We start from the raw sequence: 144,179 nt of genomic DNA on the forward strand, positions 1-144,179 counted from the left end.
GCATGGGTGTGTGTTTCTCTCTCTCTCTCTCTCTTTATCTGTTGTCTCTCTCTTTAAGAGTTAGTAATTCGTCCGATGCTGTCGAGTGGGTAAGTTTTTGTTGTATAAATCGTTTGTGCACTTTAGTCTATGCTCAGGGTTGCATTTGCTTTGGTTTTCGACCAAACTAGCATTAAATACAGTTAGGGTTTTAATTTTAATTATGCTGCACCTCATATATATACTCGTAATTATTTATATAAATAATGCAAGTCGCTGCGCTATTTACAAAATATTTTCATTTGAGAGTTTATCAAAAAATGTACAATAATTATTAAATATAATTTGTATGTATGTATATTTATATGTATGTATAGTCGTATGCGTGTAAATATAATCGTCGGTAATAAATGTTGTTGTTGTTGTTGCAGTTGCTGTCGCACTTAATAATCATACATATATTAAATATTTACGGCGTATACATTAAAGTTTCGAGAAAAATCACATTTTAATTTAAATTCTGATACCAAATTAAGGATTCAACATAAAAAGCCATCAAATTCAATCCATATATATGTACACAGCATATGTACACATAATCAAATCGTATTTAAATATCGCTCTGTGCGACGCTTTCCAACACTGACACATATCGGGCATTCTAAACATGCCAAGCCAAGCAGTCTGCACATACAAAAATTATTCTCATTTACTACTTTTTATTTTTAGGGATAACATTTTGCAGCAATTTCAATTTACAAGCTTAGCGACATCGAATGTGGGCATTATCTTGCCTCTCTCTCTCTCTCTCTCACACACACAAACATCTATCGCTTACATTTAGTGCTGTCTCGGGGTTTCCGCATTTGGTTCCTTGTGCTTAAGCAATAGTTTACTCTAAGTAATAATAATATTGTTTTTGTTTTGTTAAAAATTATTAATAATATATCTAGATATTCATAGTTTAAGTTCTATATAGACTCGTATACATGCTTTACTCCTTGCTCTACGTTTTTTGTTTTTGTTTTTTATTTGCATTTAAGGCGTTCTGTACAATTTGCGTTAAATCGTTTCTCAAGTCAATGGTTGTTTGTGTTGTCTGTGATTATTTAACTACCATATAGTCTAATATATATACTATCGATGCATAAATCGTATATTTCTGTATATTTTTTATGGTGAAAACTTGCAATTATTCTGTTAAATTTAATGCTCAAATTGGATTTTAAATAGGGCTTTGCGCAAAACATTTGTAAATAAGTTTTAGTTTTTACATTATATATATATAGAGTTATGTTTGTTTTGTTTCCTCTCAAGTTGTTTGCTAAACAATAGCATAATTCTTTTAGAAGTTCGTATACATTTGAGTGATTGTTTCGTATGTAGTAGTATTAGTGTTAGTACACAGATGAGTGCTTGGCTAAACAAATAAAGAGAAGCTCAATAAATTCCGAAAAAAAAAAACACAATCGAGTAGCTTAAATTTAGAAACTTGATTTAGATTTTTACATTTACATACGCTTATTAAAAAAATGAAATACAACACTTAAATTTCAGTTTGTCTCTCTTTGCATTTACGTATATTCGTTACCATTTAGTTGCTTTTTTCATATTTTTGTTGTTTATAAAAAACAGTTTAAATTCAATTTAAACGCACTTGTTTCGTTTTGTAGCTCGTTATTTGTATAGTTCATAAAATAAATCAAATAGAGTGTGAAATTGTCTCTTTGAGAATAATTTCTTAGCTCAAACAGCAAACTGAACTGAAAAAAAATAAATTGCGAATGCCCCAGAAATAAAAAATGTCCGCAAATAAATAAAAACACAAATGTATATATTTTTTTATTGTTTTTTATATGATTTTTTTTTCAACTATTTCTTTATATTTCTCATCATTCACACAATGCGTTGTTTTCATATTTAAAATTAATGCATTAATTAAGTAAATGTAATAATAATAGTAACTAAAGATAACGCATACAAATTAAAATACATAAATAAAAGTAAGGTTTTAAAAGTTAAGCATAATTTATTAAATATTTATGTATGTATACGTATGTATGTGTGTGTACGCTTTTTATTATGTGTATGTGTGTGTGTGTGTGTATTTATTTTATTTTGTAATCAAAAACATATTAGATTTTCTTGGAAATAATACTAAAAATACACACAGAAAGAAATCAAGAAAGAAAGGAAGAAAGAAAACAAATTCCATTATAAAATTAAATTCAATTTGCAAATGTTTTGCTTAAGTTTTTGTTTCTGTTGTGTTTGTTTCTGTTTTGTTTTTTCTCCTTTTGCAACGCGTAAAATTAGAAAACAATTCATTTATTTAAATACGAATGCTTAACATAAGTTACACATAAGTAATTAAAATTAGAATTATGTATAATCAATTATCCAACTGGCGGACAATTGTGCATTATGTACAATATACCAAAAAAACAATCAGCATATCTGTATGTATATAATATAGTATATAAGTATATATAGAATAGAACTTAAGATAAAGCAAAACAAAAGCGTTTACTATAACTGACTTTTCATATATCGAACTAAAAGATAATTTAACTCTAAGCATTGAATTTGCATTTTTATTGTGTGTGTGTGTGTTTTTAAATTTTGTTTTTGCTTTTAGTGGGCGGGTGGCTGGGAGGGGCATTCACTAAATTCAAATTAAAAGCTAGTATTTAAGTCATACAATTAATACAAAATTAAAAAACAAACAAATCAGATTTTTGGTTTGCCTTCGACCAAAACTTTACAATAATTTTTGAAAACAAGTAAATGTTTAATTTCCGTTTTTCACTATTTATGTTTTGGATTGCGCCTAAATTCATGCATTTTCTTATTTGTTGTTGCCTTTTGTAGCTTTTCTTCAAAGTAAAAGTTTTCATTAAATGTTTTTGTTGCCTATGTATGTGTGTGTGGTGTGTGTGTGTTTGCTTCGTTTATTTAACTTAGAGCTAAGCGTTTCATTTTGTTTATGCATAAATATGTTGCTTCTTCTTTTTATTAAGTTGTTGTTGTTGTTGTTGTTGTTGTTATTTATGTTTAAAATATACACAAATAGTTTCTTTTCAAATTGTTGTTTGTTGTTGTTGTTGCTTAGCTGCTGTTGCTGATGATGATTGCTGCTGCTACTGCTGCTGCTGCTGCTGTTGTTGTTGTTGATATTGTTGCTGCGCCTGCCTTTTGCTTTCAACTGTTTATCTAACATCGTTTATTTTATTTTATATTTTATATAAGCTTTTGTTTTTAAGATTTTACTACAATTGTTCATTGCTCTATTACGCGTACTTGACTGATATTGCAACTCGGATTAGTTAAAGTATGGGGGGGGACGGGACGGTCTGTCCTGCACCTGCACCTGCTCCTCTCACCACGACTGTCGACTGTCTCTCTCTCTCTCTGGTAATAGTTGTAGTATTTGTTGTTGGTATTTGTATTTGTTGTAGTTGTAGTTTAAGCTATGATTTTGGCTTTGTCGCTGCTCTCAGCGTGCTGTTCAACTTGCGCCTCTCCGTTGACGGCGGTCGCGGCTCCGGCGTATTACAAGTGCTGGCCGTAGTACTCGGGCGGGTAGTGGGGATAGCCTTGGTGGAAGCCCGGATCGCCGGGCGGACGATGCATCATATGCGCTTGGCTGTCCATCATGTAGCCCATGGCATCGTGACCATAACCGGAGGGACCTGGATGCGGTGTATAGACTGTAGAGAGAGTTGCAAGGAGAGGTCGCCACGCGGGCAAGAAAAAAAAGTCACATAATTAGAAATGGCGTACGGAAGTGAGAGAAAGCTTAAACTTAATCTTGGCGCTATTTCATGTTTATGATGAGTTTTTTTCTTTCTTTAACCTAATTAATTGAGCTATCTATAATTACCTGCTCGATTCGATTGATCTATCATCGGCTGCACAATTCTTCGTCGCGCATTGATGAACCTGTTGGAAGAAGAAGAAGTGTTGAGATTTTAGTCGCAAAGTTCTGCTTTTTTTTTTATTTTTAATTAAGCAGCTATGAATTATTTATAAGCCAGTCGACGGGGCCTGCCGACTTGCAGCTTTATGTGCGCAACTTAGCCATAAACTAAACCAAATCTTGGCCAGAGTCACACTTTTTGCCGGCGAGCGCGCTAGTCGGGCCACATCAATGGCAAAGGCTGCAGAGAGACTTGGGGGATTGCAGATTGGCAGTGCCCATTGCCGGCTTTGGTTATGATTGTCGTTTAATAAATGCAATAAGAAATAATAAGCAGTTTGCTGATCCAGCGTGGAAGGATCAGCAAGCGACGAGCTCCAAGCCAAGCCAAACGAAATGAAATGAAATGATTAAAGCAAAAAGCCGACAATGGAGTGACAGTCTGACTCTCTGACTTCAACGAGAGATCTTACCCCGCATGCGTTGACAAAAAAAAAAAAAAAAGAAAACATAATAATACTACGATAAAAAAAGTGCAATAATAAGCAGCGCACACTACTTCAGACGAGCGAACGGATATTAGCCCAAAAGCAACAATGAGTTAACTTCTGCTTATTGTGAGGCAGCCGAAAGGTTAATGCACTGCACCCCTGAATATCCTTGCCACAGTGCTGCTGCTGCTGCTTCTTCTTACACATATATTTTTTTCAATTTGCTGCTGGCTGCTGTTGCTCATTTTGAGGCGGAAATTGTTGCAACGCCCTGAAATCGTTTATCAAAACGACAAAATGGAATTGAGTTCCGTTGCGTTTTTGGCAGCGCTTTCTTGAGAAAAGAAAACCAAGGCAACGACAACAACAACAGCAACAACAACAACAACAACAACAGCAGCAGCAACAAGAACTGTGGCATCAACTGAAAGCTGCAAATCGATTTGGCCGCTGGCTGCCAACTTGATTGGCCAACTTGAATAGCGTCCAGCTTCTCATGTATGTATTTGTATTTGTGCCACCCACACACACACACACACACACACACACATAGAGCGGGCGTAAGAGAGTGTGAGCGAGAGAGTGAGCGTTATTTATGTACCTGAGCCATAATTATAACTTTCTGCTTTTACTCAGCTGCGTGTGCAGAGCTGTAAGTAAGCGTTAATATTTAAAAGTTGGCAACAACAAAACTTTTTCGATTACCGCAGTAAATGGCAGTAATGGCAATTACAACAACAGCAACTAGGCTGCAACTAAAGTCCTTCTTTCTTTCTTTCTTCTTATTGGGTGTTAATGGACTTTTCTTCTCTTTCTGTATTGTCTGCGCTGCTGCTGCTGCTGCTGGTCATTTGAATTGCTGCTTACGCATTTCGCTTCACTTTACTTTACTTTGTTTGTTTCATGAAAATTGCGCAAAATAAATACAAATACACATTTAGGTAAAGCCAGGCTACCGACCGACGACCAGTCCCAATGGATTACTGCTGGCGAAGGTGTCGTCTGCCAGCCCATAAATAACCAAAAGTGTCAACATTTTATTTTGCTATTTTCTGGCCAAGCACTTGGACTTGCGACTTGGACTTTCTTTATTTCTTTCTCTCACTCTGCCTCAGTATCTAACCCTCCTTATCGCTGCCGCTGCTGCTGCTGTCTACGCAGCGTTGCGTGCTTAAGCGAAACGGGCAGGCAGCGTCTTGGCGAGGGGGGAAGCGGGCACACGCAGTCCTTGCTCGTATTTGTTAATTTGCAGTGTGCTTCAGTGAGCGCGAAATTCAATTTAATTGAGCTGAGTGCCTGCCGCCGCACAAGCAGACACTAGACCCGCCTCATCCCCCCGCCTGACTCTAGCACATTTTTCGCTAGATTTTATTATGGCCTGTCCCTGCTTAAAAGCATTCCATGCCACAGACACGTTGCCCCAATGCCAAGCTGCATAAAAGATTCAGCAACGCTTTTAACTGACTTCGTTGCCAGCCCTCTGCCCGCCTGGCCAATTTAGTTGCAACGCTATGTGGCAAGATTAGGCAAGAGGTGTCAAGTTCTGCAGCCTGTCGCATAATATGCTAAATTTGATGAAGTCAACAGGATTTCTACTTATGCCTGCCACATAACTTGCAAGCTAGGCAGACAGGCTTGCAACTTGCAACTTGCGAGTTGGTGGCACTTACCAATTGTTCACTTGCAGTATCGTCAGGCCGGTGTCCTGTGCCAATTGTTTTTTCTGGTCCTCAGATGGGTAGGGATGCTGCAATAACAAAAAGAGAGAGAAAAGTTCATTAGATTAGTTAAAACAATTAAAACACGCGAGGCGATCAATCAAAGCCCGAACTGACAGGTGGCAAGTGCTAAGTAGCTGCAACTGAATGTGGCGCGCTCGTTTATCTGCAACTGCAGCTCGGAGCTCGTTATCAGCCTTTGCCACTCAAAGTGTCCTCAATATTATATTTTGTTTTCATTTTCATTTTCATTCTCATAGCGCCAAATGGGCAAACAAAGGCTGCTTGGCTGCTCATAAATCTTGCAGTCTATGCGCCGCCACAGTGGCGTCAATAAGTAAACAGACCAACCACCCACCCCCCTCGCTATAGTTGCTTGCTGGTGGTGAAAGTGGCTCCTAATCTAATCGACTGACGTAGCTGGCGCTTATTACAATTTCTCTATTTGCTTTGCTGTTGTAGTATTGACTCTATGATTTCTCCGCCTTTCGAGCAGACGACACCTGGGCTGCCTAATTTCCAACGGAAATGTCTGTCAATGCGTCGACTTGCATTGCTCATTGTTCAATCCTTTGTGGCAATCCTTTGAGCTGAATATTTTTGAATATTTCTTTAGGGGATGCCAGCCAGCCTGCCAGCCAGCGCATCCGGCAGCTGTGGGCGTTTCGAATTTGGCACTCGTCGCAGCCTAAAAGCGTTTGCTCGCTCTCTCGCTCGCACACTCACACCCTCTCGCTTGCTCTGTATTGTGATTTTGATTCTGTGGTTTTGCTGGCAATCGAGCCTTTGAGCGATGAGCTCACTCTGCTGTCTGCAAATGCAATTTGCCAGCGCAGAGGAAACAATTGTTGTTGTATTTGTTGTAGTGGCAACCAAATTTACCGTCTTGACTGCTGCTGCCACACCCCACATAATAATATATGGACTGTCAATTTATAGGTATGCTATATACATAGCTATGTGCATATACTTATGGCACATACAGTGCTCAAGTTGTTTGCAAAATTCGCCATGCTGCACATGCTTGTCGCGTTCGTCGGAGCTTGTCGCCGTCCGTCCGTCCGTCTGTCCGTCCAGGACGCCCGCATGTCCTGCGTAATGTCTGTAATGCAATTTAGTTGCCTCTTGTATTGTCCTTGCACACACACACACACACCCAGTTTGTAGTTCCTAGTAGTTGCCTTAAATGCATTTGCCTTATTGTTTGTGTTTAATAAATTTTGCTTGCGTCTTGTCTTTCCAACTCTCGCTCTCTCTCTCTCACTCTCTCTCTAGCTGTTTGTCCGACAGCAATATTTGTTTGCTGTCCTGCACACTGCCACGCCCCTGCCAACGCCCCCTGGCAGTGCACAGCCAATACGAAAATACGAATGTTCATAGTATATGAAATTTGTGTATTGACAAATAAACGTAGCTGTCCATGTAAATACAATGGACATGCCAATGCCAAATGCAATGCCCCAGCTCCAGCTCCAGCCTCGAGCTTATAAAATGCTCAAGAAGTCAAAGAGCATAAATTACAAGCAGGTAAATTAAAATGGAATTTATTGCATACTTTGTGGCGTAGTCTAACAATTGCTAACAAAAGCTTATCGAGCCAATGGCTTTAAGCATAAAATTCTTAAAGTTTTGCCATAAGTGGTTGTCATTTGGCCTTTCTTTAACGCCAATTACGCTAATGTAAGCAATTATGCATTTCGCAAAAAAATAAATGCACACGCCGTACGTCAGTCCGTCAGTCCGTCCGTCTGTCCGCCTGTTCGTACGTAGTGCAATCGATGAGTCGACAGTCAGCTGAGAGTGCAAACATGTCAAGTGAAACAAAGTCCATTTGGTTTATTAATTTACCATACGACAAAATAATTAATTACTGTCACGCCTTTAAGTTGTTGCCCCTACCCCCGCTCTTCCGCTTTTGCTGGTCTTTGTCTAGTCGCTTAACTCGCTCCACACTTTGTGCACACATTTTCACTCTTGTGTTGTGTTTATTTAAACTTGGCAAATGAATTTAAAACAATCAGCACACACAACTCGAACCGAACCTCCCCCCACCGGCTCCAAGTACCGTCGTCGACAAGTGCCAGCCATAGGCCTACGTCTTGTTTATGGAGCCAGACCCCCCCCTTGCCTACTCGCCTGCTTGGTTACCCTGGACACATGATGTCAACATGACTGCAATGCCGTGACACATGGCACAACAAGCCCAAGACGTCGACTGGGGCACAGAGACTGGAACTGCAGCGATGCCGCCATTAACAACGCCAAATGCGACGCCATTTGTGAAACAAGCAACACCAACAGCAACAGCAACAACAACAGCAACAGCAAATTGCTGCGGCGTCGGCGGCGGTGAAAATTGCATTGCAACGACGACGACAGCAACAGCAACAGCCACGTTTTAGGCCTCTGGCAGCCATTATGAAGATTTTTTTTTTGCACTACATGTCTAAACACATGTGTGTGTGTGTGTTTGTGTGCGAGCGAGACAGCAAGCTGCATTTACACTAATCGCAACTTTGTCCAGAGTTCATAATACTAAGCGTCGTCGTCAACAGCAACAGCAACAAAGCCCAGGCACAAAGAAATAATAATTCCAGTGAGGAGGGGGGTAGGAAACGGGCACTGGGCCACATGCATAGCTAAAAAGATGCCCCAAAGCATGTTTAGGGTCAAGAAACTGACAAAAGTGCGCGCAAGCTTTGAGGGTTGCAACTCTCTTTGTTGCAACTGCACAATTTACTGATCTATAATTTGCATTGACATTTGCTCATTTCTGCTTCTTCTTCTTCTCAACGCTTAGTGGCAATCTAGAGTTTGTCTGCGCCTACGTTAATAAACTTGCCACACACCAAGGCGCCAGCAGCAGCAGCAGCAGCAGCAGCAGCAGCAGCAGCAACATGCAACATGCGCGCTGACAACAATTCCCCTTGGCCCCTCAACTGTTTGGCCATTTTGCGCATTTTTCTTTTCGGGGGTTACTTTTGCTGCAACGAGAGACGCGCAACGGCAACCGGAAGAAAATTGCGCGCCGCACACATGCTGAAGCCAAGGCATGTGGCATGTGTGGCAGCAACAGCGCAGCGAGTAGGCGGAGCACGCGAAATGAAACTTTTTTGCCTCGTTTAACGCCGCAGTTGTTGCTGCTGTTGTTGTTGTTGTTGTTGCTGTTGCTGTTGCCATTGCCGTTGGCCTGTCTGCAATGCGCGCCAAATGTAAACAAAATATTCGCGCGCCTGCCATAATTATGGCAACAACTGCAACAAGACAAGACAACCAACAGGCACCAAGCAACAGCAACATACACTCGTGTCTGTCCCTCCGTCTGTCTGTGCTTTTGTTTTTCGGTTGGCCAGCCCCAGAGTCGCATTCCCCTCCTCAAATATCGAGGCTACATTAACAGCAGCGCTTTGGCTTTGGCTTTAACTTTGGCCAGACTGCAGTGCACTTCATTAGCACCAACGTGTGCTCATTGCATGTGTCTGGGTCTCGCTCTCCCTCTCTTGGCTTCACGTTAATTATGCCAATAGCTTTGGCAATCGTGTAATAAATCAAATTGGCAAAGCTTTAGCCCCAATGCAATGCAGCCCTATTTGCATTTATCTAAATGCCGACTTAAAGTTTTTTGAGCGCACAAAACAATTTGCTTAATGCGCAGCCAAAGATGCCAAATGCCATTAAAAGCCTAAAGCCTAGACATCGTGGGTGAAAAAAAAGAAAACCCAGCCCAGGATAAGACGATTGGGGGGTAGTCGATGCTTTAGTTGGGCAAACATGAGCGATGCGCTGATTTAAGCGGCAATCCATCAATGTCAGTGCGGGGAGCGGGAGTCAGCACTACTTAACGCTTAGCCCTCAGCTCAAGCTCAGAGGGTGGTGGTGGGTGGTGAGCAAATTTAAAATAGCTGCAGATAAACAGGCGACTTTCAACTTTAATTTCCGATTTGTTTGCTTATCGAGGCCGCTCTCGCTCTCTAGCATTGGGCGTTGGTCACTTTTCCGCACACATTTACGAAATTCCATTAAGATGGCTATCTGGCCACATACTCACGGACGGACGGACGGACGGACGGACGGACAGACAGTCGGACAGAAGCCAAACTGAGCTAATGGCCAAAAATTGAGCGCAGCAGTTTTTGAACTTCCTTAGCAGACTCGCTCGAGTCGCTTGACCACAGCACATAAAATCTTATGGTCGCCTTCGGAGTTGTGGACACAACCCTTGGACTACCTTTGAAATTTTTTTATGGCTCTAGCTAGCTGTAGCTGCAGCTTAGCATAAAAAGGCGCATAACAAATCTGTTTATTTGTATTACACATCCGCCCTGTTGGACTTCCGCAGTTTGAACTTTGGCACTGCATACGCATTTGATGTTTTTTGGGTTGCCCATTTGGTTTTAGTGCCGGGGCACAAACAGTCGTCCGATTGCCATTTATCTAAGCACTTTGATGGGCTCAAATGGAAATCTAATTGGACCAGAAAGAGCGAACAGTAAGCGAAACTTGCTTGATAAGCATGCGAATCGCTTTATGGAGTTGCGGCCAGCCAACAAGCAGCAACTATAAACTTATCTAATCCAATTGCATACGTCATTTGCTCATCAGTCCCAGCACACGCCCACCCACCCACAGTAAGACTGCGTAGTTAGCTTAGCCACGCCCCGCATTACGTGAACCAGAGCGTCGAACTAATCTTATCAGATGGTGCCAAAATTAAATAGTGTGCTGGCTTTATCACATGGGAGAGAGTGAGCGAAAGAGTTGATTGTGCACAGTTGGGGGGTGGGGTTGGGGGTTGGGTTGGGTTTTGGACTTACCGTTAAATGCTGAAACAGCCACGCTCTCAATATGTTGGTTGCTACTTTTGGGAAAATGCCACGTTTCTTTTGGTTCTTTTTGCCGCTCGCATCGTCATCCTCCTCGCCAGTGCCCTCGCCACTGCCTATGCTGGCATTGCTGGCATCACCTGCAAAACATAAGAAGAAGAAGCAGAAAGTCCAAACATGAATATATATAGTACATAAGTATGCCATTGTCAATATTATCCAAGCAGCACTCTGCCGCTCTCTTTGGCTCTGAGCTCATTTCATCTCATGGACTTAGCTCAGATTTGTGTTTGCCCATTTTGGAGTTCGGGGGGCAGTTGTTGGGTTTTGTTTTATGGCTTGTTTGTCAAGTGAGCATAAAATTACTTTACTTAGCTTCCAGCCAGAGCTATACACATCATGTTAATCTTATGCCATATGACATTGCCTCCTCAGTCTGGGGTCAGTGGTGAGTAAGTTAGTTAGTTAGTTGGTTATAAACAATATTAATATTTGGGTTTGCCTCTTGGCTCGGCAATGTTCTTGCATAATTTTTGGTTAATTTAAATTTCTCTCTAGCTTTTATCTATCTATTGTTTGCTCGCTCCTCCCTCTCATTTCCGCTTCGGCCTCATCATAATCATTTGTATATTTTTGTTTAATATTAAGTATGTTATTTGTGTGTTTACTTAAAGTTTTAGTTACACTTAAGTAACTCGAATGCCTCAAACAGGAAGCCCCAAATGGCTGAGCACATGCAAACAAACATAAAGCAGCAGCAGCAGCAGCAGCAGCTCTCTAGCTTTGGGTCCTATCATACGCTTCCATTGCATAATTTCACGCCCCCCGCTCATCTCAAAGTGATGTGCCAAAACAAATATTTCCCAACACCAAACATGGTGCGTCTTCTATGAATGTGTCCAAGTCTATGACTATGACTATGACTATCACAATGACAGCGACTCAGTGAGCTGCTGGCCCCTCCTCTTCACTCACTTTGTGCTCATAAATTTTCCATGCTTTATCTTTTGCACAACACCTTTGCTGTTTGCTTTTCCCTTCACTTGGCTCGGTTTGGCCTGCTGCTGGTTTTTCATTAATTTTTCAGTTAACTCATTCATTAATTTTCAAAACAGCGCTACACAAAATACAAATTTCACACTAGCACATGCCCAAAAATCTCACACACACGCACACACAGACATGCTTGGTGGCAGACTTCACGCCATTTTGCGTAAACCGGAAGTTCGTTTTGATTAATTTAGTCGCCGATGGAGACGCTTGTTGAATGGTTGGTCGGTCGGTCGGTTCGTCGGTTAGTCGACCTGCTTGGCCAGCCGTGTGTTTGACTTTTCTAAACATGCCCATAACATAAACCAGACACACACACACACACACACACACACACACACACACACACCGACAACAAAAGCACATTTTAAGCTTAAATAATGGGAAAATGAATTTAAATTTCAGGCAACGCGCTAATTTCAAATTGAAGTGAAATTAATTTAGCGTCAACTAAAGGCTAAAAACAAAAGAGCGCAGCTCTAGCTGCTGCATAATTTAACAATTATGGAAATGCGTGTCTGTGTGTGTGTGTCCATTTGCGCTTATCGCAGGGCCAGGTTCTCTGCACTTTTAGGCTGAGCAACTAGCTGCTGGCACTTAACAACTTCATTAAAAGTTGTTTATGATCCTCGAAATTGATTATTCCACTCATACGTAGAGCGTATCCCCAAGTGGTGGGGTGCAGGGGCAGGGGAGTTAGGTGTAGTGGCACTCAAATCGCGCCAAGCGCGCGCGCGCTTAAGAAAACATGAAATTGATTAATGCATTTGGCTGCAACATTGAGAGGCAGACACACTGCCAGCCCGAGTGAGAGGTGCAAGGCAAAGTCTCTTCGTATCTGCTGCTGCTGCTGATATGTAAATTCCTTCAAGTGGATTGCACTTTGCGCCAAAGACCCTCGACTCGATTCGATTCGACTCGCAACTCTTGATTGTCGATTTCGAAGTCATTTCTTTGGCTGCTCGCTGCTTGCTGCTTGGTGTGTGCTCCAATTTTACATTTAGTTTGTGGCAAGCCAAACACACACAATTAATCTTTGGCAAGAGATGCCGCCGCCACAGCCACAGCCGCAGCCTTTGCTGTTGCTTATTATTGTTATAATAACGATGTGCAAAAGCACTTGTGGCACTTGAGCAACCCACTCGTGTAACAGCAGAGATTGGAGGCAGTCTGGGCAGCAGTCGCTTGGGCGATTGGGGATTGAGACTCTCTCTCTCTAAAGTGCTTTTTGTTGTAGCGTATTTTTAATTGAATTGTTAAGCGCAGCGCGCAAAACTTAATTAATTTTGCACTATAACTTTGGCGACTTTATGGCAACTCCCCCCACCCCCACCCACACTCACACCCACATAAGTTTGTGTTGGCCAAAATAAATTTCGAAAGCCGTCTCTCTCGCTCTCTCTCGCTTCGCTCTCTTTTCAAAATGGCGCTGTAACAAGCATTTTTATTTATTATTGGCTTAAAGGACGACGCAGTCTTTGCTGCTGCTGCAGACAGACAGTCGGACTGAGCGACAGACGTATGTTGTTATTATTGCAAGTAAAGTTTGCACAAACCCAAATATATATGGAGTAAGTATAAATAAAAAAAAAAGCTTGCTATTGGCCCAAGCTTGCCACAAGTTTTTTCTCTTCTACTTTTCTGCTTTTCTCTGCTGTTTTTTTTTGTTGGTCTACAATTGCGCAAAATTCCAATTTGCAGTAAATTTTGCGATTTTTCCTTTATACGGACATACAAAACATTTTTAGTTTCCTGCTGGCTTTTCTTACACACACACACACACACACACACTCAGTCTGTGGGGCCACCCACTCCCACATTGTAGTCGTTGAGCTTGCTGCTAAATATTTAAAATGCCTTTAATGGAAAACTGTTGACCATGCTCACAATTATTCAAATTGGCAGCCAACAAAATGCAATCAAAGATTTCAACAAAAATTATGCTTTAAAGTTAAGACTCGAAACTAAATAAATAACTATAAATGCATAGACATATTTCTCGCTTTACTCTTTTCTCTGCCTCTGCTCTGTACAAATTTCAATATCCGAAATGCACTTTCCCAGGCAAAAGCAAAACAAACAAATTGCTATACAAATATACACGAGACGAGCAAGAAAATAATTTTCAGTGAGTTCTATGAGCACTTGACTCTCTATATGGAAACGCAACGAATCGAATCGAAAGCAGTTTTCAATTAGTTTTTAAATAAACTAAACGTTACGAAAACCAAACGCCCAACTTTCCATTTTCACACTAGCTCGCTGTTCATGTGTGTGTGTGTGTGAGTTTAAACAATTTTTTTGCTGGCGCATTTGTTTATACAAAATCATGCCAATCGTCTGTCAATCATTTTCCAATGGGCACAAACCCCACCCACCTCAATATGGCGGAAGTCTGCTTAAGCTCACAGACTAGACCAGACCCCAGACCTCATCCCGACCCCCATCCCCCACCCACACCTGCTGTGGCTGCTGCATCTTGAGTAGAAATCTTTGGCGCTTTGGGGCTGGCCAACTAATTGAGTTTTGCTTTTAATAATAATAAACAGCAGCAGCTAGAGAACAACAACGAGAACAGCAACGAGGCGGGGGCAATGGGGCGACCTTAGCTGGCAACTTGATGCGTTTAATTGAATTCAAAACATGTCAAGAGAAAATTCAGCAAAAACGCCCTGGGTGGCAGGCACTTGGCTGCTTTGTCACACGGCCACAAGTGACGTGCCACAAGAGGCAAACACTTGAGTGTGCCTCCAAAGAAGCTGAGCCCAGAGCTGGGCTATGCGCACTTGAGTTCGCAGCCCAAGTCCAAGCGGCAGCGGCGTGTGCAACTCACGCATGACAAAAGCTTTCAGAAAGGGGCGCGTCTTCTTCAACGTGTGATTGTCATTGTTGTTCTTCTGCTTCTTCTTTTTCATGTTGTTGTTGTTGTTGTTATTGTCAAGTGGGTGGCTCAAAGCAAACACTCGAGTCCAGCAGCAGCAGCAGCAGCAGCTCAAGAGAGCGTGAGGCGAGGTGTTATTAAAGCTACGCTTATTAGCTAATTTATGCATACAGTGAAGCAGCGCTATGTGGCACTGTTAATTGATTAGCATGCGCTATAAATATTGCACGACACTTGACTTGAGCTTGAGCTATTAATAATACTTAAAGTGTGCGCAATTTGAGTAAATTAAATATTGAAAAATTCATACGACGCTGGCAATAATTGATGACATATCGTATGAGCTGCAATCAGTGTTGCCAGATGTTGAGCATCAGCTAAATTCAAGCTAGCTACTGCTTAAGCTCGCTGCTTTGCAGCCAAGCTTAGCGGAATAATTGTGCGTATATCGATATCGATTAGTAATTAGTAGTTCGTATGAATAAAGTTCACGTAAAAATCGAACAAGTTGCCATTTAAACACTTGAAGCTTATTAAATTATTAAGATCTAATTAAAAATATGCTAGATCTAGCATAAAACAAGCTATTCTGGCAGCACTGATTACACTTTTCGGCGCTTATTTTTCAAATAACAATGCGATTTTCCCCGCAACAAATTTCATATGCGAAATTATGTATAGCCTGGCAAAATGATGATGGATCACCAATTGCGCAACGCCATAAAATGGCAACGAGTCAATAAGAACACAGAGGCCATATGGCCAACACACACAAAAACACACACCTGTGTGTGTGCTTCAAAGTCAATAGCAATTTTTGTGGCCATTTTTTCTTTTAGCGCTTCCCAGGCTCAGGCTCAGACTCAGGCTCAGAGGCTGTGGCATAATCATAAAAAAAAAAACACAGAGCGAAACGTTTTTGAGGCATTAACACAAAAGCGGCTTTGGATACTTTTTTCAGCGCTTGACCAGTTTACTCACACACACACACACGCACACTTACATAGGCTTGTATGTAATTTTTATGGCGGATTTGTGTGATCCGCTGCAATAATTTTTTTTGAGCCAAGCTGCTGTTGCTGTTGCTGCATTGTTTTGCCAACGCGCGCGCAAAAAAAATATAAAAAATAATAATAATATTGTTGTTGTTGTTGCTTGTTGCGAAGCTGCAACATGTTCATGGCTCATTATTTTTTGTACGTTGAATTTTTGCGGTCCATTGAGATTGGTCTCGGCACTGCCTTGGACTTTTGGCTTTCAAGATCTCAGGCAGCTGCTTTGGCTCGGGGTTTTGGTTTTTGTGCTTAGCGCGCGCTTAAACAATTCAACAAACAAAGTGCAACAAAAAAGCGCTCAAAAGTTTATTAAAATTCCGCACGTAAATGGCAGCAACAACAATGAGAGAGAAACAACAACAAAAAAATAAATAAGCAAAGCCAACACATGTTTTCACGCCTACCCAAAAACTGAAATACAAAAACAGACTTCAAATCAAAAGAAACGAAAAGCAAAACAAACTAAAAACAATTTTAAAAGCTGTCAGAGCAAACGCCTTATATGCAGATTAGCCATATGTGGACCTCCCTACCAATCCAATCCAAGCCAACTCAAACTCAAACTCAACTGAACTCAGTCTTAGTCGCTGTCGCTCGCTCGCTCGCTCACAACGAAATGCAAAATCAAATTATTCAAATTCAATTATTGTCAATTTTATTTATTATTAATGCGCATAATTGTCAAATTTACCAAATTTATGAACGCTCTTAAACCAAGCTGACTGTGTGTGTGTGTGTGTTTTGCCCCACTGTGTCTACAGTGTCACGCACGCTGGCAGAGTTTATGCAAATGCAGAGACGTCTGGGGCTAAGAGATCTCTGCGCTCAATCCGCACGAATTTATGAGACATGTTGAAATGCATCTCACCTTGATTATGCTGGCCACGCCACCAAAGACGTTAGCCCGCTCAAAAGGGCTCAAGAGCTGTTGGCTGAAACCGAAGCCACAGCCCCACATGCGCCTGAAGATAAATGGCGAATGCGCTTAATTTGTTTTAGGTCCAGGCCAACAGCAACTTGAGCTATGCTAACTCCACACACATTGTCACGTCATCTGATCGGCTTAAGCATAAATAAAATTCTGCTGCTGATCACATTTCAATAGCTTCGACTATAAAACAAAACTAACAACTGTCTGCAATTTGGCTGCGTGCTGCTCGCTTTTTGTTTTATTATTATTTTCAACATGATATTAAGCAATTCATAAGCGTGTAATTTCGTTTAGCGCAGCAACAAAACACGTCAGACTAACAAAAAAAAAGTAGCAAGCAGCCCTGCTGTTGATTTTTGACATCCAAATTGCAGTCAAGACCAAAAAAAAATAAGTTAAGACGTCCCCCAGCCCGCAGCCCTTGCAACTTGCTTTTAATAACATGCTGAAAATGTTTTTTTAACAGCATGAAAATTATAACGCATCAGTCACGACGACGACGACGACGACTCCCCTCTCTACGTGTGTGTGTTTGTCTCTGTGTGTGTGTGTTTTGCGCTCATTCGCTGCACTGGGCAGCCATGTTGAAGGGGAAAAGCCAAGAGCAGCAACAAAAACTTGCGCAAAATGGTTTATGAACAGAGGAAATGAAGCATTTGGCATAAAATGTAGCAAATGGTTTTTTCTTTTAGTAGGTATATCTTTGATAATTTCAGCGCTTAGCATATGCAAATTACAGTTAATCACAGCGCGCTGCATAAATTAAAGAAAGGCCCTAACGAAAAATCAATGACCTGCCTAGTTTAGTTTTGAGAGCTACGACTGTCTAATAATAATGAAATATTTCCAGAACTTCTTCGGTTCCCCCCTACCCCAAAATAACACAAAAAGATGTGATTATTGTTGTTGTTGTTGTTGTTGTTGCCTGAGTTGTTATTTATGTTGCTCGATTGTCGGCCATACTAATTTCAAATTTAAATCTTGCGCTGTGACCTTTCATGCCTACCAACCATATCGAGATACAAATGTGTAGAATATTTATATATATACGCATATGTGTGTGTGTGTGTGTGTGTGCTGAGTGTATTTTATTTTGACTTGTTTTTTTTTTTCTTAATTTCGAAAGCGTATTAAATTACAAACACAACGTTGCACGCTCCTGAACGCTTCGCCCCCGCCCGCCGCTGCGCTCCGCAGAGTTGAAACAAGAATTTCAAGTATGTTTAACCCAAAAATACAAAACACACACACAGATACACAGATACAGCTACAGAGAGAGCATCAAATCGAACTGAACTGTCGCTCTGTCTCAGTCCCAGTATGAGTGTGTGGCATGCCCCATGAACACAGAGACGGGGCTTAAAGTATTTCACAGGAAATCTTCGGAAACGAAACCCAAGCAACAATATGTTCTACACATTTCTTATTTCTTTTGCCCTCGCTGTGGCTTTGCTGTTGCTGCTGCTGCTGCTGTGAGAAATCGAAATCCCAAAAACTAAATCCCTATAATGCCTTAAAGGGGCACAGACTGTGCCCAGGCAAAGACGCACACACCAGATTACATGTGTGCATGTGTGTGTGTGTGCTGCTTCTTCTTCTTCTTCTTCTTCTGCTGCTTGTGCCTCACAAGGGGCCCCGAGAGCGTGCGCACAGTCTATAATAATGATAAGATGGCTCTTAATCAGAAAATTTATATGGCCCCAGCATTTAGTTGTTGGTTTCAGCCTTTAGCTCTGGCACTGGCACTGGCACTGCCACGCCCCCTCTGCCTCGCTGCCTCTCTTATTCGCTGCCGAGCATCGTGAGCTGCCGCTGATGCTGATGATGGGTTATGCCCGTTTATAATTATGGGTCCTGTCAAATGCTAAATGAAGGGCGCATCAAAAGCCAAGTCACCAGCCCATACAATTTTCATTTTCGAGAGCGTTACGCTAAACTTTTTGCAGTTCACACACAAGCTGTTGCTCTTGGTCTTGGTCTTGGTTGGCTGCTCTCGCTTCAGTTTTAGCCATTTTGCTTAGTCGCACTACCATTGGTGGATGATATAGTACAGTATATGGTGTAAGTTTACTTACCGCTGGCACTCGTTCCGAAATTGTCTGCAAATAGAACAAAGCAAAGTGTCGATTAGTTTCAACTTGCTGGCAACCCACACACACACCTTTCACTCTAATTTAATTAACCTAATATATATTTTCGACCATAACCCTGCACACTAAAAAAAAAAGCCACAATAAATTTATACAAATGAATCTTCTTCAACAAGTTCCCAAAATTTCTCAGGCCTCAAAGTCGAGCGTACAATAAATCTTTTCAGCCACACGAATCTCGAAAAAATAAAATAAAAAATAGAGTTTTTAACATTTTTCTGTGCAGACTCTCTAACCGCAAATTGTTGTTGTTGCTATAAAAATATGATATATATTCACACACTCTCTGGCTCGCACTGATTCAGGCTCTGTGGCAATCAATCAAAAAAATACACACACACACAGAAACAGCTACAGTGAGCGAGAGAAGTTTGGAACCCAGCGGCAAGGCAAGTGTGAACCGAAAATATTTGGAGCAAATCAAATGCAGCAAAGCAAATAAAAAACTAAAACGATCATAAAAAACAAGGTCAGTCTTTAAAATAAAATTTGTATATTCAAATTTAAGCTTTTTATGCTTTTGTTGCTGTCCCTGCCAAACATTAAATTAATTTTCACACGCAAATCACTTTGTTGATTGTTTGTTTGTTATGGTTTTTATAGTTTTTTTTGTCTACTTTTATTTTTTTTTTTTTGCAATTTTATGCTTAACAAAATTATGTAAATGCGAATTTCTCTATGCAAACTAAAACTAATCGGTGGACAGAAGAAGCAAAAACCGGCTAACTAGAATTAATCAGTTTATAAGAACATGACAGTAAACTTTTGATATAAGCAAAGAGCAGAAAATATAATTTTATATATATATCATAAACAGAGTAGTAGCAACTGATTCTAAGATTTCTAAGCAAGCAACAACAAATTATCTGTCACTTTAATTTTATTTTTTTCATAAAAATTGACAAAAAGCCCAGAGTATCAATTTCATTATCAATTAAAATAAAGCCTAACAACTTAGAATTCCAAGCAAAGAGATCATGAGCAGAGATCAATTCTAAAGCAAGCTAAATAGTTTTCACAGAAATTTTAATTTAGAATTTTAAATAGTAAAACTTATTACTTATAGCAAAGTCTATTAAGAAACTGATTTATAAGCAATAGATAAGCAATTGCTTTGCACTAATATGTTTAGCTTAGTTGGTTATATGCAATGTTTACTGTGCGTTCTTCAGCTTCAATCTGGAACCCAATGAACGCCTTCGTTGTCACTTAAGTCATCGAACACGCATTGCTACATTGTACACATGTACAGACTGATGATGATGATGATGATGATGACCATGATGATGGTGTTGCCCTCAGTTCGCAGCGCAGTCGGTGTCGGTGTCAGTGTCCTGGAGGCGGCCATTACGACGACGCTGGCCATCGGCGCAGTTCATAAATAATCGTCTTAAGTTGATGCGGCCGACTGTCGGCGTTTGCTGGGTGGTTCATGGTTCTCACCAAGGCCTGTGTTCTGGCCAATGCGACAGATTAAGCCCGAACATACAGCCATTGCACATTTCGAGTTAATGTAACACACAAGCGAACAACAACAGCAACAACAACAAAAAGTTGAAAAAGTTGGAAAGCCAGGCGCGAGTTTTGCGCGCTCAAATATTCCAAAAACGTTTCATTAAATGTCGCCGAGGCAGTGCCTCAATTTTTTCACTCGCCAAAAATTCAGCTAAAGCAAAGTAAAAAGAACAATAACAGCAACAACAACAAGTCGTGTCTGATCCCATTTTAATATTCTAGATACTTAAATAAAATACGTGTCTGGCTTGGCCAGCAAACGTTTATTGTTTGTTAATTGATTTTGCTGGAAGTTGTTGCCGTCGTCTGTTAAAATGCAAAGTGCAACTTCGCATTTGGTATGCAAAATTTGTTTGCCCTGTGTCGAGCGTCTACAGTCTGCGTTCTACAGTCTACAGTCTTTCTTGGCCGAGTCTTTGACTTTGGCCTGGGCGCAATTAATTTGCAGACAACGAAATCGCCGCACAGCCTTGAGGCGGACAAGACAAACGCGTTGACAATTGTCAAGGACTGTGTCAGCAGCCGTTTGACAGCTCTCAGTTGAGCTGGGAACTGGGAGCTGGGAGTTGGGGGCGCAGCTACACTTGGGTCATTTAACGGTAATTACTTAAGAGCGAGCGGGAGTAAACCTGAGAGCTCAAGTGCCGACAAAGCGGCGGCCGGCCAAGTGAAGCATAAAAATGAAGCACCCCGAACCGAGGAGAGAAAAAGGAAAAGCACACGACTTTTCCTTCAGTCTCTGCGTCTATTTATGTGACTATTGAAGTGGAGCTTGCTCAAGTGGCTTGGCTCTCGGATAGTCTCGTCGGCTTGGGGCTTTGATTTTTGCTTGATTTCTTTCAAACTCAAGCAGCGCGCACGAGGCGGAGCTGCGAGCTCCAAAATAGAGATGCAGAGCAGCTCGTCTCAGTCTCAACTCTGCATTGTTTGCTGTTGTTCACTTACTGTGACGCCATTTTCAAAGCAACAACAACAGCAACAACAGCAACTGAAGCTGAAACTGAAACACGCCAAGTCAGTCTTAGCGCTGAAATTGAAGTTGAAGTTGAAGCAGCGTATGCAAAAGAGCCCAAGAAACAAGCTTGCAACACAACAACAACAACAACAAAAAATCAAAAGCAACGTAGACACTGCTCAAGCCAAAGAACATGTCCAAAGGCAAACCGCCAAAAGGATAATCAGCAACAATTTAGTATTATTACACCACGTTTCGAAGCCATCGAAGTTGCCAGCAGAGCAAGCGAGAGAGCTACACACAAAGTATATATATTCTCTATATATATATGTGTGTGCTTACTTCAGATGATTTTTTTCTTTTTTGAAGCCACAGAGCTACGAGCTACGAGCCACGAGACTGAGCTCTCAAGTATGCATTTCAAAGAAAATCATTATTATCGATGGAGGCAGAGAGAAGACGACGACGACGTGGACGACCTGGACGTTGTGGACGACGCGCAAGACTAAAGACCTAAGCCCAGTCTATAGACAGAGACTCAGAGCTCTGAAGCTCATTCCTTTTGGGTATTTTCACGTGGCCGCAGATTGAGTTTCAATGGAAAAATGATTTGCAAATTGACTTTAACGAATTGCTCGAGTGAGCACAACCTGCTGGCTCTGGGCCTGTGCCTGGGTTGGCACTTATGGAATTTTGATTACCACATAGAGGAAGAGGAAGAGGAAGAGCGTAGGCTATATTAGGTAAAAATCTGCATATAATTGGCCTGCTTGAGAAATAGCTTTAACTATGAAGCTAAGGACAGCATTTCAACATTTTCATTTGCCAGAGAGCTGCATGCGTTTTGATGTATCGAGTACTCAATAGCCCATTGAAGTGTAATAGAGAGTCTGTCTGTCTGTCCGACTGCCATTATCAGCCACATAATGCTGTCCGTTCGTCTGTCTGTCCGACTGTCTGTTCAAGCCCGTGCTCTGCCTTTGTTTTGGCATTTTTATGTGGCCTTTGGCAGCTACGTATATCATTATAGAAATTACCTACTGCGCCATGAGCCGTGAGGCAACAACATAGCCATAGCCATAGCCGCGCGGCCATTGTTAGTAGTTTGCCATTAACGTTAACGTTAACTCTTTGGCACAATCTGTACAGCGAATCTCTGCGCTCTGGTCAGGCTGATAAAAAAGCAAACAAAACAATGCCACACTACTGTCAGCCCAGGCGGCCAGCAGGTCTTTAGCTTAAAGCCGAAAAAAAAGTATAAAAATAAATATAAAGTCTAAGCTGGTGACACAGTAAATCATTAAAAATCTAATGGAAACATTGACGTCAGCTGGCAAAGACTGATAAAGTGCTAGATACTAGATCATGTGAAAACTTATTGTTGTGTTTGTGGGGTTGGTTACTTACCAGGACTACCAAGGAAGACTGAGGAGTAGAGTCGCCGCGAGGCGTCTGCATTGCGCGCGTCGGCAGGTGAGGACCATTCTCTTCGACACCATCGTCCTGTAAGCAAAAGAAGCAGCCGCTCATTAGTTAACTGTACTATTTATATGTTATACTATTTATATCTTATCTTTAGGTTATTAAGTGCTTAAGCTACTTTGCTTGGGCCGCTCTAAGCCAACAAACTGTGAGACCCGAAAACTAGACTAAAGTCAACTGACGCGATTTGTAACACTTGTCAACTTAAAGATTTGCACAATATTGACATATGTTAAGCCACACACACAAACACACACACACACAGACAGCGACATGTTAATGCTCGCTGAGTAGCTTTCATCAGACAGCGACTGGGCTGACTGACTGACTGACAGGTGCGTCTATATTTGGCAGACGCTAAGCTACCCCCAAGTGCGCGACGCTTATCAAAAATATTGAGCTCAAGCCGCCTGCGCTACAAAAATTAAGATTTGCTGCCTTAAACTTTAAATGAAATACGCAGTGTGTCCAAAGCAGAAAATGAATGAAAATGGCGCTAATAATAATTTGGTTTATTGGCACTAAAGCACAATGAAGACACAAAAGGGGGGGAGGTTGCATCCATCCACCTCCCGCCTTCGAAGCAATTTCTATTATTTTTTGAGCTGTTTTCAAGTCGACGCGACGAGGGCGTCGCACCTTTATTTAAATTCTAACTTGGCCGGCCAGCCAGCCAGCCAGCCAGGGAGTCAGCGTCGAGTCTTGCGCTTCGTTTTCTTAATGGGCAATTTTCTTGCTAGTAATGGGCACGTTTTATGGACGCATTTTGTGGGGTGTTTATCGTGTATACAAGCTCAAGTAGGGCGCCCAACCCCCCCAAAGTAGAAACTGCATTGCATTTCAATGGGCAGGCAGGGGGTTGACAGTTTTCGATGCTTAAATATAAAAATAATTTAATGGCATATTAAATGACAACACAGCTGTCGCACCTGTGCAATCAAAAATATGCATTTCCATTTCAAATCAAGCCCAACTAATTGAGTCGAGCGGGCGCACACAAAACTGAACAAAACAAAGCGAAGAGGAAGAAAACCAAATTGTTCGCACATAAATCTTTGCACTAAAAATTTTATTGTCGTTTTTATAGTTTAAAGAATAAAACAAAAACACTGAAGGCGACAGTGGCACAAACTACTCAACGGGGCCACAAGAGGCACGCCGAGCCAAACAGTCTGCCACGGCTCTCTTCACACACACACACAAACACACTCACACATAGAGCGAGAGCGAGAGAAGCACTCACTCCCTCAAGCAATTTCCCCGTCGTATCGTAAGCATATCGTAAGTTGAGCGCACACTGCTTATACCGTAAGAAGCGCAAGCGAGCTAGCAAACAGTTGTGCAAGTGAGATGCCAACAGTTGAATAATGACGCCGACTGTCTGTGTGTGTGCCTGTGTGTGTTTGAGTGCGAGGCGAATTGAAGGCGAATTGAGGCGACTGCGAGACAGCGACCAGTCAACATAAAGGTTTCTTCTCGTTATTGTTATAGTTGCTATTGCTATTGCTGTTGCTGCTGCTGCTGCTGCTTATTATGCAATGTTAAATCAATAAATTGACAGAAATGTGTGCGCGTCAGAGCTTTAACAAGCGCCAAAAACCCATAAAGCAATGTTTTCCAAATAGTTCTCTAGTTTATGCTGTTGTAGACACACGAATTTATGAGACTTTAAATAGCCGCCGCGTTTCTGACACAACTCAAAAGACTTTGTATTGCTTTTAGCACAGCCAGGCATTTAAATTAATATTTTGTGTCATGTTCGGCTAAAATCAAATTTAAATTACTTAAGCACAAGTGTGTGCAAGAAATAAATAAAGCCAACAAAATTAGTTTTCAATAGAAATATTTTTGGTCAGCATAATTATAAAAAATAATAATATTATTCTTTTCTATATAAAATGCATTGCAATTTATTTCAGCACAGCAGACATTGCATTTTACATTTTAAATAATAATTGTTGCCAATAAAAATATTTCTGAGACTGAAGTCCGAAAATTATTATTAAAATGGTTTGATTTTTATTATTATTAATGTTTGCACTGTATTAAAGGCATTTAAATGTATTTAATAAATTCAAGCATTGCATTTTTTTAATGAAAATTATTTTTACATTTTGAATAATATAAATACTTTTAAGACTGACAAATAATTTAAACTCCAAACTATTAGAATATTATATTATCAATTCTTGATACACAAAATGCCTTTAAATTCATTTTATTTTATTTATTTTAAATAATTTTTACCACTCGACATATTTTTGAGACTAATGGCAAAATAATATTATTATGTTTCATTAACGTTGCTTGCTTTATTTAAATTCATGAAATTCATTTTAAAACTGCTCACATTGCATTTGCTTATTCGAAAGTGTTTTTCACATTTTGAACTCTAATTTTGTCTGGCTATTTATAGTGTAAGAATTTTTTGATTGTCATGGCCCCATTGTACCCTTCTCAAGTGCTGATTAATGGCGCTACTTACGGGCTCTTTGGCCCTCAGTGCATTGATTAGAGCCGCAAGTAAATGTGCGGCCAAAAATGCGCCGAACTCTCTCTCACTCTCTCTCGCTTATCAATGGCACAAAGTTCAAACAACAGAAAGTGACACTCATTAATAAGTGCACACACACACACATGGACAGCTGGACGGACAACTGCAGCGACGAATTTTCCATATAGTAGCTGAGATTTCCACATTTATATTTACGTATGTGTTATATATAAATAAAAGAAAATTGAAGCCACCCTAGACACAAGTACAACAAACACAATGCAATGCCCAAAATACCAAAGTCTGTTCTGTATCTATATATATATATATATATATATATATATATATGTGTGTGTGTGTGTGTGTGTGTGTTTAGATAAAATTGTGTTTCGAAAGTGACAGTTGAAATGATTTATCACTTGCCAGCGACTACTGCAAGTCGCACAGTCCCCCCACCCACTAAAAGCGCCCCTCATTCACCCACCGCACCGCCCGAACGACCGCCCGACCCGTCTCTAATGGCAGCAGACGCCTTTTGCCTGCCGCTGCTGCTGCTGTCGTCAAAGTTTTTAGCAGCGTTGCTTCGTCGCTCGCATTTTTGTGTAGAAAAATTGAAAATTGCTTTTTTCGTTGGAGTAACGATGTAGCCCTGAACCCAACACCCCCGCACCCCGGACCACACACCGCACCGCTCTGGAGTCTAAAAACATTGTTGCTATCACAATCAACTTCATCTTTCCAATTTTCTACTATTTGGCTTTGTTTTGCCCTCAACATTGTTGCTGGTTTTTGAGTTTTTCATATGAAAATTTAATTCCAGGACACCCAGCGCCCAAATAGCTCACAACTTGGGCCGCAAACCCCCCAACCCCTCTCCGCATTTTCCATTTCATGACACGCACACACACACACACAGACAGACTATGCGCGTGTGAGTGTTGCGAGCTAATTTAAAAATTTTTGTAATTTTTTCGCCTTGCTCTTTTGGAATTTTTGCAATGCGCGACAAAATGATTTATGTCGCTGCCTGCGCAAAATTAAAAATATTACAAAACAACAATAACAGCAACAACAATGGCAATGGCAACAGCAACAAAATGACAATGTGCACATTTAAATAACACACACAAAATGAACACAACAAACAACAAAGAAAAGCAAAAAAATAAAGAAAATCATCGTGTGTTGTTTGTGTCACTTTAAAGTTTAAATGAAAATGTTGCAGTGAAAATTTCTGTTGGCTTTTTCCAATTTGATGCCAAACAATTTTGTATGACGGCGGCTCGTTAAAAAAAAAAACAACAACAACCACACACACACACACATACATGGGCATGAAATGAAATAAAATAAAATGAAAGCAAACCGCAGCAATTTTTCAACATTTTGCACGTGTAAATTTTCCAATTGGTTGAGCGCGTGATATGCGAGCGCCAAACTTGGCTGAATGAGTTGGCAATGGAGGTGGGGGAAGGGGTGGGGGGTGGGTTGCTGAGAACGTCTGCTGTGGTGGGCGTGGTCACTCCCAGCTCTAATCAAATTCAAGCTCTGGCCAGCTTGAACTCTAAGCTGCTCTTGCATATTTAAGCGCAGCTTTAACTGTTGCAAGTTGCAACTTGCCGACGGCTTTGCCACAAATGCATACGATTGGTAACACTGCGAGCCAAGTGGCTAACCAACGACATTTGAATACGCTTTGGTTTTTCAATTTTTAACAACATTGCATTTAAATTATTTGCAATCCGCCAAAGCTGCGCTTATATGAGCTGATACCTGGACTTATAGCACATACTGTGGCATTTTAGTGGAATTGTATTTTAATTTACGTCGCATATATTGCTTAACGAAGTGAAATTTCACTTTCTTTTTGCGTTGTTGTTGCTGTTGCTTTTATTTTTGTTGTGCGCATTTATTTTCAAATGCAACAGCGACATTTCAATTTAGTTTTTCTTTTTACAAATACCCTAGAATTGAAATGAAGCGAAGGTAGGTAACATTCTTTATCATTTATTTACTTTATATAATGAAAGTGAAGAACCCAACATTTGATTGTGATTGGCAAAAACTAAAATCGAATCAGAACTTGGAGTTAACTTAGGCGATTCTACTGGATTCCATTGGATTAGATATACAGTTGCCAATAAGAGATTTCAGTCTGAGAGCTCTCAAACTAAATTGTAGATGGCAAAATGTATAAAAATTATTATATATAGTATATAATTTCCACTAAAAGTTGAATCTGTATTGCTTGAAATCATCTCGAAGCTGAGTTAAGTTTGGTTTGAGTTTAATTTGAAGCTGAGATCGAAATAAACGAAAACATTATTCAAACAGCAAAGCGTATACTTTAGTCGAGCATTCGTTTAACTCATCTGTCCAGTAGGTGGCGCTGCTGCAGCTGCTTTACGACTGTGCAAAAACAACAACAAGCAGAGCAGAGCTGTTGTCTATCTATTGTTGTTGTTGTTGTTGTTGTTAGCTTGGCATTTTTCCGTTGCAGTTTTTACAAATATTTTCCATGGCGACGTGCGCTAAAATGTTTTTATTATTTTTTTTTTTTGCAATGTTTTTGTTTTTTTCAGCTATTTTAGTTCTGTTTTGTTTTAATTTAAATGAAAAAGCTTTTCGCGCATAGTTATGAGAATAATGGCAGTTTTAAATGTGCACTAAGCGCGACAGCGCTAGAAAGAGACAACAAGCGATAGAGAGAGAGAGAGAGAGACAGCGACAGCGACATGTAAAATGTCTGAAAGTTCGTGCCTAAGCCCCACAAAAATGGAATTTAAAGAGGCTTAGTATTTTTTATCACTTTGCTGAAATTTTGTTATGTTTGCCCACCAAGTGGGCGTGGCAGCTTTAACGTGTTGTTGTTGCTGTTGTTGTTGTTGCAAATTCAATAACAGTACGAAAAAAGGCAAAACAACGAAATGAACGCAGCCAAAACACGACTTGTAACTTAAGCAGTGCAAGTTTGTCACCAGCTCCGAGACAAGATGCTGCTGCAGTTGCTCCCCCCCGCCACCACCCAATTGCTCGCTTCAGCGTTTGGGGCCAACATTGTGGAAGTGTCGCCTGGGCGACATATCGCTTTACACTTGAAATGAATTTGAAAGTCTGACGGGGCACAGCTCGTAACTCTTGCCTCACACACGCAATCGCACACACACACACACATACACACGTATGTATTGGGCGACACACACGTTGAACAAGCGTTGGTCCAGCGCTGAGGCTGGAGCTGGAGCCTGAGCCTGGTTTCGCCTGTGGCTGGGCTGTCTTTATCTGAAGCCAAGACCCGCGCGACTAATATAAACGTACAATGGACCAACTTAAGCTGAAATGACAGTTGCGACATGTTTGCGTAGGCGTGTGCGATCTTTGCCACAACAACAACAGCAACATCAGCAACAGCAACAACAGCAACAATGAGCAGAACATTGGCAGGCAGGCAAATGTTTTGGTATTAATTTTGCTTGTTCCCAGCAGTTTGCAGTCTGACAATAAACTTTATCGCATTCATGTGTATGCACTTTATGACACCTACACAACAGCAACATCAGCAACAGCAACAGCAACATCAGCAGCAACAGCAACAATAAAACTTGTTTCAAGTCTTTTTAAATTAACTTGGCGCAGGCATTTCATATGAAGTCTCGGCTGAGTGTGTTTGTGATTTTATTTTTGGCACAACTGATTCCATTTGATGAGCTATGGCTGCTACCCCAGTCACTCCCTTTGCGGTCAGCGGACGGCGACTCAGGACTGCGACTCCGACTGCGACTGCGACTTGTGCCGCCGCTCAGTGGTCCGTTGCCTTTGGTCACGTGACCCTAATAAATCACAGAATTAATGTTACGTAAAATGGAGTTGCGCACGGCAAAGTCACCAATACATACGTCCTAGGCAGGATCAGCTTGGCTAGCTACAGTTACAGCTACAGCTACAGTTACAGTTACAGTTGGAGAGTTTGTGAAAAGCAGCCAAGTGAAGAGCTAACTGTGCCAGCCGGAAATTGAAAAACGTTTGCGGCATTTCTGATAAGCGCGCGACAGACAAACAAATCGTGCAACTAACTAAATACACACACACACACACAGACTCATATGTGTGTGTGTCTACATGTAATAAAAAGCAGCTCAGCTTGCCTGCCTGCTTAATTGTCTGAAATTTTGTTTTCATATAAAAAAGAGACTCAAGCTAAACACCCACGCATTTGTTCGCTCGCTCGCTCACACGCTCAGCGACGCAGGCGCACAACAACGAGCGGCAGCGGCAGCGGCAGCGGCAGCAAGAATAAAACGTGTAGCAAGCGTCAACATTACGGCCATTAAAAATACCCAAAACGACAACGACAATTTCCTCATTATCGTAAAATTTATTCAAGCAAAATAAATTCATTGGTCGTTAACCTTGACACTGGTTTTTCTCTCTCTATATTGAGTGTGTGTGTGTGTGTGTTATTGTTGTTCTTTTTTTACAGTCTGTATGCGTGTATGCGTGTGTGTGTGTGCAATACACACATAAAATTTATGCTACGATGCGTGTTAAATAGTCGCTGTCATTGCCTGTCTGCAACTTGGCTAAGTGTTGAACCGAATTGAGTTTGTTGCTGCTGCTGTTGCTTTTGTTTTTTGCTGCTGCTGTGGCCAGACTTTTATGGCCTGGGAGTTCATCAAATTAGACTGCTATATAGAGAGACTGTAGACTTTATAAACATAAAACACATGTTTTGCTTTATGTGCCTGTGTGTGTGTGCGTCTTAGCAAATTGGCATTACTTGCATTGCAGCCCTGACGCGGCAGTATTTGAACAAAAGCGCTGACTAATGTTCGCCATTTTGTGAGCACAGCAACAGCAACAACAACAACAAATGCATATACAAGCAAAGCAAAGAGTAATCCACAATGACGCCACTAAGTATGCTACAATAATCGATAAACACTCTGTGTGTGTGTGTGTGTGACTGCGTTTTAGGCTATATACTGAGCTCTAGTCTATGTGATTTGTCATTGCTGTCGCGTCGCCAATTATATATTATTGTTTTAGGCCTTAGGCTCAGGCTCAGGCCTTTTGCCTTTAAAGCCGCTTGTGGCTTACAAACTTGTTGATTGAAATTCCAGCATTGAATTCAAAGCCATTTCATATGTTAATAAAAGCGAGGCTTGCTATATATATAAACAACTTGCTTGAAGAATGAAAAACGCAAAGGCCAAGCGCATAGAAATGAAGAAAAGCTTTTTTCATGCGCACTTCAACAAACTGTATATGCTGCTGTGTGTGTGTGTGTGTGTGTGTGTGGCAGCTGGCTGTATGCGTATTGGCGCAAGGACTCGCAAGGAGTCGCTTCATCAGCAACAACTCGGAATCTGCTGCTGCTGCTACTGCTACTGCTACTGCTGGCTGTCGTCATCATCGTCATCGTGGTGGCTGCTCTTTATATAAAAGCCGACAGCGAGACGAGCAGCCAAGGAAAAATGCCACACACACAGAAGCTTCCACTTGGTTTTTTTTTTGAGCATTTTCTTTTATTTCCAGTCAGCAGCAACATTCTTTCACACAAGCTGCGTGTTTTGCCATTTTTTCTCTTTTATTTTTTGTTTGTTTTGCTTTTTTTTGCGCTAGTTTACTTTTTTTTCTTCCAGGCGAAAAGCTTTGGCGCTCAGTGTGCTCTCTTGGCGCCTGCTCCAGCTGCGTCTCTGAGCATGTGTGTGTGTGTCTGTGTGTGTGTAGAGCAGTCAGCTCACTTTTCTTTTGAATGATTCGATGATTTTAAGCGCCTGCGTTATATGAAAACCAATCGCATCAAAGCACCCCATTAAATTTCATCGTCAGGCATATATCCTTGCCATACACACACACACACAGATAGAGAGACGCATACAAAGACAGACATAGAAATAACAACAGCTGCTGCTGCTATGGATGCTATGGCTGCTGTGGCTGCTGCGCTGGCTTGGGTTATGCTCGTCCTTATTGGCATCTGCAGCAGCAACGTCTGCGCCTTTCAATGGCAGACACTGCTCGATGCTCGACCCAAGGCACTGTTTGTGTTATATGCCAGAGCAAATCCGTCAGCACAGACACAGTGCAACACCCACCAGCCACCCAACCCAACCAACGCTTGTTACCAATATTGGAGCTTGCTGGGGCAGCTGCATTGTCATGATTATGTGCTGACGGCGTAAATGGCTCTATCAGCGCATTGTGCGCTGCTGCTGCTGCTGCTGTCTCCTCTCGCTTGGGCCGTTGCATATGACATGCCACATGCCACATGCCGCACGCCGCATCAGCCCGCTTTAAATCAGCCATTGTTTGAGCTCGCTGCTTTGCCAGCTTTAAAGTGCTTTTAATGGCTTCATGCAAGCCAAGAAGAAATAACACACAAGTCATGCCTTTCAGCTGCTGGCCCAGAGTGTGAGCATTGGGGGTCAGCGGGTGTTGTCAGACAGCATTTTATATACTTTCTATATACACACACACACACACACACACATAGTCTATCACTGGCTCCGCCCGCTCCCAATCTTCGCACTGGCTTCGGTTTGCAGCTTTTGCTTTTAGTTTTGCTTTATTTGCACTTTTCTTGCTGCTCTTGTATTTTTTTTTTTTTATTTTGTGCTGGCAAACATTTAATGGGTTTTTCAGAAAATTGCATTTTCTTCTTTGGCACTCTTTAGTCTTTTTGTTTAGCTGCTACTTTTCCAGCAAAAGAAGCGACGCTGACTTTGTTGTTGTTGTTGTTGCTGCTGCTCATGACCATGGCTGCCATATTAGATTTTGAATGCATTTCCGCTTTTTGCCGCAGCGTGGAAACTTTTGTTCGCCATGTTGGCTGGCTATAACTGTACAGCTGTGTGTGTGTGTGTGTAAATATTTTCGCACTGACTGACAGCTGGGGCAGCAGTGAGCTTGGCTGCTACTGGTTGTTGGCTCAGCTCCATGCTCCAAGCTCAAGCTCCATGCTCGAGCTCTCTGGCTGCATTAAAACTTTGTTTCATTTTGGCTTTAGTTTGCCAGTTTGTTTTCTCCTACTACTACCACTCTTCTTCTTCTTCTTCTACTGCTATTTTTTGCGCTTATTTTTCCTGTTTGACGAAAAAGTCCAAGTTGTTGTGCAAAGTTTTTATGCAAGTTTTGCTATTTTGGCAAATGGATATATACCCACTATATATATATATAGCAGTAGTTTCGCTTAGTTTGTGGGTGCGCACACGCCTTGAAGTTATGGCAAAGTTTGCGAACCCTGCATGCGTACAGAGCGGACGGACGGACGGCCACTTGCAACATCTATAAATTTGCTACAGCTACAGTTGAAGTTGAAGTTTGCTATCAATGCTGAAGTTTAATCAAAACTTGCAAGCGCCCAGCCCATAGCAGCTGTCCAAACTTTAAATTCCTTGACGCACACACACGCACACCTGGCTGGCTGGCATTTTAGGCATTGCATACCTCAGGGCGTTGCGCTGGACATGGCAAACATGCCAGCAATTCGCGCCGGCAACACATTCCACAAATTGAGAAATTTACAACTCCAACTCCACTTTAACTCCAACTCCAAAGTCCACTCAGTTTATTATCAAATTCATACGCTGTTCGATTCATTAGAGGAAACTTTTAAGGTCTGTGGGCCTATTAAACATATTCGGTTACACTCCGCTTACCGGTTTGCTGTTAATCCACATAAACTGGCCAATAGTTTTCAGTTTAATGGCCAACAATAAACCGAGTTGGAGGCGCAGCTACAAAATCGATTAAGCGACAACAGTCTGAATATACATATAATGTATATATATTTATATATATGCTGTGGCATTTAACGCTCGCTCGTAAATCTTTCAAGGACAGACAGCAGCTACGAGTTAATCATCAGCTATGATTTAACGATGTACAAAGCATTTAATTGCCGTTCGACAGCTGACAACGGTATCTGCTTTGTCTATAAACAAACATAAAACTTTGCCAAAGGTCAATTCAATAAAAATTTCTGTGCTGTGACAATTTGGAAAACAGTTTACACGCTGCTTAGCGCAAATAAACAAGTTTCAATTTCGTTAAAATACGCAAGCTGGGTGGGCACCTTCAATTGGTGGAGTGGGGGAGGGGGTTGGCATTTTCTTTTCGGGCCCGGTTTTCAAATTGAAAACGTGTCCAACAGCAGTCATCAATTTTTAAACACGAGTAATCACTTTGTAAACGTTGAAGCGTTCGCTCGTTTCAAGCCGCACATAACTTTCTGCCACAGAGGGTTGCAGGTTGAGACCAAGACAGAGGCTGAGGCTGAGGATGAGGCTGAGGCTACAGCTTATCCCCAGTGGGCACGCTTTTGCCGTCTGACAAGTATGCCTCAAACATTCTCTATCGACTGTTAGACAGTTGCAGTTGCTGCTGCTGGGGGGCGGCTGCTCGATTTCCAAATTTTCGGCACGTAACTACGTAAAGTTGCAGAAATTTTTATACAATTTGTTGCATGCATAATTCAGCAGGACAATCGCCCAGGACGATGGCAGCGTGTGCGCTGGATTTATGCTGAGCTGTAGTAGTTACAAGTTTGTCTGCCTGGAATTATGATGAGAGCCCAAGCGAGCAGCTCTATTGAATATTAAGCTGCTGCTTGCTCTGCTCATTGTTAATCTACTGAAATAAGCGCCATCATTTGTCTAAACAAATACAAATGACAATTGGCAAAGAAGAAAAAAAAACTTAATACCCGCGGCTCTCAATTCTATTTAATTGTTTGTCTGTTTGTTTGAAATCGAAACTTGACCAGCGTCAAGCAAATAAGCAAATTTATTAAATACTCATTTATCAACATCATAAATCAAAAGTGTGTGTGGCTAGACCCGGTACATGGAAATGCGCAAAGGGTCTTTTAAGTTAATCAAATGAAAAATCAATAAAGTCTGTCTATCTGTATGAGCATCTAGTGCTCAGCAGCTACAAAAGCTAGAGCAAGCAAACTTGCTAACTGTCTGTCTGTATGAGCGCCAAGATTTCAGCAACTATAGCAGCTATAAACACCAAACTTGCTACCTAACTCTGTATTAAGCCTTAGCAAGTCGCGCTAATTTTAGAAATTTGATAACTGGCACAAATCAAGCAAAACTGTAGCATATTTGCATTTTAATATATGCAAAGCACATAATTGTTATTATTGTCTTTAAGCTGAGCAGTGGAACAGCTGAATGAATTAGTCATTTATTCTATAATTATACTTGGTCTCATATTGTCGACTGCGCCCGTTTGCTGCGCATTTATTTTTTAGTAACGCTCAGTTTCAGTTTCGGTTTCAGTTTTGACTTTGATTTGGACTGTGCTGTGCATAAATATATAAATGTATATTTATTTGAAATGATCTATCAACAGTTGCCGTTGATGTTTCTGGTTTTCTACATTTTATATAGTCTCGCTTTTTTTTTATGGCGTCGCATCTCAATTTTATGGCTGGTTAATTTTGCATGTTTTTGTTGTTGGCTGTTGATTTTGATTTGGCATTTTGATTGCTTTGCCGCTGTCATTTGCTAACACAAATGAACAAAAAAGAGACAAACGGCAAGTGCTGCGTGTTGCTTTTGCATTTGACAACTCGCTGATGGACGATGGACTGATGTACAGTGGGGGGGATGTAAATACATCCACACATACTTCTATACATATTTTGTTTGATAGCGCGCAATCTGTCAAAAACTTGCGTCACACTTTTGCTTTCAATTTGACCTTTGCTAAACTGTCAAAATGGCCGCTGCAAGTGTCAAATGCCCAGTGATTGCTGCTGCTGCTGCTGCTGCTATCGTTGTTGTTGCTCTCGTTAGACTTGCTTTTGACAGTTGCAAAAATGATGCGGCGTGGACAGGCAACAACAACAACAGCAAAAGGCAACAGCAGCGGCAGCAACAGCAACAACAAAACGCGGCTTTGAACTACTAAATCATTTTTGACAGTTGGCGGCGACGGCGACTGCGACTGCGACGCCGGGGAAAGCCCCCCAAAGCAGCGCAGTCAACAGCTGAGCTTCAGTGTGTGTGTGTGCACACTTTAACCATGACCTTGAACGTTACATGCACACACACACAGACAGAGCTTTTGTTTATGCAATAAATTAAAAGCAATAATTTTTCATCTTGAGGCAACAGCAGCAGCAGCAACAGTTGAAAGTTCGCCCGCTGCGGCGAAGCGCATTAATTTTGTGTAAAGTTTATACACACACAGGCACACACACATACACATACAAGCACAGGCAGAGCGACTGAGGCAGGCAGCAAAAGTGATAAAGCACCGCAGCAACATTGAGCAGACATTTGTTTTTAACTCGCTGCGACTGCGTTTGGGGCCGTATCCGTGTCTCTCTACGTGATGCGCCCTCTCGCTCTAGCGCAGCATAAGCGAATGCGCGCAAAAAACAATAATTCAACTTGTGGCTGCTCCACATACGCATGCAACTGTATTTGTATCTATATATAGATATATATGTATCTGTATCTGTAGCTGAAGCCGGGCACAGGTTCACGCTTTGCGCCTGCGCAGGTCAAACAAATTGCAGGCGACACACACACATACAACACTTTCGCTCTCGCTCGCACTCTTTGTTCTTCGCTCAGTGCCATTAATTCTAGCGCTTGCCGGCTTGTTTGACAGTTCTGACAGACGATTATTTAAACTTGTGCTTAAATGCGCTACCCTTTCCCCCCCTCCAGCCCCTCGTACAGTCTAGCATTGGCCCTGGCCCTGGCCCTGGCCATTGTTATTGTGGGCGCAACTCTCTCTTTCGTTCACTCGCTCAGTCGCTCTGTGTTTGCTATACAAATTACACTTTGCTCGGTTTTTATTTTTGGCATAATTCATTTTCATTTTTGATACTTTTTGCATTGTCTGTGCCTACAGGGCCGGCGCTCCTCCACACCCCCCCTCAAGTCTGACTTAACTGGGTTAGTAGGTCCTGCCTGTTGCCGTCGTGCTGCTGTTGCTAATGTGTAAATTAATAAAGCTGCAGCCAATGAGGCGAGCGTTGTTTGCTCTGCTCGCGCTACCGTCGCTAAACATTTTTACAACTATTGCTAATTTTAATGATTTTTATGATTTTACACACCGTTTTTCAACTTGACGCAGCGTGGCATCATAAAAAGCACACCCAGCAAAGAGAGTGAGTGAGAGAGAGAGAGGGAGAGAGAGAGAGAGAGAGTTGCAGCGTCTTTTTATGAACTGCAGGCGGTCGGTCGGTCAGCCGATTGCTTAGCGAAGACAACAACCAGGCCATAAATCAAATTCTCAAGCTTAAATCACGTGCCACATGTTGCTGCTGCTGCTCTTGCTGCTCTGGTTGTTGTTGCTTATTAATGAAAGCGAAACGCTTTGGCTTATATAATCACGTCAAGGGCTTCACAGAATGTGGCACAAGTTCATCATCATCTGCATTATCATTATGATCAGGATGTGGCAGGCGTGGCAGGCATGTTGAAAGCTTTGAGGCCGCCACTGTTCAATTTATGAGCCGCAGACAGTCTTTGGGGCCCTGCACATAATCGATTGTAGTTTTTAATTAAAATTTAACTTTATAATGATTTTTTATCAGCTGCCTGCTGCCTGCTGCCGGCCGCTGCTGCTGCCGTCTTTAAGTCTAAATTAAAAAGAAATTTCTCATTTCAAAGCGTATCAACTTAAAACAGGAAGCGGCCCCAACGCGCTAAATGGGCGTTCGCCAAGCGAAACGTGATCGGGAGCAGCAGCAGCTCCACCGTCGCGGATTATTGACAGACGAACGACGACGATCAGAAGTTTGATCGCTGGCTGTCCAAGTTGGCAGTTTGATTAATGTGCGAACTACTGGCCACCCACCCATACCCATACCCATACCCATCCCTAGGGCTGAGCCGAGAGCGCGCCCAAGCAAACAATAAAATGTGTTAAATGACTTAATGTGAAAAATGTGACTTACCATCGTATGTTAGTTCTGAAGGATTGAGTGATGATAAGAACTTACCATCTGCAACGAAAGAGAGAGAACATAATAAAAAATTAAACATTAATCATTATTAATTATAGCATACATTACACTTAATACTAATTAATGCTAATCGCAGCTTCAAGCCTGTCACTGGCCAGGCGCCAGGCTTAGTTGCAACTATTGCAATTTAAACATTTTTTTTTTTCATCGCAATTTGCATAATTTACGCATTAAAATTGCGCAGCCTTTTTTTTGTGCATTTAATGCATTATTATTATTAATTCGTTTATTGTGCAGCATTTAATTTAATACGCGCCCGCGCCGCATAATGTGCAATAATTATTTTAAATTCACTTTGACAAGTTTTGCTCTCCCACTCGCACGCTCCCTCTCCCTCTCACTCTCACTCGTGCGTTCTAGCGCATGTTTTAATTTTAATTTAATATTTTAACATTGTCTCTCTGTTGTTTGTGTGTGTGTGTTTTAATTTTGCTTGCGGTTTGGCGCGTTTTTGTTTGTTTTTGTTGCTTTTGTTATCATGCAACAAAAATGCAAATTAACGCACAGATTTCCGACTTTTTCATCTTTCCTCTCTTTCTCTTTTTTTTTTGCATTCATTTTTATTGTGTATATTTTTAAATATTTATAGCTGTCATGGCTTATTTAAGCTGTTGTTGTTTTTTTTTTGGGTTCTTTCTGCTGTTTGCATTGCATTTCAATAAATTATTTAATTTGAATATTTAAGCCCCAACTGAACAATTTATTATAGTTTACACAACTTTATGCGACATCTGTGCAGATAAAACCAAAAATAAACTACAAATAAAATGTTAACATTTTAAATCATTACTCTTAAATAATTATTAGTTAGTTAGTCATTAGTAAATTTATTATGCTTGCATTTAAAGCTGAACTAATGTTTGCAACATAATTACAAATAATTGATAAAATTTATAAAACTATTACTTTGAGATTTTCCATTCTTTTTGAATGTTTTTCTACAATTCAAATATAATAATATATAAGCCTAACTAATATTCTTATTATTTTCTATTATTTGAATATTTTTTATGAAGTATTTATATAAATTTCTTTTTGATTGCGCTTGGTTTTCAAATATAATAATGACAATTGAAATTTATTTATTTTAAATAAATTCTTTATGTTTATAAAAACGTCTTAAGTTGTTTTTTAAGTGCTCGCTTTTGCTTCTGCTGTTTTTGGAGATTGTTGTAAATAAATCAAGGCATAATTAACCTGACGCTGTTGCTGCTGCTTTTGATGTTGCTGCTGCTGCTGCTGTTGGCCGTGCGTAGAAATAATTTTACTGTCAATGTTGTCAGCAGTGACAGTCGAACATCTTAAATCATTTTGTGTGCTTGACAACCAGCGGCCCCCAAATGCAATGAAATGAAATTCAAAAAGCGCAACAGCGCTGGACACTAAACGCAGCCAAATGAACAACGTGCAATTCGCACTCGCAGCAGCAACAACAACAACAAGTTGAAGTTGCAACAGCATTGAGCCAGAGCCTTGATGCGTTGTTTGCCTCGACGAGGCGACGTCAAAAATCGCCGTGGTGGCAATTAAATGTCTTCGACGCTCATTGCCAACGCCTCACAGTTGTTGTGTCTCGTGTTGCTCTCGCTCGCTCTTAACTTGGCTGAAAGGCAGCAAGTCAAGCAGGGCACAAATAACGCCCAAATATGGCGCAATTTCAACAGGCAACGAATCGATTTGGCCATCGATGCCGATTCATTTCAATTCGTTGCGTTCTTTACGATTTATTTATCACCTGTCGTTGAAAATTGAAATTGCATTTCGCTTGGGCCAGTACCTGCTGCTGCTGCTGCTGTTTCTTGCCAACTGAGTGAGGCCAACGCCCCAGGTAATCATTGTCAACAATTAATGAAATCCATTGTGGGCGTGGCAGCCTTTTAATGAACAGCGCACACACATGAGCACATGAGCGTTTTCTATTAGAGAGCCACAGAGTCAAGGCGCAAGAAAACAGAACTCATCAACATAATGTATGACGCTTGCGGCGATAATGAGCTATAATGGAGTCGAGTGGAGTCGGACTCCAGACACAGAGTGCTAATCGACAAGCTGCAGTTGCTGCCCTTTACTTTGGCTGCTTGTTCCCTTTTTTTTCGCCTTTTGCATATATTTAAAAGCCTGAATTTGTTCGCTGGCTGGTTGATCGACTAATCAGCAGGCAGCAGTCTTGGAGTCGAGTCGCCGCTTGTTGGAGTAGAAAGTTGAAAGCTGAGCTTGCTGCTGGCGGCTTATCAATGCACTTTGCCTGGCTACACGTAAACTTACTTTACACGCGTAAATCGCGCCGGATAAGCGCCGAACCGCAGTCTGCGGCTGGGCCTGGGCCTTGGCTCCGATAGCTGTGCGCACAAGCTTAGAATTGATTTAAATCGTTGTACTTTGCATATTTTGCACATTTTTATTGGCAAAGGATGTGCGCGGACTTGATTGGCATGCGGCTCTGCGCTGAGCCCACGTTGCAGTCATTAGAGCGCCAATTGAGCAGTGGCAACAACCAAAGAGACAGACGGACAGACTTCGTGCCAGTGCGCGCTTTTACGCTTTGCTGAGCTCAGGACTGGGCACTGAGACTGCCACTTGTACTTGCAACTTGCACTTGAGCTGAACTGAGCTGAGCTAGCACGCGGACTTTTTGTTGCCGTCTAAATTGTCGACAAATAGTTAACACAGGCCTGTGCCTGAGCCAGAGCTGGGGCCCAGTGCTGGGGCTGGAATGTTGTCGAACGCTTTGTAGCCAACAAGAATTTTGTGCATAGCTCAAAGTAGTTGCAGCCAGGCCACAAAGCAAAACAATGATTGAGAGCAACATGCAACAAGCAATTGAGAAAGCAAAGCAGCATGACTCGAACAAAGAGCCAGACAGCCCGAGCTGGGCCAGCTGGGTGGCCGCCTGGCCAGTTCCAGCCAAGCTATGGATTAATATTATTTTTATTAATACAAATGCATTTTATTTGAACGTTGCTGTGCGCTCATTAATTCATATCAAAAGTGTAATTGAAAACCGCATAAATTAAGCAAACAAACAATTTTTGTTGTTGCTCTCGCTGTCGCTTTGACATTTGGCTGCATTATAGTTTAATCTTATTAAAATATTTATATTTATTTAAAATATGCATGCAATTTGTTAATTTAACTGCTGCGTTTGCTGTTTCACATTTATTTATGCCATGTATATTTTTTTCAAAAAGCAGTTTTTGTTTTTTTTTTTGTGGTAACCACTGCGCTTAATTGCATTTTGTATATGAATTAATGAATTTTTTATCAGTGGCCAACACACACACAACTGCAACTGCAACAGCAACATCTACTCAAATATGCATTATATATGTATATATAGCGACTCTCCATAGGCATCATTTATTATACTTTTTTTTCGTATTGTTGTGTGTGTATTTTTTATTGCAACTGATAATAGAATTAAAGCAACAAACATGCGCCAACCGCAGCAATGTTTTTTATTTGGATTTATATTTGCCTGTATTTAATTTCATTTGTGGTTGTGGCTGCTGCTGCTGCTGCGAGAGAGATGCAACTATGTCTAAAGACAGAGCCAGCTGCATAATGAGACTGACGAATCGCATGCGAGCGAGCGAGCGTTGTTAACAATGCCATGATAAATATGCACTCAGTTCTAGGAATTATTCTTATCGAGACAAAAAGGGTTCGCTCTAGTTTATATCGCACGCATGCGACTAGTTTCATTAAAATGCAATTAATATGAGCCTTTCAGCACATTGCAGGCAAATTAGGCGAGCCCAATGTCGAACCAACTGACTAGTAGGGTGCGTCATAATTAATAATACACCTTACTATGTAACCATGTGGTGGGCACAACGACAATTAAATATACGCACTGTGGTCAGAGCATTTCATTAGCTTGACATTACAACAAAAAGTGACAAAGCAACGGCAACTTAATGCAATTGCACAAGTATTTGTGCACACACACACACTCAGTGTATAACTCAATCCATTAACGTTTTGATAAAGGATCTTTATGACGACACTCCAAGCGACGGCGGCAATCATCATCAGTAACAACAGCAACAGCAACAACAACAATTGAAATTGCTTTGGTACGTGTCAGTATAAGAAAAACACAAACAAACACACACACACACACGCACTTACACACACACTCACACGTAGATAGAGTGAAAAGTAATTGCGTTTAAATGCGTTTACATTAAGCCAAAATGCAGCTCGAGCCGAAGTTGGACAGACGCTTGGCCTAATTGCAGCCACAACTTGCATCTCGCTCGCACCTTCTACTATATATACATATATAGTGTTTGTATAGTATCTATCAGGCACAATTATTATTACACTTGTAATGTGACCATTAATGGCATTATTAATGCCAGCATTCAAGTTGGCCAAGTCAACTCCATATAGTTCCTATATATATTGCTCTATCTGGCTTTACGACAAAAGCTAAACAACTCAGCCGCTCCCCCCGCACTTCGACACTTGCTTTGGGCTTGGGGCAATCCCTGAACTGAACCAACGTTCAGTTTCGTTTTAGTTTACGACTTTTTAATAGTTCTCACATATTTTTTATAGATTCTTTTGCCGCTTGCGGTCTCGCACTCTCTCTGTCTCTACATTGATGTTTCAGAATTATTTGTTGTTGCTGTTTTGGCCAGCAGCACATAAAATTGATTTCCTTTTGCTTCGCCAGCGCGTCTCGGGCGTTTACTCTGCCTGCCTGTCATAAAATTTATGTTTATGTCGTAAAAATGCGTTCGATATTTTTCTGTGGCTGTGTGTGCGTCTTTTTGCTTTTGATTTCCGCTTGCCGCTCTCTTGGATTTTTACTGCCGACCACACCAGGTGGCAGTTCTTAAAGGGTTTGCAATTCCCGCACAGACAACGCGGCGTATGCGTAACGGCTGTAGGCATTACCCCAAAATTGTCGCTGCCTTGATATAAACAAACGACTAACATTTATTTTTATTATGCACCTTTTTTTTGCGTTGTGGTTGCGACTTTTACTTAGCTTAAGCGGTGGGTGGGGCGGGGTGGTGGGTAGAGTACTAGATTCTAGTTATTTTAATGCACATTTTGTTGGCAATTCCAAATTAGGCAATGTTCTTGGACCTTTTACTGTTATATAGGCCAAGTCACTCAATGTTCAAGGTGTGCTCAGAGTGGGTGGGGGTGGAGGGTGGGCGCCTGTGCTTGGTGGATGGTTTTTGCTTATAAAAAAGTAATTTTCTCATTTCTTGTACACATTCAAGGCTTTTTGTATATTAGAAGAAATGGCTTTATTTATTTCTTATATGTATGTAAGTGGCGGCAAAACTTTTTCCACTGCCATACAATGTTTTCCTTTTCGTTTCTCGGTCTCGTTCTCGTTGCTATTTTCTTTTTTGGCTCGAGCGCCGTTAAATTGGCAAGTTTGTTGTGCTAAGTTTGGGTCTCGCTGCTGGAGCACATAAATTAGAGGCACAAATTAGAAATTATGTGCGCATTTAAATGTGAAGAGAAGCAACTCCGACGTTCCCAGCTCCAGCTCCAGCTACGGGCTGCAGTCTCAGTGCCATATGTTGTTGGCTCTTGGGCTGTCTGTCTCTAATGAAATGGCTGCGTGGCTTGCAGCAGCAGCAGCAGCAGGGCCTTCAATGAATATTTGAAGAGCGAGCGAAAAGAGAAAAGCAAATGAAACTTTTGCTTTTACTTGGTCTTTTTGCTTTTTGGGGGCTACGGCGCCATTTGGCGCTACAAAAGATATTTTTCCATTGAAAGCAAAGTTGTTTAAATTTAGCAGCAGACACATATGTGCGTAGGCGTCTCAGTGGGGTGGGGTGGGCTGAGCGAATGCTGAGCGACAATTGGCGCAAGATGACACAAAGACGAGTTCAATGTTCGTTAAGTTCATTTCAAAAATATATATATAATTATAATGCGCTGGCTGCTATCAGTTTCGACAACTTTATTTCCTTTGGCAACTGCTTATTATGCTCTTCAGTCGCCCCCCTCTCGCATAGTTCCCAACACTAATGTCGTTTATCATTAGGGCTAGCCAAAAAAATATATTTATGTATATTTACTTGCCACAGTTTTCTTCCTGTTGACGCAAGATAATTTGCCTCGTTTGTCTGCGCGCTCCCATTACAAAATGTCAGAGAAACGAGAAATTTTCCAACCACACGGCACGCCCATAGACAGAAAAAAAAAAAAACAAAACGCCCACGACACGCTCCAGACAAGAAATTGGAATTGGAATGCTTGTAGGTGGCATAACTACCTGGTAATGCTAATGGCAGAGTCGTAGCTCTAGCTACATGTGTATAGGGTGGTACCCAGGTGCTTAGTTGGGCGGGGGGTGGGGCTAGAGCCGCAACGCATAATTTGTCATTGAATTTGTTTGGTTTTGGGGCTGACTCCTGACCAGCCTCGAAGCTCAAAGCGGCCGCAGGAGCAGCTAATGTCTTAGGTGTTGTTGTTTGCATAAAAAACGCACAGACGAGTGTCACCCTCGTCTTAACGGTACTTGGGAGGGGTGGGGGCGCTCTAGCGTTTCATTTAATGGGCGTGTTGACCACTCGAAATGTTTTTGTTGCCATTTGTTGCTTAATTTGCGGCTTACATTTAAAAAGCATTTAGTGTCGACTGACTACAGTGTCGTCCCGCCAAGTCTGTCCACCTGCTATCTGCGCTTGCTGTGGAGGTCGCCAAAGTTCGGCCACAGTCTTGACTGCGTACACACACACACACATATGTATAATTATAATTGCTGATAAATGTTTCATACTAATAAACACTTAAAGCGAGCGAATGTCGGACAGCAGCAGCCTCGAGACTCCACCGCACCGCACCGACGTGTGTGACGCTAATGCTAATGACACTGTGCGTCCAACGCCGACGTCAGCAGCAGCGGCAGCAACGTCGATGCTGACGTCGACAATGGTACAGCAAATGGGAATGATTTGTGTGAGAGATTGCATGCCTTGCAGTGATTTGTGTTTTTAGCGTGGAGCGCTGAGCTGAGAAATGCAATTTTAAACGGCCTTTTAAAGGGGGGGCACAAGGGGTGGCGACACGAGTGGCCAACTGTAAAACTGAGGCGATAAGCCACTGTCATCAGCAGACTGCAGCGCGTTTTGATAGCTCTATTAAAAACAGCAACAAATTTATATATAAATTGCTGCTAGTTGCTGATTGCTGTTGTTGCTTTGGTTGCTGCTGCTGCTGTGCAAAATGGCGATACACTTATTGAAGTTTACACAAAATAAATGTGAAAATAATGAATAATAAAAGTCAAGAAGAACATGACTTTTTATGACTGACAACAAGTGCAAACGGTCTGTCTGTCTATCTGTCTGTCTGTCAAGTCACACACACATACGCACATGTATGTGTTTTTATATTTATATTTGTGCGTTTGGTTATCAGCATACGGTTACTGCTACGACTTACAGCTGAGCTGTGACTAATTTATGCGACCGCCAGTGTAGCCAGAGATCATAACTAGATTTTGACGAAATTTCATGCCTAGCAAGGAAGTTTGCATTTTGTCGCCTGCACGCGGCAAACCCTCGCAAACAATGCGCCATTGTTGTTGTTGTTGTTGTTGCTGGTGTTGCTTGTTTGTCAACCTCTGAAATGGAATTTACCGCCCTGACTGAAGCTGCTGCTGCTGCTTCTGGTGTTGATTATTTTGTTGATGTGCTCGTTGAGTTTGATGTGGTGGCTAACCCCGCCAGTCGACTTTGCCTTACCCCATCCCCCGCTCGACAAGCAAAAAGCCAAAGCCAAAATATAAAAAATCCCATTGCCTGCTCTGGGAAATTCGATGCGCATTCTATTCATTGGCGTGTCGGTCCTAGAAATATGATAATGTGCCACAGCCGAGAGCAACAGTCAGTTCGTAAATTTTCATTCTAAACTTGCAAGTGCGCCAGACAGAGACAGCAGCAGCGTCGAGTCCTCCCCAGTTAGGGGATGAAGATGTATTGCCTTTTGTGCAATTTGACGTAATGTTACATAAGCTCTGGGGTGCTCATTATAAAAGGCAGCAACAACAACAGCGCAGCAGCAACATTGAATTTCTGTTTCAGTTTTCTTTATATTCGCTGTTATGAATTTCGGGTGTTAGGTTAGGTAGTTGCAAGTACTACGTGTGGCAGCTGTTGTCCCTTTTGGGATTGGTCTCTGCTCGGGCTTGGGGTGCAGCAGATATAACAGATATGGGTAATTCGCCAGAGCGCGCCAGTTTCTATTCAAAAGTTGTTTAATGCGTAAAATTTTAATTTTTTTATCGCCGCTGTCGTTTCTGGTGGCGGAAATTGTGTCAGCCTTTTGACAAAAGAGTTAAAAAGTTGTGGGAAACATGAGGCTCAACCAGATGCTTCAGCCCAAGGTGTCAATTTTGGGGCGTGACTAAAGTTATGCGCTTATGAATTGATTAGCAGAGCAGGTATTGATTTCCTTATGGCGAGGCAGTTGCTATGCGAAATTTCAGACTTCCGCCTTGTATTCCATTTAAGGCAGACAAATGCTTTCACATTACTTGAGAAAGCGAGCCAACTAAATTCTCAGGCCTGAGAATGAGTCTGAGAAACAGAAATTGCTGTTGGCTGTTGGTACAAATGAAAATTGTCTAATTGTGCGTGGTAAGATAACAAACAGCTAGCGGCCAAAAGGGACAGCGAGCTTCCTGTCATTGTTATTGTAACTCTTGTTGTTGTTGCAGCACATTTCGTCAATGTAAATAAGCAGAAATTGGGCGACAAGCAGCAGCAGTAACAACAAAAGATAATCGCCTTAGTAGCAAAAACGAAAAGTGCACTTCAGCTCAGAGCTGAGAATGTGGGACTGGGAGTGGGACTGGAACTGTGGCCTGGTTTGGCATTAACACCGCAGTGACAACAGCAAGCTGCCACATCGTATGTTGCATGCCACCCCTTGTTATTTTAAAACTGTAACAATTGGCAATTGTGTGGGTCTTGCGGCCGTCGCGAGATCACAACGCAGTCAGCAGGAAAGGATAACACGCACTTCTGAGGTTCAGGCTCAAACTGAGGCTGCCCCACGCCATGAAAGTTAATTTACGTCACACGCAGCATTTTCAATCAATGTCAGCCCTCAGCCCTTACCCAGGGAGGGTGCGAAGGGTTAGTCGAGGGGTTGACCGCCTGCTGTGCTTGTTTATTTTCATTTGCGCTGCTGCTGCTGCTGCTGCTAAAGCAATCAAATTGATCTCTGGTTTTGATTTGCATTTAAGCGACACTTGACGAGCTGCGACTGCTGCCGCTGCCGCTGCCGCTGCCTTCTTAATTCAATCTAAATAAACAAACGCACTTTTTAAACATATTTTCATAGCTGACATTTATCGTTCATTTAATTGCGCATTAACTGTTGCGCCAAAAACACAGAGAGAGAGAGAGAAAGCAAAGTAAATAAATAAAACTGACGTTGAAACCCATCATCATCATCAACATCATTGTTATTCTTTCGGTTTGGTTTGGTTTGGTTTGGCTTGGTTTTAGTTTTAGTTCGGGTTTGGGCTATACAAATATTTTTTAATTGAATGCAACGCCATTTGCTGCTGGTAGGAGTAAGCGCACGACGTTTGATGAGGGTGCCCTATAATTATAATTATAGAGTCGAGTCTACGAACACACGAACGACCTGACTTGTGGCTTGGCAAACTAATTGCTGGGATTATTTATTTATGGAAATCTATCCAGCCAAAAGTCGTCGCGTTTACGCCCCACACATTTTCAATCATGGACTGATGAGGCCCCGAGCAATTAGTCGCTAGACAAGCCAAAGACTAACAAACTAAAAACTAAGCGTAACTAACATTATGCAGATTAGTTAGCGAACGAGCGAGTCGATTCGACTCTACGCATCATTAGCATGTGAACTTATTCTCTATGACAATCTCTTGAGCTGGCAACAGCAACAAAATGAGTGAAAATTTAAGTTCTGCTTTAAAATTTGCCAGTTCTTGTTTTATTTCTTACTGTCGCGCTAGCAATTGCCTGACCTCATAAATTACAAAACGATTTCAACTCAAAATTTAAGCGCAGACAGAGTCTGTGCCAGTCAGCTAGAGAGTGAGAGAGAGAGAGAGAGACCGAGCCAGGACATGGCATCCTTGTGCCTGAAAATTTTACTGTGCGCTGCGTTTTTCTTTATGCCTTTGCTTTCTGCGAAAAATTCCTGTCAAAATTGATAAAAATCACATTTTCCATTTGAATAACATTTTACGAATTCGTGCATAAAATTACAGGCAACCCCTCGCTGGTTACCCCCCAGCCTTCTGCCCTCCCTCAGCTCTTGTGCACTGGAATTTGAAGCAGCGCATTTCTTTGGTAACCACATTCCGGGCTTGTGCTTGCTTGTCTACTTAAAATGTAGAAAATATCTATTTGCTACGCCCCGAAAAACGCGTCGCAGTCGCTCGAGACTCGAGACTCGAGACTCGGGAGTCGGGACTCGGGTGGGGTTTTTGCTTTCTTCTTATCGCCATGGTGAAAATTAACATTAAAATTTCGCTCGCCTGCCCGCAAACGCAAAAGTTATTCAAGTGTAGATAATTTTCATTCACACACACACACACAGATACACACACGTAAACTAAAGTTGCAGCTTCAACTACTTATGAGTGCGGCCGAAAATTAAATTTGTCTACAAAGTAACTCGACGTGTAGATAAATCAATCAAAATGGCGCGTCGTCGTGCCAGCGCACAAAACTCGTTACAAAAATCTTCGTTGTTGTTGTTGTTGTTGTCGGCGGCACTTTAAAGATATTTTAGCAAAAATAAAATAAAATAAAAAAAAATGTATACACGTCAGCTTTTTGCTTTAGCATATGCAAGCTCAAGCTGCGCGTCATTTGGTCTACGAATATGTCCGAAAAGTTGCGCCTTCTTCGAAATCGGAAACTGCATTATCACCTTGGGCCACTCGACTGTTCTTCGACTCGAGTTCTCTGGAGTGGCCCAGAGTGTCTTTTTCGAGTGTTTGGCTTTGTTGTATTGCCGGCAAACAGCAACAGCAACACCAACAGCAACAGCAACAATGGTAGCCACAACAGCAACAGGCAAAAGCACATAAAAATTATTTTGCCTATCACCATAAATAATTCAACGTAGAGCAGCTAGTGACGCTAAAAAACATAAAAATCTTCAAAAAGGCAGCGCCAAGTGCAAACGCACTCAAAATATTTCGAAAACAGAAAGAAAAAAATTAAAAGCGAGCGAAGATTTCTTCGAGTGAGACAGACAGCGTTCGTTGGAGTGAAGAGTCTACAACGATCTGCGCTGAAGACAGGCAGTCTACGAGTCTCTGGAGTCTCCGAGTCAGGTCGAGCTTAGGGCTGTCCCTAAGTGTAACTGTTTGGGCTTAAAGCTCTTCAAACTGAAGCAAACAACATAATCAGAATCAAAGAGCTGAGCAAAGAGCGACAAAGCTCAGACAAGAGGTGTAAAGTGTCTTGAGTTAAAACCTAGAGCTATTCGCACTTACCAGGGTCTGATGTATCTAGGACAGGTGGCTGCTGTGACAAGGGGCCGGGTGTACTACCAGCGCCCGGCGAGCGAGCATCATCGTTCATTGCGCCCCCGTAGGACAGCGATGAGCTGGGCGGCCGCTGCAAATAGAGAGAAAGCAAATTTTGCTCATTAATACAGTTCAATAAATCGTAGCTAGTTTATGGTCTTATGCGATAGATCAACATTAGGTGTTTCTTAGAATTAGTTACAAATTGCTTATAAATGTCGCTTTAAATTGACACAGCAACCATAAAATGAGGCACATTAAACTTGAACATGCCAACAATATAAAAATCGCAGACATTCTCGATCTCGCTCTCTCACTTTTGATTAGTCGCTGTGTTTGGCCTGCGCGCACGACTGTCAAGTTGTCAAAACTGCCAAAGAGCGAGCGCATTATGGCCAACGATCGTGGCCTAGGCCTAGACCACACCAACAACAACAACAGCAACAACAACAACACGATCGTGTGCAAATATAAACTTATATATGAGTTATCAAATTAATATGCAACAGCTGCTTTGGCTTTGCTTTGCCAAAGGTCCGAGACTGCGACTGCGACTGCGACTGTGACTGTGTCTTGCTCTCTAACTAGGAATAGAACTCAGAGAGTCTCATCAGCTGCAGACATTGAAGCAAACAAACTGACGACAGCGGCGGCATATTAAGCGCCTTTGTCTGCAGATACCAAAAATGTCAACGTCCAGTTGCCCATAGCCATATACAGTGCCGGACAGAGAAGTACGCACACACAGAAAAGAAAATTTTACTTGGCTTGCACTTGAAAATAGAAAAATATATAAAGCCAACTTATAATGTTTTTAATAAAATCAAAAATATGTTAAGGCTGCATTTTTTGGAAGGAATCGTATTCCAAATTTTATCGATATTAATGCAAAGCTTATCTAAGGTTAGTCATTCAATATCTGGTAAAAATAATATAGTGTTAATCTCTTTAACTTAAAGATATAACGACTTAAGTTTTTTTTGAATTTGTTAAAGAAAAATTAATAAATAAATCCTCTCATTTATACAACATTATTGTAACGATTCAAATACAAAATTCTGTTTTATTTATTTTATGAGGTTCGTATAGCTTTCTACTGATAGCTCGGAATGCTCAATTTTCCGGGTTTAAGTGCCGAACTAATGACCTTAAGGTATTTATGACATTTTTCACTTTTTAATTTATTTCTATATGTTACACCTTTCACTTTAAGTTAAAATGATGCATTTATTTAAATCAATCAAAGCAATCTGTGATCTAAAAATGTTTTGGAATTTATTTAGCCCACGCTTTTTAATAGTTTCATTAATTAGCCAACATTAGTGTTTGTATTTTTTTGTGCGCCACTGTATATACCTGTGTGCATATAGATATATATAGCGCTCGCAATTGATCGGTAACAGCAATTTAAATTCTGCTAATAACAACAAAATTTCTTGTCGCTCAACGGCAAAATATTGCGATACGCATTAATTTTATGCACGTGCAGAGCTTTATATACACAATTTTTAAACATAAAATTATTATTTTCCCAAGCTCGTAAAAATTCTTGACAATAAATTTGAAAAAGTTTTTGTTGCTCTGCTGTTGGTTTTTTGTTGATTAATTTGGCATGCAGCGCACATCGCATGTGTTTTCGCTAAATATTTGTTAAATCGCATATTAATGGCGCCCTGGTATAGACAATTGTGTGTGTATGAAAGTATAAAATGCATTTGATTTAGTGACATTTGTGTTTACTAAATAGTCAGAGCCAGAGCGGAAGAGAGTGAAAAGTTCTTTTACAATTTCCAAGCACACGCCGTATTAATAATAGTTTATAATTAGACACGTTGTCTGCATTTTGAACAACGTTAAGCGACGTTGTCAACTAGCTGCCTCTCTTTCTAGCCAGCGCTAGTGCTGTCTCTTGTCTCGCTAATTGAGCTATGAGGTGTCTCTTGATAGCCACATAAACAATTGCCAAGCTAAGCGAACGCGACTGCCAACTGGCGACTCGATAAGCTGCCTTAAGCTGTAAAAAAGAAAATGTTTTCCATACTTTTGTGCTATTATTTTATTTTTTAGCCGTGCATAGTTTTCGTAGCAATTGAAATGCTGGGCTATGATAAAAAAAAACGGGGCAACCGCAGCCTAATTTGTGGCTCATTAAATGAAGCAATGAAACTATTTAATTAGCTGCATTTAACCAGCAACAACAAAAAGCGATGAAGCATTAACGAAAAGTGCTGCAGTTTTCACTCAAAACTTTCCTTTTTTGTATGTGTGTGCGTGTGTGTGTGGTGGATATTTGATAGCGCTGTCGGTCAGTTAAGGGAATCTTTCACACTTGCCGCACACTTTGAGCGCTGAAGCTGAAGGTTCAGCTTTGAGGATGCTCCACGGCCTTTTGGGCTATTGAAATTGTATCGAGTTACGAGCAGAGTGTTTGCAGCTTTGCATGCAGCATGCGGCATGCGGCATGCGTCGGTGTTAAATGCCAGGCGCGCTCCTTGAAAGGACTGAGGTGTATTCAACTGGCAACAAAAAGCATCGAGCGGCATCGGCATCGGGCTAAGCGATGCGTGCATTAATTACATTTTCAATTAGCAGCCCAACAGGCCTGCAAATTAAGCTATCGAATTGCCATTGGCACGACTATCTGAACGGTCGGTCCGTCGGCCTTATCACATTGCATGTCCGGCGACAATTATTATCAAATATTGGTTTTTATTTAAATGATGCGACCCAAACTCGCTTCAATATTAATGAAAGTGAGGACCTCATGCCTTCTATTTAGTTTTTTTTTTTTTTGGTTCATGCTTCACATCACGTAATGTTTTAGCCCCCAAAAACTTCACCAAACTCACTCCAAGCGACCCAAACTTTTTCACTTTACGGCCCTTTGGGTGCATTAAAATGATCAAGAAACAATTTTCGTTTACCTTTTCGTTTGCTGTTTTTTGCTGTGGCATGAGCCGGGGGGCCTGGGGGCATGCGACTTGTGCGCCTTGGGGCCTTTGGGTAGCTGCCAACCAAATTATTTATTTATCAGCTAAACGCAGCGCCAATAACCAAAATGGCGTGCTCAGCTCTTTAAATTTTTAATGCGCCTAGTGCGTCAGTGCGTCAGTGGAGAGTGTGTGGCAAGTGTGGCAAGTATGACAATCGCTGTGCTTAAAAATGCAAACGTGCAACGCATTAAGCTGCCGCAAAATTCAAATGCTATCAAAAAAGTAAGTTGCTGGTCAATTGGGCAAAGTTTTGTTTGATTGTCCGCCGCACACTTCATTATGGCCATCCCCCAGTTCATTGTTTGTCCGGCCTTCCGAGTGAGTTGGCTAAGTCGGCTCAGTCGGCCACGTACGCTTAATTGCTACATGAAGTCAGTGCCGCGTGCCACGGCAAAAGCAAAAAGCAAAACATGCAATTTGCCAAACTAGAGCAAGAGATTCGACTCTATAATTAACTACTAGCTGGCAATCACAGCGAGCTAATCACTACAATCAACAGTTAGTACACACACACACATACACACGAGTGAATACACACACACACACACCCTTGGCAGGACGAAAAGAAAACAATCAAATTATGGCAAAAGAAGTTTCGCCAATGCGTCGTGGGAAGTAAATTTCTCGCTCACTCGCTGAATCTACGCCCCTGTCTGTTTGCAGGGCGTGGCAGCGCGTGTGTCAGCTTCAAAATACTTATGTTGCTTATGATGATTGTAACTCGGCAGTTGTAATTGCCCGCACAGCATTCGAGACCGAGACGGAGGCCGATGCCGAGGCGTGCATTTGACATTTTTCAGCAATTTGAAAATGGGTAAACTCAACTTTTGCCTGCGGCCAGACAACAAACATGAGAGTTAGAGTAAGGGTAAGGATTAGGGTTTTGGCCTCGTTTCACAATTAAAAACTGCAGCTTAGCATTTATTATGCTATTTTTTTCTTTGCTTCTCACATTGCTGTGGGTCATTGTCATTGGCAAAAGTTTTAGCTGCAGGCGATGCTTATGTATGTTTATATATATGTAAGTGCTTAGTACTATTTGCTGAGCCCAAAAGTGGACGTGAAACATATTTTTGCTACGCACACACACACACACACACACACACACACACACACAGTCGGTTGACTGACAACCACAAGCAGGCAACACTCGAATCCACATATATCCTTAGAACAAATAATTAAATCCTTTTTACATGGACGCACAAGTTTTTCGCTTCGCTTCTTTGCTCGCTCACTCACACCCCGCAACCGAACGAAATACCATCTATATATATATATATACGAATTCCAATCCGCATAAAACCCCCGACGGCTGTTTGTTTTGATGGATTTGTTGTTTGGCATTGCTTGGGACACAAAAAGCTTTTGTTTGTCTGTTTATGTCGTGTCTGTTGTTGTTGTTGTTGTTGTTGGTTCTGCTCTTGTTGCCGTTGCTGTGGTTTTAGCGCCCTGGAGGCAGCGCTTAGTGCGGCTCAGCTAAGCTGCCCCAACCGCTTGCTCGGCTGCGGCTCTATGCGTTGCCTCATGCCCTTGCCGCCATTTTTCGCAGCCAGCCCCTTTTGTTGCTGCTTAATTAACGGTATATAAACCAAGAGAGTGCTCCACCCACTAGAGAACAGAACAGTGTGTGCCACTTGAGCAGTTGTTGCCACCTTCTGTGTATTTAATTGCGCGCATGGCATTTAATTGTTTTTCAAATTTGTTCAACTTGTAAAATGTTCGCTGAATGAAATGAAATGAAATGCGTTCTCACACACACACACCAACACACATATGTGAATTTCTTCATGTGTTAGTGTGTGTGCCATTTTGTTTGAGGGTTGAATTTTTAATTAAAGTGGCTGGCTGCCTGTCAGTCGCTGAGCTGGCAGTAGGAGCATTGCTCCTTGCTAGCAACAAACGCTGTAGGGCAGTCGAGCAGTTGGGTGGGCTGGGGGGTGTGGTGTGGGGTTAGCAGCTGCTGGAACAATTTGCAATATGGCTGCCACTTTTTGGGGGTTGCCTCCACCAATCAGCCAAGCCAGTTAGCCTACCAAGACACGCAAATTGCTTTAGTTCAGCTAACTCTAATACATATAAGCTCCCTCATATGTGTGCCTGTGTGTGTGTGTGTGAGACAACGCTTGCAGGCTATAATTTCAATCAAATTGCAAGTTAATTACACACAATTATACCAAACACACACACAGACAGACAGACACACATTCAGTGCTACAAATAATTCAGCAGCAAGATTGGCAGTTGAATTTCATTTAAAGCATTTCGGTTGCTTCTTAAATCAAAGCGTTAAATTCGCTAACTGATCACTCAGATATAGAGAGATGTACATATGTTTTCACTGATATAAGTTGAGTAGCTACATGTTAATTTTCATGTCGCAGCACTTGACATAATTATGCGTCTAGATCTAACTGTTAGTCATTACTCATACGCCGTGTCGCACCACGAAATTTCGTGTGTTTGCTTAACGCCTGCAACGTGCGCCTAGCACTGCTGCTATCCCGCTCTATGCCTATTGCTCGCTCGCTCTGGAGCACACAGCGCACACAAATCTTGCAAGTGCTATTATCGCAGTCGAAAATAAAAGCACGCCCAAGTACAAGTCTGTGATTAAATATTTATAAGCTGATAAGAAATTGAAGCACAGGTACTGCTATTGTTGTTGTTGTTGTTGCTGTTGGTTTTGCTGGCTGCCGTCGTACGAGTATTTGGAAATCTTGTGCAAACAACGAAATTAGTATTTTGATAATGAAAAACAATTCAGAAGCTACCTGAAAAAGAATACAAAACAAAAAAAGGCAGGAAGACTGAAGCACAAAAAAAAAAAAGTAAAGAACTATGTATACATATAAACTTACATATATATATATTAAATAGATAAGCATAAAGTGAAGTAGAGCGACAGTGGGGCGCTATTGTGGCACTATCAACTTATCTTTTGTTTAACTTTGTTATAATGTTACACAAACAATGGAAAAATAGCAGTCAAAAAGCAGTAGCTTCAACTAGAAGGTATCGCTTAGAATAAGCTATCGATAGTATCGATAAATGTTTAACTATTGCTTAATATTTAGTTCAATAAACAAATTCCATGGCTATACTATCCAATCGTGTTCGCATTGCATTTATAATTAAAAATAGCAGCCAAAAGGCAGTAGCTTCAACTAGAAGGTATCGCTTTAAATATGATATCGATAGTATCGATAAATGTGCAACTATTGCTTAATATTTAGTTTATTAAACAAATTCCATGGCTTTATATTTAGTTTTGTTCTCATAGCATTTATAATCAAAATGAAATCAATTAAATCGCTTATATAATTTATGTGCGATACTATCGATAAGCGCTCGAAGCAGCTCTAATTTGAATTGCATGGCACAAATGGAAATGGAGCAAGGCTTAGACTTTGTCTTGCGGATTGGGGTTGGGAGATTTGCACGCGATTTGCATTGGACATGGTTCACACACAGAGAGCGCAAAAAGTGTTCGGAGCAGCACTTGGCGGGAATTTATCTGCGGCGCAAATCTAAGCTATCAATTGTGAACTTTTCGCAAAAGGTTCCAAAAGAGAGATTAAGCTCGTAACACATACACTCGCATGTAGACAGATGTACTAGCTGTAGATTGAGCTGAGTTGAGCTCTTCTGGATGCGAGAACGGGGAAATGCAGAACGGAACGGAATAGAGCCGTCCGTAGTGGACTTTGTACTTTTGTTAATTTGCAAGTGACTGCAGTTGTTTGTTGCGGACTGCAATGCAAATAAGATAATTATTCAAATGGCATGTTTCACACAATTTCAACATACATTCCTTCCCGAGCGAGATAGCAAGTGCAAGCGAGTGAGCGAGCGAGCGAGCGAAGAAAGCGGGTTGGCAACACGAAAGGCAAACGGAATCATTTTCTGCTCTGCGCCGGGCTAAAGATATCAAGATAGCGACATGCAAATGCTGCAATGATCGCGCCAAATAGATTTGCATAAGCTGCGATGTGCGAGCGAGATGGCGCTATAGAGTGTGCAAGCGAGCGCGCGATAACGAGTGCGAGTTAAACTGATGTCTGAGTCTGAGTCTGAGTCTCGGAGTCTCTTGCCTTGCATGTGAGAACATTAATCGTGTAATTAATTTGATGCATGTGTATGCAAAGTAATTTCATGTAAAGTGTCACACCCCACTGCCTCCCCGCTCTCTGCGCAGCTCTCTGCTGTTGCATGTGGCGTGCCAAAGAGACAAAAATCAAACAAACAACATAGAGCGAGTTCAAGTACTGAACTGACCAAACAAACTGGTAGACAGTGTCAAATAGATTCCGCTGGCAGATAGACGCAGACAGCGCCCCGACTGGAAGATTAGCAACAGCACCACATCGTGGCTCAGGCTCAGGGATCAGGCCCCAGACATGGCCCGTTGCCTGACTCTCGACTCGAATCGACTCGACTCATTTGCAAATTACGTGGACGCTGACAACACCAAACTCTGAAACTCCGACAACTCCTTAAGCAGACATTTTCATTTCGTTTAAGTCCCACAGAGATTTTATAGATTTGCATGTATGCAGGCATTTCGTTCGTATTTCGTATTTTGGTTGCATGACATATGCAGCAATGTGTCCGCTGACGTGCCAAAATCTCAATCTTGCCTCACGATAAGCACCGCGCCACTTCCACTTCTCAAGGTGTTGCATACACTGCGCTTATCACAGCGCGCACATCTTGTTAGTCAGATAAGCTGACATTTGAAATTAGCTGGACGGCGGATACATGGCCATAGACAAGGCATTACAAGGATTTGTGCAAAGCCCCAACTCAGCCCCAAACCAAATGTATGCAGACTTGTAGTTGAGTTCAAATTATTGTCGAGTCATTTTTAGCTGGCAGACTAAGCTGAAATTCATAGACTCATAGTGGCATTTATTGATATAACCCACTGATAAATGACTCTACGACAAAAGTCTCTCGCTCTCTCTCACTCTCTCGCTCTCTCTATCTGTCTATCTTTTGCTCATTGTAATACAGAGCGCGGCTTTAAAGTAGATCAAAAGCGATTTGCAGCTACGTAACGCACTTACGCACTTTACGATTTCTAAGTAAAAAGCCGCGGCTAACACTCGCACATACACTGGAAAAAAAGAGAGACAAGCTAAGCTCTAAAATTCTTCAATTGCATATTTACATCATAGCACTTATTTCGTTGAGTGTATTTCAGTTTCTGCTTTGTCATGCTTGCTGCGAAGTTCAGCACGCCAGACTGCCCGCCCCGCCCCGCCCCGCTGTAGTATTGTCTTAAAGGGCCTCTAAAAAGGGGGCGGCACTTCTCTAAAAGCCTCGCTCGGCACCACAAGCCAAAAAACGTATAAAGACCGAAAAGAAATAAAATTGAAAAAAGAATAACTAAAACTGTCGCATCATGGCGCACCGGGCGCAGTAGACTAGAAGACGACTTGGCCAACATCGTCATCGTCCATGACAAGGCACAAAATTGCAGCCAACAACATTGTTGCTCCCTCCCTCTCGCACTGTCGCTCTCTCTCGCTCTTTTGGCCTTTGGAGTGTGTCTCGTAAATCAGTCGCAAAAATCACGCGGCCCAGTGTAAAATCAATTAGAGCTGCTCGTGCGGCTCAAAGCTCAAACCATTTTTGGGCCATTATGTGGCCCAGTGAGAGTCATAAAAATTAGAAAATTTGATTATTGCAACACGAACTGAGCAGAGAGAGAGATTCACTCGACTCTCGACCGTTCACTGTGTGGCGTGCGCTCCCACTGGGGGCAACGGGGCGTGCCCATTTGCATATTATCATGAGCCTGTGTGGCAAGATGCTTCAGCTCAGCTCGAAGCGCATCAAAAATTTCATTACCCAAACCCAAAGGGCCAGAGGTAGCGACTTTTAAATGAGTTTATTACGTCTTTTCGGCCGTTTACACTTTACAGCATTTAGCCAAAAAAAAAAAAGGAGAACATAAACGAAATTCAGTTTAAAGGGGTGTGCATCATAATGAAATTTCCATAGATTTGCATAAAAGCAGAAACTCGATGCCAACTCAACTCTCGTCTCAGGCCGGTGAGTGCTGTTGGGAGAGTGAGAGATGCCCTAAATTAGATAATGTCTAAATTGGATTTAAAACACGCATTTTGCGGGTTTCCAACAACAGCTGAATGCGAATCAGTAGCACCCATTGAAGACCCATCGAGACAACATCAAAATAACATTAGAAGCGCTTTTTACTTTTTTTTCCATTTGCTGTTGTTGTTTGCTGCTTTTTGCTTTTTGCGCTGGGCGCATTTGAAGGGTTGCAAATGGCGTCAGCGTGATTTGTATGCAAATGGGCAACCACCCACTAGGCTAAAAATGCAGAGCAGACATAATAAAATTTGATTTTTTATAAACAAGCGCTGGGCGTTAATAAGCCAATTATGAATTGTAATCAAATTATTGCAAGTGCAACATTAAGCAGCGTTTCGTATACATTACAAGCTGCTTGTTGCAGCTTCAGGCCTCTGTGGCATGTCAATGGTTGCATGCATATGCCTAAGCAATTTGCACGTGTTGTCGCCGGGTTCATAAACTAAACTCGCTGCAAAAGTTTTGCTTTGCAACATTTCTGTGTATTTTGTTGTTTTTTATTTTGTATTTTCGCCTGGCGGTGATTGCGTGGCATTTTTCGCATATTTCTGTTGCACATTTCGTGCAAAACTTAATTATATTAACTGAGTTATTTGCGGCATTTGGCGCGCTGAGGCTGCTGCCGGCCACAGCTTGGGGCAGGTGCTGCTGCTGCTGCTGCGGCCGCTTGTTGTCGCCTTTTGCTTGAGCGACAGAAATTATGACAACTCAACTTGACTAACTGGTGTGGCATGGACATTCGGGGGCGGGGGCTGCACTCGAGTGCGCCGTATTCCCTACAAGTCACTCACTCACTCACTCACTCAGTCAGCGAACAGTTGTTCGCACCTAAACGGCCTGACAGAGACCGCTGGACAGACAGACGGACGGACGCTTGCAATCAACAACATAATTAAAGGCACAAATGCGCATGTCTCTTGGTCCGAAGCTCTGGCTGCGGCTCTGTTTTGTGGCTTGATTGAGAGTTGGCTCTTGGTATGCAACGAGCTGCAATTAAAAATCAATAAAATGCGTGATTTTTGCAATTTTTGCCAGGCAATTTGTAATTGCAACAATTAAAGCATTGCCACATTTCAGTTTTTGTTTAATCAAATTTTCACCTCAAAAAATGCTTCACCATTGAAAATGCATCCCCGCTCGACGACTCTCTGACTCTGACTCACTCACACTCACTCAGACTCGGTGGTTTGGCTTTGCTCATTCTCGGGGTGCTCAGCAATTTGAGGCAATCAATCACAGCGACGCATAACCCACCCCTGTCTGCAACCTAAGGGAGAGGGGCGCAGCAAATCGGATTAACTCAGCAGCAGACTGTACCACCCAGCGAAATGGAATTGAAATTTTACGCAGGCGCACGCAGCGCACCTTAAGTCCAAGTCCTGCCACGGCAACAGCAGCGGCAACGGCAACAGAGGGTTAATGCTAACAATTAACTTTTGTGCGGCTGGCCTTTATATTTTGTTTTTTTATTGTACAGACTACAATCTCTGTGGGCGTGGTCGACATAAAAGGCAAAACTACGAAACGAGCAGTCCGAGCAACGCCTGCTGGCAATTGCAATATTTTTATGACGATCATGACACGTTTACCAACACTGTCAAAACAGTAATCAGTTGGGTACAGTAAACATTCGCAGAGTGCACTAGTTGCGCAACTAGCGACAGAGATAGCACTAGAGAAAGAGAGCGAGAGCTGCAAGTTGGACACAGTCAATTGAGATTCTACGCATTCCAACAAAACAACAAACAAAGACACACACATGTGTGTGTGCCTGTGTGTGTGTGTAAAGAGACTTGTAGGCATATATAGAATTCTCAATTGCTTTCGCATCATTACGTCTGTGAACAATTTATTTTTATAAAAGCGAAACGAAGCGATCGCCGACGTTTGCCGCCAGCGTCGAAGAAGAGGCGCATTTTCATTTTTCCGCTTTTCACGCAACCAATGCAGGCAAGAAGGCAAGGCAAGAATAACAACGATCACGTTCAAAAGTGCAGGAAAATTGAAGAAAAATACTGAGGCATGAAAGCAGCGTAAAGAAATCAAATAAATTTTATTGTATAAAGCGCAGCAAATGCAGCAACAGCAACAACAACAGCAACAGCAACAACACAAACAATCAACAACAGCAATGCAATGCTGTAAATAGTTTACAGTTGTTGCTGTTGCTGTGGCTGCAATCGATCGCAAATTTCTCTCTCGCTCTCTCGCTTGATATTGTAAACAATTTGGCTGGCGGCTGGCGGCCACCACATCATCATCATCTGTAGCGGCAGCAGCAGCAGCGTTAGCAATAGCTAAATGGGTGATGAGTGCAAAGTGTTTGTGTTGGCAACCCCAACCCCAACCCAGCCCAGCCCAGAGGCCCAAATAGCCAACCCCATAGACTTTGCCTGCAACATGGCGTTGAATTGAAATTCTTTTTTTTTTCTCTGCTGTGAGTTCTTGAATTCTCGATCTGTCGATTGTCGGTGTTAAATGCTCAATAATTTTCATGCAACATATATATATATTTATATATATATATATATATGTATATTGTCTGTCTCCTTTGCTTTTTCTGTATTTTTGTGAAACGAGGTATTTACCAAATCGCATTGTCTCGCTATAGATACGAAATCGAAATGACTTTTTACGGCACAGCGGGAGATGAGTTGCTGCATGTTGTATGCAACGCTTGCCACGCTGCTGCTGATGCTGCTCAGATTTAATTTTATGTTCGCTTGCATGGCCTTGTGCAGCAGCAGCAAAAACAACAACAAGCCTAAAAGCTAAGTTTTGTTAACTGCATTAAATAAAATACGAAAAAAAAAACAAAAATAACATCAACGCTTTTGAATGAGTGCAAGAGCTCCAAAAACTTTTTGATTTTCATAATTTTTGCGCTGACCACAAAAAGGCGAACAACACCAACAACAACAGCAACAACAACGACCACCACGAACGCTTCATGTTAACGACTTTAGGCTCGGCCTCTGAGCCTCAACTTCGGTCATCGTCAACTCCAACATTGTCTGACTGGAGTCTTGGGCAACGTTTCCTGATCGTTTTATGAAAAAAAAAAGAAGCAACAACGAAAACAAAAATGTTTCATTTTCGTTGCCTTTTGCCGCAATGATACCGAAATGTGAATAACAACAACAACAACAACAACGAGATGAAATGAAATGAAATGAGACTTTGTCTGGGCTAAAGCTCCAGGTGCTGGAGCTGGAGCTGGAGCTGTAGCTTCGTTGCCTCAACGTTGCTGCTGCACCAAATGAGTTTTTGTGCCCGGCCTCTGATGATTTTTGAATTGATTTGTGTTGTTAAATATTAAATTCTTATAAGTCATTTGCACTCGACGCGAGCGAGCGAGCGAGCCGTGTGGTGCGCACTGTGGTGTGGTGTGGTTTGGTTTGGTTTGTGTGGCTCCAAATGACAGACAAGACAACGACGATTCGACTGCCTGCCTGCCTGCCTGCCCACATACATATATCATTTACACTCTCGCACTGGGATGCGGACGCTCGACTCTCGACCCGTGCACAGCGGTCGGTCGTCCAAAAATGGCAACAGCGCTGAGCTGAACTGAACTGAACTGAACTGAGCTGAGCTGAGCGAGTGAGTCCAGCGTACAGCTTCTTTGTTGTATTTGTGTGGTGTGGGGGGAGGGGTAGGGAGAGGGGCTACCCGCTGACGTTGTGTGGCGCGCAAATAACAAAATTATATTTTCAAGGTGTTCTTTTGCACATTTCTTTTTTATTATTTCTGTTTTTAATTTTAATTAACATCGTTGCTGTTCGCCGCTTAAAATTGCAATTCGCATTCACAGCACAACAGCTGAATGATAAAAAAAAAACACAAAAACAACAACAAAATCATAATAAATGTTTAACAAAAGTTAATAAGCTTTTCGCTTTGCTTGATTTCATATGTATGAAGCTGAATTTTATTGTCGTTTTATGGCGTTTTATTAATTTCTTTAATGGACGCTCGCCAGCAACGCCAACCAGTTAGGCCAAAGTGATGACGAGCGGGGGGTAAGAGGTGGGGCGTTGTTTATGGCAAGTTTAATGTAAAGCGCAATTGAATGTGTATGTGTGTTTGTTTGTGTGTGTGCATGATAAGGCGATTCCTTAGCTAAACGTTTGCTTAAGCTTAGACAGCTACAAGTTTTGTATGAAAGTGGCTTAGTAACTCTCGCTACTTGTCTTTTAATTAGTTCTAATTACTTTTAATTGCATAAAGAGAAACTTCGCTAGCGTGTGCTCACTGTAGATTGCTTGCCTGCGATTCTTTGCTTGTCAAACTTTCACGCCAAGCACAAACAACATTCAATAAACAATTCACGCAGTGCCCAAATGGACTTTAAACAAGTGCCCATGAAGTAAAGAAATTTATATGGAAAGCTTCTCTCTCTCTCATCAACGTCATGATGATGATCGTCAACAGCATCGTCATTATCATTATCAGGCAGTCGCCTGGCCTGCCTTGCCTGCAGTTGCATTCATTACAAGCGAGGCAAAGGTTAACATGCAACGAACGGCAACTGGCAACTGGCAACCGGCAACAACTGCTAAAAAGCTTAAATTTCACAACACGCTCGACAACAACAACGAAAACAACAGCAACATGCTTGCGGACGAGGCACACAGCATCAGCATCAGCAACAGCAACAGTGACTGCAGAAAAAGTGCGACCGTCGTCTCGGACGATGTCTCTCAACTTTTGCGTTTGAGCATTTAAGTGCCAATTAATAACAATTTTTATGAACCGAAGAAATAGTTGACAACACGGCATGGCCGCCAGTCGAAGTCGAAGTCGAAGTCGAAGTCGGATCCGGAGTCGTTGCAGACGCAGACGCGTTGTCGAGTGATGCGTTGCATGCAACAAGCAACATGCAACATATGACGACGCAGACATAGACACACAGACACTTGCAGCAAATGCCACATGCAGGCCTGACAAACTAATTTCAAAAGCCATAATATTGCACAGTTTATGAACAATTATTATATAAGTTTTATTAACCAGTCGCAGCAGTAACAAGAACAACAACAACTCAAGCACTAACTAGTTAATGCTCTTTAATTAATTTGTGATTTTTCTGCAGCAGGCAAAAGCAACAAGCAGCAGCAGCATTAGTCGCAATTTATGCCGGCTTATTGACAGGCCCAGACGCAGTCGCGCTCTCGCTCACTCTATCGCTCACTCCCTCGTATGCAAAACAGGCTGCGCGGCAGTGACTTTGAAACATTTGGCGACATTAATATGATTTAATGCGTTAATTAGCACCAAGCAGCAGCAGCAGCCAACGAAAAAGGCAAAACAGCAGCTGAGTGGGTGGTTGGGTGGGTGGGAGCTGGGTGTGGTGTTAACAATAACAACAACCACCTATAGCTAGCGCAACTTGAGAGCAAACATCTGACGCGTCGCGGGCTTAAAACCCCAAAAAGTATGCTACGCGTATTCCCAAAATCCCCGAAGCGGATTAGTGCAAGAGCAACGGCATGTTGAGCGTTTCAGGGGTTCGCCCAGACTGGTGCCAACTGGTTGCCCCCACTCTGCGGTTGCGCTCTCAGCCCTCAGCGCTGTGTGCATTGCGTAATTGACGTCAATTTTGCTTTTCGCACCGCGCTTAGCGCAGAGCTGAAATCCAATACGACAGCAGAAAATAATTTGCCAAAAATAGAAAATTGTGTCGCCTTGGCTGGGCCGGAAGTATAGCAGCGCCGAATGTCTTGGCATTGCCACAAAATTCGAATTCGGCAATAAACACAATGCGCTCAAGGTGGCCCAGCCCAGCTCGGCCCGGTTCGAGTGAGGGGGAGTCAAGTAGCTCGCTTTGGGCATCATATTTCATTTATTAGCAGGCGGTGGCAATGGCGTTGGTTCGGTGGTTCGACAAGTATTTTTATTTATGCGCATAATGCAGGGCATATGCGAGTAGGACATGGCGCCCAAATGGGAATTGTGTGCGCCTGTAAGTGCGTCAAAGTAAAGTAGCTTAGAGATTTATGCGGCCTTTGTCTAATGGGGCTCAGACTCAGGCAATTGCCGAAAAATGTGTCAATATGTGCAACTTTTAATGGCTGCTCGGCTCATCACGTGCGCGCTAATGAAAAGTAATCCTCAGGTCGAGGCGCTAATTAAAATACTAAGCAACGAAAATCTTGCCTAAAGTTAAAGCTGCGATATTTGCTTAAGCAAACTCTTTTTTCGTATATAAAGCGCATGCCTAGCGAGCCTCGACCCAGGCACGTGCGCTATTAAATATGCAATAAATTATTTTTGCCAGCATTTCTTTTCTTTTCTTTTCTGTGGGCCCCCACAACTTGCTAAGCTGCCTGCAAATTATAGAAAATCCCAGTGCGCAATTCAGGCAAGCAAAAGCAGCAGCAGCAAAGAAAGAAAATAGTCAATGTAAGCAATAAGCAGGAACACCATTATCTAATGCTTGGTGCGCCATTGAGGCATAAAGCCTCCTCCCCAGCCACATCTACATTCCCCAAATAGTAGTGCGCGCTAGGAAATAAAGCACAAAAAGGCAATAAAAATATAAGGCTAAGAGCAAACTTTTGGCCCGACTATTTTGTAGTTGTTGGCCGCACTGCTTCCGGGCCAATAGAAATGCCGAAGCACAACAAACAAAACAAAGTCACCCCGCATTGCGTTTAGTATTTGAAGCTGGCCATCCTCTCTATCTCTATCTCTCTCTAATGGCCAAGCCGACAGACACTGAGACGTCGCCAGCAGCGAATTTAAGTGCAAGTGATTTATCTGCGCTATGATTGTGGCATATGTGCTTGGAGTTGGGGCTTGGGGTTGGGCCTGGCAAATTAGCTGATGTAGACATAAATGCGAGCTGGCAAAAGTATGCGGTAGATTGGCAAATGCCAAACGGACTTTCGGGCTGTGGCCAAGTCCGAAAATCAATCAAAAGTCAAATGTGTAATGTCGCTTTGGCAATTGAGATGCATTAAATATTGAAAATGCTCACGAAAGACGTTCAGAAATTCAATTACGAATGGTCAGTGGCCATTCAGCCAAGGCGACCCTTTGATATTTAACCCCATTACGAGCCGAGCGCATGCTTTTAGTTGAACAAGTGCGCTCTGGCCTGCTTACGATGGATTAAATTACAATTTACAAGTGGCCAATACAGGCTAAGCGGTCTTAAGTGCACCCAACCCCACCCAGCGAACTGCGTTTCCTATATCAAAAGAGCAAACCCTTCGACTGCGGTCGCGACCTCCGCGTTGCGCCTAAACCCAAACCCAAACCCAAACCCAAGTTCGGCATAGCGTGCCGATGCCATCAATGATAATTGAAAGCCACTGCAATTGAACGAAATGAAATGAAACTAAAGTAAAGCCCTAGTTCAAGCCGTGGAGGGGGGGTGCACGCTTAGTCGAGCTAATCGAGTTTGAAACAAGCGTAAATTGTCCTTTTGATATTTGAGTTGACTTCAATTGCATTTGTGGTGCAAAGTGCAGCGGTAGCTCAGGTAATTAACGGTAATTGTCCAAGCACTATCAGCTAACGAACCAACTTGGCCAACGCCCCTACATACGGCTTCTGTCCCTCTCTTTCTCTCCCTTTAGAGAGCGCACTAATGTGCGCTAAGCGCTCGCCTTGCATTTGCCTAATGACGCAGCGGACTTTTGTATAATTTGTAAGCTTTTAAACCGATTTGCAGCTTAGCTGCTTCCCCACTCGAGCCACAGCCGCAGTGTTGAAATATTTCGAAATAAAAAAATACAAACTGTGTTCCGTTTCAGCGGAAGACCAAAAGCTGAGCTTGTCGCTTTTTGCGGCATTTTTACGGCATAAATTTCCATTGAATTGGCGAAATACTTTTTCAAAAATCAAATAAACTCAATTGATATTTTGTAGCTCAGCCAAAAGGTTGACACAATCAGGTAGTTAAAAGCGCAAAGTTACACTGCAAGAAATTTTGACTAGTATATAAGCTGATTTAATATGTTTAGCTCATCAATTTGTTGCAGTGTATTCGCGTTGAAATCGCGTTCTTCTTAAGCGGCGGCTTCCGTTTGAAGCAACACTTGACTTAAGCCCCATAGACAGCAAAAAGTTCTTTAAATTTATAAAAAATAAAAAAAACATATACTCATAACATATACGAAAATGTTGAGAGAAAAAATTCATTAAGCTTTCATTATTCGCTTAACGTTTTTTTCATCGTCTTTGATCTGATTGGTTATGTTTTGTTGCTTAGAGTTCTGAGAAATTGAAAGCAAATGCATGCGGGTCTCTTAATCAATATGAGCACATTATATAACAAGCTTAGATTATTTTTATTTTTTGATGGCTTCTATAGTTTGTCTGCTCATCATGAATGGAAACTGTTAAGCAGCGCATGTCTCTTCACGCCCAGATCCAAAGGTATCGCATTCAACGCTTGAATGGTCGACAAAAGACAAACAATTCCCTGGGCGATGTGAAATCTGCAGTGCGACAAAAATTGCTGAAAGTTTTATTTTAAAACGCGACTTGAAACCCAACGATCAGCCTCAGCCTCAGCCGCAGCCAACTGCATTGAAACATTAGCAGTGATGACATTTTTGCGGTCGCCTCCAGACCTCGTCTGAGTTGCGTCTGTTTGGGTTTTTTTTGGGGATTTTTTTTTGGTTCGGTCTGCACAAATTCCAGGCGACGCGACACTTCATACATAATAAAAGTGGATCGCCGATCGCCGCTCGTCAACCCAAACTCACACACGATTCATTGCACATTGATCCAAAGTTTAGGAGGTTTTGGGTTCTTTTGCGTTGCTGAGTTGAGTCTGCTTGGCGGCATTTGTAGGGCTTTGTTGGTTTATTAATTGTAGCCTTGGACTTGGACTTAAAGCGGACTTGCGTTTTTTCTTTCACAAATGAATGCACAAATTTCGAACAAGCGACTGCGGTTTAAGCCACAGACAGTATGACGCTGTGGTAAGAGCAACAAAAAAAAGCAGCAAACGCTTGCAATTTTACTCGCCAACTCCATCGAGGTGAGAGCAGAGCTAATGAGTACGCCAAGCATCCTTTTGGGTCTGTGCAGTTTTTTGGCCCCCAAAACACACACGCCAGACAAACAGACACCGCCGCCGCCGCCGCCATCTCGAGCAGCGACACCCAAAAACCAGTTCACTATGCCTTTTCGACTTAATGCCTATAAAATTATAGGTTAGCGCTCGCTCGCAGAGCAAAACTGGAAAATTGTGCGGGGCGTTGCTACAGAAATTAATACAAATGCAGCCAGCACGAAGCATTTTCTCGGCTGTGGCCTTTTGGGCTTGCCTTAAGTGGGAAAACGCTCGCGACTACACAAAAAAAAAAAAACACAAAAAATCATAAATACAACAAATAAAACAAAACAGAAAATAAAAACGAAACACACCCCAGGCAATCACGCAAAATGCCAAATTACATGTAGCTACCATTAACAGAACGAAATCATCTAACACGCAGAGCATTCAAACGTGGCTCACAGCTCCGCTCCGCTCAGCTCAGCGCAGCTCAGATACAAAAAGAAACAAAGTCATTTGAGGTGTTTTTCACATGGCACAGAGGCACACAGATGATGATGTAGTGGTTTCGTTTGAGAGCAATTTGATCGAGACGGGATGGGACGGGACGGGAGGCACGCTCAAGTTTCAAGCGCGCAGCACACGCAGTTTGGGATCAGCTGGAGCGGCTACAGATCCTTAACTATATCCTCGACTGCTGCTGCTGCTGAGCCGTTGACACTTGAGCGCTGGCGAGGGCGGCATTGTCGGCTTACACGTGCCCCAGGGCACGGAGCCGGAGCAACCAACGCATGCTTAATAATGAAATACGAGCTCGAGCCCGAGAGCTCAATTTACACACCGATAGGCACTGATAGCAGCTGAAGTGGCCGCCTCAGCATTTCAAGCATTGAAAGTCACAAATTCACAATCGCGTACGTTTAGACACTTTAAGCACTTAAGTTTAAAACTTAAAACTAAGTTAGATTTGCAGCTGAAAATAGCTAGAAAGGTGGAATGAGAATGTGTAGCAAGCAGCTTCTGTCTGGTTCGATTTTAGCAAGCAGCTTCTGTCTGGCTCTTGGTTCATCCTTCTCGCTCTCCAGCTTCGTCGCTTAGCCTAAGCCTCACTCATTGTTTTGAAAGAATAAAGCGTTCGTTTTACTTTTCAAATATACTTTTTTTTCATATATTTATTGGCTAACTCTTTAAACGTTACTCTGTAGTTGTTGTTGTTGTTTCTTAATTCATTTTCATTTCATTTTGTTTCTTCATTTTTAATTATATTATTAGTATACATATAAATAATTAAAAATATTACATTAAAATGTATTCGTATATCGTATAGAAGTTGCTTGTTTATATATATATAGAGTTGTTCATTGTTTAGTTTATTTCTTTCCTTTTTTGTAATGATGCATTTTTTAGTTCGGTTTTGTTTTTTCTTTTGATTGCGTTTCATGTTTCTCATTTTACAATTTTGCTAAAAACTAAATAAAATTTGTTTCGTAAAACAATAATAAGAAGACAGAAGAACTAAATGTTATGTATACACATATATTTTAAAAATAAAAAGCAAAAAGCGTCTAAATTATTTTTAAAATATATTTACGTATATATTTTTTGTGCATTTTTATTTGCCATTTTCCATATTCATTTTCGTTTTTTTTCTCATTAGCGTTTATCGTATATATATGTTTTACTTTTGTTATATTTTTATAAAATATCACCTAAAGCAATTACGTATTTCAGTTTCAGTTTTGTATTTTATATTTGTATACATATTTTTAGTTTTTTCTCATTATTTTACAAGACAACAATAAAAAATTTTGCGTTTTGTTTGGCAAAACTAATTAATTAAAAACTAAACTATTAAACAAGGAGTTCAACAAAATGCAAAAGCGCGCAAAAAAAAACTATATAGGAAACAAATTGTTGTCCATACACAACAACAATATTAATATTTGTTTTGTGTGTGTGTGTTTTCAACTAAAGAAAGCAACTAAGATCAGTTGGCCATGGATTTATGCTAAAAATTACAATTATTATTACAGCAATATGCTTGCGATTCATATTTGCAGCATTCATATATATATATATATATTTTTTTTTGTTTTTCTTTTTTTCGTTTTTGAGACAAAGTACAACAACTAGTTATTATTATTAAGTTTTGTTTGTTTGTTATGCATTTTCGTTTATCATTTAATCTTAAGTTTGAAAAAATAGTACAAAAGCTTTGAGTTATTCTCGTTCTTAGTTACTGTCACTAAGTAAACCACACCTGGTTGCATAGTCTAAAGATTGTGTGTGTTTGTTTTTGTTTTTGTTGGTGTGTGTGTAAATGACTGCCCATATAGCTGGAACTGCAATAAAGTTCCGTGTTGCAGTTGCTTTAAGTACAATGTTTGGTTTTTTTGTTTCGTTATTGAATAGTTTTTTTTTTTCATTTCATTCATTTTTAGTATGCATAAACTCAAAAGATAGCAAAGGTATAGAATATAGAGCAATAGTTAGAGAAAGAGTGCCTAGAGCTGGGAAGAGTTATTCGGAAATTAGTTTGCTTTGAGTTATATGTGTAGATTAGCTTAGCATAACATACTAAGTAATACGTAGCCCTAAGTAGTACTAAGAACTATATAACGTACGTATTAAGTTAGACCGCTATAGTATACAATGGATTCTCTTATGAGGCTCAAACGCAATTTGCAATTTGCAGCTGCAGTTGCAGTTGGTTGGAGGGCGAAGGGTAGTTAATCTATTATTTAAGTATGCTGGGGATAGTAGTCATAGTAGTTTGGAGGATTATCATATACCATCTCTTAACTGCTTAACTGATTCATTTTGAGCACCAAAAGCTGCGCTAGTTCCTACGTTGCTTACGTATTTCGTTTACGTAATTTATATTAATTACATTTTATCATAATAATAATAGTTTCGCGTCTTAATTCGCGCATAGTTTAAAATTTTCGCTTAGTAAATGCTTAAAGATGTTGTTGTTGTTGTTGTTTTTAGCTGTCTGATTCGTATTTTTTTTTTAACCTAAACAGTATGTTTCAATACGTATATGTGTTTCATTTAAAATGTCATCGTATATGCGCGTTTCAATTAAATTAACTTGCTTACTAAATTTTTGTTTTGTTGTGTTGTTTTTGTTTTTTTTTTTTTGTTTAAACAATAATAGAAAAACATATGTTTTACTTTATGTTTCATTCGTATACTTTGCATTTGAACTCAGGTTGGTTGTATTTTTGTTTTTCATCATTTTTATTTTTATAATAAATCTTTTTTACGTATATGAGTTGCACTTGATTCTCGATTCTCTTGAAGAATGCATCGAAATAAGAGATTTACAGTATATAAAACAAGAAAAAAACAAAAAAAATGATTTGTTTAATATTAATCAATTGTTTTTTGTTTTTTAGATTTTCTTTTTGGCAAGTTCTTTAAGTGTTGTAAAACACATTGAAAAAGGACGTATTGAAAAATCGTATACACGTTGCGAAAGTAAAAGAAAAATGAAAAGCCAAACAAAACGAAAAACCAAATTTTTCATCTTTCAGCGTTTTCCTCATCTCCAGCCTAGGCTTGCTTGCTGCTTCTTTTTTTTATAGCTACATGCTAAAGTTAATTATATATAATATATTTATTATTTATATAGATTTCTTTCTGTATTTACATACGTAAGTAACTTTGCTTTACTCGTTGTTCAATTGATGCTTGGATTACTATTTTCTTTTCAAATTGGGGTCTCGCCCACCCACACACATGTACACACCAGTAAACTTCCACATACATATACACACACATGCACACTCACACATACGCACACGCACTTGGAGCTGACTAAAAGTCCGCTTCGTGCTTGATGCGATAACTGGCATAAGTTTCTTCCAGCGGCGCAAAGTCTTGAGTGTGGGGAGGCTGTGTGTACAAGAGTTCCAAGAGTAAAAACAATTGGCACAGAGTTGTAGAGAAATGGGAATTTTCAAGATATATATCAAGATCATGATCAAGAGTCAAAGTTATAACTATAGTGTGCTTGTTTGTTTGTTGTGTCTGTGGTGTTGTGGATTTTGGGACTTGGAGGCAAAAAATATTTACAAGTTTACAAACTCAAAACGATAGCACGAACTTTCTCAAGTATCGATAGTCAGATTGCAAAGCGGATTAAGCTAGCTTTCGATTATTCATATCGAACGTATGTGTATATAGTTATATATATATTCATACGTATATATAGGAGTTATGTGCATATTTAAAGTGTAAAAATTGGTTAGTTTTGGGTTAGTAAACTTTCTGGTAATATAATATTATATTTTTAGTAGATTTTTGTTTTTGTTTTTTTTTTTTGTGTTAAGTGAAAATAATAAAAAAGTTGTTAAATGTTGTTTAATAATAATTAATAATATATTGGCGAGCTATATGGGCCTCTTGCAAAAACGAAGTACTGGAACTTTTACTTATAATTCATTACTTTTTTTTAGAGTTTTTTTTTCTTTTGCTTCTTTTTTTTTCTTTAGTTGTTGGTACTTTTTACAAATTAAGCAAAAATTTGTTTCTTTGCGCTAATTATTGTTGCTCAGTTGCTGTATATTCTCTTTATGTTCCTCTCATTTTCTCATTCAGTAATTTACAAGTTGCAATGCAATCTATTTTTATGCTCCGAACCGCGAGAGAGCGGAGAGCACAAAAATATAAAACATGACTTTTTGTTTTGCATTACTTTTGTTTGTGAAACTTAAATTTATGGCTCTTGCTTGTTTACTGTACAAAAAACAGACAAATCTTTGACGGCCAAAGCAGCAGCAACCAGCAACAGTTGCAATTACAAGAACAGCAGCAGCAGCAGCAACAGCAGCGGCAGCGGCAGCAACAGTAGTCAGTTGGTATTGTTGGTGTGGTTGTTGTTGTAGGAGTTGTTGGGGGCGTGGTCTGTTGGTGTTGGACACTTGATCGCCAGGCGTCCGCTTGGAAGCTCGTTTGTTGTTGTAGTTGTCGTTGTATTGTTGGTGTTGTTGTTATTGTTGTCGTTAAGTTATGTGGTTGTCGCTGTCATGGCTGTTATCGTCTATTGGCCGCTGCCGACTCGTGTCCTTAATCCCATTGTTGGTGTAATTGTTGGTGTATTGTTGTTGCCACTAGCAATTGCTGCTGCTTCCGCTAGAGATTTGCTTGTTTTTGTTGTTGTTAAGTTTGCTTTTTATTCTCTCTCTGCATAATTTTTTTGCTTGTACTTTAAAAATTGATTAAGTTATTTTTCTTTATCTTTGACAAATTTACAATGTGTGTGTGTTTTTGTTCTTGTTCATAATTACGTACAACTTCTTCTGCGTTTTTTATTTGCTTTTGGATTTGATTGATCAATATTATTTGTTATTTTGGTAGCAGAATAAACGTGAAACGCATTATTCTGTCCATTGTCATATTTGTTGTGGTTTTGCAAAATTAATTAATTTGACTTAATTTCTTATGCAGTTGTGCAACATTTTCTTTTTTTTGTATTTTTTTTCTGAGTTATTTATATTATTGATTCATTTAATCCCAGGGCATTGTGAGCACCCGCTTCGTTTTTGCAAGAAGGTCGTTATCGTACTACGAACATGGGTGCACCACCGCATTGTAGCTCGCCAATATAGGACCATGTGCTCCCGCGAAGGGGGTACTCACAACGTCTGGTGTACTAGCTCCATCGGTGTGTGATGTCGAATCGGCGTTACTTCTTCCCTCACCATTCGCTGAACCTAACTCTGGTGGTTTGGTGGTGTCCCGTTCGTCGATCACTAAATCTATTGGCATTTTACCCTTTAAGCATGAGATATATCGATGACAGAAATTATCGCATAATTCATGTACCTGCAACGACAGAAACACGCGCGAGACAATCAGCATGAGTAGACGTCACAATAAAAAATGTATAGAATATAAATATAAATATAGATGCTAATTAACTAATAAGCATTGCAATACGTTAAGATCGGGTAAACATTAGGTAACTAAACAGAGACAGCAACAGCAACACTTAGCGCCATTGCATTCTTTACAACAGCAACAACAGCCAAAGTTTAAAACCTGCTTTGCTCCCGCTGCAAATGGCATGCAAATTGCTTTTTATGCGTTAACCCCATGGCTGAGTCCAAGCCACGCAACGCAAATGGTTGATGATGGCACTCAAAAATGGCGTAGACAACGTCAGCAACAGCAACAGCAGCAGCAACAGCAAGGCAGAGAGCGAGAACTAAGCTTTCAGGCGATAAAAAAGATGCGAGCTCAGGCTACATAAATATGCATAGAGAGCTAGCATTGGACAGAAAGGAAGTCTGCCAGCCTGACTGCCTGCCTGCCTGCCTGGCTTAGCCGCAGGGCACACTTTTAAGCAAGCTGAAGCAGCAACCAGCAACAACAAGCAGCACGTGCAGCCAGCAACCAGCGCTGGCGTCAGCAACAGCAAACGGGCCAACAAAATGCGTTTAAAGCTGCTGCTGCTGCTCGCAGGAGTTGCTGTTGTTGTTGTTGTTGTTAGTACTAAAAACAACAGCCCAAGCGCTCGTATGTGTGTGTGTGTGTGTGTGTGATAAAACAAATGCGATAAGGCCAAAGTGAGTGTGAGTCAGGCGGAGCGCATATGCAAATATGCAAAAAGGCTGCGCACCAAAGAGGAATGCAGCCGCCGACACGGCTAAAAAGAAATTAATTGCGCTGGGCTCGACCAGACACAGCAACAGCAACAGCAACACCAACAGCAACAGCAGCAGCAGCAGCAACAACAAACAGGGTGCTCCATTTAAATGGGGCAGAGGCATTTAATTTACGAAAAAGTGCGCGTTGCTTATGCAAATTGCTTGTTGCACTGCTGCTGTTGTTGTTGCTGTTACTGTAGCTGTGTTGCTGCCATGGTTCTTATTTTTGTTTTTCTTGCTTGTTTTTTTGGCATACAAAAGCTGCAACATAGCGCGGGCAGTCGGCTGATCTGACTTTGCAAGCTATTAACTTGTTGCCCATTGCCCAAACTTGCCAAACTTGTTTGCAACAACTGTTGTTGCTATTGTTGTTGTTGTTTGGCTGCTGCTGTTGCCTGTGTTCAATGTTATTGTCACCAAAAATATGACGTTGATAAAAAGTGGCAGCAGCAACTGGTTTATGACAGGACTCAAATTTGTCATTGCTGCTTGCTGATAACGCACAACAGCAACAACAACAACAACAGCAGCAGCAACAGCAACATGTTGCTGGCCGTGTAGCTGTCAAAGTTACCATAACAATGCACATAAAGCGCGCAATTAGCACACCAGCAACATGTTGCCGGCATGCAGTTGCTGTTGTTGTTGCGTGCTGCGACTGCACCAACAACAACAACAACAACAACCGGGCATAAATACTTACTAAATTGATATGTTTATGTGGCTTTATACTCAGTTGGCAGTCTCGACCCGCAACATGGCCCTTTGTGGCATGTTGCTGCTGCTGCTGCTGCCGCTGCGATGCTTGGACGCTGATAATTTTTGATTAATTTGTCAGCGTTGTGTGTGACATTTAAACAGCTTATTGCGATATTTATGACTGCCGCCTGCTGCTGCTGCAACAACAAACAGACTGTGGCAGCCACATTGGGTGGCCAGCAGCAGCAGCAGTTGCTGCTGTTGCAACAGCAACACACAGAGGGCGGCGGCGGCTTGTTGCACTCATTTCTACATCCTGTTGAGCACAACTTTTCGCATTCTTCCCCACAGCAGCAGTTTACAGCTTCCTTCTTTTCTAGCTGATATCATCGCAAACAGTTTTGTACCCCCCAAACCAACCCAACCCAACCCCAGCCCCAGCTCCAGCTCCAGATCAGCTCAGTTTTTAATAAGTCTAGTGCTTGGCAAACTATTGCACTTTGTAATCTCATGCAAATCGTTTCAATCTGCGCAGTGGTAATTTTCGATTTCCGTTCATAGATAGCATTAAGTATTCTATACTCAGCTGAGCTCTGAGCTGAGCTGGAGCACTGAGATTCACACGACACAACTGACAGCAGCCTCCAGTCGCAGTCGCAGTCGCAGTCGCACAGACAGCAACAAGTTTTGAAATTCTCTTGATTTTTTTTTGCATTTTGTTTAACAAGCGTGCGGCAAAAAAAAATGTACAACATTGCTGACATTTAAATGAAATGTAATTAAAAAAAATACACACACACAGACAGACAGACAGACAGACAGACGAGACGTAAGACAAAAGCAACGACAGCTGGCAAACACTTGAAACTGAATCTTAGAAATATTCTTTGTCAGCTCTCGAAAGCGAATGCTGAATGCGCTTTAAGCTCAATTATGAATAGCAGTGCGGCTATTAAGATGTCAATTGGTTTTAGCCAGGCTAGGGCAATTGGCAGAACCCACACACACACACACACACACAGCAAATATTGAAACTTATTGAATTGCTGGCTGGCGTATCGAGTCGAGTATCGAGTACAGCTACAGCTGTTGCTGCTTGTCGTTTGGTGTTGTAGCCAGCCCCAACCAACCAACTGGCCAAAGCCATCAAAACAAGGCCCCCAATTCGACATTTGTGTGTGCCTGTGTGTGTGTGTGTTAGTGCCCCCATGCCGGTGCCGGTACAGGCCGCCAAGCTGTGACTGCTTACCCCCTGCCGGGGTGTGTGCAACTGACCCAACGTGTGTTGTCTGTCTGTCTGTCGCTCAGTCTGTGCGTCTGTCCCACTGTCTGTTTGTCAATTGCAATGCGGCGTCGCTGTTTTGTTTTTGTGTTTGCTGTTTGTGTTGTGTATTTTTTGCATGTGACTCTGTGACGAGAATTGTCCGTGCTGGATGAGAAAAGTTGAGTGGAGGACTGAGCTGAGGCTGAGGCTGAGACTAAGGCTGGCAAACCAGTTTCGATCGAGAGACTTGAAACGTCTTTTTAACTGATTCTGTGTGTTGTTTTTAGCAGCAGCAACAAATGTGCACAGCTACAAATATAAATATATATACTCGTACTATATATACAGACTGAGCGCACATTTTATTTTATTTTTTATGATTTTTTATTTATTTATTTTATACACACAAAAATCGCCTGCTGCATTTTGTTGGCTGCATATAAATGAATTGTAATTTTGCTGCTGCTGTTGTTGTTGCTGCTGCTGTTGTTGTTGTGAGTGTTGCTCTTGGCTTTGTACAAGTTGCTACAGTTCTTTGTTACTGTTGGTTGGCTGTTGGTTGTTGGGCCCCGATTGTTGATTGTTGATTCGTGTGTGTCGCAAGCTGTGTGAGTGACAAATGACAAAACAAAAACCTGTCGTGGACTGTTTCGCTGTGTGATGTTGATAAAGATCTCGTTCGCTTGCAACGAGTTACTCGCTGGCTCGCAATACAGGGTGACGCTTGCAACAAATTGCAGCTGCCAGTCAGTTAGACAGACAGCCAGACAGACAGTTGGATCGTTCGACTGACTCACTGCGCTACTTTCCATAGAAAGCGCCATTAACATTGGAGCTGCACTAATTGCACATTGATTGACTTTTGTTGTACTTCTCTGCACTTGTCAATTTGTCATTAGCCTAGTCTTAGTCTCCATTTCAACGAATGAAATGAGCAACAAAAACAAATGACTGCTAACATTTCTTAGCTCTTAGCTGAGCTCAGAGTTTCGTATGCTTAAAGCGTTTGCCTTGCGTTCTTATTTGTTGTATACAGAATGTTTTGCATAATTTCTTACTTAAGACTTAATTGAAAAAAAAAAAAAAAGCACAACAACAGCAACAACTTCAAAAGACGGGTTTAGCTCAAAAGCCAAGCTGAGCTTAGGTTTTGGTATTTTGGGGATACATTTGCGGTGGTGGTGGTGGTGGTACTGCTGCTGCTTGGTGGTGTCGGCTGATGACTGGCCCAACAGCATTGGACGCTCCACGCTTCGTTGCGCATTTGCCTAATTAATTTTCTCGGCACAGCGGCGAGCGCTGGACACAACGGCAGGTTGGCATTAATTACAACCACGTTGAGGAACAAATTCCATTAACTCAGACACACTCACACGCAGACGCAGACAATACGCACCCAGGCAGGCAGTCAGTCAGTCAGTCAGACTAGCTTGCTTGCATATTATTTGAAATTAAAACAAATTAGGCAACCTGTAATTTTTTCATTTAGACTATCAACTGTCCAATAATATGCTCAAGTAGGTGTTGCATGCAACACTCTACGCCAACAATGCAACACAACAACAACAACAAACATATTATTTATATGCGTACAACGCTAAGCAGCGGCCACACCTCATGAATTCACAACAAAGCTGCGCGCCGCCTCTGAATTCTGAATGCAAAGCCTTTGTTTAAACCAATGCACAGCAACAAAATGAAATTTTGGTAAGCTCTGTGCACAAAATTCCCACTAAACTGCAACTGCAACCCCAGGCATGTTTATCTCGTTAAAGTCAGACAGTCGGACAGTCAGACATCCTGCCAAGCTGCATTGCGACAGTTATCGCTGCTGCACAAATAGTATTCATGTTGGCAATTTTGATTGCCAATTATTTAGATAGAGTTATGGCCAACACATGCTGCGAATCAGCGCACACAACTCGAACTAGTGTCAACACAAATGTTGACTAACTAAAATAGTTACAGCCCCCCAGTTCGGCTCATTAGCGAACAACTAGTTGCTTTACTGGTTACCAATCACCAACAACTAGCATTGGTGAAATTAACTTGGCGATTTCATTGTCAATTACCAATTTCTTAAACTGGAATTCGAACGTTGAAATGATATGGACAATATGAAATATTGAAGCTATAATTCTACAATGCCTAGCATTGGTGAAATCACTTTTCATTGATAAAATCACCAACGAACTCAACAATTGCTAACAAAAACTACTTAGGGCTGCTACAGCTTTAATATGGCAAACACCAATGCATTGGTGAACTAAGTGCATACACCAACGAATTCAACAATTGCTAACTGAAGTACTGTAGGCTGCTTTAGCTTTAATTTGGCAAACACCAATGCATTGGTGAACTCAACAACAAATTCAACAACTGCTATTTCCTGCCTTGCTAATTGCTGTTTAGCGATTTTTAAACGTATTGCAATGCTTTATATATTAAAATAATAAACTAAAGCTATAATTTGCTCATTGTTTACTTACTTTTTCTAATTCTAAAAGGTGAAACCGAAGCACTTGTATTGCTTGCACCATCTGCAATAAAAAGAACGAAAAGAAATGTGCATTAATATATTGAGTTATGTAAGTACAAGTAATAATAAAATTTACAGTCATAAAATGTGCTTTCAAACAAATCGCTTGACGCCCCGGAACAACACACACACACACACTCAAAAAGAGAGAGAGAGAGAGATGGAGAGCGCCAACTGTTTGTTAGGGTGACCAGATGCTAATTAAAACGTCAGCTTGACATTTGACATTTTTACGATGCTGCTAACTGCTGTGGCCGCTGCTGCTGCTGTTGCTGCGGTAGTGTTGCTGCTGCTGTGCAGTTGCTGCTGCACGGCACACACTTTGAAGAATTTCATTTAATGTTAAACTGTGGCCAGCAGCACCGCATTGTAAAATAATAACATAGAGGAAAACACGCTATAAACATTTTTATAGCATTTATGCATATCCAAAAGCTCAGCGAAAAACAAAAAAAAAAACGAACACTGTTGTTCCTTTTTAAGTAAGTGAGTGTTACTAAATGCACTTTTAAATGTTCAAACATGAACTGGCAGCAGAGCGGGAATGGGGACCGCAAGTCCACCACAGAGTGCTGGCATGCCAAAATGATTTATGGCCAAAGTACGCAGGCGCACACGGCCATGGCCACAGTCAAAGCCAAAAGCAAAAGCAGTTTCGAGAGCCTGTCTGGCCTGCCTGCCAGCCTGCCTGCCAGCCTGTTGCTGTGTCTCTATTGGGGACTTCAGTGAGTTTGTACTACAACTAATAAACTAATCTGCAAGTGCATAAAATTAGGGCCACCGCCAGAGATTTCTCTCTGCTGCTGCTGGCGACTAATACGCCATAAAACCGACGACATTAAACGACAGCAGCTGTTGCTCTTGTGGCTAAAGCGATTGCCGCTGTTGCTGTTGCTGTTGCTGTTGTGCGTGAGTGAGTGACACATTTACGACTCAGCAGCGGTTGCAACAGCAGCAACGCAATCGGGTGCGCACTTGCAATTAAAATTAGTTTTGGCCCGTAATCTCTTTATAGTCTGGCAGCCTAAACTAAACTGCAGCAGCAGCAGCAACAGTTGCTGACGATTTGTGCAGCCCAATCGCATGGCTCGTTTTGCACTTTTTTCACGCAGCATTTCCGTCTTGATTTGCATGGACCCGTGCGCTACAAAAACTCGCATGGAATGCACTAAAACTTCGAGCAGCAGCAGCAATTGCTGACTCTGACTCCGACTCTGACTCATGTTGCTGCTGCTGAGGCCGAAAGGAATGAAGACTCTGAGATCATTAACAGTTTTGATTGTGTTTAGTTGAATTCAACTTTGAAAGTTTGTTACACTTGTTAGCCTACTGATCTTCATCATTATGAGCATCAGCAGTCGGCATAACTGCAACAATAACAAAAGCATTATTATTATCATGATCATGCCATGATCGCCGTCAAGGTTGCCTTGCTTGGCATTTGCCTTTGCCTTGGGGGCAGCCAGCCACTCTTTTACTCCCCAACTCTCTACCCCCCCCTCTCTATATCTCTGACTCGGCACATATTTTACTAAACCACGAGCACGACGTTGGCTTTATTGTTGGCGTTGCTGTCGTCTTTTGCACACCCAAAGGCAAAGGCTGCCCATTTAGAGAGTGCAAAAATGTCATATGCATCATTAAATCGTTCTGCTTCATATTGTAGTCGACGTTGAACATCGGTCGTTGCTCGTTGCCCCATTCCCTGCCTCTTGCTGATGCAAATATCAAAATGCGTGTGAGTGAAAAGTATGGCAACGCCGTCCAATAAAATGACTAAACAACTTAGTCCGCTTGCCCACCAGCGAGACCCAGCGAGAGTGAATGACGTTGTGAATCTCTGTGAGGCATGTTAATGTATCTGTATCTGTATCTCTGTATCTGTATCTCTCTGTGTATAGAGGAAACGTGAAGTGAACAAACAAATGCTCATAAATTGCTTTGGCTGCTGCTAAATTTGCTGTGATTTATTCTAAATAAAAGAAAATTATTCAATTGTTGTCATTGTTTTGGGTCAAGGTGAACGCAGCCAGCGCATGCACACACACAAACAAATAAACACAGACACATGTAGCTGAGGCCATGATCTTTTGGCATGTTGCAGCAACAATGTTGCTGTTGCTGCTGTTGCGCCTGCATTGGAAACTTACCAGTGAATCGACTTCGGGATCTGCGGTATAGTAGGGTTTCTGCGATCTTATCTGAAATAAAAGACAGACAAAGTGAGTGAGTGAGTGAGAGAAAGAGACAAGTAAATGAGCGTATGGACTACTAGTTTCAAATCGTTGCAAATATGCAGAAGAGTCAGAGCCAGCAGCTGTTGCTGCTGCTGCTGCTGCTGCTGAATCTTGACAAGCGCAGGCAGGTGGTAACTGCAACTTGGCCAACGCACACACACACACAGACAGACACACTTTGGGCCGTGACTAGGTCGCTTATGTGTGTCTGTGTCGCCAGAGTTTTTATGATGGCGAGCTCACAGTTCAAGCGATAAGAGTTTAGCAACAACAACAGCAACACTAACGAACAAAATATCATGGGAAACGCAACATTTGCGTAAAATATGCTGTTGGCTGTTGCTGTTTTGTTGATCATCAACAACAACAGAGGTGACTCGCTGTGACCATAAAAGTGATTCTCGTTTTTTTGTATTCTTTTTTTTTTTTTATTTTTGGTTTTTGTATTTTTATAGCAAAAGGCAACAAAAATAAACCACACACTTAGATAAAAATCACAAAAGCAATATGTGGCTAGATAAAAAATAAACACAGCAACAACAACTACAACAAATTGCCACACAGACCGCGACCGTAGCAAATGCGACAGAAGGTCAAATAAATGCTGCGAATTATTTGATTTTATTATAGTTGCCCATGTTGCTGTTGCTGTTGTTGGTTGCTGTTGCTGATGTTACTGTAGATTGTTGCCTGTTTCAGCTCTCACGGAACTACAGAGATAAAAGAGCGCTACACCCGCTGCGAATATTTTATAGACATGGGCAGCCATAATGGCCAAGGAGACGCAAATCTTGCGACCTTGTTGCTCAAGATAATGCCAGAGCAATATAGAAATGCAGCTTTTAGCTATAATTGCAATATAACGGGAGAGTGCGATCCGCAGTCTGATCAAGTCCAAGAGCAGACATCAGCTGCAAATATGTGGGTACGCGCTTAAGCCAACAATGAAGCATGAGAAAAACGCCCCATTGTGCGGCAGCAACATCGACAACAACAGCAACAGGCAAGGCTTCACCATTGAAACGTAGCAAATTGCGTGTGTTGCTGTTGCATTTTCAAATGCTGGTTGGTTGCTGCTGCTGCTGTTGCACACACACACACACATGGAGTTGAAGTTGCCACGCAAAGTTGTCAAACTGGTTTGCATGATAACTCAGCGTTTGGTTGCGCTTTGGCCTTAGCTTTTGCCCCGATACCAAACTTCAATGCGTGGCAACTGCCATATGGCACACACTCTCTCCCTCTCGCTCCCTCTCTATTGCTCTCTCTCTCTCTGTTGAAAATGGCTGCTGCGCGTTAATTGCAAGCATCAAACTTTTGGCAATGTGTGATAAGCACGCAGTCAATGTTTAGAGTTGTCTGCAGTAGTTGCGGTTTTTAAAAATGTATAAATCATTTGAGAACAACCAGCAAATTCACAGCATGAGACAAGTCTATAAATAAGCGCAGAGCATAAAATGAAAATTCAAAATCAAAACGAAAACGAAAATAAAAGAAGAAAAATAGAAAATGAAAATACTGAGAGTTGGCTGCTGCTGCTGGCAGTCGACAACATTTTGTCAACACCGCCGCGTGGGCGTCTGCAGCTGACAATTTCATATTTATAGCAAAGAGCACATTTTCGAATGCGGAAACCCCCCTCGACAAATGAAAACAGCAGCAAGAAGCAGCAGCGCAGCAAAAATAGTCGAGCGTGTGTTTAAAAATAAAAAATTGTTAAAATTGCGCGCGTCAGTCAAGTCGTCGGCCATGGGCGATGTGGGACCCTCGACGCTTCTAATCAGTTTCACATGAGCATGTCAGGCTCATAAATTTCGCAATTACAAATCACTACTGTTTAGATACTACTCTTGAAGCGTTTTTATGATGTCCACAAAACCCCAGACCCACTGCCTGACCCACCCCTGCACTTTTGTCTCTTTCGATCGCGCGCACACACAAAAGATATATAGTCGGCTCTATATAGGCGAGATCGCCAAGCTATCATAAATCGTTTGGCATTTTCAAATCAAACTCATTTCATCAACTTTGAGCCACGTGCTATCAAGTCCAACAACTGCTTGTGTCATAAAGCGAAATCACAAAAATATAAACCTTAATATATATAAAGTATATAGGACTGGCTAATTATTTGTTTCTGTGTGTGTGTGTGTGTGTGGAATTATGATTCAATCAGAACTGCTTTTAATTTCTCACATGATAAATTTATAGAAATTTGAGCCACTAAAAACTGAAATAAAAATCGAAACGCAATCCACAAAAGAGCTTCATGTCCATAAAATGCTTCGATTGTTGTTTGTGGTGCATTTCATTGTTGTTGTTGTTGTTGAGTTGTTGTTGTTGCTTTTGCTACGTTTTTATTATGCCAATAGCTATACGAACTATATGAGCCATACGACGAGTGGGAGCTCAGTTCAGTTCGGGTCGGGTCTGGACTGGCGTTTATAGCCTGGGCCATTGGCATTGTGTGTGTGTGTGTGTGTGTGTGTGTGTGTTGGCCATAAACCGCTGCCTCACCAACGCAAGGGGGGAGTGGGTCGAAATCTTGAGCACTTGAGTCGCCGGCCATAAAGTGCGCCGAACAAACGGTCATAAAGCAATTTATGCACCAGCAGCGCGACTTTTGGAATCATCAACCAAACAGTAGCCAAGCGATCATAACGGTAAAGCCCAAACACTTGAGGCACAAACTGCAGTGATAACAACAAGACTCCGTTGTTGTCATACTCACAAAATTAAATGGAACTAGCGCCGTAACTAGTTCAAATGCTCAAGCACGTTTCTCTTATTAGTTTATCTTAGCTAATGGGCTGACTATGTGAGATCTGCAGCTCGAACATGTGGCGCCTAAATTGTTGCACGTAGTTACACTAATTTTCATTATTACTTTTGTGTGCGTATGTGTGTGTGTGTCTTGTACGCTGCATGCCGCGGCGCCATTCTCGACCGACCGCTCTCGAACCCTTACAAAACTCCCATGACCACATGCGGGCCACGCTATCATAAACAAATGCTAGACAAACGAATTAACCAACAACAATAACAACTACAACAGCAGCAACAACAACAACAACTACTACACCAACATTGTTGCCGAATTGCTGCGCGTAGCTTACGCTGAGAGCGAGACGCTGTCGAAATGTTATCGAGGTTTTTATCTCGACTAGAACACAAGTATATTACAAACATACAAAGGTATAATTTATATATATAAGTGTGTTTAAATATAAAACTCAACAATAAAGCTTTATTTTTATACACCCCTGCAGTACGAAGAGTCCCTTCACTCGTTACCGTTCACCAATCATACAAAAGTGTTGGTGAAATTAACATTGGAATGGAATCAATCAGCAATTCACCAACAAATTCGCTTGCGTTGCACTACTTCATTTTTTATGCTGCTATTCCAAGCGTTGGTGAAATTTTTGAAATGTTGGTGAAATTAACATTGGAATGGAAGTTATCAAACATTTGCTTGATTTGCAAAAGTTGCAGCTATGAATCAGCAATTCCAAGCGTTGGTGAACTTATTGAAATCACCAACAAAATCAACAATTGCCAACAATCGCCACTACTAAACAATGTAAAACTTAACGACTTGATAATTATTACTGCCCAAGGTCTTAAGAACTTTTTAAACTTGAGTAAAGTTATTCTTCCAAGCGCTTAGCCCGAAAATCATTCACTGCGAAATTGCAGTTACCTCAATGCTGTAACCAAAGACTTGTGTTAACCTATCAGATTTCTCACACCTACGCACAAGCAACACAGCAACAGCAACAGGTAACAGGTCCACAGTCAGCCACACTTAGGTACCTAAAAGCTTGCACAACAACAACATCAACAACAAGTACACCAACAACAACAAGAAGACTCCCCCGCATAGCCATAGATACATATGTAGCTTGAATTGCAGCAGAGCGCGCCCCCATGGCAACTTTAACTTTGCTGTAATGCAATACCAAAAATGATATTTGCTTAGCTGATGTTGATGATGATGTTATTGTTGTTACTGTTGTTGTTGTTGTTGTTGTTGTTGTTGTTGCTGTTGTTGCTGTTGTTGCTTGTTTAATGTCGCTGATTAGCTCAAAGCGGACATTACCAGTATGAAAGCAAAGCAAACAAAACCAAACCAAAGCAAAACATAAACATACAACCAAACCAAACTCCCAACTCCAACTGAGGAGAAGAGACACAAGCGCGTTAATGTGTAACGCGGCAACGATCTACAAGTGTGGCCCCGGAGAGTCATCGTTATATTGCTTTTATCTTTATAATGTGCTCCACACACAATATCGGTAGTAAAAACAACGACAGCGACAATTGAGGTGACAAATACGATTGCGGCTAAAAGCTAAACCCAGAGGCAGCAGCAGCAGCAGCACTAGACTGAATTAGTTGCCTACTTTTTATGCTTTTATGAGCCTCATCGTCATGTTTATAGACAAGCAACTAGAACTGTGTCCACACACACACACACACACACACACACACCGAACAGAAGATACCAGATACTTTTATTTTTTATGGCACTCCAAACCCAAAACAAACGACAAGCGACGCGCACTGAGGTAGCTCGAGATACTCTAAGTACTATTTTTCTAACAATCTGGAATGCGAGCAAAGAAGCGCGTAAACATTAGCAACAACATTTCGAATGTCAATATTTGCATTGGAATGTTACAGCAGCAGCAGCAGCAACTACTTGTGGCGCATATCAATGGTACCTGTGCCTAATGGATCGCTCTCGTTGTCGCTGGACAAACATCCGGCGTGCTCGAGCGATAACAATAACAAAATGCAAAGTACAATTAGGCGCAACAGTCAGACCCAGAGCCAGAGCCAGTGCCACGACGTTTAAATACGCTAACTGCATGATAATCTTGAATAGCCAGACGACTACTCGCCTCATCGATTGTCAACACGCATTGGCCAATTTGTCAGCTCGCGATTTAATTGAAAGCGTTTAGCACACGTCTAATGCCAAAGCCATAAATCATGCCCGCTCATAAGTAACGGCACATAAATAAAAGCGCAACGCCAGCAGCGACTCATCATGAGATGCGATGTACCTTGCCACTTGCCAGTTGCATGTGGTGGCAACGATTCGATTCGAAACGAGTGACGCTCTTTGTTTGCTCGCATAGAGCCAAAAAATAAGTTTTTTGCTTGCTCAGCGCATTAGCGTGCCACTCACACTGCGATAATGTGCAGCATGCAACATTTGCCTAAGCTGCAAGTAAAAGGGTCAAGACGGCTAAACAAATATTGAAAGTCATCAGCTGTGCAGACGAAATCTATTTTGTATCAATGATAACATTAAAAAGGCGCCAAGTGGTTGCATAAACAAATATTTGAGTGCTAAGAGTGGGTGGCACGCTGAGCACGCTGAGCTGCTTGCAACAGTTGCCACAGCATAATTGAGGGTTAAACTATAACGGAGCTGCTGCTGCTGCTGCTGCTGCTCTTTTGCCAGTTGCTGCGTTCAGTTCAGTTCTTTTTTTTTTGCTTTTGGCAATTGTTAGTTATGCCTATTGTTAAGCTAAAGAAATTCAAAACCGAAAAACCCGCTGCTGTTGCTGCTGCTGCTGCTAAGGGTTGTGTTGCCAGCAAATAAAAGAACAATGCTTTAATATTATAACTGCGCAGCGTTGCGAAGAACAAATGAGAGCGACAGAGTACGCAGAGATTAAAAAGGTACCAAATTCCAAATAAAAAAGGCAAAAAGGTTTGCCTTATTTTTTATCATTAAAAGAACAAAACAACGCAGCACCAGGCTTTGGGCTGAGCCACAGCAAGACTGCGACTGCGACTGCGACTCCGATTCCGACTGTGGCACAAAGAAGATTAAGTTCCTTTCGGCAAAGACACACACAGAGACAGGGCGAGAGAGTGAGCGAGACAGCTGCGCATGCGTATAGAGCGAGTTGCCCCCCCATAGAACCAAAGTGAGCATTCCAATCCAAGGCCTGCCTGCCTGCTTAGCCTGCCCTCATCTGCCTGCCTGCCTGGTCTGGGCTTCGGCTTGGGTTGTCTGCCTGGCTTACAATACAGAACAGACAACAACTGCGCAAGCGTAACCTTTCATACCTGATTATACCAATAGCAATCTGTAGCCTACGTCTGTCTCTTCAGTCCGTCTGTCTGCATTTGTATTTTTCTTTACGTTTCATTTCATTCGAAATCAGAAAATGCAATTTACGAAAACAAAAACACAATGTTGGGAAAAAGCAAAGAGTCCCGGGAATGAGGCACATTAAATTGCTTTTGTTGCTCAGTGTGAGTGCAAGAGAGAGAAAGCGAGACTATTGATTGGTATTAACGCTTAACCTGTTCGGTTTGGCTCTACCTGACCCAGCTGCTAATCCAAACGAAATACCCAAAACCCATCGCCTCAGAAATAATTTGTGCAAGGCCCAAAGGCAAAGGCAACTTTTTGGTCTAGAAAGTTGCTGCTCACTTCAGTCTTAGACATGTCAGGTAACCTAGCTGGGTGTCAATGTTGTGACAACACTACGCTAGTCTCTTTAATGTCAAGGACAGTGCGCAACTCTCAGCACCAGCACTGAGAGCGAGATCGAGATCAACAATCTTATGTGGAAAGCAGCAAGCGAGCGAGCGAACCCGCACTTCATTAATCATCCGCACATATAAAACAGACAGAGTAACAGTGCTGCACATAAAATGATGTACAAGTGATGATGATGAGGCATGCTTGACTGCAACAAGCAGATCAGCACCACACGCTAAAGCTAAAGAACAAGTCAACAAGGCAATAAGACAATGGACGGGCGTTGTCAATGCCAAAACTCAACTCGCGACGCATGTACAAACTATTAGCCAAAATGCCAAAAGGTTGACAGACAAACACACACACACTGACGTGAGGGGGAGAGTGCGGGGGGAGTGAACATTGTGACGACTGATTTTCATTAAAAATTACTTAAAATGAAATCATATGAAATTATTTGGGCAATCAGCATGGGGGCTGTGGCTTTGTCTGTTAGAGTGAGATAGCAATAAAACGGCTGCACATTAAGCAATTTTTATATGGGTAGAAATCATGAGAGACAGACAGACAAAAGTCGCGTCGTCGCGTTTGGGAGCAACAACATCTTCAGCTTTTGTTGCTTATTTATAAGTACATTCATCTATATACAAAAATACATATGTATGCATGTCTGTATTTATTTTTTTCTGTAGCTGCTTTTAAAGAGAAATTATAAAGCGTTTCCTTAGCTGCATCATTAGCAGCGCCAACACCAAAAGTCGCCTAACTAAGTATAAACATTATATATATATTTATATATATATGCGCATGAATATGAAGCATTTTGTTGTGGGGATCTTGTGCTTAAGATTTGCTCGCGTTGGCGTTGGCGCATTTGACGGCAGTTGCTTCAGTCAAATTGAAGTGAGATATATTTATATATACGCTATATATGCTGCCAACTATCTGACTGTGTATAAAATGCATCGACAGTGGGGCAGAACTATAAAAAAAAAAATAAAAACTGAATCGTCACATATTTTTAGCGCCCATGTTCAGCTCTCACTCTCGATCGCAGCATCGCTCGCTCTCTTTCGCTCGTTTGTTTAGATTCGATGGGCGAATGACATTTTTTGAGTTATTTTTGTTTAAATCAAATGCAAATGCAAATGCAAGGCGACAACTTAGTTGTAAGCAGACTGTCTGGGGCTGGGACTGGCACTGGGGCCAAGTGCGAAACAATGTTTGCCCATAATTATGAATTATGTTCGCAAGCAGTTTCTAAACAAGTTAATAACATCTCAAGAACAAAATTAATTAAAGCGCGCATCAGTGACAAATTGACAAAAGTTCAGGCGAAATCAAGTTGAGCGAAATTAAGATTTAACACATCTTGATAAATGTTATTGCTGCTGCTGCTGCTGCTGCTGGGTCTCTCGTTTTGCTTTTATTGGCCATAGCCGGAGCTGTCAAAATTCCAAATGGACCATAAATAAAAACATCATTTTTTTTCCATTTCGCTCGCTGGCCACAACACCAGCAGCAGCAAGTGTACGCCTGTTGCAACTGAACGAACATATATATATATATATATATATTTTATATAAAAATTGTTGTTGTTGTTGTTGGCATGCCAAAAATGTGGCTGTCATGAAAATCTCTAGATGGAGCCATAAGTCTGAGCAAATGTCGCTCGTTCATAAAAATAGCAGACAGAAAGACGAACGAACGAACGGAATGGAATGGAGTGGAATGGAATGAGTGTGTGGCACAGGATGTGTTGCAAGAAGGGAGCTGCTTGCAACATTATAATTTGTATGTTAAAACATCGTAAATTATACAAATGTCACTGTGGCAAATACGTTTGTCTGTATTTTGGGGATTTTTATGAGCTCAGCTTCAGCTTCATCTTTAGCTTTTTATTCCTCTGCTTCTTTTTTTAGTCCATAGGGGAAGTGTCAATTGTGGCGTCGCATATTTGTGACATATGGCAATATCGTTATTGTTGTTGCTGCTGCTGTTGTCAGCAGCAGCCAAATGTAATTAAGTGCAGCCACTTGAGAGAGCAGACAGCTAAGCGAGCGTGCGTGCGAGTGAGATAGCAATATGTAATCCGATCATTTAGCGGCTTGCTTCGTTAGGCTCGTGTGCCGCGATTTCGAGGACAATATTTTTGTTTCGTTGCCCGCATGTGCCACATGTGGCACACACACACACAGCAAATGTGCCACTAGAGCTCCAATTACAGAAGAGACAGCGACAGTGACGGTGACAGTGACAGCGACAGAGATAGCGCTAGTCGATCGATAAGAAGAAGAACTTACCTGTTTACTGAACATTGCAATATCCTCGTTAAACGATTCCGACGAACAAACATCGCCACCTTGCACGCCGGGCTCTCTCGGCGTACATGTGGCCAATTCGCATTTCTCGAATATTAACGCCAAGAGCGGGAATAGCGGATGTCTGCAAATATAAACAATTTAAATTGAATTAGTAACTGGCATATGTATATTTTTTTATAAGTAGTTTTAGTGTAATTTATCTTTAGACCCGATATAACAAAAATGTAAAGTGGGGTCGAGTCGATATAGCGTTGGCTGTCTGTATGAGCGCCAAGATTTCAGCAAATATAACTGCTAGAGACATAAAACTCAGTACGTTAGACCGTATATATCCTAAGCAAATAGAGTATATCTTAGTATTTTTACATTTCCCTTACCTTCCCACACAAAGAGGCAAAACAGAAGTAACCATATCCAAGTTGCTACTTGATGTTCCCAACTTGTTGTTTGTTCAATTTGCCGGCTCGGCTAATATTTTTTTATCGGGTCTTAATATGTCGGCAGCGCCTGGCTTTACTTTCCGCACTGTTTTTCTTGCAGTGTACGCGACTCTGCAACTTCCTGTGCCTTGTGCCTGCGCCAATGCAAATGAACAGCAGCTGGTTTTCGTTTTTTGTTAGTTTGTTTCGGCAGACAAAACACACACACACACATAAGCACACACATATACACATGTAAATATATGTAGATACATGCATAATCCCCCAGCACTGTTAGCCCTACATTTTGACGGATTAGTTCAGCAACTATGCATGATTTGAACATTTTTTTTTCTTCTTTCTTCCATTTCATTTTTTTTTCTTTTTTTGGACGTAGCATGTTTTTGTGCTTTTCACGCTCTTAGCACAAATTGCACCTGAACAAAATTAGGCAAAGCGAGTGCGAGGGAGAGCGAGTTGGCTGCCAGGGTTAGGGCCAGGGCCACTTCATTTCGGCCATTAGACGGACGATGGCACACAAACTGACCATTGACCAACCATTCGTAGTCGGTTGAGGGTGTAGCCGTGCGCTTAACAACTATTAATAAGCGGACCATGGCCTCGGCCTCAAAAAGGAAACAGAAGAGAAATAATACTGCTCCCCCCTCTTGCTGTTGTTGTTCGCAGCTTTTTACAGTTGAGTGCGCCGCGCTGAGTTTTTCAGGATCGAGCAGCAACAATAACAGAAATGTGTACACTCATTTGCCATGACTTGGCATTTGTCAGTGTGGCAGGCAGCTGAAGTTGAAGTTCTCCACTCGAGAAGGTGTTAAGAGAGAGAGAGAGAGAGTTCTGCGCATGTCGGCGGCGCAGCCTTTTGCTTTTCATTATTATTATTTTCAAGGTGTCAATTGTACAAATAAGCAGCGCATTTGCCAACTGCAACTCCAAACTGCAGGTGGCAACTCCAAAAAAAGAAGAGAAGAGAAGAGAAGAGAAGTGTGTGCTAATGAAGTCATGTGCGCTGTTTGCTCACACAGCTGATTGATGTTGAAAAACGCAACTCCAATATTTGCTTATTAAAATGCACACACAAAAAACTGCCAAACAATCAGTCAGTCAGTCAGTTAGTCAGACAGCTGTTGGACAGGACACGCAATGACACGAGCACTGCCCCAGCGATCAACTTAGAAGACGCACACCACACAAAAAACGGAAAACAATTCAAAACCGCATTTCGGCAAATTAACACCAACAACAACCTGCAACGCTCATTTGGCAATGCGACTCAAGTCAACGTCGAGTTGACTCCCTAATGCCTAAGCACGTAGTCGCTGCTCGTGTCCGTCACTAAACACGCGCCACACCCCCTTGTGTGGCAGCAACCGCAGCAGCAGGAGAGCTCACAACACAAATTAAAAACCCGAAAAAAACAAAAAGCAAGCAGAAGAAAACCGAACAGAAATTTTCGTTTGCTTATGTGGGCAGGAAACCCATAATTTTGTATTTTGCGCAAAACGCTGCCGAGCACGCCCATTTTCTCTCTAAGCAACATGGCTCTGAATTATTGCTGCTTGCTTAATTTCTTTTTTATATATAGAGGTGGTTGGCTTTGGCCCAAGGATCAGATCGTTGCGTGTGCCTTCAATTTATGCTACTCCCTCGCTGCCTCGCTCTTGTGGCAAGTTAGGTGCGAACAGGCCTCAACAGGTGGCTCGGCCCCCGATCGAATCGATCAGCAGCAAATTGAGAGAGAAAAAAGGTCGCAAGCAAATAATTTAATAAACGTTTTGACAATTTGTCAAATGTCAAATGAATTAATTATAGAGGGGTGCTGCAGAAATCTCTAGTGAAATAGAATTCCGCTGAAAGCGATTCCGAGTGAAGGAAGAAGACGCCAGCGTATTCGAATGGAATGGAATGGAAGAAACACTCCTGATACTTTTTAGGGTCTGGTGGAGAAATCTATTCCGAATGGAGAAAGGAAACGCCTGCGGTTTACTCTGTTACAGAGCGAATTCGAATGAAATGGAATAGAATGGAAATGACACAGGTGGGGAATTTCTTTTGGTTGCTTATTCCGCGAATTGGTGTGAAATTCTCTGATATTCTTTTTGGCGTTCGGGGGCTCTTTCTTTTCGGTTTGCTTATCACAGTTGTACTTTCAAACGATTCAGATTAGCAACAATCACTTGCTTAATGAATGAAGCTTATCGGTTTCATTCAACGCTACGATACGATTATCGATCCAAAGTTAGGGTTTAGCTTGGAAGAAAATTGTCAGTACTTACTCATAAATCGCATCCTTATCACGTTTGTGTACCTCGGGTATTGCGCCCATTAGGTGATTAGCAACCGGTGATACATGACTAGGTGTACCATGTGTGCCGGCCCCCGAATGGTAGCCGTGCATGCCCACTGTGGCTGCTGCCGCAGCGGCATGCGTCATGTGCGGTGAATGATGTGATGGCAGGCCTTGCAATCCTGGCGGCCGATGGCCGACATGTGGATCGTACATTGCCGCTGCTGCGGCGCCAGAGTCCATGCCGTAGCCATGCAGGCCATCGTCATACTGCAAGTGAAAATAAGATATTTATTAAAAATACACAAAAATATATTAAATTGATTTTGGGGAGCTCAGCTCAGCGTCAGCGTAAAGTCGTCACGTCAACAAATATTGAAGATACACACAGCGTAACAACAATAATAATCAAAATGAGTGGAGCGGGGGGAGCGGTTAGAAAAAAAAAAAAGCATAACAAATAATTATAAAAAACAGTTTGCATTGTGTTTGACCTTGTGATTACTTTGACTGCGGCACAAGCAACAAACACACATACTATATATAGATAAATACAGGGTGCTGCATGAGATTTTATCTAAACGAATATATAGTAGGAGTTAACTGAGATCATCGACTAGCATGTTATGCTAATGCTAATTCCCCTGGAGTTAGTCTACTTTAAGAATATTCAAAAAATCAATGTTTTAAAATTTATAACATTTTAATGAATATTACATCAATTTAAAAAATAAAAAACATTCAAAAGAACTAAAAATATTTGACGAGCAACTTTGATGTTATTTTAATTGAATAGGGAATCGGCTTAAGCACAAACATTGTAGCTCATGAGTTCAGCTATATTACGTATACGCTTGGATTTATTATTATGTGTCACCCTGTACATGTTTAAACAAATTAAATGTGTGTATATTTAGATTCGTGTTGTTGTTGTTGTTATTGCTGTTGCGCTTGCTTCTTTTCTTTCAACGCTTTTTGCATATTAATTAAGCGCCAAAATCAGCAGCAGCAGCAACAAAAAATAGACAAAAAATGTAATTTTTAATGTTATCAGCTACAATCTGTGTGCATATGTGTGTGTGTGTGTGTGCGTACTATTGCCATGGCTTTTAGTCAGCTATCTCGCTCTCAATTGCAAACTGGTTTGAGCCAACAACAACACACACACACACATTTTCTTAAAGTTCAATGCGGCTCTGTTGCTGTTGCTGGTTGCTGCCTGTGATTACAGCCTTTTGTGCTGATTGTTGTTGTTGTTGTATGCGATTTTTATCATCTGCTGCTCTCTCGCTCAAGTGGCAGCGCCAACGCTTCACACTGCATAATTTTTTTTCCTGTTTTGTGTGGCAGCGAGCGAGGCAAGTTGACAAGATTTTTGTGCAGCGACAAGGCAATGATGGCACTTTTTGTCAAGTTTCTTTTGCTTTTTACTTATTTCTCCCCAAAGCAAACACACACACACACACACACAGACAGACACAGAAATTGTTATCGGCTTGGAAAAATCTCGCCATACTAAATGAGCAATTGACTGAGTGAGGCTTACCACTTGACTTGCAACTTGACTAAAAATTTGCACCTGAGTCGCGACGCTCGGCTCGGCTCGAGTGTGTGTGTGTGTCTGTCTATCGGTTAAGCTTTTTGTCAATTTTATTTTTGAAGATACACAAGCAGAGATTAGTTTAGTTAGTGTGCAGGCAAAGCGAGCTGCATTTTTTTATTTGGTGTTTGTCGCTTCAGCTGCCGTTGTGGCGTCAGTGCATGTGGCATGCATGCAAAAGATACAAACTTCTAGATACAGGCAGGCAGACAGTCGGCCGGTCGGCCAGGTCGCGCCCAGCGACTGGAGCGACAGTTAAACTATAAAGTTGTTATGCTAATTTTAGTGTTGCTGCCACACAATGTTGTTGCCTTTTAGAAATGAGGAAATTGTGCAGCACCAAAGCCAAAGCCAAAAGCACAACAAAGCACAAAGAGCGAGAGCGAGAGCATCATCAACAAAGAGATCTTTGGAAATTACCACAATTTGTACTTGTACATAAGTAATGTGGGAATTGAGCCACAGTTGTTGCTTGTTGTTGTTGTTGTTGTTGTTGTTGTTGTTGCTCTTGTGCTTTGCTTTTATTTAAAATCCAAGAAAAATATCGAACAGGCAAACACACTTAAGTCTGTTTTGGAGACTGTGCCTGAGACCTTTGGAGGCTTTGCCCCGAAACAATTTGATTGATGATCAGCTGCGGGCCACGCGGCGGCGTCAGTCAGTCAAGCCAATGACCTTGTTTGAGCAGCAAAGCGAAATGGCAACCCCAACACACACACACACACATAGATAGAGAGCGAGCGAAACAATAACAGTGGAGCAATCAGTGAGTGAGCATAACGGTAAACATGGGCTCAGTCGCTGCGCTGCTTCGCTTAGCTTCGCTTGTCGTCTGATTTTGACAAGTTCAGCGCCAAAATCCTTCAAATATTTATGCATGTGTGTGTGTGTGTGTGTGTGTATGTGTTATACAATAGGCTGCCTGGCTGGCTGACTGGGCTTGCTAACTGTCAGTGACAGGATAACAGGACAACAACCCAGCAACGTTGAGTGCTAGCAGCTCTTGTGTCCCAGTTGTCTGTCTCTGTATGTGTGTGTGTGTGTTTGTCATGCTTGCAACACATTAAGTCACAAAACCAATAACAACAACAGGCAACTGGCACTAACAATTGTATTAAAGCTAAAGCTTTAGGCCAGTTTAGCCGCTTTAGCTAAAAATAAAAATTCATACGCAAACTGAACTTGAAATTGTTGCTGCAAATTGTTGCAACATGGCGTCGCACACTCTCTCTATGTGTGTGTGTGTGTGTAGGTGGGCGCTCTCTTTCGCTCTCGCTCTAACGTTGGCCGCCATTTTAGTCAAGCCGCCTAAACTGCATTTGACTTTATTATTGATTATTCTAAATTCTTTTCACTTTTGCTTTTCTTAATTGTGCGCCGAACTAATCAAAATTAATTGTTTATCATGTTTTTCTACATTTGAATTTGTTTCATTCTATTATTATTATTATTCGGCTGTCTCTCTCTCCTTTGGCCGCTTAATTAGCCAGACCCTGAGCCAATGGACTTGTTATTGGGACTGGAATTGGAATTGGAGAATTGGGAGCTGCTGCTGATGTTGTAGGTGTGCCAAAAATAAAAAAAAGAGAGTCACACACGCCCAGTTTTATTTATTTATTACTTATTTATGTTGCCATCTCTGTCGTTTTGTTGTTGCTGCTTAGTTTATTTGGTGTTAGACAATTAATTTTTGTTGCGTGCTTCGGCGTTGTTTTAATTTACAGTTTTGTGCCGCAGCCGAAACGAATTCGAACACGCTCACATTTATTGCTGGTATTATTATTATTATTATAACTACTACTAGCACTATTAATAATAATAATACATAATACATAAGCGCTGGCTTAGCCAGCATTTGGCCTATTTTTAATTTGAAAAATTCGAAAAAATAATATAGTATGTCACAAAATTCTGCACATTAGCTGGCAAGCAAAATGTTTTAACGCTTAAAAAATGTGCGCAACACAACAAATGACGTCAGTGTGCGACGAAGGCATTTATTAATTTCTTAAAATGCCAGTCAAAATTTAAAATCAAAATTGAGAGAGTGAGTGAGAGAGTGAGAGAGAGAGACAGCATAAATCATATGCAGCCTCAGTCTAATATGCACTGATTGGAATTTAAAGAGCGCGCAACTTTAAAAATTATACAAATTAGATTAATCATTTGGGGTTTTAACAAATGCATAAATACATATAAAGCATAAGTATTAAATGAGAATTTGAATAGAGATAGAGATTTGCCGAACACGTTTTCAAGGCACTTTTAAAACACAGACAGCGTAGAAGATATATGAATATATCATTTTTAAGATCTATCTATGCGCTGCATGTGTGCGTGTGTGTTGGCGTGTGTGTGTATTTATATTTAAGACGAGAACAACTTTTAATATTATCTCACATTTTCTATCGACAAAAATTTCAACAGCACGCGGCGTCTATTTAATTAAATTGACTCGAGACCCAAGTAAAAACAAAAAAAGCAACAACAACAGCAACTACTACTACTACAAAATATAAAGATGTAGCAGCTGGAGTAACTGCGTCTGCGTCTGCGTCTGGGTCTGGCTCTGGGTCTATGGCATGGCAAAAGTTACTCAAAAATACTAAAATAAATTGCGTGCTGATGGCTCATTTAATTTAATGAGCGGGCATGCAACTTGTCTAAATGATTTTTCCACGTCTAAGACGCCTTAACATTCAAGTTTATATATTTTATAAAGCTTGTAATGGAATTCACTTAACTCTGCCGAAAAAAAAACCAAACTCAATGTGGAAGTGGAAATTGAAATTGTTGCAAAATATTTGTAAAAACAATAAAAATTTAAAGACGCCGCAGCGCAAATGAAACTAATGAAAACATGTTGCAAACTCTTTAGTTTTATTTTTATACCAAAACTACGCACCAGGCACCGCCGCCAACTGTGGCACGCAATTCGAACATTAAACATGAAGCTCTTTAGCACACGAAGGAGTCCGAAAAGGAGTCAGCCGTATGTGCATGTAAATTACATAATTTGTTTATAATATTTATGTACTTGTGGGCCAAAGTACAAGTTAGTTAAACAAATATTAAACTTTCAAATCGAAGCGAGCGGCTAGTACATTGAACTATCAACTTGAAGTTCGAAACGCAAACTATTTAAACTCAAATCGAAAAACGGCCCAAACACAAGAGGCGCCCCAAAAGCAAATGGCAACAACAAATTACAACAAATGGCATTTGCTGCATTGCTTTTATTTTTTTTTTTTTTTCTGTGTTTCGTGCGCTGTATATTTTTATTTATTTTTCAGCGCTGCAGCTACACTAGACGAATTATATTTTATGCCACAAATTACGCTGCGGTTAACCTTTAAATTAAAATAACACCAAAACAATTTTTGCGCGCTCTGAATTTGCAACACAAGCGAGCGAGCGAGCTATGTGCATGCCACACACACAAACGAACACACACACATATATAAATATATATGTATATATATCTGCTGTGGCGGCAGCTGCACAAATTGCAATTGCAATTGCAATTGCTCGACTTTTAGTGATCATTTTTACACTTTTTTTTTCATTAACTGTGAGGCATAAAATAATCAAATTATATACAGACAACAGCAGCGAGCGAGCGATTGAGCGAGAGCGAAAATACCGCTAGCAGCAATTTGTGCTTGGTGAAAATTACAGTAAAAATGCAATCAAATTGTTGATTGTAAAGCGAAAAACCGCAGCGCACATTCGATTGTTGTCCTGGTAATAAAACATGCAAGACAACATATCCTTTGATTGTGCGACTACGAATCATATATACATTATATATATATGAAAAGTCTGTTCGTTCATGAGAAATGCCCACGAGCATTTGTTTGTTGATATTTTTTAACTGTCTTTGCCCCAAAGGCATTTGGTGCTCTATGCATAACTTTAAGCACATTAAGCGCGCTAATTACAACTACACACACACACACAGACATGAACACACATAAACACACACGCACTGCTGTAATTTTTGCTCTCGATTTTCTGCTTTGAAATATTTCTAACGACTTAACGATCCATAGTAGAAATATTTAGTTCGTTTCACACATGGCTGCTAATCAATTGATAAAGTTGCAGAGCGCTCAAAGCCAAGTGTAATTTATGTTTTATTCAGTTAAACATATATGCACATACTGATCAGCTGATTAACATTTTATGTCTAAGAAATGTTAAGTTGAATTTAATTTGTTAAAGCGAAAGAAAAAGTTTACTCTTCAAAATTCTTGCCGACGGCAAGTAGAGCAAAATTTATTTACTAATTTGCAAATATAAAAAAAATATTAGCTATTTTATTTTATTTAATGCAGCGCTATTTGCTTAATAAAATAATTAAGAACAGCAACAAAATATTTTTTATTTTATTGCTGGAGCTTTTTAATTTGAATAATTGCTAAATATAAAATAAATACTAGCCAACTATAAGTCTTTTATATTTTATTTTGAGCCAGCGCTCAAAAAATATCTTTTATTTTATTGCTGCACTTTTTCTAATTAAAATATTACTAGCTATCTCTATATTATTAATTTAAACACTTTAAGTTATTCTAACTGCTAAACTTTTCAATTTTGTTGCATTTGTTTTGCCGTCGCTAAGTTTTCAAAAATTTTGGAAATTGCCGTCGCTAATTTTTTACACACACATTTGAATATTTTGTTCGTTTTTTTGCTGACGCTGAGTTTTGAGTTTTTGGGGAATTTTTGGGGTTTAGTTTGTACTTACCCTGGGCTGAGCCATTAATGCTCTGGGAGCGACGTCTAACCCGATTTGTGCCACTTTTAGTGGATAGAGAAAACAGTTGGCGGCACAACAGTTAACGAGGGGCACGCGTCCCTGGCGTCCTTATCCTCGTCGTCGTCGTGATCTTGATCTCGAAGCAGATCTCTCTCTAGCAAGAGTTGGGCGCTGACTCTCTTTTGTTATATCTTTGACACTCACAAAAATATTATTAGTAATATATGTTGTAAATATTTTTTTTTGGGGTATACGCAGTTTCAACTTTTTGCTTTTGCTTTTGTTTTAACACAGGCACATATTTGTTAAAAATCTTTGCTGTAGATTTTTTAGCTTTTTCATTGAATAATTTGGTGTTTTGTTTTGTTTTGTTGCTTAGATTTAGTTGCTGGTATACTTTGTTGTAAATTACGCGCACGTAGTTGTTGTTGCTTTTGTTATTGTTATTAGCGGGAGATCTTTTTATGTTTTTGTATATAAATGTTTATATAATATTTACATATAATTTGTTTTTGTTTTGCGGTTTATAAAAATCGTATACAATTTGTTTTCATTTGAATTGTTGTAGCTGCTGCTGCTGCTGGTAAACAGTTGCTGCTGTTGTTGATGCTGCTGCTGCTGCTTGTGTGGGCTCGGCAACATAGTTTACAGTTGTTGCCTTGTTGCCTTTGTAGCTCTGCTTCTTGCTCTTGTTGTCATAAATCCATTGCTTGGGCCTTTTTACAGCTGCTTCTGGTTCTTGGACTTCTTCGACTTCTCGCTTCTTCAATTTGTAGTTTGTAGTTTAATTTTTAGTTTTGTTTGTTTTTGTTTGTCGTATACTTCTTCTTGCTTCGTATATAATATGCGCACTATTTATCACAGCTGCTTCTACATGCTATAATATACTACAGAAAAACAAAATAGCTTCAGTTTCTTGAATTTCGTTTAAGGATATTGCAGCTTGATCTTGATCAACATCAACTAACGGTTTATAATATTAATTTTTGTTTTCTTTGCTGGCAAACTCTCTCTTTCGCTTTTTAGCGACGGCGGCGGCAACGCGACGAACACGGCGGGCTTTATGACCGACCGATAGCCCGTTTGATTTAACGTTAACGTAGGCCGCGAAACGCGTAGCGTAGCGTAACGTAACACACACCAACACACACACACACGTCGCGTAACGAGACGCGCGCGCGCCTTTTTGCAAAAAATTGTTGTGTTTTTGGAGTTGGTTTTTGCCAAAAATTGCAAAAATGTGCTAGAGTTTCTTCGTTAGATTTCTTTCTTCGTCGAAATGCTCTAGCGGCGTCCTTAATTGTGTTGCGCTGATTTGAGTAGTTGCTTGGTTGTTGTTGTTGTTGTTGTTGTTGCTGTTGTCGTACGGCAATAACAATAATAATAATAGTAGCAATAATAATAATAATAATTTTTCTCAACGACTGCGTTGGCGATGGGGCGACGGCATCGGCGTTCTTTTTTATTTTTGTCTTCGCTTCTCGCTTCGCACACACAACACAGACAGCACAAGCACGTCGTACGCGTTTCGAAGGCAAATACACACTGTCAATCATCTACGCTCTTGCACTCCACTGTCGGCCTGATCGCACACACACACACACACACGCACACATGCACACGCACATACACATATACTGAGACAGCGGCAGCAGCGCAACAATTGTGCCATTAAAAAAGGTTGGAGAAGGCGCGCTCGTAAATTTAACAGCAGTGCGAATGCGATGGCTATACGAGCAACCCCGACTCCGGCGAATTGCGTTCGTCGCTTGCTCGGTTGGTGCCATGCATATGCATGTGTTCGTGTGTGAGTCGAGTGCGGCGAATTGTATGGCGAGAGCGCAGGCGCGCTCATTTCTCGCTGCCTCTCTCACAATCGAGTCGACAGTGCTAGCAACAAAATGGGGCCCAGCCAGCAGCAGCATGACTGATTTGTTAGTACGCCTTTTCTGTCATACACACACTTGTCACAATGTGGGCCCCCAGTTCCAGGCTATTGCGCTGCTCTACGCTCAGTTCAGTTCAGTGTTTTGCTCATTTTTGTTTTGTTTTTGCTATTTGTTTTTCGAGTCTTTTGCGCTCACTCAACGCTCAACAAAACTCAGCGCTCGTTCGTTTGTTCATTCGTTGGTTTGGTTCGTTTGAAATTTATTTGGCTTTGGCCAAAAGGAGACGGCTTATAGGTTTTTGGCCGCTGCGTCGCCTCTCTCTGCTTTGTTGTTGTTGTTGCTCTGCTACTGCTGCTGCTGCTTCGTTGCTGCTGCTGCTGTCGTCGTCGTCGTCGCTGTGCGTGCGTTGAAAATCAGCAAAAACCAATCCCATTTGTTATTTTCGCTTGAGTGAGTGGCAGTTTGCATCAGTTTGCCATTCAGTCTTCTTTGGCCGCCCCACCTGTGCGCGCAGGGCATCATTGGGGCGACTTTGTCTTTGGGGTGGGGTTAACACTAACACACATCTGCAGGGGTTGCCTCTTTTGCTGCTGCGGCTGCTGCTGGGGGTTGAGTGTGTTTCGTTTCGTTTCAGTGAGTGCTTTCAGGTGTGCTTTCTAGTCTTTGCCTTTGCCACACTCCAGACGTTGTCGCCTTAACTTTTCTTCCCTCTCTCTCGCTCAGTGTTGTTGCTTGTCCATCACTTGGCTTCTGCACTCAACTTTCGCTCAACTTTTTTACTCTCTTCACACACATACACACATTCGCACACACATACTAAGGCAGCCAAATAGGCAACGCCTTCAAAAGCTGTCTACGGCGACTTTGTTTTCTGCCTGAGATCCAGCCACTTAGACAATGATCCTGCTACAACAACAACAACAAAAACAACTCAAAATTGACTAAATAAAACAACAAACTACACTAACAGCTGTTCACACCCTCAACTTTCAGAACCAGAATATAAATCGCGCGCCGATGATTTCCAACTGCCCAAAATGCATATCCTGCCAAATTCAGTTTGTTGTTGTTGTTGCTGCTTCTGCTGCTGGAGCCGGAGCTGCTGCTGCTGTTGGTAACGTCGTCGTGTCGTCGTCCTCGTGGCAGTTTAAAAAGCAGTTAACACATATTCCGAGGCAATTTTTCAACAACGCATTTTTGGCCTGTGCATCCTTTTTTTTCGGCACTATATTCTCTTCTTTTTGTTTTTTGCGCTAACTGGCGAGCGGCGCCCGGTCGCCATTTTCATTTTTGGGGAGCCGGCGCTCGTTTTAGCGGCACTTTTTCTGTTTTGTATTTAGAATGAAAAATGAAAAATTGGTTTGTTGTTTGTTTTGCTGGCTGTCTGTCTGGCTGGCTGGTAAGGACTCTCTGCTGTGCACGTTATTGTAAAAGCACCGGCGATGTTGACAACAGCTCTGATGATGTTGATGATGATGCTGCACTTAATTTGGTTTCAATTTCAAAAACAGCTGATCATACAAACAAACGCACATATTCTACTTTATTTTCGCATTCTTATTGTTGTTGTTTGTGGCTTTTGGGACAGACAGACAGACAGACAGACACTTGTGTCCCCTCTCTTTCTCTTTCTCTCCCGGTCGCTGTCAGCGCCTTGACAAATTTATGAGACGTTGATTGATTTGCGGTTAGAGTTTTATTTCGATTTTTATGCAATTTATTGTTGTTGTAACGCCAAAGTCGTCTAAATTTAAAGCTCTCAAATGCAAATTTATGTACCGCAGCAAACAAAAACAAAAGGAAACCCCAGGCCAAACGAAATGAAACGAAACAAACAGAGCCAATCAGAAATTCATTTGAAAATTCAATTAACAGCTATAAATTGTTAATTTATTTGCATTTTTCTTACAGTGTGGGAGGCCAAAATATATTAAATAGTCACTTGACTGTGCCACTGTGCATTGCATATTTATTTTTTCTAATGAACTGCCTGGGAACGTGGCAAATAAATAACATTTGAGTTGACTAATTTATTGCCAAGATCAAGGATTCTAAGGGGATAAACAAATTGCAATTAATGCGAAGAAATTGTAAAACTCAACTAAACTACAGCTTGAATTTATTTGTTAATTGCTTAATCTTTAAAATGTATAGTTAAGTTATGTAAGTTTAAGTTTTCGCCTAAACGAAAATAAATAAATTTTTGCAATTGCATTCCTTGGGAGGCAAACAAAAATGCAAAGGGAATTTAATTTAATTTAATATTACAACTTGAAGAGACCATGAAATTTAAATCAGCCCCAGACCCCTCGCTCCAATCCGAAAAGCACGGACAGCGGCATGTCGACTTGTGTTGAGGTCTCCACCCACTGGCGAAAAAAAAGCAAGAAGGAGAAAAAAATGAAACGAAACGAAACGGCAGCTTGATAATAAGTAAGACGAAAAGCTCAAGGCAGCAAAATTGCATTTGGAAACTTCCAATCCCAGACGAGTGCTGAACATTGAATCGACATTGAGAGAGGGGCAAGAGAAAGCTCACACTCACACAGCGACAGACTGAGGCGCAGCCAATATGATTTAAAGCAGCGGCAGCGCGCCTCGAAATGAGCGCCAACCGTTGCTCGCTCGCACACACACATACACACAGACTGACGCCCCCCTCTTGACAGCTCTTGTCGTTGGGCTGTTGCTGCTGCTGCTGTGCATGACAATACATCTCTTTCTTATAAACGCAATTTATCAAACAGCAAAGACGACGACACGATATCAACTTGATGTGACTGGGGCTGTGTGTGTGTGGACCTATCTGTGTATGCATGCGTGTGTGTGAGACAAGACTCACTCAAAATCAAGCTCAAGCTTGACAAAAGCAAAATAAGACAACATACAGCAAAAAAAATGGCACATGAAGAAAAATAGGAGTTACCGTCGGCATTTGAGAAAACGACAACACGGCGACGTTTTTCTTGCTTGCCAGTCCCAGCCCCCAAACATCGTGTTACTGAAAACCCGCCACAATCTTGACAGACAAGTGCACTCTCTCACACTCACACACACACACACACACACAAACGCTCAAGCACGCTCTCTGAGCGCATTTCGCCGCATTGTTTTCGCTCGTATTTCACGCTCAAACGGCCATTTCGCTGCACATTTAATGGTTTGTTTTTGTTTTCGTTGCGCGCACGAAAGAGAGCGCGAGTCGAATTCGCCGCGGCGCGTTGCGAGAGTAGGCCAGCATGATAGATGTGTGTTCGCCTGCTTTTATGGCAAACAGCTGATTTACGCGGCGCGTACAGTTTGGGCTGCATTGGACATGAGAATACAAAACAATCTCCTGGCAAATATCCTGATCATTTGCCAGCATACATTACCGTCTACCTGTGTCCAGCTAAATATATATTTACCTGTTTGCTTCCTTTTTGGACAAAGTGTGCTGCAAATTTAAGTACGACGCACAATTTGTGACTTTCAACGCTTGGGCAGGAGCATGGGCCATAAACGGCTTAAGGACTAAGCACTACCTGGCATACAGCACACTGGGCTCACACCCACTGCTTAAGCCTAAAGGCAGTGCGCACTTTTAGCCAAGTCATTCAACTTGTAATGCCAAAAAAAAACATAAGGAATGAAAAAGAAAAACTAAATAACAAAACATATTTGTGCGAGTGCTGTCACTTGCCCAAGGACTCGAATCCCTGTGGTGTCAGCATTGACCCAACAAAACTCGGCGTTAAAGCCAGCATTCTGACCAGTAAAACAAAATATATGTGAAAATCGATCGATTGATGGACATACAATATGTATAAAAATATGCCGGTCATTGGCGACGGCAGCAGCAGCGGCGGCAGCGCCGTTAGCGTCGGCGCCCAGGACAACCCAGTACCCAGACCCAGTACCCAGCTGACAAGTTGTCGTCTCGTCACTGCAATGTCTGATTTTGACAGCAGCCACCAGACGCTGCTGCTGCTGCTGCCAGTGCCGCCGCCAAGTTCACAACTGTCAAATGGCGTCGCTTGGCGTCATTAAACTTTTGCCCGAATTTCGGTGTGCGAGGCTTTAAAGCCACTTGGAGCTTTAACAGTTGAAAATAGAATAAATAGAATTTGGTACTTACCTGGCCATGGCAGTGCTAGAAACTAAAGAGCAGTCCTTATAGGCAACATTCATCGATATACTTTACCTGCAACGAACAAAAGAGAATAAGAGATAGTTTTAATTATTGACAGGACGACAGACTGGAGTCAACGAATTCCCAGCAGCATGCAAATGAGCAAAAGGACTACAGACGTTTGGGATTAAGATGCTGCTCGTCCTAGTCTGCTACACATGTGTAATGCACGCCTCCTCTGACTGTCTGCCTGCCTGCCTCTCCGCTCTCCGCTCTTGGCCGTGTGATCTGTGCTTTGTTTTTTTTTTTTTAGGGGCTCATAGGAAAAATGTTTTCCGTATTTGATTGATTGCCCAGAAAAACCCACTTGAAGCTGTCAAGGGAGTGCATTCAAAATATGGAGACAGAGAGAGGAAGAGTGAGAGTTGCTAGAGGGGTGACATTGGAAGTGAAAATCACTTTTGTTTTTCTTATGAAAATCCAAGTACTTTTGCATGCTCTGTAACTTAATGAAGTGAAGTGCTCAGGGGGCTGGTCGGCTATGGAGGAAATGCATCAAACTTAGTGTGTTTCCAGATCATTTGGCAGCACTTGTGGTTAACACCAAATAAAGTAAAGCTCAAGGCATTAGACATTAAACTGATTATAAGTTGAAAGTTTGAAGATCCCTCTCTATTCCATTCTCTTCCTTTTGGATAAACTACATGAAAGAAAATCTCAGCCAACGAATTTATTATATACTTGTTAATAAAATGAATTGCAGAATAACAAGCTAAAGTTTTCTAATTGCAGCTCAGCATTATTCTTGAGCCAATTCTTCTTATTGAAAGGACAGCAACTGAGTAATAAAGCGGAATGCAAAAGAGACCGAGTGCAGGACGTCGAGGGAGCTGGAGCATGGTCAAATAATAATCTACGAAAAACAAATTTATGTGCATTTCCGTCATTTTTTTATTGTTTTTTTTTTTGTTTTTGGTTTTCCTTCCGTTAAAGTAAATAACAAATATTATTATCGCCAAGCCGCAGACGCAAGCAGCCAAAAAGGACACAGCGCACTCGCTCCGCTCCCCACGTCACACACTGTAAAGTGCCAAGTTCTCATTGAGTACATAACATATATAGATATAGTATATATATATGTACATACGTTCGTCAGTGGAGTTTAGACAACAAAGTAAATATAGAGTGAGCAAACTAAAGCAGGAACAGGAACAACAATAAGCAGAGAAATAAAAGAAAAGCCAACAAAATTAAATAATGCCACAAACAATTTCTTATGAAATGCTCAAAAATATACAAGAACCCGACAACATCGACAGCCCCAACATATATGTGTGGGCAGGGGGTGGGGTGGGGTGGGGTCATGGGCGTTGGGTTTGGGAGTCAAAACGGAAGCCGCTGCCGTCGAGAACGAAACTATGTCTGCTGGCAAAACAAAAACAAAAGCAACTCAATGAAATTATTAATGGTCGAAAACTGCAGCACGAAGTACGCCAAGCTGAAAACAGCGACGGCAACGGCAACGGCAACTTTGGGTGACCAAACAGGCTGACTGGGTCTGGGCTGGTTGGCTGGCTGGCTGGCAAATAAATAAATAAATAAACAACAAACTCTAATTAAACGCTGTTTCGAGTGTGTCGGCATTTCGATAAGCATGCAGCTTGTACATGGAGCTCTGGAGCTGTAGCCCAAGTCCTGTGACTCTCTGTGCTGTTTGTTGTTGGCCCTGCGCTTTATCGGCCTGTGGCAAGAGTCGACCCAGAAGCTTGGCGCTGGCCCTTAGCTTGTTAAAACTTGCCAAAAATTCAATCTGTTCAACAACAACAACAACAACAATTGCCAAGGTCGCTTAAACATATTTTCGGTTTTCCATACAAATATTGTTCAGTTAAAGAAACTCTGCTTTAGCTTTTGGATTTTGCATACTAACTGTAATTTGAGCCCACAATAAACATCAAACTTGATTTGAATATCTCGCAAAGCTTTTACTGTCTCAAATTTGTTATCAAATGCATTAAAATAATTTGCAAAATATCACACCATAAAATGAAATCGACTGGAAATTTAAATCAGTTTGAAGTTTGTGATATCATACTCTATATGCATATATCGTATATTCCAACGCGATCTCAGTTTCAGCCGTGTGACCTGCATGACCTTTACCCACACACAAAATCACGGAAATGCTGCCAAACCGGCTAAATGAAGCCAACTCGGTTTTGTGACTAAATGAGCCAAGTGACTAACTGACTCTGCTAGCTCTGCGGCAAATGTGTGATATATACTTAAGCCCCACCAAAAATGTAACATTGTTCAGTTGTTGTTGTTGTTGTTGTGGTTTTGAGTTTTGTTATTGGAATTTGCATAACAAAAGCGCGCGGCGTCAAAAACGAAATTTATAAATTGATTTTCGGTTTTTGGCACATGCAAAAAAAAAAAAAACAAAATTTGTGCGCTGCAAGCTCAAAAATAAAACAGAAATATTGAAAAACAAAAGCCGACAACAAAGGGAAATGCTTAAGATCTGGTCGAGTGGGACGAGTTATTATTATTATAAATATAAATATAATCTGACTGTCGCTGTATTGTTGTATTGGCGACTTGACGGCCTTTTGCCAGCGAATTATTACAGTTTTAATATTGGCATTTACGTCAAATTAAATTTAATTGTCGTTTCGAGCGAACCGGCGGCGCAAAATAAATTCCAACAACAACAGCAACATTCCATTAAATGTGAATATCACAAGCGTTTTCAATTCGTTAATCGCATTTCCTAATTATCAAAACGCATAAATTGCATTTAATGGCCACGGAGATGCTATAAACTATAAACTTCGCATTCGCAAAATCCATTTCCCCTCAAATTCGCTGCACACGGAATTTCTCCGCTTGCCATAAAAATGCGACGCAGGGGAGAGTCGACAAATTTCCCCTGCGAATTTACAACTTACAGTTGTGAGCAGTGAGCAGTGAGCAGCAGCAAGAGCAAAAGCATCGTGTCATGTTCGCTATCGTCGTCTCGCTCTGGCTGCTGCGAACTGACGAACTAGCGCACGGGGGGCTGTCACTTTGGAGCCCGCCATCATTATGGAAAGTGAAATGGATATATCGCTAATGCGCCTGCACATAACAAGGTCGGCAATAAATCAAACGACGCGCCAAAAGAGCAAAACGCAGAAAAAAGAATAAACGAAGCACAAACATAAAGCGGGGCATTGCCTGGACTATAACGGCGGCATTGTCGTTTGACAAAAATCAAATCAAAATGCCATAAAATATACCCCAATGCTGCTCCTGCGGCCAAAGCCAGAGCCTCAGCCTGAGCATGGGCATGGCCAAACAACAAATGAATTATATGCAATTAATTGAGCGCAAATTTGCAAAATACTTTCGTGTGTCTGCAGCGCTGCTGCTGCTGCTTACGTATGTGTGCGTGAGTGTGTGTGCGTGTCTGTGTGTGTTGTGAGTGGGCGATTATGGTCAGATATGATGATGGATATGGCCTAAAATATTGCGTATACGCTGCATTATTATAATGCTGTTGATTTTCCATTTCGAGTTTTCAGGCAATTGATTGAAATAAACCAATTGCTTGCTTAACTGCAATTGATTTATATAGAGAGCGCTAGAGCTTCTAACTAAGAAATGAACAGATTACTAGCGAATTATTCATACAAGCTAATCAGTCAAGCAAGAATCATAATTTTATAATTTAATTTAAATACACTCTTGTATAAATAAGTAAACAATTTATCAACAATTCACATTTAAACTAGAATTGTTTACCATATTTTTATTCTTTTTTATGTCGAATTTACACACTCAACAAGTCAGGAGAAAATATTTAAAAATGAATTTTGTACAGCACATAAATATTTAAAATTTAATATTAGAAAGGAATGAAATATGTAAATATTACACAATATATGAAGATAAAGTAAAAGGATTGGCAAAGTCCCAAAAATTTAATCAGGTCTGCTTTAGTTATTAATAATAAAGTTATAGAATGATATATAAAGAATATAAAATTTTCTTTGTTACAGGTCTGGGATAGATATATAATTCTCTTTGTTTAATAGTTGAATAAGAGTCTTTAATATTAAACACTCGGAACGGTTTATTTATAATATTTGCTGTAGAATATTTGCTAAATTATAATTAAGCTATTAAGCTGCTCTCGCTAAAGTTATAAATTACTTTGCCCAAGGCAGTAAAATAAATTTAAAACTTAGTAAATTACCAAATCTTCTCATTTAAATGCGCTGTCTCTTTATTAAATAATCAGCTGTGTTGACAACTCAAATTGCCAAAGCAATGATATCTTCATTTTTAGGTGGCATGAACACATTTGATAAACTGGCCATAAACTCTGGCCTAACATGAATGTTGTTGTGCTTGTGAGTTCATAAGTTAGTCAATAAATTGGTCGTTTCATCGTGTGTTCTCAACTGTTGCTGCTGCTGCCCAACTTCAAAAATAATACTATTTTACGATTTTTATATGGCCCATTGTGCATTACATTTACATTACATGATGATTACGATGATAATGCCGAGCACTTTTCACTTGAGCATTTTACGAGCAACAAATTGCGCTACAAATAACACGATAAATAGAAAATTATGACAATCCAAAGAGCCCGAACCCGGCGACCCTTTCACCTAGTCAAGCAATAGGGAGAGAGAGAGAGAGAGTGAGAGTGGCTCGTAAAAATTCCCCGATGCGTCAGTTTGATGGCCCAGTAAGTGTTGTCATTATGACAACATTCAGTGCTGTCAAAGTTGCGCGTTGTGTAAATTAAATTGTTGCTCCTTTTATTGATATTTCATTGCTGCTGGCTGTGATTTGGCCTTGCCCCAGCTCCGCTACCGCCCGCCGTAATTCACCGAAAAAAAAAAAACACCACAGCCACGCAAAGTAATAGAAAACCAACAAGAAATTTCAAATACACACTCAGCCAAAGTCGTAAAGTTGCGCACGTCGAAACAAAAGAAAGTTTTTACGAGCGTTCTTTATATGCGAGCTGAGCGGTGGGAGGGGGCAAGGGGGCGTTAAACAATGAAGAAGAACTGCACAGAACTAGGCGAGAAAAGGCACATAAATTATGTTGGCCTTGGTGTAGGTATTTTTCGGCTTCGGCTTCAAGGACCTTGCCTAATAACAGGTTGCTCGTAATGGGTTGAGCGCTCTCGCTCATAAATTTTCGTGTTAATTGAGCATTTCACGCCTCGACTGAGTCGCCGACTGCAAAAAAACAAGAGAGCAGAAAAAAGGAATGCACTGGCATTGGCCCATTAACTAACTTGTCAAAACTGACAAGTGTTTCGTCATAAAACGCAGCAACTTATCGTTCAATTCCAGTCGCCGTCGCAGTCGCAGTCGATCCTGATCGATCCCAAAGCCCACTAAGCCCTCTCCAAACAGTTGGACAGTCTCGAAATTGATACGCATTGCCAGCAACTAAATATTCCGCGAAATAATAGTAAGTAAATGCTTTTTATGACACGCGCTAATGCGAGTTAATGCAACTGTTGCTTTTAGCCATTATCAGCACGACACTTGCCATTGCAGGCCCCCAACCCAACCCAACCCAACCCAACGCAACTAGACCGAACTGAAAACATAGTTAAGGCAAGGGGCAGCTCACACAATATCCACTCAATCATGTGTGGTACACTTCAGTTCAGAAAACGTTTTAACTGATCGCTCAATCACTGATATATATGTACATATGAACTATTTTTTTGTCTGAACGATGTGGCATCGAGCATTGGGCACAGCTCTAACTGTGGCCTACACTTTGCTAATCACGGTTCGCACCGCAAATTGTTTGCATTGCTCGGAAGACACCCACGTGATTGTTTACCCAAGATAAGCACTCAAGGGAGTAGGCCACAACCATTAAGGTGACCAACCTGCTCTTGTATCATATCGCTTAAAATAAGTTTCATCGCATTTGATCAACTAAAGTTAAACGAACGAAAGTCCAGGGATTTCTTCTTCAGCTGGTAGATTATGGTTTGTCTTTTGGGTTATTTAAGTTCGATTAGTGACTTCATTTTTATGCTTTAAAGTTTAAAATGTAAGCTGTAAGTTTTATTTGTTGTTTTCAAACTTGAAGCTTAGTTAAATATTTTTAGTCTGTTAACAAAACAAAAAATGCATCCACGGAATAAACAAATGAAAAGAAACAAATTTTTTGTGTTTTGAGAATAAAATTTATAGTGGATTAAATAATAAATTCAATTTAAAATTTAGCGAAATAAATGACTAAGCTAAGTATAAGAGAAGTAAATGGGTTCAACTTAATATCAGATTTAACTTTTGAATTTACTCTTGTCTTTTTCTCCAGACTGAAATCAACAGTTGCAAAGAGTTTATCTTCAGAAGAATAAAAGAAGAATTCGTTGTAATAAAATAACAATAATCCAAAGTGCGTACTTTGCTAAAAATGTACAATATAAAAAATATTGCTTCGATATATAAAAAACGATTAAGACTGCCTATAAAAAGATCATTTAAGATAAGATTATTTTTATATAGTTTAATAATTATATTCAATAATTCAATTAATTTTTAAAGGCGCATTTTACGTGTACTTTTCTTAATATTTTTTACAGAGTATTTATTGGTTTTGGCTCTTTTTTTTTGGAGCATTAGATTGTTAGATTGTTAGACTCGAGCACATAGATAAAGTGAACGCCATCAATTTGGTTGTGTGTCAAAAAGCCAAGTGAATCATCATTCAATAATTATGACAGACGCACCCACAACTAAGCGCCAGAGTACCTGACAAACTTAACCATTTGAAAGTCAATTAGAACTAAAGCTATAATGACAAATATATGTACGAGATCGGGAGTGAGAGAGCCGCGCCTTGCTGATTTTTATAACGAGCTCTGCACTTGCAGTGCATTCAATCAACGTTTATAATATGCCATAGAGATAAAACTACTGTTAAGAGTGGGCCATATAAAAAAAGAGGCAATAAAGCCTGAAAGCTGAGCAAGCAGACAGACAGACAGACAGACGGACAGACGGACAGGTAACGCGAACATTTTATGTTCATTGCGATCACAGCGATGATCGTCGTAATAATAAAAACTATATAAGTGACTGCGACTGCGACTCCTACGTGGTGCGAGAGGAGCTTTTAATTTGATGCTAAAATACTGATAGGCAGCGTTCCAGGCGGCATTTAAATTGCATATAAAAGTTGGCTTTTATGATTGGGCTTCTATTAGCTAAATAAACTATCACGTGTTAAATTGCGAGAGATCCTGGGACGGAAGACAAGACGCATTAAAAGCAAACCACGAGTTTTATGAATTTATTTTAATGGGCCCGCAGCGCAGACAAATTAAATTTAATATACACAAAAGCAGAAGCTCAGATCAGGCAAGGATTATTGCGTTTTATCGATTAGCAGAGCTAAATCGAAATCGAGAACTGTACCAATAACAGCAGAAGAAGTGCGCAAGGTGTCGTTTTACAGTGGCGTGCAAGGATCTAATCTAAACTGGATCTGCTTGGCCGAGCTAGGGTGAGTGAAAAAAAGCGAAAGTGATGCACAGTTGGAGTTTTGGGTAATGAAATTAAGAACGCATCGTTTGGCTGCGCTTCGTTGATTGTTTTGTTTCAATTTCTGTAACATCGAAGACCAAGTGCCTCGACGCTGTTTCCTCGAAGCAGCAGCGCACCGAGTTCAGCTGCACTTTTCAAAAGAAAACAAAAAGGACAACGCTGAACAAAAAGAAAAACTCACACACGTGTGTGTGTAGCACACATAGACAGCATTTTAAAAAGGTTGACGCTGCCTACCTGAAAATCCGCTTAGTGGTTGTTAGTGTCCTCGTTTTTGACGACAAGAAGTCAACCTCTCGATTTACGACCATTTTGTTTGAGTAATTTCTGCCCTGTGGCTGTGTTGACTGATGCGCAACGCGGCCTGCCAAGCGCAAGGATAACACACACACAAGCACACACACACAAATACACACGAGTGCACCACATGCCCGACAGTTGTGTAAATTGTACAGTTGTTGTTTTTACTTTCAGCTGCCGCACTCCCCTGGGAGCCACAGCCAGAAGTCAAAGTCAACGCTACAGCCTCTGACTGTGACTCAATTTCCACTTGGAATATATCGGGCTTGGCCTAGGCCTAGGCGCTGGCAATATAATTATGATAGCTATTTTATTCGAGCTGAGCTCAGCATTATTTTATAGTCACTTCACTTAAGTAAATAATTCATAGCCTCGTTTGTTTTGCTCTTGATTTTATGACGAGTTCCGAATTCAAGCCGAGAACATTGTGTAAATGACCAAATGAAAATGTTCACGTTTCAATTAAACGCTCGTAAAAAATGCGTCGAAGGTTATTTTCACATAAAACTTCTCAAATTGTTGTTAGAACATAAAAATCACCTGAAATTGGTAATAAAATCAATGGCGTAAAATGAAATTCAATCGATGCCAGCAGCAAACAAAGCCAAACCCCCAAATCGACTGCCCCAGAGCAAGGCAGATGCTTTGATAAGCTGAGGTGTGTAGCAGAAACTAATAAACATTTTGTTGTGTGGGGGCGTTGTAAACTTGCTCGATTGCTGACGCTTAAGCGTGGAATATGTTAATTAAAATTTAACTTGGCTTTGAGTTTTTTATTAACCAAACAACACTTAACTTTAAAAGTGAGCTATATTTATAGTAATAAAGTTAACCAAAAAGAAATCATAAATTTAGTATACTTGGCTAAGAAACGGCATCAAGGTGTTAATTACAATAGGCAACAAGCAATAAATATCGAAGATTTATTTGGAAAAAGTTTTGTAGTTTATTTTTAAAACATTTACAATGTCAAAAATAATTTTTAAAAATTATTCTCATTAATTAATAAACAGCTTGACCATGAAAGTTTTGAAGCTTTCATGATTCGATTTAAATTAATTATAATTGAACAGTTTTCGACTTCAATTCAAATATTTTTTCTCATTATTTTTCGTAAATATATTACATACATAAAACATATTATTAATTGATTCTCTTCTAATTTTAAAAAATTTTACAAAGCTCTAAGTAAAAAGATTTTGCTTCCGATTGTTAATGAATGCATGAGAGTTATTTCAATTAAGAACGCTTATCATAGCTTTAAGCATAAGCTAATGGATTTTAAAATATATTTTTCAATAGGTAAGCTGCAGCTTAATCCAAATTGTGTGGCAGCAACAAGCTACACTCGTTGCACATGCAACAGATTCTATTGAAATCAAATTCATTATATGTCAGGGCAGTGGAACTCACAGTTAGTGCGACAAGTTCTAAATGCGGCAAACGCGAAAAACCGTTAAGCATCAATTTTGACGCGCCATAAAACTGCAATGAAGTGATAAGTGCAGCAGCAACAGCAACAGCAACCAACAGCAGCAGCAGTAGCAGCAGCAGCCGCGAGCAACAGCAATATGCAGTTGATAGATACTCGCCAGCGCAGACAAAAACAAAACTGTAAATCAACAACAGCAGCAGCAACAACAATAACAGCAGCAGCAACAACAACAGCAGCAACAATTGTAGGAGTATATGAAGCTGTTGCTGTCTGCCGGCTCGGACATCCGTAACTGCGAGATAACAATGCAAATGCAATGAGGCTGCATATGCATATGCATTTGTATGTGTGTGACTCTGTGTGTGTGTATTTGTATTTGCCAGGCGACAATCAAACAAAAACAAGACTTTTATGAACACCGCGGGAAGTTGACAGCTTGCGTCATTGCCATGATATGCAAACTGTGAATGCAGCAGCGCGCCCTCAAATCTCAAACCGAAAGCCCAAAACCAAATGCATAACCCACAGTTGTTGTTGCTGGCTTGGTTACTGTTATTGTTGCTGTTGCTGTTGGTGTTGCCAATTTTATTACATCGCGTGCACAATTATGTATATGGATATGGATATGTCGCTGGCAATGGCAGTGGCAATGCCAATGGATATCGGGCCCAATTATCAACATCATCATCAGCAACACGCTTCATTTTTATGGTGCAACATCAAATTGAATTTCTGTGTCCACATGCGCCTCTGTGTATGATTTGATTATGACGAATGTCCACGTGTTGCACAAGCAACGCAATGTCGACTATTTATTAGCTGCAATTAGCAAAGGCAAACCGAACTCTCGGCTAATGTGCTGAAAGCTTATAATTTACTTAATGCATTTTTAGAGCATGTTTTTTTGTTGTAAGCAAATAAAAAAGATTAATTGCACACTTGTAAGCAAGTTAAACAAATTGCTGGGAGTTGCGGCAATTTGCAATTAATTGAAATATGTATTATTAGCTAAATAAATCAAACTTTTTGCCCGCAGCGCGCATTTCTTGAGAGCTGTTATTGAAATGTATAGAACTATATCTTAATAGGCACCCTTCAGCACGGCTGGTAGCAATTGGTGATTTCATCAATAAAAAGTACGCAGTAAATTCATCAAAGAAATGTATAGTGCGATTTTAGTTTAAGTAATGCAAATATATTTTGTTTGTTTCGAATTCCAAGTTATTATATTAGACTAAGCAACAGAACAGGCGCACCTTGGTGAATTTAAAGATTGGAGAATTGCTATTGGGTGATTGAACATCTTCATATTATTTTTAGCAATTTTAGCATTGGCAGTAATCAGTGAAGAACTGTCTGAGCTCTACGATAAAATGGACGTGGTCCATTCGTTTGAGCGACGAAGCTCTAGCTAAAAAGGGGTTCGAGAATGGAGCCGACAAAGGGTGAAGGTAGAGGGTTCGAACGCGTCTCCAATGGAGGGACCAAGTGAAGAAAGACCTATCCTCCCGAAGGGTGACGATGGAGAAGGACAGAAGTCGGAACCCGATAACGGGTTGTAATTTTTATAGCAGGTGATCCTTAATGATACGAGTGGGAGTGTTCTTTTATGTGAAACTATATAATTTCCCTCTCTTTTCACTCTTAATTTCAGAAATAAGTTTTTGTTAAAGCAATTGCATTTGCGAATTTTTTCTTTCGATGATTCTGAATGAATAGTTAAATATTTCTATCAATGCCGGTTATATAAATCTCTAGAGATTTTTGCCTGTCTTTCAAACCAAATTGTAGAAAGTGCTGCTGCTGAAGATATTTTACTGCTCTGAATATTTAGTTAGAACAACTAAAATTTGCTACCATGTCATAAAATTTACGACTCTCCTCTAAAAGATAAACTTCTCTTTGTCTTCTAAAACACCTCGGCGCTGATCATAGGTTGTTTTGAAATTCATCGGATAAGACCTGTTGGCACCTGATTTAAATTCATACTATTAGCACCTTCACATATAAATGTTTTTTTCTTGTAATTTATTCGACTGCTTTGGTCATAGACTTAACGAATTTAAAGCATTTTTCGGACAAGCTCGAACAGCTTTAATTGGCATAATTGAAAGGACACAACTCTAAACACTTAAGGTGGCTGCTATCGAGCATAAAATCAATTGGATATCACGTGCCAATCTTATCGGCAAATCGGTTTTCTAGCACTGCCATTGGACAACTAATTGACTTATAGGCTGCGACTGAGTCCACAAACCAGGCCAACAAGCTACAACTGCCTTCTGCCGTAATCAGTGCCTGGCCATTAAGTGACGCAGCAACACTCTCATGTCTCGAGAAAACAGCGACCAGGCCTGAGTTCGACGAGTACGACTGAGAGTCTGAGCAGAGCGGAGCTGCTTGCATATACATAAATTATCTTTATTGGCTAAATGTCCAGGCGGGCAACTGACAAGTGAGCAAGTCGTCGTTGGCATTACCACAATCACCTACCAGCTAAAATGAGACGACTAACCAGTCGTTAATTTGTGTAGGCAACTCAAGGAGCAGCGGGTGGAGTGGACGCTGAAACGCTGCTACATCGTAAATCAATGGTAAATCCATCAAAGTGCGTCGCACACATACACACACACACACATACACATATATATGTATATTTTGCAATGCTAAAACAAGAATCTGTAACTGAAACTGCAGCTGAACCAATTGACAACTTAATCCTGCAACATGTCAGTACAAGCTCAAATGAGATTTGCAACGTCTCTCCCTCTCGCTCTTTAGTCACCCAAAAAAAAAAAAAAAAGACTCAAATAGCTGCTGGCTGATTCAGCGATTTTGTCTGCTGGCCTCGGTGGTTTCGTTTTTTGATTGACAAAGTACAAAGGTGTAATTAATTTTAATAAAAATTCTTAGCGTTTATTTTTTAATTTTCGCATTGTTGCATGTCGCTCAACTGCCATGGACATAATTCGTGCTGCAGTTCTTGTAAGTTTTCAATCAATTTGCAAGACACAACACCACCAACCACCCCCCGCCCCTCAACCCAGCAGCACAGCTTAGCGTTGGCGCAATTATGTCAGCGGGCGAGCGCATAAATTACAAGAGCGCACGCTTAGCGCTTGTCCAACGCCGATCTCAGCTGCAGGCCCCCAGCCCATAGCTCTGGTAGTGGTAGTTAGTACTCAAATGAACGTCACCGTGTTGCGCCGATCGAGCGAGCTCCGTCCCCCGCCCCCCGCCCACTCAAGTGTGCTGCCCATGCCGGCAATCCTTGGCCCCATAAATCTTGCGCGGCTGGCGCGTTACTCATGCGCAGTGTTCGCAGCTTTGCATCTTTTTTCCTTTTTTTTATAATCGCATTGCGACTAATTATCGTATCGGCGAATTATTATGAACGCGATTTGCAAATTGCATGCTCGCGATACACACGCACTAGTTAAGAGATTAGATTTAGCCCAAGGCCCGAGGCAAAGGTTCGACTTTATAGGCAGCTTAGGTACCCTTTAAAGTGAATTCAAATATTTTAGTTAATTTTTTTAACATGCAAAAATGTAGACTTAGTAACAATCATTTCAATAAAAATAATATTAATATATTAATAAAATTATTATTAAGATTTCAGAATTTAATATTCAGTTTATTCTAGTAGTTGGCACTAGCTTAAGTAATATCAACTGAAAAATAATTTAAAATATTTTTCATGAAGAAATTATGCACATAATTGTTTAACCAGTTAGAATTGTTTATATATATATTTTTTAAATTTATAGAAAAATGTTTGAAAATTCTTTAGAGTTCAAAATTAGGTTAATTATGATTCTTAAATTTCAATTATAACATACATAGCTCTTAAAATACAATTAACTTTGTTAATATAATGTGCAGATGAAATTTCTTAATAACTAATGTTAGAAATAATAGTAACATATTGCAGGACTATTCAAATAATTAAAAAAAATATAAGAAAATAATTACACACACTTAAATTTTTTTATACATAGTTTTAAAAGTGTAAGTACTTTTGCTCTATAGTCTAAACATAGAATAATTAAATTTTTTACTGCCTGAAATCGAGCAGGAACTTCCTCTTTTCTTAAGCTTTATAGCTCGATTTTTATGGGGCAGCGTAAAATCGCAAATGATCATGTTTACTGTGATTATTTGGTTTTTAGTTTGTTTTCGCTTGGCTTAACTATTTGATTAACCAGACACTGTCTGTGGCTGTGGCTGTGGCTGTGGTTGGCCTTAAGCCTAAAGCATCAACAGACAACAGAGAACAGACTGTGGCTCAGACTGGGGCTTTGACTGCAGCGAGCTTTGCTGATTTGGTTTGTTGTCTTAAGGCATTTTATTTGGCGCCATAAATCTATCAACGGTCTGAAACGCGTGCGCCTGCGCCTGCGCAAACAGTGACCAGAGCATAACGGCGGAGTAGAAGCTGCTGAAGTCTGATCATGAGTATCTGGCGGATTGCATGTACATGCATGGCTATGGCTGATAGGCCAGACGTTGGACTGGGACTGGGACTGAGACTGAGACTGTGAGTTGGACTGAGGCTGCGCGCGTTCCGAGATTTACGAGTGTGCCTGGGCAAGCAAAACGCAAATGTTGAGGGCTGGCGAGAGTTGAGAGCATTTTAAGTTTATGATACGAAATATCAGAGATTGCTTTATTGTATGCGAAATGGATCGATTGGATTGAGCTGGAGTTGGAGCGTGTGTGGGGGGCGATTGTGCTACACGAATTCGTTTTATATTTATGATTTGTGAATTGGGTTTTATGATGATGTTATTTGTGGTCGGATCATGCCGACTCCGACTCCGACTGCGACTGCAATGCACTGGGCCAAACTATTTCATTTTTACGGTCTTGTTTAAAGTGTGAATTTGCCACTTTATTTGAGAACTTGTAAACCCATAAATTATGTACAAACAACTGGCCAACTGTGTGTGTGTGTGTGTGTGTAAGGTGAGGCGCCTTGGCGCTTATTTTTATGGCCATTTGAATTGGGGCGTTTTATGCCACAAAAGTGTTGAACATTAAAGTTCAACTGTGCAACAGCAACAACAACAACTAACGTCAAAACAAAACAAGCAGACGGCAATAATGACGACTAACAACAACAACAAACAGAACAAGAGCCAGAGAGTGACCAAAAAATATATTAATGACTTATCAAGGATAATTTGACAATGCGCAATAAATCAAACAGGGCGTGTGGTTTGCCACTCTACTCGTCTCAGCGCCAATGAGGCACAAGGCGACGCTTGACACTACACACACATACACACCACACACACACACACACATGCATATATGTATGCATGTCCAGACCCAACCCATAGAGGAATGCTTTAACGCAATGGCAAACAGCACGTAATGCGATGCTGTTGCTTAATTTGCTGGCTAAGGAGACAGACGGGACGCACGCGCGGTGGCCACTGGCCAAAGCCAAAGCACATTGGATGCCCAGCTGTGTAGCTGTGCACTGGTGACTGCGCCATAACTTAACACCTTCGTTGGAGTCGCAGCTATTGCACTCAAAGCCAAAGCTAAAGAAACTCCAAAACGACTCAAAGAAATATACAAATCATTGAATACGGCAACAGGGTGATGCCCCGCATAGAACTCGAAGCTGCAGGTTTAGCAGCTCAATATAGATAAATTATTAATAATCACATTGATAAATTAGTAGGTTAAGCAAGCTTGATTTCAATCAATAAATAATTACAATATTTCAGTACGAAAGCAGCAAATATTAAACTGTTTTATATTCTAAAATAAGAATATAATTAATTTAGATATTTTTGCAGATTAGCGCAATAAATTTAGAATTTTTTTATGTAATTTTTTATTAAAAATAGTGCTTGCTTTATATAGAATTAATTTTATTCTTAATTAATAATTTACTATTAGTAGTTTGTTTAGTAGTAAGAGTGACTATTTTATTTAACTTTGTTAAAGCGAAAAGTTTTAGATTATTTATGTAGTAGACATTCTATTCGCATAAGTTGTTTATATAGAAAAATAAAGTCTACATTGAACTAGTTCGGTGAGAACAATTTGCTCTGCCTAACTCCTTTTTTAATTAAATTTATACTCGGTCTTTCTTGTAAATTCTTATAAATAAGAAAAAAGCTAATACAGAGTTTTCTCAAATAGAATATTGCCTTTGTAGAGGTATATTCTAATAATAAGCATAATAATAAATAAGATTAATCTAAATCATTTTATAATTAATTTAGAAATTATTATATATCTATACTAATATAATTTTGTATGTATATGCCATAGTGATAATAATATAATAGTGAATAGATTCATTCATTTATAAGCATTCTGAATTTGAATAAATATCTGCTAAGGAATGAATCCAATCAGTTGAATGCGTTTAAAACATAATTCAATTATGTCAATTGGGTTAAATGAGCAAAATAATTTGTCATAAATACATTCAAGTATCGATTGCTAAAATGTGAATGCGCTAAGAGCACTTTAAGTTCATAAACTGAGCTTACATTTTAAAAAATAGACTTTCAACTGTTTGATTTGCATTGTTTCGTGAATGTCCTTGCGACATAGTTCGCAACACCCTGTAAAGTAACCAAATTTGCACACTGACCACAAAAGCAGCAATTTGAGCATGTGAGATACACAAATACAAATGCACACTCCACTCGTTATAATCTCCGCATTTGGATGCTGATTTCGCTGCTCATTTGTTTGTGCGTGTGTGTGTGTGTGTGTGCGTGTGTGTGTGTTTGATATTTTTTTTCTTCGTGTCTCTTTTGTCAGGCTCATACATAAAATATGATTGCGTTTCATTTGTAGCTACAAGATTGAATTTCTCTTAGGCGCGAGCGAGTTTATGAGCTTGTCAATTTTCTTTTTATTTATTTATATGCATATCATACTCACGGCCTGCGTCCGTCCAGGCCAAGGCACGCTGCTTGATTTCATAATAATAGGAATCGGAATATGGACGGACCGTGGGTTGTGCCAGCATCAGCATCAGCATCGCACACATATAATATCCGAAACTATGGACTGTTTGCTCTGGAGAGGCCATTGGAGTGGCCATTGTTGTTGGCAAACATCAAAGTGGAGAGACCGAAGGCAGCAGGAGTTGAAGCTGGATCTTCAAGTTGTACCATTGCTCGTATGTAGCGTCACCTCACCTTAAGCTTGTAGCATTTTATTGTAATTAAGAACATGTAAGTTGTAAAGCCAACTCGTTGGCTTGGTTTCTGTCGCAACGCATGGCCCCACCTTATAAGGCTCTTGTAGTTGTTGTTGTTGTTGTTGTTGCTGTTGTCTCGTGTCTGTTTGCAAATTTGTGGCGTTCAAAGTCAAGAGTGCATCGAGTGCAGAGGGCAGAGACAAAGTCAATTGCATTCTTAACCCTTTATGCTGATCAGCTAACAGCACAAGCAAACAAGCAGCAACAACAAATAACTGTACAACTCTAATTAAAAATTAACACACTTGTGTGTCTGTGTCTGTGTGTGTGTGTGTGTGTGAGCAAGGAGCGAGAGCGAGGCAAGGCATTCGTTTAATCAGGCTAAAATCAAGTCTATTATGGCCCAAACTCTGGCTCAGGCTCAGGCATAAACAGCGTCTCATTTGAAGTCATCATTAAAAACGACGAGCGATGCGCCAACATGCAGATACTCAGAGTTGGAGTTGGAGTCGGAGTCGGAGCCAGACACCCCAGCAGCAGCACTCCTCCGCTCTCTCTGCTGATCCTCGCTGCTCGAATCGAGGCGCTGGCGAGCACGGCGCACACTTGAGGCCATGTAATCAACGTTTGCTTACTTCATTTAGCGTGCGGCAGAAGAAAAGCGAAACATGCATACAATCAGCGCTGCGGCAGACAAATGAACTTGGGGGCAGGAGCAGCAGCAGCAGTTGCAGCAGTTGCATCAGTAGATGTTGCAGCAGTTGCAGCTGGAGTCCGCTGCTGCGCTTGTTGGCAATGATGTATTTTTGATTTCGTATCTTATATTACCAACAACAACAGCAACAGCAACAGCAACAGAGCAACAGTTAAAAAGCAACAGCAACAACATTCAAAGTGAATGCCAAGTGTGACTCTGGACAGTTGGCCTGGCCGAGTGGAGTCATCGTCACACGAGCAGCTCCAAGCTCCAAGAACAGGCCTCAACACAAAAGTTGATTTCGGAATTTTTATTTTTGATTGTGATGATTGTGCATTGAAATTTGATACATTTTGGATTCGCGCAGAGTCTGCTGCCAGCAGAGCAACTTGTTATAGTTGTTGCTGCTGTTGTTGTATGCAAAAATGTTGGCTAGTCGACAAGGCATTGGCTGCAACTACAACAAGCAACAGCAACTACAACAAGCAACAGCAACAAGCATATAAGACAGACAGCAAGACATTGCAGCAAACTACATTAATAAGATTGGCATCTGTTGCTTGCAGTTCAAATGTAATTTCTCATAAACAAAAGTGGGCAAACTGGGGTGTGGTCTCAGTGCCTCTGTTGCAACTTGCAACATGCAACCCGCAAGTAGTTGTATTGGCCAAACGAGATAAATTAATAGTCGCAAATATTGAGGCGGGTGGTGCGGCGACTGTTGGGCAAAAGTTGAAAGCGAAGCTGGTAGCTCATCTGGGCTTGTTAGCCTGACTTGATTGCGCTTGAAGATCGATAAGATGACTCAACCTGAGCGTCAAAAGATTACTTGAGAGCAAAAATCTAATTTTACAACAGAGAGTCCTTTAATCCTTAAATCAACAAAGGTCACACTTCCTTCCCACGCGGTTTTTAGGAAGGATTATAACTCTTAGAACTTTTTAAATACAATTTATGAAATAAAAATTATATCATCTGTCTGGAAACTCATTTGTATTTATAGCATTGAAACTCTTTTCCAACATACTTAGTTGGTATATAATTATTTATAACTATACCCATGAAATTATTTTCATTTAAAAAAAGAACTTTTGATAAAATTACGATCATTTCTAGTTTTGTTCAATTATCACATTCTTTTTCTTTAGATTATTTTATTTCTTCACAAGAATACAAATATTCTTAGTTCTAAAAATAAGAATCAAAAATGATTATGCATATATCTAATTTAAACTAGCGCAAGCCTTTTGTAGCTAATCGCAATAGCAACAATTTTTTTTTTTAATAAATATCACATAACTCTAAATTTGTAGAATGTAAATTGTACATTTTTGAACCATACAATAATAACGCTTGTCTTTATGCTTCATATTTTAGGGTTGCTGGTTATCTCAAGAAATTTATATTTAGCGCAGAGGCTTTGAGTTTACCACTCTAATCATAGAGCCATAAATAATATTGCGGCATTTTACATTATATCATATAACACATACTTGTGAATGGAATGGAAATTTTGGCTCGCACTTGATCCATTTGTTTTTGGGAAAAGTCGCGTTGGTCACAAGTATTCGACATATGCGTATTTCGGATAGAAATCCAAGCTCTTCGGGTAACAGAACTTAACCAAATGTTGCCGCCCATCAACAATGCGTTCAATACAATGCCTAAGAGGTTCGGTTCCCCCCGCTCCTTGCTGCCGCACATTGTCCCGCAGCTTGCGGCTTGCTGCAGCTGCTTATGCTAATTTAGCTCCCCTCACTCACATTCTGTAAATGCGAGAAGAGAAAGAATTAAATTTGTTGCTTGAATGCCATGCGATATGCTTGTTGTGGATACGCGTTGGATACAATGCGTTTGTACAATATTTTCAACACACAATATGAGCCCAGAGAATAAATCAAGTTGATTAAATTTCGAACACGCTATGGAGAGACTTGGACGTGGAATTGGACTTGGACTTGGATGCATGCGTGTAGTAGAGAAGATTACAATGGCGAACTAAAAACTCATTTAAATAATAAACCACTAAAAACCTCCGAGAGAATCAACAAAAACAACAACAGGCAATTTAAATAAGAAAACCGTTTGAGGTATACGAACAAAATAGACGACAGAGAAAAAAAGTAAACCATTAAAAATTACTACTAATGTGCACCTTACACAAAAGGCCTCCCCACACTCACACACACGAACACACATACACATAGAGCGATAGAGTTTGGGATTTTCAGAGATTTTTTGTTGGATGATTGCTGTTTTTTGTGTGGGGACAAAAGCGCCTCACAACAAAGTCACGAATCTAACTCGTCCAAAGCTAATGTCTAATAAGTGAGTCCCAAAAATGAAAAAAAAAAAACTAAAACCTGAGACAACTATGCGACCCACTGCGGCGACAGCGCATTAAAATAAACGAGCCTCAATTCATCTTTGGACCTTTTTTGTCGAGACGCTAGTGTCGAGCCTCGTCCAAAACGTTTCAGTTTCAGTTCCAGTTCGACTGCCAGTTAGCTTCAACTATAACTATGGCACATAAATTGCAAAACGAGCTTCTAGTTGTAGTTGTTATTGTTGTTGTTGTAGTTGTTGGTGTGGGAGGCAAAGAACTAAAACCACTTTACTTAATGAGCATCAAATATCTGCTTGCCACAATTCTCGATACAAATCTATTATTTAGTAGCTGCTTTTGTAGCTGCTTTTGTAGCTGCTGCTGCACTAACATTTCAATTAATAAACCACCCGCACCACTACACGCACGCCACCACATTCAGTACACGCAGCATAAGTAAACTGGGAGCTGGGACTGGGACTGGGACTGGGAGCTGGGCGATCTGGGCGCACTGGGCACTGGGAACAATGGCCAAGTATAATCACTTTGTTTGCACCTTTGGGAATAGTCAGTGACAGACACCGCCGCTGCCGCTACTCTACTCTCAGTAGTAGTGGCTTACAACTTCGTAAGCAGCCACCAGGTGGGCGGCGCACAGCAAAAGGGCCAACATACAAGCCAAGAGCCAAGAGTGCGGCCGTCAGTGCTCGCTCTTGCATTTATGAAAATGAGCTGTGTGCAATTTGTTAACGAGACAATTGACCAAATGTTGCCACACAGCGCTAGTTAGTGGGCCTGGACTGTTGTTGCAACAAGCAGCAAGCAGCAGGTGGCATTTGTTGCCAAAACTTGAATTTTCGTGTTTTGGCTTTTTGAAGATTAATCGCCTAGTCGGTTTCTCACGACAACATTCTGTTAAACTTGATTAAATTAATGAAATCATTTTGTGAAAAGAAACAAAAGCCAATCGAAATTTATTACCCAAAACATTGGTGTGTATTTCAAACGAGCAATCAGTTTCCCCCCGGATCTTGTATCAAGTTTATGCGACGAAAGCATAAATATATATTTTAAAGTTGTTAATTTCAGTAGTCACAGCCAAAAGATTATCGCAACAACTGGCAGTTGTCAATAACTCAAGCGTGTTTCACCGATTTGTTGAGTGTTTATTATTCTATTTGATTGCCGATGTTTGTGATTCAAAGATGTGAACTGTAATTATCTTGTTTCTAGATGACGCACATTTGAATTTGAATTCTATTTAATGTGCTTTTATTTAAATTATAAGATACAAGTACAAGTGATCTTACAGTTGCCAATGCTTTACCAAAGTTACAAGCGCTTAACTCTTGGATGAGCTTTAAGGCCCTGTGAATCTTTTCGAATTTCAAATAAAGATTACTTCTAGTTCGGCCAAGGTAAGGTAACCATGACCAAGCTCTTAATCCTTAATTAGGTTATTGCGCGTATTGTAAGATCAATTTGATGCAAATCGGTGCAATAATTGAGAAGCTATAGCTCTATACTTGTTTTTCCTCATATATCAGCGGCAAAGTGCCTGATGGCATTTTCGACTTTGAAATGAAGATAGCTCCTAGTTCGTCCATGATAAGCTACCCTTAGTTAAAATTCTATTCCTTAATTAAAGTCTTGTGTGTCTTTTAAGGCTAATTTTAGGTAAATCGTTATATTGATTTAGAAGTTAGAGAATCTTCTATATAATTCCCTTTTGTATCAGCCGAAATGCCCGTTTATCAATTTAAACTGAACTACATTAGCAGTTCCACATTTGCTAAGTAACAAAAACTATATTAATTAATATTAATAAAATGTTTATTTTGCTTTTATATTAAGCTTCGATTTCCTTTTTAAAGAAACCCAAGCGCTAATCCGTTGGGCTTAAGCGTTGCTTACAACAAATGCGGCTTGAAATCTATTTTGGAGGCAATGCAATTGGCGTTGACAATTGGAGCAACAAGCAGACGTTTGTAATAAAAGTGAAATTAACAATCGGCGAGCGCTTTGCGGTTTGACATTTCACATGACAGGTTAGTAATGCGATTTAGCAGGATAAAGGACAGCCGCAGGCTCGGCTGGCAAACGAACCAAACCAACCAACGAGAGACGAGCGAGTCAATGTGCTAGGCCAAGGCAGCTGCACTTCACTTCACTTCACCTCGCATACAGTGCCTCGGCAATGTATTCGCACAAGCATTTACCGCTTGCCTCAATTCATTGCTGTAGCTTTTGTTGTTGTTTGGTTGTTGCTGTTGCAGTCAGTGGCGGTGTCGATGTCTGTGGCAACCGCACCAAAATGGTTTTGTGAAGAGAAAGTTAATTAAAATAATGAGTTTTCGTGCAAAATGTTACGAGCTCTGCGCCATTCGTTCTGTTGACGAATGTCTCGTGCCTGTCAAATGCCCAAACTGCAACTGCAAGCTGTCAGCCCCTGCCCCTGCCCACCCCCCTGTTGCACACCGACGTGCAACAATCCGAAGCGATCACTGGTCGACTTGCCAGACTTGCACTTACATAGCCCATCATACTTATATATATGTTAGTTATATAAACTTTGCATATAATATACGTATACGTAATAATGCACTTTTAATTAAATGCAAAACTCGCACGTATACAAATGCATTTAAATCGACATTTAAAACGTTTACTCTGCAAATTTGCATATTTGCGTGTTTGCGTTTTGTGCTTTGCGCCTCTCCCAGTGGGCGTGGGCGGGCGGGCGGTGTGGTGCTGGGCGTGAGCTGAGCCTGTAATAAGCAAATTGATTTAGAAATGTCAGCATTGTGTGGCTGCAAAATTAGATTTTCCCTTCGTGTCTGTTTGTTTGTATTAGTGGCCGGCTTATCAATATTTGATAAGCAACTAGCTTGCTCATAAGACTAAATTTTGCATTCCGAAGGTGAAACGTTGATTGGCAGACAGCATGCAGTATTAATATTAATTATAGAGCACATAAATATGAAAGAGAGTTCATTATAATTTCGCATAGGATAAGCAACAATTAAACGCAGCAGACTTTAAAGCTATCAAAAGCTTCATTAATTATGAATTTATTCTCAGAGCTTAGCGCATTTTTTAAAAGGGTTTTAGTGTCATAGGATAAGGTTTCAAAATATGTCGGTTCAAAATTCTCATTAGCAAAAAAAATTAAGGGTTTTTTTTTTTTTAAATATTTATGGGATTTAGATAAATTGAATTAAATCAGACTTTACAGTCTTCATATTTACATAGCTTTAGTTCTGTTTCTCATTGTCTTGATATAAAATACGAAAATTCATCATTTATAATATTTTTGGATCAAGATAATTTAGAAAATAGTTTATCATGAATAATGAAGTTAGGGTGATTTAGTAATTTAAATCATATTAACTAATAAAAAACTTATAATATGCTTAGTAAAGAATTTTTTGTTAGCCTTGAATTAAGAATATAAAATTTTGCTTCGAAGGTCTACGAATATTTTCAGGAGTTATATTCAACATGTTAATTAAATAACAAATTAGACAACACTTGGTGTAGATCATTTTAATATTATATGTACAAATTTTAAATTGAAATTCAGCTAAATATAGTCGATCCAATGGGCTCGTAGAATGCACTCAGCTTAATGATTTACGTTCTTTAACTTTTATTATGATCTCTAATAGTCAAAAGATAAAGAAAAAGCGATCGCTTTAAAATGTTCTTATCTATATGCCTTATATTAAAGAGTTCATCTAGAATGGGTAATTACATATAGATACAAGCTAATTAAATAACAAATTAGACGAAATTAGGTAGACATAAATTCGATGTACAGGGTGTCCTATGATTTGTTGGCTGAGATTGCTGAAGTCATAGGCCACAATTTTTGCTGCTTCCACATTTTCCTAGTTGGCATAGTTTTCAAATTATTTGAGCTAAAAAAAGTGCAATTGAGCTTTAAGTCAGCTAAGTACAATCTGATTTAATAGATCCACACAGATTAATGAACGTTGGTAGTTCAAAAATGTTGAAACTTTTATTTATATATGTATATTTATTTATTTAAAATTTACAATAATAGGTTTATACTGGTATTAAAGCTAATTAGATGGTGAGCGCTGGCAATAAACTATAACGATGGCTTCAAAATGTTCTTTTGTATTTAAATTAAGGAGTTTAAGCTGACTGACTAGTTATCGATGCTTTAAAATTTATACAAAATTTTGATAGTTCTACCAAAGCGCAACTTACCACTCAATTTACCATGTCCACAGTCTAGAAGTGCCCACGTCGACATGCATGTTTTTATTTTTTGAAAGGCTTTTGATGCTAGCTAGGAACTATTTAGTGTTTAGTCTTTGTTGTTTGTCATGTGAGTTTTTAGTCGTATGTTTATGAATTGTGGAACCACTGTGCTGACATTTGTAGCTGTCAAAGTTTGCAACAGAGAGCGACGATTGTTGCCAAAACATAAACATGTCAAAGCGGTTAACGGAGAGAGCGAGCTCTGGCCACGCACCAGCGAGAGCATTTACGAGAGAGAGAGAGAGAGAAACACACACGCACACACACACGCGAGAGAGAGTCGCAGAGAGAGCGAGCGAGCGAGAGCTTGCGAACTAAAGCATTACGGCGGCAGGACTAGGAACAGAGACGTGACCAAGGGGGGGAACAAGGATATGGCTACGGGCTACAGGCTAAGGGCAATGGATGCTGGACACGGATACGGGGAGCGGAATTGACGCTGGCTACGCGGATTATGTTTTGCTTGACGCACTACACTTTGATTCGAGCTAATCCTTGACAGGCTCCAAGTGCCACGCAGCTCACATGGCAGGCCCAGAGCCCAGGCGTCTGTCCTTGCTGCGAGGACTATTGGAGCAGCGGGCACTGGCACTGGCACTGCATGCTGGACTGGACTGGAGTCTAGAGATGCAACGTGGCGCCTACAGTGGCTGCAATAATAATAACAACAACGTGCGTGGCCCTAATCCCGAGGCTAACATGCTGCGGCGACGGCGACGACGACGACGACGAGGACGATAACAACGACAACGTGGAGGCTGGCGGCAGCTCTCACTGTTTCTGTTTCTGTTTTTTTTTTTCTCTTTTTTTTCTAATACACCGCGACAGTTTCGATTTTACAAGCAATTCACAGGTTCTTGAACATTTTGTGGCCTAAACACGCATCGGATCTATTTACAAACGGAGCACGCTTGATTAGAAAATTTTAGAAAAATAACTGCATGAAAATATAGATAAAACAGTTCTTTTTAATGCGGGACCACAACAAAAAGTTGCCTGACTATTCACTCGCGTCGCGACGCGTTTGTCAAAGAGCAGCGCAGCGAGCGACAAAAGCCAAAATCTCGCAACTCGCAGCTCACAGCAAAACCAAAAACCTGGCAAGAGACTGCCTGGCTGGCGGGGCGGAGCGGGGGCCGTTCACACAAACACAAGGACCCCAATGTTGCCGCCATCGAGCGTACTAAAAGTAGCAGCAGCACCACCAACAACAACAACAAAGGCAATTGCAAAAAAAATATATACACACACACACGCACACAGAGAAACATAGAGACAAAAAGTGAAGTGAGCATCAAAGCACAAAGCGGCGGGAGCATGAGGCAGTTTACTAGTTTAGTTTTCAACCCGACCAGAAGCAGCAGCAGCAGCATCCTTTGAGTGTCATGTACAATGCAAAGAGCTGGCACCCGGCATAGCAGCCACCCACCCCCTGCCGCTCTCTGCCCACGAGATGGCAGCAGCGCCCAAGCTACTCCTCAATTGCTGCTGCGTCTAAAAACCGAAAACAATAAAAAGCTCCAAACGTTAAATTCGGTTATGTAGATTTCATTAGATACACTACAGTTGATTATACAATATTCATAATATTTAAGCATATATTTAAATTAATTAAATTAAAAATGAAAATAAGTGTATACAATAGAATACGCTACACTAATTTATTGTTAAATTCACTTAATTATGCAATTAAAATAAATTGCTATTAAATTAGCTATTAACAATTTTTTAAAGTTTCTTTTACCAATTTACAATTAAAAGTATTAGAATAATGAATTCCATAGAATTTGCTACAGCAACAATATAGTAAAATTTATGTTAAAGTTAAATACTTATGAAAGGTATAATTTAATAAATTTGCATATTTTTTAGAAATTAAAATTATTTATTAGAATGAACCACAATATCTTTCTTTGTAACAATTTAAATAATTTATTAGAACGTTCAACTATCTCTTTCAGCTATGCATATTAATTCCATAAAATACAATGCAGTAAACAATAAAAATAAATTGCTATTAAATTTAAAAATGTATGCAAAATATATTTGCATTTTTTTTGCAAAGCTTTTCTAACATTTTTAATTATTAGTTAGAATAATTTATTAGATCTTTCGGCTTTGTTGAAGTAATATAAATAAATTGCTAGTCAATTTGAGCTTGAGCTTAATTTTTCAATGTTTATCTTTCAAATATCTTTTGTTGTTCAATTTTATGCTATATATTAGGTTAATATCTAAGCTTTATCTGAAAATCCATATGCTCTATCAAATGCCTAACAAGCGTCCAACGAAAAAATGCCAAAGCACGCGTTGACACTTTGCGCTCAACACTCGCACACACACACACACACACACACACTCACACACACAGTAAGAGACACAGATGGGCACACACAGAGAGCTTCAATTGAATGCCAGGACATCAAAGCGTTGCTCTCCTGAATTCGCACACACACTCTGGAGAGCACGCTCGGGGCCATGTCCTGCAGCCCAGAGCAGCTGAAGCTGTCATTGTAAACAAAGGCTCTCAGGGATGCTGCGGCCGAAGCTTTCGCCAACGCAGAGCGAGAGCAATGCGCAGAAGCTGCGACACGCCAAAGCTCCTTGCTGCTTGCTCTGTCAGCGGCGCGTGAGAAAAAGCTGTCGCCGCCTATCGATTTGGCTCCTTTGCTGCTCGTTTAGTGCGCATGCAAAAGCGCTGCATTTTGACAGCTGTCAACACGCCAGTGATGACACTTTTTTGTGGCCCAAAAGACCGGCAGCCACGAGAGAGCCAGGAGAGCGGTCGGACAGGTAACGCAGGTAAACAAATTGAAATGCAAAATGCAAGCGGGCAAGACACGCGTTCATTTATCAAATGTCCATCGAGCTCATCAAGAGATAAGCTGATGTCTGGCTGTCTGGACGTCTGATGGGGCTGCGGCTTGGTTAGCACCATGGCAATTAAACAATGTCACAAAATATTTAGCTGGCAAATAAATGTCAACCGAAGACAGCGACAGCGAACGGCGACCGCCGCTCAGGATGAGCTAAATTACATGAAAATTAATGAGCAGGCAACTCAATACATGTGTATGTGGGCTCAGCTCCTACTGAATTTTTGATAATTTAATTAAAGTGCTCACCAGATGGTTATTGTTGTGGTTGCGAGCTGTCCAATTGCTTGTCCAACTCCCTTGGCCCAGAAGCTTACACGCACGCCCGTGTGTGCAAAGGACTCGGCGTCCAGGCGTTACAAAAGGAATTTTCATAATTAAGCAATTACCCAGTTTTCTATACACACACACACACACATTTTCCTTTTGTGGGCGTTGCGGTCACTTAGCCGTAGCCTTGCCTGGAACTGAACTGAACACCGCTTCATTTATTTTAATTCTTTTTTGTGGCACAAATGTCATAACTGCTGCCCCAACGAGATCGCGGCTTGCTACGCATTTCCTAACGAAGATGAATTGGAATTTTATTCAAATTTAATTTATACCAGCTCCACGATTAGTCGCTGCCAGCCCACACGCACCCAAGCTTAGCTCACCTCTCCACACTCTCCACACATTCCACTCACACAAAATAGATATTTTCATGTTTGTGGCCATTAAAATTGGCCAAAAACAATTGAGACACGTGATTTTGAGTGCCTGCGATATGCGTGTCTGTCACTCATAAGACAAACTGCCCTTTGGGCCCCCAGGTTAGTGGACAGTGGGCTCTGGGGCTGGTGCCAGGCTGATGTCAACTAAATATCATCACCTGGTCGTGCCTCTAAACTGATGCCAACACGCTGATAATCTCAACGGGCGTTTTGAATATTTGTTAGGTGCAAAATATGATGTACGCCCGACAGTCGGACACACTGCATTCATCATCTGACGCACTAACGCATTCGTATCTGTTCCCTGATTATGATCTACAGGCTATGAATGGCTTCATTTCAGCTCCAGCTCCTGCTCCAGCTCCAGCTTATGTTAGCGTGATTAAAAAGCACAAACTTATTTAATTTAATGCAAATGCGTGGCCCATTACATGGCTCATTTATTATTGTCACCAATCAAAGGGCAACATTCAAAGCATTACTCATAAACTTATTGTGGCAAAGGGAATAGCAACGAATATAAAATAAATTCAAGAGAATTTGCCTACACAATTTAACTAAATAAAATTAGTCTTAATCTGTGTAAAATATATAGACATAATAAAGATATTTGCATTGCATTGATTACAAACATTTATATATAAATAAATTTTCTAATTTAAGCTGCAGTACTTTGAGCTTGTTCTTGGGAACAAAATCATAGCTTTTTAAATTATGTTTTACAAAATTATCGAAATTTTATATTGTATATTTTTATATAACTACGTAACAATATTTTAATTTCAATTCAAAGTGACATACGATACTTTCGCGGAAAGACGTTGATATGTTAATCATTTTATCAAAAATTAAATACAGTTTGTTGTATTTATAATCCATCCATATACTCGTAATCCAAAATTTCTCACATTCTATATTTATTTGTACAGTTGTTTTATTTTTTATTAATTTATTTAATGTCACAGTCGAACAGTCGACGGTATAAGAAAATAATTACAAAAAATATTTAAAATTAAATTTAAAAGAATTTATATTTGATAAGCTTATAGATTGGGAGTGTTAAACAGACACAACATTCGTTGCAAGGATTAGGGAAAGCCCAAAAACTCAATCAGGCCTGGGTTAGTGTTAATTATTAATTGCTAAAAAAGTTAAAATAAATCGCTTATTAATAAAATCAGAGACCTTTGTGTTGATAATAGAATAAAATTTGTTGTGTTTTGGGTAGTGTATTTAAAAAATATGTGAATCTAAATAAATGAAATTTATTTTGATTAATTTAATTGAACAACAGTATAATAAATATGAAAAAAATGTTGGCATTAACATAATTTAATAATAAACAAAACTTCTTGCATTCATTTTGTTTCAAAATGTTGAGAAATGCATTTAAAACTGAAGCTCGAATGAATGGATGGTAGCACCCAGGCAACTAGCATAAGAACAATTATTGCAGCTATATCGGTGTAAGTTTGAAGCAACAATTACGAGATATTCTATATCATTTATATAAACATATAGTTCTAGATTGTGTAGTATTCATATATTTAAACTATTGAATGATTTTGGGCTTGCACCATTAAATACTTGACTTTGTGTGAAACTAGAAAATGCTGCAAGCCCAAAATTATTCAATAGTTTAAATGCTTCGGTAATAATAAAGTATATTCTAATTAAGCTAAAGCGGATGATTCCCATGTCAAAACTCCATAGCTGTCTGTCTATCTGGCATAAGCATAAAGCACCTGACTGTGAGTTTAGCCAATACAATCACTGCATTGATATAGAAGGCAAACTGTTGAGTCCCGTTCACAGTTGCTGTCGTCATTGACATAATGCGACAGCACACACACACAGACATGGAGTTATCAAACAGTTACTTAGATATGTATGCAGACACATTGTGTGTGTGCCCCAAACGGCGGATTGCGTCCAAAAATGCGCGCGAACGTGGGACAAACGCACACTGCGCTGCCAAGATAACAAAATTACGGCGTACTAAACGAATTTTGTTCGAGATATTCTGATAAAAAAAAAGAAATATAATAATAATGTACGCTGGCATAGGTACAAATAATAATATTGTTAGTTTGGGCTGAGAGCAGCAGCACTCTGGGCTGCAAATGAAAATATTTTAGTACGACGGCGACTGAGATTTATGAGCAACTGAGTCGGGCTGGGCTGGGCTGGGCTGGGGGCTGCAAATCTGTCAGAGCGCTGAGCCGCTGGGCAAACACGAAAATATTTGAGTTGCTTCTCAGTTTCAGTTTTACAGTGCATATATTTATATTTGCCTAGTGCCAGCACAGTAGCGATAAAATGTTAACTCGACGATTAGCGACGTGGTCTGGGCCCCGGACTCTGTTGCAGTGTGGACAAACAATTGCAGTTGCTTCTTTTTGAGGGAATTTGATAAGACGCTAAAAGACGCAACGCTGTTAATCTTGTGACAGCAAACGGACAGACATAAATTACAAATCATTATGTGATGGCGGCGGCAACATCAACAGCCAACAACGGCAACTCATAATGCAACCAATTTTTGACATGTACATGAATTAGATTAAGAAAAAAACGCTGCAGGTTGCAATTGCGCTGAAGCTGAAGTGGAAGCTGCGACTAAATGAGTTTGCGATGCAGCGCAGCAGATAAGCGCAGCTAGGCGAGCGGGGCAGTGGGGCGCAGTGGCTTTAGCCATAAAAAGGGTAGTATAACGATTAATTTTTTTCACGTTGACATTTTAGCTTAATTGCACTTCAATAATCCCGAAAAAAAAGAAAGAAACGAGCGAACGATGCCAAAAAGCAAAAAGGCAAAAATGCGTAAAAGGGCATGAAAAGCGGCAGCCGCGGCAGCAGCCACGAGGCACATACAATTTTAATCCCACGGATATTTGCTGCATAAGCACTATAGCTCCACACACACACACACACACATACAGAGCGAAAAAAAACTAAATAAATAAAGAAGCTGAGAGCAACAGAAACCCCAAGCTATGTTGTCAGCAAAAGCAAAGCCAAAGCGGCCAACGCACCACATGAAGCGGCAAGTGGGCAGCGGCCAGTGTCAGTGTCCCACTGCCCCCTCTCTCCACCTCTTCCTTCTGCACCGCAAGCGACCCCAAAAAGGCAGCCAAATGCGTTGCGCTACCAAAAGTTGACAAGAAGTAAAATGTCCGACGGACTAATTGGCTTAAACGCTGGCAAAATTTATTTAAGCACATTAGTGGGATTTGGTTTGCTGTTTTTTTTTTTTATTTTCTGCTTTTGCTGTTCACTGCCCACCCTTTCGGCTTTGGCCAACTTACTTGGCATTTGATCTACTTGTGTACTTGGGCTTAAACAATGTGGCTATTGATTGAGGCTTGCATACAAATTATTAAGCCTTCAATTCTGCGCTGACTTCAGTGTCTTTGTCAACTGGTCAGCATTTCGTTAATTAGCTACGCTTAACTAATTAGTCAGCGTAAATAATTTAGCAAGCACTTAAGTTATTAAATTATTTAAATGCTCTGTAGCACTTTAGTTAGATTTGATCTATGGCCCAGCCTCACTCACAAATTTCCAAATCCAATTTTAGACACAAGCGCACAAAGTTCAAATCGAATGAAAAAAAAAAAGCCAAAACCAAATCGAAATCGTCGCATTGATATAAAAGAAATTAAAAACAGCAACAAATTTCTCACGCTGACTGCCTCCTGACACACACACAAACACACACACACACACATACATATAAATATATTTATATATATAGTTTGTATTTGTAGCTCGACCCCAAAATGACTTTCACTGTGCTCTCAATCTGTTTAGTTGTATCTCTGTATGTGTGTGTGTGTATACATTTCACACCCTCAAAAATAGAAATTATCTTTGTGCATTTACGCAAGTTTTTAATGCTATTAGTTCCATCTTAAAATCCCAGCCCCTTGTCTAGATTTCTTCTTCAGTCTCGCTGCTCGTTTCTTCGCCCCTCACCAAATTGTCTGTTATTCTTTGCCAGAGAGCGAGCGAACGCGCGCTCTGTGTGTCCTTTTGCCTATTCTATTTTCTATACAATTTCCATTTTCCATTTCCATTTGCAGCATTGATTGCAGCGCTGCTGCTGCCGCTCTGGACGCAATTTTGTTGGTAATAAATCACCTAAAGTCGACATTAAATCTTTCTTTCTTTTATTCTTACGCTTTATTTCTGTTTTCCTGCCATCGCTTTCATTTTGTTGCTCTGACTTTCACACACACACACAGACACAGACAATGCACATGTCTATTGGCTTAGAGTAGGGCAGGGGTGTCCTGTACTCCCACTCCAATACGCCATATGTAAAAATAAACACATTTACAGTTTAAAAGATTTTTGAATTTGCTCTAGCCGCAGTCGCGGCCTGTCATAAAATTATGGCTATTATTGTTAGTGGGTCGGCGGCCACATTGAGTTGGCCAAGCCAAGCTGAAAATGAAACATTTCCGCAGGCAGGCAAAATGAGCAACACATTAACACTTGGCAAACAATGCTTAAAGTGGCATCCATCAAATTCAGCAGCTACCAACAGAACAACATGAACAACAATCAGGAAGCAGCCACCCCAGCCAGCCATATGATCCCATGGAGCCGCCGCCACAGTTGAAAGTTGAATACAGTTTGAATCGAGCTGCTTCTGCCTGTCACAGATCTGTCAGAGAAGCGAGACTGTGAACAATCGCAGGAAGTTCAAACAACAGCAGCAGCAGCAGCAGCAGCCATCCAGCCAAGCAGCCAGGCACGGCCTTTTGCATTTGAATTAAACTGCCAGCCAGCCAGCAACAACAACAATCGAAAAGAATAATAACAAAAACAAGCAACAACCAACAGTTTTGCAGGCAAGAAACATGCGTTCAAACTAATAATTGTCAGAGCAGTCAAAGTCAATTTGAAATTGTGTAGCAAGGGCTAAACTGCAGATATATCCTTGCATATGAAAAGTAAACCTGAAAGGATGATGATGATGATGACGACGAGTTACGCGGCTCAGTGTCAGGCTAAGCTGAAGCCACCACTGACTGCCATTGTCAACTGTTTTGTCAGTTGGGCACAGTTTTTGGCCAGTGGCTCTGCCCTGCTCTCTCCCCTGCCAGCGATCTCAATCAAAAGGCGAGCATTATGTATTTGTTATGCATTTGACATTCATGCCTGTCCGTCCGTCCATCCGTCCTTCTGGCTGACTGCCAACAATTAGCACGCTATTCATCACGATGTTGACTTGCAGCAAAGGGGTCAACAACAGCTCGGCAATCAACCCCCAGCACACATCCTTGCCGATCTGATTGACTACAGCTCTGAGCTAACATTTAAACGGATCATGTGGTTTAGCTTTAGTCAATTCCATAAATTCTATGGGAGCATCGCTTTTAACAAATCTTTATTGCTATTTTGCATAGAAATATTTTTAAAATTATAATTCAACTGCTTCGACTACAAATTATGCTTAGCTTAACATTATTAATTTTTGTCTGCTGCTACTTTTTATATGTTGTAATAATTAATAAAAAATATAAATATTAATTTATTCATTAGTTCAGTTAGTAACAGCAGCTTATAAGCTTTCGGTATCTTTATTTTCTCATGTTCTAGTCCCAGCTTTAGTCACGGCCCATTAGAAAACCATAGCGTTCTATTGTTATTGTTTTTATTAAAAGTATTAAGCTCTTAAGCCGCGCTCACATTTAAAAGTCAAATGTTAATGCGCTTTAATTGCTCATGTGAATTTCTTTTCATACACTTTCTATACAAAACGAAAAAGTAGAAGGAGAAACATCTCCGACCAGATCAAAAAATTAGAATATAAATATTCTTGATTAGAAAGATAAGTTAAGTCGATCGATTATCGAAAGCACATTTGTTTATTTATTCGCTGCTGTTTAGTAGTCAAAGTGTATATAAAGTTGGCTGCGTTCAATTTTTGCAGAGGGTATGATCAATAATAATTAGATACCTGGTGGGTTAGTCACGTTAAAAAATAATTGCCCTGTTATAGGGATATAAAACCATATTTCAAAGTTTACTATGAAAGTGAAATAATGACTTTTTTTTAATTTTTTCTTTGTTCACAAATAATGATTAAATCCGAATCTTTAAAAAATTACTCAAAGTATTAGTTATTTCTCATCAATCTTTTCTGTGTTAATTTAATATTAGAACTTTAATGATTACCTGATCTTTGATATTTAATTTAGGAGCTTACGTTTAATTTGTCAAAACGTTTATAATAAAAAGTGAATAAAATAAATTAAATATTTATTCTTTTCAATAAATGTTTTCCGCATCGCTTTGCAAGGCATTTAATTTTTATTTGCTCCTAACTTTTATTTGTTTCGCATTCGTTATGCAAGTTAGTTAGTTAGTCGATCAGCATTTGCTAAATGTTTGCAAATTGCTTCTGGTCAATTTGAGTTTAGTTCAAACGTATTGGCCAATGTGACTTTGATAAAAAGGCAACAACAACAAAAAATGCGTCAGCATGTTAAAATAGCTCAAAAGCTTGCGACTGTTTTCTGTGTGTTTTTAATTTTGTTTCGATTTTGTTTTTTGGTTCTTTTTTTTTGGGATTTATTTTAACAAAATACGAAAAGCGAACAAAATTAAGCATTTCAACTTAGTTTTGTGAACTTTTGCAGCTTCATTTGAATTTTTGATTGGCCTTCCAAGCTCGTTTGCTGTACCGACGACGACGGCGACGTCGGATCGACTGGCTAATGAGCAAATGGCGTTCACTGATCGCTTTAAATTAATCTTTTTTTAATTTCTCGGCATTACCGATTAGATGCTGTCGAAGCCAAAGTTCAGCGCAGTTCAGTTTTGCCCGTAATGTAATTAATATGCAAATTATAAGCCGAGACACATTTACATTTTGAAGATTCAACACCAAGTATAAAGATGCAAAAACAACAACAAAAAACCAAACAAAACAAAGCATTTAAAGCTTGGGCAATAGATTGCACGTGCGTCGCTCGAACTGAAAATTATGGCCAAGGTAATTTTTGGCGACCATATCAGGCGGGCAAACAAATTGGATTTAGCCAACTCAGGCCGCATTTATTTATGAGCCAAAGCGCATAAATTATGCGGCACACAGTGCGTAACTCATTGGCGTTGCAAGTGGCAAGTGGCAAGTGGCAAGTGTGGCTATCGCTGCAGTTTTTGCTAATGAAAATCAAGCGGCCAACATGGCTGCAAGTTAAATTGACTTGATGTGATATATGGAACAACAAGAGGCGCCATTGAACTGCAACACACACACACACGCACACACACAGACAGATGTAAATAGCTTTGGGTCAGTCGATTGCAATTTATAATGCTCGATCAGTTTGTTGATTTTTCTTAAGCCAAATGCTGTCAGTTTTGTATGCGCATACTTTTCACTAAAATTGTTTTTCAAATAAATTTAGCAGCCACAGATGCTGCAAACAGCGCCATACATCTTACTTGGCCCAAAGCAATTCTTTGTATAGATGCTACTATTTGTTTATTTAGACATAATGCGCGAATAGTTTCACTCACTGACTGAGAGAGAGAGAGAGAGAGACAGCGAGTGAGAGTGTGAGAGAGAGGGCGCCTTTGATCTACGCACAAGAGTGTGAAATGTAAAATGCTTGTAGCTCTGCCTGCAAGTGTGATTAATCAAATGTTTATAAATTTTTGAGGGGTAGGCTGATCTGGCTGCTGCTGCTGCTCTGCCCAAAATGGCAACAAAATATAATTAAATATTTATAAAAATTGTACAGCAACAGCAATGCGTACACTTGTCGGCGTCGCCTGTCACAATGTGACATTTCCCACATCAACGTGCTGACGAGGGCAAGGGCAAGCCATGAGCTAAGGGTAGGGTTGCGGTCGGCGGGCGGGCGTGAGAGTTGATGCGTCCAACAACAATTTAACATTAATTCGCAGTCAAATAATGTTGCATTTTTTATGCGCAAATGTCGTCGTTGTCAAGTGCCAAGCCAAGTCACAGGATATTTGCTGTTGCTGAATCTAGAGCGCAAAAAGGGATGCCCCGAAACGAGGGTTGGGGCAACAGCAAACAAACAAACAAAATGGCACTCTAACGGATGTATTAACGCAATGCGTCTGTGTGTGTGTGAATTTTATTTAAAATATATAAACAGGCGAGCAAGTCAATGCTTGCACTCAAGCTGCTTACTTTGCTGCTGGTTGTTGTCCATGTGTTTCAAAGTGGCGGTGGTGGTGCTGGTGCTGCTGCTGCTGGTGGTGCTCATCCAACCAGGCAGCCACCAGGCTAGTGCACAGCAGCGTTGGCGGCAGCGTCAGTCGCTTGCAAAATGTCAAATGTCAGAATTTGACATGCGTGTGACATATCAGTGGCAGCTTTTACATTAATCAAACTCCCTTTTTCTTCGAGCTGCGCTGCGTTCTCTACCAAACTCAAACGCAAACGCAGAAAACAACCAAATGGCGCTGGCGATGCTACACAATTGACACATTGAATTAGGGACACAACGCCTGCTGCTGCTGCTGCTGCTGTTGCCAAGCATTTAAAACCGTGTCCAACTCGCTCTCGCTCTTACTCCATGTGGCCCACACATTCAATTTGCTGAATAGTTTTTCCAATTTTGCTATATACATATTTGCTATGCATTTTACAGCTATAATCTGATCAAGTGAAACTCATTTCATTGTTATGTTTGGTCTGTGGTTACGCTTTGTCAACTGCCTAAGCCTGCAGAGAGCGTTAGGGATTTAGGGATTTAGCATCGGGATCAGCAACAAACTAATTCCAATGGACACACGCAAATTTAAATTGCTGCTTAATCAAAATTGCAGATTGGAGTGCAAAATTAATTAATTATGAAGCTCAGCTTATTAAAAATGAGAGTCAAATTTGCTCTTATAGAGAATCTAACAAAATTATAAAGCTATGTGAATTTTAATTTGTAGCTTATGAAAATGTAAATTTATTATTTTTAGCATCATTCCATTGAAAATGTTACAAATTTTTATTCAAATTTAATCTAAGCCCATAAAATACATACATAATTTTAATGTTAACATATTTTTATGATTTTTAAAGAGTTTTCAATCCAATTAATTTCTTTATAATTTTATTCTGTTTATGTAACATTGATTACTGAAATATTTTCAAACCTAGTTTCAATAGTAATTGGTGATTTCTACAACGAAAGTGAACTCAGCAATGCATTGATATTGTCAAATTAGCAATTAATGAAATTGTTGATGATTAATTTTGCATGCAGTGAATTTAGTAATTATTAAGTTAAATTTGTTTCAACATTCGAATTCCAGTTTGTTGTTTTAGAATAAGAAAAAGTTTGCAGGCGGATATTGTTGAATTGGAGATCGGTAATGACATTCCCATGTTAATTTCACCAATGTTATGCATGGCTGGCAACTGGTCAGGTCAGGTAAGCAAAGTTGGTGATCGATAACTAGTGAATACTAGTGATAACTAGCTGTTCAGCAATGGAGAACTGGAGAGTCTTTTGGCTTTCATTATGGTGTTAAATTGTTTTCTTGTGCTCAATCAACTTTAGTTTTATATTCATCAAGCTGATTAGCAGCTAAGCAGCGGCTTTTCAATTACTGTCAATCTACAGCTCATCAAGTCTAATAGTTCTAGGCAATCATAGGCACCATCATAAATTTGCAGAGACGCATTTGAATGCTTAGGACCCGCATGCGCAATGAGTGTGAGCCATTTGCCCGAAATGAAGTTGTCAAATCATTTGTCAAACGTTTAATTAGCAAGTCTCTGGCGCTACAGACAACTCGGGCGGTCCAAGTCCAAGCGGCGATCCATCTTGAACTCATCAGTGGGGCAGACAATGGCGGCGGCGGAGGTGGCCGCGGCTGCGTAACTAAATGGCGCGCACAGTGGAATGCGTAGCAAATGCAAACGCCAAGAATTTCAAAATCAAATTGCGCGCATGCGTAAAAAGCCACAGCGGGCTACACTCCAAACTCAAATCAATAGAAAATACTTGAGCACATATGAATTCGGCTCTGCTGTCTATTATGATTTTATTTTCATAGGCGGCTACTCGGCTTTTTGGCCAAAGACATAAATCATGCGCCAGTTTAGCGCGCTGTGCGCCAAACGTTGTACAACATGACAAGCTACAACAACAGCAACAACAACAACAACGAGAAGAGCAACAAAAGACTTTATATACGGTCGCATCCACATCAAAACTGAGCAAGTTCATCTTAATCAAAGAGTAGGCAGCAGAGTTACGACGAAATTGAAAACACTTTAAATGCGCCTTGATTTATTATCAAAAAAGAAAAAAGAATTGTGAAGTGTGGCTGCTGCGGTTTAGCCGCACACACACAAGTGTTATGAATCAACAAAAAAAAAAACATATATAATTATGAAGGATTTTTCAAAAGAAGCCACAGCTAAAGCCAAATGCTTATGCCTGTCATCGTTGCACGATCGGCTCAAACGAATTCTACAATTTTGACATATTCATTTTGAACTAGAGCGACAACGACAACGCGAACAACGACAACAACGGCGAAAGGTGTTACCCGTGCCCGTGCCCATGCTCATGCAACATGACATGCATTTATGCAACAGTCAGTTGCAGCAACTGATCATCAGCCAACAAGATCTTGTTGCTGCTTTGCCTTTTGGGGCTAATTTGCTATGCCCAGGCGGCTGCTATCAAAATATTGTTAAACATTTGTCCGAGGCTGGCAGCCGTTGCCGTTGCCGTTGTTTGTCTTAAGCAAATAACAATATAAATAATTTAAGAGCGGAAATATTTAGTTTATTGCAAGCGCGCCGCGTTGATCGGATCAGGTGCATTGCCATATCGCGAGCTGCGGCTCAAGCTCAGCTGCAAAATTATAAAACAATTCCGCTTTGGCGGGTGCATTTAATTATAATAATTTTGCCGCTGCACACTGCGCTCCTCTTTGCATTTAATTATTATGCAGCACTGCCGGGATGAGAAGCTTGTGCACAACGGGGCGCATTGAAGCTGCGACTTGAGAGCTTGAGCACTTGACTACAAAATTCAAGCGCATACGATTATTATAATCAGTTGGCCATAGACAACTTGCGCGCTGAGCTTGCGCTCTATAATTATTTAAATAATTGCCAAAGCGTTTAAAATATTTAATTAGCAACTAGAGACAGTCAGAGTCAGCACCAGCAGTTGCAAGCTCAAGTTTGTAGCTCTGTGCTCCAAACTGACATTTGATCATATCAGCGTCAAAACATTGCAAATTCTTGCGAAAACGTTGAACATATGCGCAATCATATCGCTATCGCAGCCTCAGCCCATAAACTTGATACGAAATACTTTTCAATTTCAGATGCAGCCACAGCCACAGCCACAGCCACAGCCACAGCCACAGCCACAGCCCAAACGCCAGCCAAGAACGCACGCTGAGCTTGGCTCAGTGGTAAACCCAACCAAGTGGCCATGTTGGCCATGTACATGTCGTACATACAACATCGGGATCGGACTTCGGTAGCCACAGCGTGGCAGATGAGCTACTGGCTATTCGGTCAGAGGCTGACCAACCCGCCCGCCCAGCCTGATAAATCACAAATGCATTTGAGCGCGTATCAATGCGAGCTGAAGTTGCAAGCGGGGCAAGGACTGCCACTGCCAGTGCCAGTGTCAGTGTGTGTGGCATGGCTGGCTGCTACTGTTTGTTGGCTACAGTTTAGCCAGTAATTATTTTTACGCTTTTGCGCGAAATTTGAAATTCATTTCATAACTCACTGTAATGGGCATGGCGACCGCAAAAGCGCAACTCTAATGACTGATGGGCCAATAAACTAAACAATTTTATGTACTCGACTCGAGTCGCGAGTTGCGAGTTGCGAGTCGCGCGCGTCTCGCCAACTAATGAAAAATAATTAGAAATCTGTTTAAATACACAAGTCGTTTGCAGTGAAAATATTCTCTAGACATGGCCGCCGGCCCGTCCCCAACAGCAGTGTGAAGCTCTTAAAGTTGCGCCATTGCCGCATTAGCTGCTAATTGCCTGCCAGCCAAGCAAGTTGGCCACAAAAGGCCACAAACTTGTATTAAATGCAATTGAACAACGACAAAAGCGTCATTGGAATTTCTCTGCGTATGCAAATCAAATGCCAACTGCGCTTGCTAATTGCCAAAGGAATCTAATTTATGCTCAAATGCAGATGCCAATTGTAATTAAGCAATAACAGAATAAGATACACTTTAACTATTTAGACGGCGTTATAATGTGACATGACAAATTGCGGAAGATTGGAGCAACAGCGATAGCTGCTGAGCTTATGGAATTTCAATATATTGTAAACATATATCAATTGAAAAGCAATCCATAACAATAGAAATTTTGCCGACATCTGAAGCTAAG

At 40.7% G+C, this 144,179-nt stretch overlaps 1 protein-coding gene across 4 annotated transcripts; it reads right to left on the reverse strand.

Moving 5' to 3' along the window:
- Positions 1 to 3,102: 3,102 nt before the first annotated feature.
- Positions 3,103 to 98,667, reverse strand: LOC108601587 (homeobox protein homothorax). 4 transcript variants are annotated; one of them, XM_033293994.1, is made up of 14 exons: positions 98,390 to 98,667; positions 92,029 to 92,309; positions 89,298 to 89,439; positions 80,397 to 80,447; positions 78,197 to 78,247; positions 72,735 to 72,920; positions 48,924 to 49,047; positions 37,418 to 37,420; positions 22,875 to 22,970; positions 18,923 to 18,946; positions 10,922 to 11,070; positions 6,060 to 6,136; positions 3,863 to 3,921; positions 3,103 to 3,689 (listed from the first exon to the last, which is right to left on the reverse strand). In XM_033293994.1, exons 1-14 carry the CDS (start codon positions 98,402 to 98,404, stop codon positions 3,532 to 3,534), a joined length of 1,416 nt encoding a protein of 471 aa, XP_033149885.1. In that variant the 5' UTR covers positions 98,405 to 98,667; the 3' UTR covers positions 3,103 to 3,531. The 4 variants fall into 4 exon arrangements, with proteins under 4 accessions (XP_033149885.1, XP_033149884.1, XP_033149883.1 ...); XM_033293993.1 differs by having other exon boundaries at positions 3,103 to 3,671; positions 37,373 to 37,420; XM_033293992.1 differs by having other exon boundaries at positions 37,373 to 37,420.
- Positions 98,668 to 144,179: the final 45,512 nt, after the last annotated feature.

Source organism: Drosophila busckii, chromosome 3R (assembly GCF_011750605.1).
Source record: "Drosophila busckii strain San Diego stock center, stock number 13000-0081.31 chromosome 3R, ASM1175060v1, whole genome shotgun sequence".
NCBI classification, from domain to species: domain Eukaryota; kingdom Metazoa; phylum Arthropoda; class Insecta; order Diptera; family Drosophilidae; genus Drosophila; species Drosophila busckii.

Excerpts from the sequence above, each read along its gene's own strand:
- LOC108601587 (XM_033293992.1), bottom strand. Across the intron at positions 72,921-78,196 it reads ACCTTTTAGAATTAGAAAAA|GTACATGAATTATGCGATAA; the intron begins GTAAGTAAACAA and ends CTGTCGTTGCAG. Across the intron at positions 49,048-72,734 it reads GAGCTAGTACACCAGACGTT|CGGCCGCCCAGCTCATCGCT; the intron begins GTGAGTACCCCC and ends CTCTATTTGCAG.